The sequence below is a fragment of the Panthera tigris genome, chromosome C1, assembly GCF_018350195.1.
Source record: "Panthera tigris isolate Pti1 chromosome C1, P.tigris_Pti1_mat1.1, whole genome shotgun sequence".
In the NCBI taxonomy this organism is placed as follows: domain Eukaryota; kingdom Metazoa; phylum Chordata; class Mammalia; order Carnivora; family Felidae; genus Panthera; species Panthera tigris.
In genome coordinates, this window is record NC_056667.1 from 84,479,518 (window position 1) to 84,611,907 (window position 132,390).

General features: G+C 37.1%; 1 protein-coding gene across 5 annotated transcripts; it reads left to right on the forward strand.

Moving 5' to 3' along the window:
* Window positions 1-28,698: 28,698 nt before the first annotated feature.
* On the forward strand, window positions 28,699-111,211 carry AGL (amylo-alpha-1, 6-glucosidase, 4-alpha-glucanotransferase). 5 transcript variants are annotated; one of them, XM_042997982.1, is made up of 34 exons: window positions 28,699-29,013; window positions 29,566-29,715; window positions 45,025-45,235; window positions 45,996-46,162; window positions 47,008-47,211; window positions 55,948-56,129; window positions 56,493-56,604; window positions 61,545-61,671; window positions 62,020-62,122; window positions 62,218-62,315; window positions 63,198-63,337; window positions 64,396-64,583; window positions 66,172-66,295; window positions 67,117-67,280; window positions 67,853-67,954; window positions 68,075-68,230; window positions 68,326-68,476; window positions 70,891-71,015; window positions 71,105-71,217; window positions 71,577-71,711; window positions 74,713-74,843; window positions 78,738-78,874; window positions 79,123-79,256; window positions 80,541-80,716; window positions 84,792-84,894; window positions 88,185-88,410; window positions 89,641-89,752; window positions 97,180-97,315; window positions 98,563-98,675; window positions 99,611-99,822; window positions 101,019-101,116; window positions 103,788-103,875; window positions 103,989-104,122; window positions 109,540-111,211. In XM_042997982.1, the coding sequence occupies exons 2-34, from the start codon at window positions 29,634-29,636 to the stop codon at window positions 109,655-109,657; spliced, it is 4,602 nt and encodes a 1,533-aa protein (XP_042853916.1). In that variant the 5' UTR covers window positions 28,699-29,013; window positions 29,566-29,633; the 3' UTR covers window positions 109,658-111,211. The 5 variants fall into 5 exon arrangements, with proteins under 5 accessions (XP_042853916.1, XP_042853917.1, XP_042853919.1 ...); XM_042997983.1 differs by having other exon boundaries at window positions 68,075-68,141; window positions 68,412-68,495; XM_042997985.1 differs by lacking the exons at window positions 64,396-64,583; window positions 66,172-66,295; window positions 67,117-67,280 and having other exon boundaries at window positions 63,198-63,293; window positions 67,858-67,954.
* The last annotated feature ends 21,179 nt before the right edge of the window (window positions 111,212-132,390 follow it).

Here is a 132,390-nt window from a genome sequence, read left to right on the forward strand (position 1 = left end):
CGCCCCAGTACGAAGCCCATTTTGGATCCTCTGTCCACCCCCCCACCTCCGCTCTCTCTACACTTCCCCTGCTGGTATGTGCACTCTCTCTCAAAAATAAATAAACGCTTTTTTTTAAAAAAGTAAAAAAAAAAAAAAAAGAAAGAAAGAAAGAAAAGTTCAAATTATCCAACTTGTGCACACCATCTGCTTCTTGCCAGGACCTAGACTGATACATATCCCTTTTCCTCTTATATCATCAGTTTTTACGTCTCAACTGAGTCCTACTGATAGTAAATAAACATACTGTTTTTTCCCTGATATTAAAAACAAAAGGGGTGCCTGGATGGCTCAGTCTGTTAAGCATCCAACTCTTGATTGCCGCTCAGGTCATGATCTCTCCATTTGTAGGATCCAGCCCAGAGTTGGGGTCTGTACTGATAGCACAGAGTCTGCTTGGGATTCTCTGTCCTCCTCTCTCTGCCCCTCTTCCACTCACTTGGGCTCTCTCTCTCAAGAATAAATAAATTTTAAAAAGAGAGAGAGAGAGTCCTAACGGCCTACTCCTCCTCCAGCTACCACATCTTTTCTCTGCTCCTTCTTAGGGCAAACCTCTGGGACTGTCTTACTGGCATCCTCAGTTCCTCTCCCACTCAGCCCCACTAACTGCTCTCATCGGATTACCAACTGAATCTTTGTTCTTTCTGGATCCATCAACAGCCCTTCCCTCATACCCCTCCTGGAAACCCTTCCTCTACTTCTCATCCGGCATGCCAAGCTCTCTTGTTTTTCCTCCAAACTCTACACTGGTTGTTCCATCCCAGTTCCCTTTTCCTGTTTTGTTTTTTGTTTTATTTTATCTTCACTTCTTATTGTTGAGTATCCCCAGAGCTGACATTTTGAAACTTTTCTCTTTGCTACATGCATTTCAGTGGAGCTCTCACCATTTATAAAATCAGGACTCCCAAGTTTATATCAGTGCCTCAGATCCCCACACTGAACACCAGATTCCTATATCCAACTGCCTTTTGACATCCCCACTTGAATTTCTAATATAGATTTCAAACTCTACAAGTCGAAAACTAAACTCCTGATCTTCATCTCCAAATCTGCTTCATCCATAATTTTCCTCACATCATTTAATGACAACTTCATACTTTTTTTTTTTTTTTTTTGTAAGTAGGCTCCACACCCAATGTGGAGCTTGAACTCACAACCCTGAGATCAAGAGTCAGATGTTCTATTGACTGGGTCACTGAGGCATCCCTGGCAACTTCATACTTTCAATTTCAGTTTTCAGTAGTCTAAAAATGTGAAGTCATGCTTGACTCCTCTTTTCCTTATATCCAATCCAATTGACTCTCCCTTCAAAATACAACCAGAATTTGACCCCTTCTCACCACCTCCACCGTCACTATCTCAGTCAAATGCACCATTATGTCAGCTGGATATTTGTCTCTGACAAAATTTCACCTCTCCAGTCTTCCTTCAAGCCCTGAAAGGCAGATATGAGGCTTAGTTGGTGGCTCTCTTTAGAATATGGGGAATTAACTGTCTCTGGTCCTCACATCTGTACTTTATAATTCTGGGCCAAGAGCGGGGGAAAATCTCACTTAACATCTTATTACAACTGAAATCCTGTCACACTGAATTTAACCCTACAGGAGATTACATAGTTGAAGACCCCCAGGACCTGCCATTATCATGACCTCCACGAGCAGCCTAGAGAGTGATTAGTCCTCAGAGGAGCAGAGGAAATAAGGTTCTAGGAGGGAGGTCTTTGGGAACAAAATGGTGACAAGAGAGGCACTGGAATTATATAAGGACAAGTTTGTTGAATATGATGTGGTATGGTTGGGGGGAAATATGTTTCAAACTGACTCTACAAACTTTGAAAAAGAAATGTGCCATCAGTTGGATATGGCAGTGGGGGTAGGGGAGTCAGCACTGCTATAAAAGAGAGAGGCCAAATACACAGGTGGAACTCAAGCCTTTCATTCCCATTTAAGAGTGTTTCCAGTTTTATCTGAATACGAGAGTAGTCCACCACAGCTTAGTTTTATTACTACTAGCATTATTATTTTATCTGCCCTATGGTCCCAGAATATGAGGAAATAGAAGATAACTGGGGCACCTGGGTGGCTCAGTCAGTTAAACATCCAATTTCAGCTCAGGTCATGATCTGTTTGTGAGCTCAAGCCCCACTTCAGGTGAGCTTGAGCCCCGCTTCAGGCTCTGCACTGACAGTGCAAAGCCTGCATGGGATTCTCTCTCTCTCCCTCTCTCTCTCTCTGCCCCCCACTCTCCCTCTCTCTCTCTCTCTCTCTCTCTCATAAAAATAAATAAATAAATAAATAAATAAATAAATAAATAAATAAAATGTTTTTAAAAATTAAAATAAAATATTTTTAAAAACGAAATAGAAGATAACTTTGGAATTTGGCAGGGAGGGTTTGGTTTTGTTCTGCAAAGTCAATTGAATATCCTCTTTTACTTATGTACCTATAAGGTCAATACACCGTCAGCTTTGGACAAGTGTGTGAGAATTCATTACCCTCTTAGCAAAGCCATAGGGAGGGAAATTTTGCTTAAGGTAACTTGAGACCTTCTACTGGATTCCCCTGCTAATCAAAAGTAGAGTATTCCTATGAAAACTTCTGTGAGCCAGAATGGCATAAAGCAAAGAAGCAATTACCATTCATTTATGTGGAAAATGTTTTGAGTATTCGCAGATGCAAAAATAATTTCTCTTAGGCTTTTCTGATACCTCAGGACACATCTTGCTAACAGATGCATAAAATAAGTCAAGATAAAGCACAGATGCTCACACACTTCAAAGCTCTGGTGGCTTGATTTGAGATGCTGAGTTTAGTTCCCAGGGAGGAGCTTGGCGTGGCCACTCTCATTGCTGGGGGTGCACGCTGCCTCTATATAATGGTTCACTGCAAAACAAACACCAAATGCTATTATTATTTTTCACTTTCTTTCATAAAAGCAAAAATTCTCTTTGAATTTTTTCCAGTTATAGGTTTTCTGTAAAAGTGAAGTGGCCTAACATGACCTTTTGAAAACAAGAGATCCCTATACCTACTGACTTTTCCCTGAGATAGGAAGCTCGGATTGTATTGATCCAAGCCAGTGACAGAGAAACCCATGGGGTTTATGAAATAAAGTTATGGCAAAAGCATATGAAATAAAGTTATGGCAAAAGGACCAATGCCCAGCACTGAGCCACAGAACTGAGCCAAGAGGGCAAATGAGGCAGTCTCTGCCCTAATCCAGCCAGCCTGGGGGCAAATATGCACTCTGGAGAAGTCATTGTGCATATTTCAAGATTTCATTACTGAGGTCTAGTAGGCTTACTGCAGTAGGAAGTCCATGAAGTAGCAGCTTCTAGAATCCAAACTGAACCTGCTCGCCTGGAGAGATCTGATAGATTCATACCCTGCGAAAGTGGTTGGGGGAGAAATGAAAAAAGCAATGGTTCTGGAGTTATGGTCAGTTTGCATAGGCCCTTCTCCTCTAAGAATAACATGAGGGAAGCGAGATGGCCTACCCTAAAAAGTCAGCTACCACTGGTGTTCCACCTCTAGGGCTCCCGGAAGCTGGAGATTTAGCCCCAACTATCTAGGGACAATTCTGAACTGAAAACCAACCTCCAGTGTGGACTTGTCAACAACACCACATCAGGGAGATCTGGAGCACCTAATTACTGATAATAATAAATACCTAGGATTCCTGGACACATAAAAGACTGGAAGGCTGTGAGGAAAATGGATCAGAGCTGTTGCCCATCAAGGCCTGTGGACCCCCATGCTCTCTGTTATACAGCACAAATGGGAGTTATTTCCACCCCAAACTATAAAAATGTTCACCTCAATTGAATTATTTAAGTTTTAGGATTTGAAGGGAAGGTTTCACAACTGAAAATAAGTGGGCCAACACTGTGTTCTTCCACACCATCAGGCAGCCTCCACCCATCTGATACAGCTGTCTGCTGAAATCTGCCAACAGGACAGTTAAAAATAGATGGTGGCTCCCTTAAAGGAGTTGCATGATTGATTTATACAGCCTTTCATAGTTATTTGCCTAGATCAGTTGTCTCCAAATGTTTTTGCTTGCATGCCCTTAAAGAAATGTGAAAAGCCGTGTATCCTTCACAAATTTTTAAGTTGACTAATATTTTTAAATGTGTTTAAGAAGTTTATTTATCCATGGGTTAATAATACTTTATTGCGAGAATAAGTCAGGATTTAGCTATTCTTATTTTTTATTTACACCTACAGTACTTTAAAAAATCTCATTTTTATACATAAGTAGTGAGAATAGAAGTTCTGTTAGTGAAACTTAAAATATATTAAGTTTTTATTTTGCATCTAATAACTGGAACAACATATTAATATTGGAGAGGGAGGAATTAATTTAATAAAGCTGTTTTTCTAAAATTTAGGGCACTAAGTCATAGGTGGTATTTTTGGAATATTTGTTCTGCATCCCATATATATTAGTGTTAGTGTAGGTCCTGCTTTTTATTTTTTAATTTTTTTTTAACGTTTATTTTTTTTTTAATTTTTTTTATTTATTTTTTAATATATGAAATTTACTGTCAAATTGGTTTCCATACAACACCCAGTGCTCACGTTTATTTATTTTTGAGACAGAGAGAGACAGAGCATGAAGGGGGGAGGGTCAGAGAGAGGGAGACACAGAATCTGAAACAGGCTCCAGGCTCTGAGCTGTCAGCACAGAGCCCGACGCGGGGCTCAAACTCACAGACCGCGAAATCATGACCTGAGCCAAAGTCGGCCACTTAACTGACTGAGCCACCCAGGCGCCCCGGTCCTGCTTTTAAGAACATGAAAAGCAATGATGAGAGAAATAGACAGAAAAAGATCAGGTCTAAGGATGGATTCAGGTTTTGTTCAAATATAACTTGAGTTGCAGACCTCTTTAAAAAAAAGAATACCAAAAAAATATTAAAAATTTAAAAAATAAAAAAGAATACATTATTAACATAAAATGGTATAAAAGTAAATATTTATGTAATACAGGAATAAAATCACAACAAATTATAAATTTAAAGGATGATAAACTCCACAAACATCATATAACCTAGAAAAACAGAAAATATCATGAACATATCTCACTTGTTCTACATTTTTGGGCTGATACTTTTTTTTAAGTTTATTTATTTATTTTGAAAGAGAAAGTGGGGGAAGGGCAGAAATGAAAGTGAGAGAGAGAGAGAGAGAGAGAGAGAGAGAGAGAGAGTGTCCCAAGCAGGCTCTAAGCTGTCAGCACAGAGCCCAACATGGGGCTCTGTGAGATCATCCCACAACCGTGAGATCATGACCTGAACTGAAATCAAGGGCCAGCCCTTAACCGACTGAGTAACCCAGGTGACTCTGAGCTGACACTTTCAATCACCCCTTCAAATGATGATGGCTTTTTATATCATTTTCTATGGGAAAAAGAGAAAGATAATCAAGACTTCTTCAACATAATTAATACATTTTCTTTTTATTATTAATAGTTAAGAAAAACTTCTTTATGTTTCATAATTACCAGTAATTATTGGTTAAGCCACATCTATCATTTTCTCCCAGTTTCTTATTCAGGAAGTGCTTCTCGCCAGGGTAAGCCCTTGAAGACTCCAGCGCTTTGACCGGAAAGGCTACAGCTACAGCATGGGGGCCGCATCCTTGCCGCCTGCCTTTCTGACCCACCTGAGTGTGCTGCTCTGACGTGACTCCCTCAGGGGTAACTCACTGTTTGACAAAATATGAATATGAAAGAGGTCAAATAAACTGTCAAACAAAAACTGTCCTCCAACTGCACCTTACTACTGACTTTGGAATATCCCAACACAGGTCAAATTACTACTTCTCTCATGTCATGACTCACCCTAAACGGATATTCATATAAGACAGGAAAAGACAATGGCCTATGGAAGGTTTATGATTAAAAGGGAATTCTCCAGGACACCTGAGTGGCTCAGTTGGTTGAGCATCTGACTCTTGATTTCCACTCAGGTCATGATCCCAGGGTCGTGAAATAGAGCTCCCTGTCGGGCTCCATGCCGACAGCGTGGGGCCTGCTTAGGATTCTCTCTCTCTGCAAATAATACATACATACATACAAACATACATAAATGTTCCCTCTCTCCCTCTGCCCCTCTCCTACACATGCTCTCCCTCTCTCTCTAAAATAAAAAGAGAGAGAGGGAGAATTCTCCAATGCCAATATTATACATCTAAAGTTTGTATTCCCCAAGATGATGCATCATGGAAAATTTGGGATGGATAGAGGTATTCCTTTTTTTTTGAAAAGTGGGAAAATGGAGACTGTGAAAGAGAATTTGGGGAAAGGAAAAACAGTATCAAGGTATATTCTCTAGTTGTTGGATACATTATTCTCTGGGCCCGTGCTATTCTCTGATTTAAGCCAACATCAATACAGTTACTGGCATTATTCAAAGCTTCTATATCATTATTAATATTTTGTCTACTCTATCATTAATTTTGAGATATGAATCAAAAATTCACTGTGATTGCAGATTTGTCAATTTCTCCCTGTAGTTCTATCCATTTTTGCCTTGTAAATATTGAGCATTTTAATTAGGTATATTCAAGTTTAAAATTATTAGATAGTACTAGTGAATTGAATCTTATCCTAGCACTTATCCCATTATATTGTAATTATTATTTGTGTGATTCACCACTAGAAAGCTGGCTTATTAAGGAAGGATCAATGTTGGACTCATGGGTGAGTACCTGATACCACTATTACAGATCAGGCTCTCATTACCTCTTTCCTGACTAGTAATACAACCTCCTAACCAGACCAGCAGTAAGCTACCAGTTTCAGCCCCTTAAAATCTCTCTCAGATTAATATTCTGTGAGAACAGCTCTGATATTTCTTTTTAATTTTTTAAAATTTTCCTTTTTTTAAAAAAGTTTATTTATTTATTTTGAGAGAGAGAGAGAGCAGAGGAGGGGCAGAGGGAGAGCCCAATACAGGGCTCAATGCCATAAACTGCAAAATCATGACCTGAGCTGAAGCCAAGAATTGGAAGCTTAACCAACTGAGCCACCCAGGTACCCCTGATATCATTCCTTTTTAAAAATTTGGCTCCCTATTGCTCATGAAATAAAATACAAACTCCACAGCTCATCATTCAAATTTCTCATGCCTTGGAATTCACATACTTTCCACTCATTTCCCTCTCATATCCTAGGAGACCAATCAACCCAAAATTCTCACTGGCTGCACACAGATCCTATATGCCTTCTTCCTTCCACATATAATAATCAGATCATGTTATAATTTCCCTTACAACTCTGTAAGTCCAAATCCTTTGAAGTCAATCCCAAAATCCTCTTCCTCTAAAAGTTTTTGGCATATTCACCTGAATAATATTCTCTCCTTTTTTTTTTTTACATTTATTTATTTATTTTTTATTTTTTTTATTTTTTTTTTCAACGTTTTTTTTTATTTATTTTTGGGACAGAGAGAGACAGAGCATGAACGGGGGAGGGGCAGAGAGAGAGGGAGACACAGAATCGGAAAGAGGCTCCAGGCTCCAAGCTGTCAGCCCAGAGCCTGACGCGGGGCTCGAACTCACGGACCGCGAGATCGTGACCTGGCTGAAGTCGGACGCTTAACCGACTGCGCCACCCAGGCGCCCCTACATTTATTTATTTTTGATACGGTGACAGAGTGCAAGCAGGGGAAGGGCAGAGAGAGAGGGAGACACAGAATCTGAAGCAGGCTCCAGGCTCTGAGCTATCAGCACAGAGCCTGACATGGGGCTTGAACTCATGAACCCAAGATCATGACCTGAGCCGAAGTCGGACGCTTAACCGACTGAGCCACCCAGGCACCCCTATTCTCTCCTTCTTTTGAATGGTGTTATGGACTAAATGTTTGTGTCTCCTAGAAATCCATATGCTGAACCCTAACCCCCAGTGTGACTGTATTTAGGGACAAGACCTGTGAGGAGGTGATAAAAGTTAAATGAGGTCATAAGGATAGGGCCTTAATCTGATGGGACTGATACCCTTTTAAGAAGAAGAGAGCCCTGAGCTTGCTCTCACTATCATGTGATGACAGTGAGAAGGTGGCTGTCAACAAACCAGGAAAAAAGCTCTCACCAGGAATAAAATCAGTCAGCACCTTTATCTTGGACTTCTCAGCCTCCAAAACTGTGAGAAGTATATTTCTGTTGTTTATGCTACCCAATCTGTAGTATTTTGTTATGGCAGCCTGAGCTGACTAATACAAATGACAAGATACTACTTTATCAATATCTCTTCGTGGCTTTAGATTTTTTACATTGAATTATCGTTGCTCATGCGGCATGGTTATTTCTCAAATTATTAATATCTAATAATTCATAATAACTCAAAGAATCCAGTGATCTCTGGGCCGGATACATCATCTCAGATGTATGCTTACAGAGCCCAGTTTTCTTGTCCAATTCATATTTATTTAATACCTTGTCATCAAAAAACTGAGTCTTTGAAAGTTTGTTTAAAAAATCTTGCATGATCATTTAAAAGCTAAAATGGCTCATTGTTTTGTAAGCCTTAACCTCTAAGTCTAAGATGTTTGTTTTCATTGTCTGTTAAGGAAAGTTATATCTACTTCTAATGTATTTAATAGAGAAATTTGAATTTGGATATAAATTTCAAATTTACACTATTTTAACTCGAAGATTCTGACTACACTGATTTTGTTATAATGAACTCAACCAGCATAAAATATTATTTAAATTTTCCTAAAATTAAGAAATCACCTATTTTTCTCTCAGCTTAGATTGTGCAAATGAAAATAGTGAATAAGTATAGTAAAACCATTTCATTTTTATTTTATGTTCTTTTGTGTGTGTGTGTGTGTGTGGTTTTTTTTTTCAGTAGGCTTCACACCCAATACAGGGTCCAATGTGGGGCTTGAACTCATGACCCTGAGATCAAGATATGAGCTGAGATCAAGAGTCGGATGCTCAACCAACTGAGCCACCCAGGCATCCCAGTAGTAGAATCATTTTAAAAATACAATGCAAGGGGCGCCTGGGTGGCGCAGTCGGTTGAGCGTCCGACTTCAGCCAGGTCACGATCTCGCGGTCCGTGAGTTCGAGCCCCGCGTCAGGCTCTGGGCTGATGGCTCGGAGCCTGGAGCCTGTTTCCGATTCTGTGTCTCCCTCTCTCTGCCCCTCCCCCTGTGTCTCCCTCTCTCTGCCCCTCCCCCGTTCATGCTCTGTCTCTCTCTGTCCCAAAAATAAATAAAAAACGTTGAAAAAAAAAAAAACTTTAAAAAAAAAATACAATGCAAAATCTCTATTTTTTCATCTATACAACTGTGTTTTGCATTTATATAGCATTTCTTTTTCCAAATATTTTAATTTATACATTACCCTGGCAGTTACCATAAGCCTGCTATGTGTCATAAACTGTGTTGGCACTGAGAAAAAAGTGATGAGCAAAAATAGTGGGAAGGACAGGTGATAATTAATTTTTTTTAATTATAGCAGACATTTACATATGCTTACTACGCTCCAAGCACCATTCTAAGCATTGTACATAACACTAAGTCATTCAAGACTCACAACAAACCTTAAAGTTAGGTTCTATTACTGTACCCATTTTAAAGATGAGGAAACTCTTGGTTCCAAAATCCCTGCTCTTCACCACTCAACTGTATTCTGGTACCTCATTAACTGCACAAGTAAGGGTAAAGCTGCTATTGTAAAGTGTAAAGCTGCCATAAGGAGATGTTCGGGGACCACTAAAGGGCTCCATAATGGGAGACTGACACTGGTCAGGAAGGTCAGGGGGGGCTGCTTGAGGAAGTCTGCTTGAAGTAAGACCTGAAGGATGAGTTAAATAGGCAGATGTGGGTGAGAGAAGCATTCTAGGAAAAAAGTGCCCTGTGATGGAGCATGAGCAAAGGACTGAACCATGGCCAAGTAGGAAGAGCGATGGTGATGGAGAATGAGGTTAGGAAGGGTACAGAGGTGAGAGGCAGGGTTAAAGGCTGATTATGTAGGCCCTTCCAGGCCAATGTAAGGAATATCATTTCCTTTTTTTTTTTTTTTTTTTTTTTTTTTTTAAGAGAGAGAGAGTGAGAGTGCAAGCAGCGGAAAGTGGCAGAGGGAGGGAGAGAAAATCTTAAGCAGTCTCCACACTCAGCGCAGAGCCTGGGATCATGACCTGAGCTGAAATCAAGTGTTGGACACTCAACAGACTGAGCCACCCAGGTGTCCCATCATTTCCATCTTTATCTGTATTATTCTTATTAAGAACTAATTTTCTTACCTTTCGAAAGATAGAACTAGGAGAGTTTTTTTTTTTTTTCTCTCTAAAGGATAAGGCTATCACATAGAGATAAGACTCACAAAGTATGGGTAAACTATTGTATCCAGCTTTTTTTTGTTGCTGATGGTAGGAAGGTTGGCCTGTTCACCATACTGAAGCTAGTTCCTTGTAGCTGGAAGCAGAAGTATAAATATGGAAATTAAAGTTTTGTACTGGGATGAGATTCCCCAGAAAGAGAGTTGAGTAAGAAGAGAATGCCAACACTTAATTATCCATTGGCAAAGGATAAACCTGCAAAGGAGATTTAAAGAAAGAGAGAGAGAAAGGAGGAGGGGGAGAGGGGAGGAAAGGAAAGGAAAGGAAAGGAAAGGAAAGGAAAGGAAAGGAAAGGAAAGGAAAGGAAAGGAAAGGGGGAAGAAAAGAAAGAAAGGAAACAGTTTGAGAGGAAAAAGGAAAATCAAGAGAATATTAGGTCATTGGAAGTGAGAGAAAAATGTTGTCTTAAGAAGGGAGAAGTTAACAATGTCAGATGCCACTGTGATTTCAAGTCACATAAAAAAATGAAATTTAGGGGCGCCTGGGTGGCTCAGTCGGTTGGGCGGCCGACTTCAGCTCAGGTCACGATCTCACGGTCCGTGAGTTCGAGCCCCGCGTCGGGCTCTGGCCTGATGGCTCAGAGCCTGGAGCCTGCTTCCGATTCTGTGTCTCCCTCTCTCTCTGCCCCTCCCCCATTCATGCTGTCTCTCTCTGTCTCAAAAATAAATAAAACGTTAAAAAAAATTAAAAAATGAAATTTAGCATCATCAAAGTCATAGAGGAATGATTCCTAACCAGAGACAATTTTGCCCCATGAGGGTCATTTGGCAATGTCTAAAGACATTTTTGGTTGTCCCAGCTGGAGGGAGAGGGCTGCTGCCTGCATCTAGTGAATAAAGACCACAGATGCTGTTAAACATCCAAAACTGTACAGGACAGCACCGCACACATAAAAGAATGATTCAGCCTAAAATGCCAATAGCACCAAGGTTAAGAAATCCTGAGATAGAGTAATACAAGCCGAAATTAGCTTGGAGAGCATTTAGAAATTGCTAGCAGGAGAGAAACAGAAATACTACATAGAAACAATTTTTCAAAAATATGTCTGTAAAGAGAAACTAGGGCAGTACCTAGAAGGGAATAAAGGAATCAAGTGAAGATTTTTTTCTTCTTTCTCTCTCTGTCTTTCTCTCTTTCTCCTTTTTTAAAAAATGTTTTTGATTATTTATTCATTTTTGAGAGAGAAAGAGACAGAGCACGAGCAGGGGAGGGGCAGAGAGAGGGAGATATAGAATCCAAAGCAGGCTCCAGGCTCTGAGCTGTCAGCACAGAGCCCAATGCTGGGCTCGAACTCACAAACCGTGAGATCATGACCTGAGCCCACGTCGGACAGTTAACCGACTGAGCAACCCAGGCACCCCTCTCTCTTTCTCTTAATGGGGAAAAACTTGAGCCTTTTTAAAAGCTTCAACTGAGATGAGAGAAAGTTTGAATACTCAGAGAAAAGATAATCCACAACTTCAGGTACGTTAAAAGGTGGAGGGGGTAAAATAAAAGCACTAGAGGATGATTTAGCCTTAGGAAAATAATTATACCCATATTGTGAAGAGAAATAGAATATTATGGATAGAGATGCAGTTAGGGTTGTGTGTGCTGGGAATAGGACAGGCAATGGAGTTCCATTTAATGGCTTCTATTTTCTCTAGAAAATGAAAGTCAAGACCCCCTTCTGAGAATCCTAGCAGATGAGAGGAAGAAGAGGTTTGCAACAATCATGGAAAATGGGAGAGAGACTGAGAATCATTTCAGGGTTGCTATACAGTTTGAAGTTATTTTAACTAATCTTCTGTGAAATCAACATGCCCTATTGTGTAACTCTCTCCAGTAGTGGTCGGTCAGGTGCAGATGGAGACAAAGGGGTTGGTTTTTCCACGGTTGCAGCTTTGGCAGATGCCACAAAGACAGAGGGGAAGGGAGTTTAGGGAACTAGCAACAGTATTATTGAACAATACATCATGGAATCTTAGCTGGGCAAGGAGAGATGTGAATAAGGGAGGTAGATGGCTGAGAAGAAGATGCATGAGTTAATAGACTTAAATAGGAAGACATTTTCTCCAAAGCAAAATATGAACACGGCCAGTGATTCCAATCCATGTTACAATTATACAAACTGAGATACGAACTGCCCAAAGCGAGGCATGCAGAACAAAGCTTTGATTATCACCAATAAATGTGTTGTGCAAGATGGGTCCTTTTGTGGTGGCCACCAGAGCTCACGGTAAATTTTATAATATCATATTGTAAGGGTTAAAAAGATAGGTCTTATTGAGAATACTCAAAAAGTCAGCAGCAAGAAAAGTCACAGGTCCTTTGATTCTACCATTTTCCCCGTGAAGAAGTATGCAGGGACCCAGGCCAGCTGAAGGACAGTCAGCCCAGTATTTCAGGAAAAAGACCCCTGCACACTAGAGGGCAAGCATGAAAGCAACCTTCTCAGAAGACATAAGCAGAAAACTTAAATGTTAGGTGGTCTGGATTGCATATTACCTATTTAGAGGAAGTAACTGTGAAAGCCAGCTTCCCAGCACCCAAGGACAGCAGAGACCACACAAAGTTGTGGTTCCCACGAGAGGGTAAAATAATGCCATAAGCCTTATAGGACACTGGGTTCAAGTGTGGTTTCTCCCAGTGATGGAAGGGTATTCCAAGTTCCAAATGGCCCAGTGGTTCAGGTAACTAAGAGTGAGCTCTCGGGGTCACTTTCAGACGATCCTACTCCTTGTGCCATGAAATTCTAGATATAATTTAATAAATGATACTTGGCATAGCATGTTGTATGTCTAATTCAGCAGACTTCTCTCACTTTATGTCTTCATCATCCTGTGTGGTTTTTAGAGAAAACAACGCAACAGAGGATATGGTTTCAAAGTAAAGAGAGGTCTTATGAAACAAACCATAATGTTGTTGGCCTTTACCAACTAAAAAGGTTTAAGTGTGACTTACAGAGAATATTTCGAAATGTGACTTCTGATACACACGCAAAAATAGTATATACACACATACCTAAATTTCAAAATGGCGACATGTCCCATGAAGATTTTTTTCCTTTTATAACAAAGAAGGGGGGGGGAATAAAGAAAACAAAACTAAAGGAACAGAGATGAGAAAATGTGCAATAAGGATTTTTCCCCTAATTGGTTCAAAGTTCTAGAATAAAATAACAAGAGACTTATGGCTAAGATTCTTTTTTTAACTACTATTTGAGTATAGTTAACACACAAAGTTACATTAGTTTCAGATGTACAACTTAGTGATTTGACAAGTTTTTGCACTATGCTATGTTCACAAGTATAGCTACCATCTGTCCCATTGCATCACTATTACAATACCATTGACTGTATTCCTTGTGCTCTGATTTTTACTCCCATGACTTATTCACTCCATAACTGAAGGCCTGGATCTCCCTCTCTCTTTCACCGATTTTGCCCAACTCCTCACTGGCAACCATCAATTTGTTCTCTGTATTTATGGTTCTGATTCTGCTTTTTGCTTGCTTATTCATTTTTTATATTCCATTTATGAGTGGAATTATATGGCATTTGTCTTTCTCAGTCTGACTTATTTCACTTAGCAGAATACCCTCTAGGTCTATCCATGTTGTTTCAAATGGCAAGATCTCATTCTTTTTATGGCTGTGTAATATTCCATCACACACACACACACACACACACACACACACACACACACACCACTTTCCTTATCCATCTGTCTATTGATGGACACTTAGGTTGCTTCCATGTCTTGGCTATTGTAAATAATGTTGCAATAAACATAGGGGTATATATATCTTTTTGAGTTAGAGTCTTCATTTCTCCTGGGTAAATACCCAACGGTGCAATTACTGGATCATGAAAGATTTCTACAATGTGGAGAAAAGTCAAACAAGACAAAAAAGTTCGACGTGGCATAAAAAGCTACGAAGCAGTCTTTTTGGTGGTTTTATTTTTTTTTTTTACTGTTTATTTTTTTGAGAGAGAAAGAGTGCAAGTGGGGGAAAGACAGAGAGAGATGGAGACAGGATCTGAAGCAGACTCCAGGCTCCAAGCTGTCAGCACAGAGCCCAACACAGTGCTCAAACCCATGAACCATGAGATTATGATCATGAGCCAAAGTCAGACCCTTAATCAACAACCACCCAGGCACCCCTGGTGGTTTTATTTTTAAAGGTACTGTAAAACTACTTGAAAACATACAATATTGAGGGCGCCTGGGTAGCTCAGTCATTAAGCATCTGACTTCAGCTCAGGTAATGATCTCAGTTTGTGAGTTCAAGTCCCATATTGGATGAGTATGAGCCTCGCTTTGGGTGAGCTCCACTTCTCTCTCTTTCTCTCCTTCCCTCTCTCTCTCTTCTGTCCCTCCTGGCATTCTCTCTCTCTCTCTCTCTCTCTCTCTCTCTGCCCCTTGCTCACTTGCACCCTCCCTCTGTCTCTCTCTCAAAAAAAAATATATATACACACATATACGTGTATATATATATATATACACGTATATGTGTGTATATATATACACACATATACGTGTATATACGTATATACGTATATATACGTATATATACGTATATACGTATATATACGTATATATACGTATATATACGTATATACGTATATACGTATATATATGTATATATACGTATATACGTATATATACGTATATACGTATATATACGTATATATACACACACACATATATATATACACACACACAATATTGAAATTAATGGCAGCCCACCTTTCTGATAATTCAACAGTAAACAGAAACCCAGTATCTCAATGTTGTTGAGGGAGATGTCATAGAAAAAAGTCCTCAAGTTGATCAGAGAGAAAATATGTTGTCTGAAAGCCAAAGGTGATGCTTTGCCTTCAAAAGCAAAAATCATCAAGAGGAAAGAAGTAAAATATATAAAGAACACAAAAGAAAAAAGTCCCCCTTATCTGACAAATAAGGAAGGACAACTTAGGGCACACAATGTTGTAGATTTTAGGATTTAAAAAGCATCCAACTGAATTGGCTACCTAATGGCTTGCACATTTCAGAAAAGTTAAGGAGTCCACAAAAATTGGGGCTTGGGAAGGTATGAACTTGAGGCACAAAGGCATGACTGGTGCTTCTCAAACCTGAATGTGCTTACAAATCACCTAGATATATTGTTAAAATGCACTCTGATTTAGTTGATGTGGTGTTCAGCCTGGGATTCCGTGTTTCTAACAAGCTCCCAGGTGATGTGGGAGCCCTTGGCTCACACTCTGAACAGCAAAAATACTAGTGACTCCCAACTTGAGCACAGCATCCAAGAAACCAAAACAGAAATTCTCCACATATTCACTCAGCCATAGATAGAAATGTTCACACCTTCACAAAATTAGGAAATTGGTGGCGTGGGGAAATAGAGTTTATTACCTTTGCCTATGAGTCACTGAATTAATTTTTGCTTTATGCTAATAAAACATAGGTTATGAACATAACCCTATCATAAAAATACCTGTGCTATTTTTCAGATAGTCCTAGAAACATTGATAAAGCAGTATACGCCCACCTGGCAACAGTTCATGAAAATACACATGGGGAATACTACAAAATTGCAGTGGCACCCACTTTCCATAAGAGATATATAGAATCTTCAAAGTTGTAAATCTGTGGACTTCAACGAGCAGAGCACCTCATGGAAGTCTCAGGAAGAGCATTTGCCCTAGAAGGTGAACCGTGAGCTCAAGCGCCAAAAGAGCAGAGCTTCTTGCCCCTGCCCACTTGCACTCTGCCCAGTAGGGAAGACTCAGGACATCTGATCAGCAGATGGAGCATTGCCAGTGAGAACCACGCATGGAATATGTCAAAGGGTCTAGAATTAGCCTGCTTTCCCTGTGTCACTTCTGGGGTGACATTCCCAGCCTGTTAAATAGCAGCAGCCTTCTCCCCAAACTCCTTGCCCGATTCTTACTGTGTTTCTCCGATCTTTCAGACTGAGCAGCTACCCTGGTCCTGATTATGACAGGTAACACCACATTCTGCCTCTTCAACTAATCCCAGGGATTAAGCAGACAACCTTACCTGTGATTATGCTACCAGGTAAAATACAACTAACATGGGTTTAAGTACTCCTCTAGGTATGAGCTGACAAAACACGGCTACTGAGCTTGTCACAACGTTGTGTGGTCCATTTATTCTTTGGAGGAAAACTCATTACTTGTGTAAGTTTGATTTTTTTTTCTATATTTGATATTATAAACCAATTTGATCATTATATTGCAAGACAATGCTGTGTAGGTACACAACACATATACTAAATAAGGTGCCAAAGAACTTTTTCAGCCCAGAGATGATGTGACCTGTGGTAAAACTGACTGTAAACTATTCATATAGTCTATATTCATTTTCCAATATAGGCAATTTTTAATATACAAAAAGAAGGATACATTGATTCCACAGTATTCATATAAAAATCATCACATTATTTCATTAAATATTTCTCAGTATTGCTGAGAAATTCCATTTTTGTCCAAGCTCATCCAGCTGAATTGGCTAGCTGATGGCCTGCAGGTTTCAGAAAGCTACAGGGTAGAGGGTCCCTAAAAATGGAGGTTAGGAAGGCCTAAACTTGAAGCACAAAGGCATAATGGTGCTTCTCAAACCTGAATATGCTTACTAATCACCTTTTGTGTCACCATGCCTCCTAAGCCTTCCAGAATTATAAACACAAGAATGTTGTCTGACATTTTAATTTTAATGTTACTATTAAGATATAACACAAAGGAATTAGAAATCACCTCAAATTTTCATAACTTTTTAAAAACTTATATGAAAATATCAAAGAATCAATAAGCCCTAGGAAGGAGAGAAAGAAAAGTCAAGATGGATCCTAGAGATATATTAAATGAATATAGTATGATTCACAAAATCGGTTGAGACTAAAATACTGAATCTGTTCTAAATTTAGTGTACATTACATATATTTGTATTTCAATAGCACTATTACATATATATTTAATCTTTTAATGTTTACTTTTGAGAGAAACAGCGTGAGCAGAAAAAGAGGGGCAGAGAGAGAAGGAGACACGGAATCCAAAGCAGGCTCCAGGCTCTGAGCTGTCAGCACAGAGCCAAACGTGGGGCTCGAACCCATGAATGTGAGATCATGACCTGAGCCGAAGTCATACGCTTAACTGAGTGAGCCACCCAGGTGCCCCATAAGCCACATATATTTTTCAAATGTAACTTTACTATGTTTGAATCTCTAAATAAATTATTTTCAATAAAATACTTTAAAAAAGAAAGAAAATGAAAGCTTATTACTATTTTTTTATGTAAATAATGAAGTAATCACTTGCCTTGACAGGACATGTAACCTATGTTCATGCAATAAACTTTCCAAAGTGCTGATTAATTTAATTTAACCTTAACGTTTTGCTGATTATCCACTATGCTACATTCATGATATACAATCCCTTTAATCACTGTGTAAGCAGGAAAATGACTCCCACGGTCACTGTAAATTGAGAAGAGGGCTTTTTTTAAACCTTAGGCAGTTAAAACAGATTAGCCTCTGTCTTATACTGTTGACCTTTCCTCTGAGCTTACTGGATTGGCAGTGAAATACTTCAGCCAAGTGTCCTGGTAAATTAGGCTGTGTTGGTCATCAAACTGAGAATCTATATAGCACATATCACTCATAGATTATATTTCATGTAATTTTATTTTTATACAATGTACTATGTGATGCTCTGTATAAGGACAGAAAAGGAGAAAAGAAGGAGGGAAGGGAGAGAAAGAAAGAAAGAAAGAAAGAAAGAAAGAAAGAAAGAAAGAAGAAAGAAAAGAAGAAAAGAAAAGAAAAGAAAAGAAAAGAAAAGAAAAGAAAAGAAAAGAAAAGAAAAAAGAAAAGAGGGGCACCTGGGTGGCTCAATTAGTTAAGCGTCTGACTTTGACTCAGGTCATGATCTCGTGGTTCACAAGTTTGAGCCCCGCATCGGGCTCTGTGCTGACAACTCAGAGCCTGGACCCTGCTTCAGGTTCTGTGTCTCCCTCTCTCTCTGCCCCTCCTCTGTTGGCTCTCTCTCTCTCAAAAATAAACAAACATTAAAAAAATAGAATACTTTTAAAAAAAGAAAAGAACAAGTGCTGGCAATGATGTGGAGAAATTGAAACCCTGTGCACTGTTGATGGGAATCTAAAATGGTACAGCTGCTATGAAAAACAGTATGACAGACCCTCAAAAGATTAAAAATTGAATTACCATATGATCTAGCAATTCCACTTCTGAGTGTATTTCCAAAAGAACTTAAAGCAGAGTCTCAAAGAGATATTTGTACACCTATGTTCACAGCAGCATTATTCACAGTAGGTAAGACATAAACAACCCAAATGTCCAATGACACATGCATAGATAAACAAAATGGGGTAAATGCATACAATGGAATATTATCCAGCCTTAAAAAGGAAGGAAATTCTGACACATGACAACATGAGTGAACCCTAAGGAGGTGATGGTAAGTGAAATAAGCCAGAAATGTTAGCCTAAAGTAAATGTCAAAAATGTTAGCCTAAAGTAAATTATTCGTTGATCCAGAAACAAAAGTATAAATATAATATAATCCATTAAGTTATCCATTCCTTCCATCTTTCACTCATTTTTATAGCCATTATTGAATGGCTTTCAGTGTCAGGTACTACACCAGGCAATGCAGATCCTAATGTAATCCAGGATACTATTTTAAAGATATAAATGTACCTTTACCATTTGCCTTTGCAACATACCAGACTTTCTCCCATTTGGCCTAGGATACCCAACTGCCTCAGTAAGAGTCTTGGGTTGCTAAAGAATTAATGTAAAGAGAAAGAAGGGTTAATATTAAACACTTTGCACTCAAAATATGATTTTGCAGCAAGACTATAGGCATGTTTGATACAGAACTTTGTAAGTTCTTTTATCTCTCATTTAACATTAGAGACAGGGACTAATGAACTAGCTCCTGGTAGGAAGGAAGGGAAATCCATTCCTTCTGGGCTTGAGTAATTGTGAAAATGTGACCATCTAAAGAGAGAGGGACGTGAGAGAAATAGTGTGATGTGTCCTGGTGGGAACAAGTCAGACAGGTTCAGGGCATTATTAGAATATAAACTCCAGGGGCACCTGGGTAGCTCAGTTGGTTAAGCATCTGACTTCAGCTCAGGTCCTGATCTCACAGTTCATGAGTTTGAGCCCTGCATCTGGCTCTGTGCTGACAGCTCAGAGCCTGGAGCCTGCTTCAGATTCTGTGTCTCCCTCTCTCTCTGCCCCTCCCCTGCTCATGTGCTCGCTCTCTCTCTCTCTCTCTCTGTCTCAAAAATAAATAAACATTAAAAAAAAATTTTAAAGAATAGAAACTCCAGATAGGCAAGGATTTATGTCTGCTTTGTTCATTACTGTTCCTACAGTTCCTGAACGGTGTTTACCACACAGCAGGCACAGTATTTGTCAAATGCATAGAGGACTTTTTGTTCTGCTCCCTGTTTTGAACTCTGGTTGAAGAGTGTTATGCTAGGTAAAAAAAAAAAAAAAAAAAAAAAGGTGGGGAAGGTCCAAAAAGGGGAGCCCCAGCATGGTTACGAGGGTAAAGCAAGGACATCAGTTACAGGCAGGACCTAGTTTCCATCCCCAGCCCATATTACATGGATTCACCATGGCAGAGTGAGGTGATTCCAGCAAAGGCTTATGAAATGGATGCCTTGGGCCTTGGGCCAGGTTAAGAACCCTTCAGACTCTTGGAGGGGTCTGCAGCGGAAGGAGGACCTCAAGGAAGCCTAAACAGCAGAGAAGGCTTCTAGGCTCTGACCAAGCCAAGAAAGAATGACCACAATTTATCAGCTATACACATTAGCAGCTTACGTCAACAGAATAACCAGGAACAGGACTATAGAGATGTACTTTAGGTAACACCAGCCCCTACACAATGCCCAGTTCAAGGCCACAGAGTTCAACTCCTCCAAAGCAATGATTCCATGTGAGACCCTGCTCTGTATAGCAGACATCAGCTTAGAAGTATGGAGAAGGGGGATGGAAACAATAAAACAATTATTTCATAGAGGCAAGTTTAAAGAGATTATTATTTTTTATTTTTTTATTTTTTAATGTTTATATATTTGAAAAAGAGAGAGAACACAAGCAGGGGAGGGGCAGAGAGAGAGGGAGAGAGAGAATCTGTGCTGAAAGTGCAGAGCCCAGTGTGGGGCTTGATCCCATGAATCACGAAATCATGACCTGACCTGAAATCAAGAGTGAGACACTGAACCTACTGAGCCACCCACGTGCCCCAAAGAAATTATTTAAATAATTGGATCAGGATTAGTTTCAAAACAGACAAAAATTATTTTTGCTTTCCCATGTCCAGCAGTTGGAGAGCAGTAAAGGGGATCAGAGCAGTTTTTAAAAATATAGATGGAAACAACCTAGGGTGATGGGCATTAAGGAGGGCAGTTGTTGGAATGAGCACTGGGTGTTATATATAAGTGATGAATCACTAAATTCTACTCCTGAAATCATGAAAGAAAGCAAGAAAGAAGGAGAGGGAGAGACAGAGGAAGGAAAGGAAGGAAGGGAAAGAAAAGGAAAGGAAAGGAGAGGAGAGGAGAGGAGAGGAGAGGAGAGGAGAGGAGAGGAGAGGAGAGGAGAGGAAAGAAAAAGAAAGGAAACAGCCTAAGTATCTATCAATGGACGAATGGCTAAAGAAGATATAGTATGTATGGGGGCTGAGGGTGGGAGAAATGGGGAGATATTGTAAGGTTACAAACTTGCAACCAGTAGATAAATAAGTCCTGGATATCTAATGTATAGCATAGTGGTTATAGACAATAATACAGTATTATGAACTTCAAAGAGGCCAGGTCTTACTAGAAGACTAGGTCTTACAGGTTTGCATCCCCAAAAAGAAATGATTATGTGATGTGGTGGAATGTTAGTTAACTCTATAGTGGCAATCATATTTGCAATATATATCAAATCAACACATTGCACACCTTGAATTTACACAATGGTATATGTCCATTATATATCAATAAAAACTTTTTTTTTTTAAAGGAAAGTCTGAGAAACTGTCACAGCCAAAAGGAGTTTAAGGAGACATGACAACTAAACGTTATGTGGTATCCTGAAGGGCTCCCAGAACAGAAAAAGGATAGGAGGTAAAAAGTGAGGAAATCTAATAAACTATGGACTGTAATAATGTATCAATATTGGTTCACTAATTGTAACACATGAATAATACTATTGTAAGATCTTAACAGCAGGGGAAACTGGGATCTCTCTGTATTCTCTTTGCAACTATTTTCTTAAACTATTCTAAAATAAAAGTCTTATTTAAATTTTTTTTAAAAAGAAGAAAGTATAGTTTTCTTAATATATCTAAGAAATGTAAACAATTTTACAGCTCTGCCATCCAGACACAGGAAACACAATCCCTGCCTCAAAAACTCTAGTGAGAAAGAGAAAAGGCAGTTATTATACAACATGATATCATACATCATACAACAGAGGACATGAAAGAGGAACACCTAACCCAGACCCACGGGAAAGAGGGCAAGGCAGGGAAAGATTTCCTGAAGCAGCTGTCCTGAGATGACTGAGTATTAGATTAGCCAGAATATTCCTAGAAGAAAACAAACTCACTGTTGTCATAGTCATATATAAAGTCAGCAATATCCAAATTCAATTTAGAAAACCTTTATTGATTTCCAGGCCATGGGGATAACATCAATGCCCTCAGATTTAGAGTTGACTGAACAGAGTCGCTGAGAATACAGTTGAAATCCCACTCTTCCACTTGATTCCTACGCGACCTTAAACAAACTACTTAACCTTGGGCACTCAGTTTACATACCTTTAAATTGGGGGTAACAATAGTGTCCTGGGAATTGAGTTATTTCATGTAATGGGCTTAGAACAGTGCCTGGCACCTCCTAGATGCTCATTAAACATTCAGTGTTATTAACTATTTATAGGGTATATATTAATTTTTGAAACATTTCAGACATTTTATTTTTGTATATCCTTGAAAGATAAATTACAGCTTAGGAATCAGACCACAAAAGAAGTTAAGGGGCTTATGCAATGCCTGAAGAAGAATGCTTTCCCCTAATTCTTTTTTTTTTTTTTTTTAAAGAAAGAGCTTCCCTAAATAAATCTCTGGCTTCTCTTTGCACTAGTTAATTTACTCCATTCCTGGGGAGTGGAGAGTGATTTAGCTGGTTGGTAAATTTGTGGAAAAATAACTGGTGAGCTTGGCTTACCTCTGTCCTTTTTTTGTTTTTAAGCTTATTTATTTTGGGGCGGGAGAGTGAGCGGGGGAGGGGCAGAGAGAGAGAAGGACAGAGGATCCGAAGCAGGCTCTCTGTTGATAGCCGAGGGTCCCACATGGGGCTCAAACTCAGAACCGTTACATCATGACCTGAGCTGAAGTCAAACGCTCAGCCGACTGAGCCCCCCAGGCGCCCCACCTCTGTCCTTTTCTGAGAATAAACATGCAGTGAGCATGATTTCTCCAGTCTGGCCATGATGGGTTAGGTAAGCTGGCTGGTTCTGGAGTTCAGTTGTAGCAAGCTCATTTGGCTAATAGGTCTATAGCTGCAATCTCCAACTGGACTTTTTAAAGTTTGGGGGAAGTTTGCTTAATCACCCCCAAGCTTTCTGACAGAAAACTAAGGTGTTTGTGAAACATCTCTCCATGTGGTCAAGCACATTAAATAATCAGTTCCATTTTTTGCCTTGGAGACACTCCTCCTGGGCCTTCCATCCCCCTGCTCCAAACCGCATTGCTTTGATAACAATTAAAATGGAAAATAAAGTGCCACGCAAACTGTGGCAGACACTACTAGTTATTCATTCTCTTTCCTTAATAACAAAACCTGTATTTTGGCTAGTCTCATTGCTGCCCAGACACAAGTTACATTTGTGTGTACCTTGTGACCAAGTTTTGGCTAATGAGATAGAAGCAGAAATGCTGTCTGGTATTTCCAGGAAAGCTTAAAGGGAAGAGGTACACCTTTCTTTTCCTCTTCTTCCATTATATTGCCTGAACTTGGATATGATAGCTGGAGTTCTGGCAGCCTTGTGGTACTATGATAAGATCCACATAATAAGAGGGAGGAAGCTGTGAGCTAGAGAGATCCCGGCTTCCTACTGCCTTTACAGACCTGCCACACCAGCTTTGAATTGCTTACCTCTAAACTTTTATGCAAGAAAGAAACAAATTTATCTCTTGTTTAAGCCACTGTTGCCTTGTTGTTGTTGTTGTTGTTGTTGTTGTTGTTGTTGTTGTTGTTGTTTTCTGTCATATGCAGCTAAAGTGGTCCTGACAAATATAGAAAATCAGTTCAAGTCTTCCTTCCCTCATCCTTGTTCCCCAAACAGGATGCCAACTCCATCCTTCCACAGGGAAATTCTGGAGGCAGGATTTCAACAGGAAGTTAAATTTATTTGCAAGGGTAAAAATGATTTAGCTCTAAATTTAGGGCCAAAGAACATTTTAAAATACCTATCTTTAGAAAAAAGAAACCATCACCACTAAAACACCCTCTCGAGTTTCCTCTTACCAGGGTTTCAAAGCATTCCATATGCTCTTTTTGGTCAATTTGTTATATCAATGCTTAGGACTTTTTTAATGACTTTTCCCACGCAAGTTTTGGCTTTTGTTTTTGTTTTTGTTTTTTTAAATAAAATACAACTATCTTTACCTCCATTACATGTACATGTCAATAATTGTTCTAATAAATATTAATTGTACAGCAACAAAACCTTACTTCTTTCTTACGTCCTTCCTCTGTTCTCTATGATTTAGGCTAAAACCTTGGGCTCTGACTTCCTTTTCTGAGTTCACCTTTATACTCCCTCTTCACAGAGTAAGGTAACAGACCTTTAGATTCTTTTGTTGGCCAGGCTCTGGGAGACTTCCTCTTCATCTGCTTTGTCTAACTGCCATCAAAACCCAGCAAAGACAACTGGCCATCAGCCCTTCTCTTTTTAGGCTATCATTTATTAAAAGCCTGATTTTTACCAAGGGCTATATAATAGATGCCTTGAATGCTTTCATTATTTCATCTAATCTTCAAAACCACCCTCCAAATGAAGCGTTATTCTCTCCAATTTACAGATGAATCAACTGTAATTCAGAGAGATTAAAACTAATCCCGAGTTTGTTTCCAAAAATTCGTTTTCTTTGTGTTGTACTATCCTTTTTTTGAAAAATCTCTCTCTGGTTTCTGTATCTCTATCACCATTATATTAGGTCCTTCTTCTTGTCTGACTTCAGCTCTATTTCCTTCCTATCTTCCCTTCTCTTCCTTGGCTAAGTCTGGATATTTCCCAAAAATGCAGAATAAACTGTTCTACTTAGAAGAGATTTTGAAAACACAATTCCAAATTTTACAAAATAAAATTATTCATAATGTCAGTATATAATCACTACAAAATAAGATACACAAAAAATGCTGATGAATATAAAAGCCAAATAAGGCAGATCCCTCCACCTCAGACCCAGAATCTCACAGGACTGGGACCAGACTATACATAATACCCTAAATAACTCCTTTCCTTTCCCAAAACAGACACTCCCATACACAGACCTTAAGAAACACTCTAGTGTTTTCTGACCCTTCTGACCACAGCCCTTCTCCCACTCCCCAGATACATTCATATCAATGTTTTAGAAAACACTAGAGTCACTGCCAAATAGCTGAGATTATCCATCAGATGTTCCTCAAGGAGATTCTTCTCCTGACAACTCTAGCATGAGATTATTGTGTATATATAGATCTGTTATGCACACGACAGGCACATGACAAATGTTTGCCAAAATGAAGGCAGCACATGGTACCACTGTAGGTCTAGATTGCAGATTCACTGGCATTCCAAGAACTTCACAAATAGCACACTTAGCGTGACTCTTCTTTTCTAAAAAGGACGCTGTGTGGCTTGTAAATGTTATCTCTGAGACACATCACATTGAATCATAATTTTTCCATTACTTGACCTTCTTCACTTTCTTTCACACTATGAAATCTCCAAAATTAAGATCATTTGGATTGACGAATCTTTTAAAATGCAAGCATTTGTGTAAGAATAACTCACCACTAAAGGAATTCATTTTGTCAGTCTATTTTACTCCTTATTTTAGCTGGAATATTGGGCCCTAAAGTGACAGTTTTGCTGGTGGAGGGAGAACAGGGAAAGCTAATTTTGGAGCCCTGGAGAAGAGTGATCAACAGGAGAGCAGTGTGATGAGATGGTCATAGGAGAGACTCAAAGGGGGTATGGAAAGGAGACCCTGAAGACAAACATAAACATGAACTGTATTCCACATCAGTCAGGGTCCCACCCTAGTATTTGTACTTACACATGTCTCAGGTACAGTGCTAAGTCCTCATTTAATTAATAGTAGGCACTATTTTTATCCCTGTTTTACAGTAACCAAAGCACAAAAAGGTTGAGTATCTTCCATTTGTTTTTTTTTCAATATATGAAGTTTATTGTCAAATTGGTTTCCATACAACACCCAGTGCTCATCCCAAAAGATGCCCTCTTCAATACCCATCACCTACCCTCCCCTCCCTCCCACCCCCCATCAACCTTCAGTTTGTTCTCAGTTTTTAACAGTCTCTTATGCTTTGGCTCTCTCCCACTCTAACCTCTTTTTTTTTTTTTTCCTTCCCCTCCCCCATGGGTTTCTGTTAAGTTTCTCAGGATCCACATAAGAGTGAAACCATACGGTAACTGTCTTTCTCTGTATGGCTTATTTCACTTAGCATCACACTCTCCACTTCCATCCATGTTGCTACAAAGGGCCATATTTCATTCATTCCATTTGTTTTTAATGTTTATTTATTTTTTGAGGGGGGGTGGGGAGAGAAAGCACACAAGCTGGGGGCAGAGAGAGGGACAGGGAATCTGAAGTGGGCTCTGCACTGACAGCAAAGAGTCGGATGTGGGCTCAAACTCACGAACTTCAAGATCATGACCTGAGCCAAAGTCAGATGCTTAACCGACTTTAACCATCCAGGCGGCCAAGGTTAAGTATCTTAGAAAGCTGAACAGCCAGTTAGTGGCAAAGCTGGGATTAAAACACAGGCACATTTCATAATCATGAATGGTTATGCTTTTACACAGCATAATTTTTGAGAGTGGTGGCTCTCAAACATGTTTTTGACCATGACTCCCAGTAGGAATACAGGACTCACTACAACAAAACATAAGTAACAGAAACAGAAGTTTCTTGAAATAATAGTCTTACCAGATGCAATGCACTCAGATCATTCCTATTTTATTTTAAAAACTGTTGGTTGCAGGGCGCCTGGGTGGCTCAGGTGATTAAGCCTCCAACTTCAGCTCAGGTCGTGATCTCACAGTTCCTGGATTAGAGCCAAGTGTAGGGCTCTGTGCTGACAGCCCAGCCTGCTTTGGATTCTGTGTCTCCCTTTCTCGCTGCCCCTCCCCTGCTCGCATTCTCTCTCTCTTTCTCTCTCTCTCCCCACCCTCAAAAAAAATAAACATTAAAAAAATTGTTGGTTGCAACTAAATTACTTTTATAACCCTCAATGGGTATGATTTACAATCCTCAATGTGACTTACAAATTGAAGAACACTACTTTCTCATCATCAGTATAAGCTCTACTTTCAAAATAGATCCATAATTCAACAACTTCTCACCACCTTCATTGCTATACCTTCTTTACACACACACACACACACACACACACACACACACCCAACATCATTGTATCTTGGTTAATTGAAATAACTGCTTAACTGGTCTCACTTCCTTCCTCACCACACCCTCCAGTTTATTTAGCTATTTTCCATAAAGTTGCAAGGTAATCCTTTAAAAGGTCTATCAGATGAGGTCACTCCTCTTTTCAAAATGCTCCAACGTCTCTTTTGCCCATATTAAAAGCCCAAATCCTTGCAATGGCCTACAAAGCCTTACAAGATCTGGCTGTCAAGCCCCCCCCCCCACCTTTATCTATCCTAATCTCTTACCACTCTCTTCACTCAGCTATAGTGGCCTCCTTAAATCCACAAGGGTGCTCCTACCTCATGGCCTTTGAACTTTCTGTACCTCTGTATGTAACCCTCTACCCTGGATATCCTCTTTGCTCTTTCTCTGACTGGGATCAGATGTCAACTCACCAGTAAGTCCTTTACTGACTATTGTATTTACAATTGCAAACTTCCTTTTCCTGACTCTTCTATGCTTCCCACTTCCTACAACCTTTTGTTATCTTATATAATTTATTTATCTTATTTATTTATCTGCCTCCCACCAACAAAATGTAAGAGTTCCATGAGGGCAGTGACTTTGATTCACTTCCATGCCTGGCAAATCCTAGGTGCTCAATAAATACTAGTTGAATGAGTAAATGAACTACAGATACCCAAACTCAGTTTTGGACCACTTGCAACTAGCCATTCTCGGAAATCTACTGAAACAAACATTTCAGTATCTTTAGTTTTTAACCATTGTTGTTGGATCTACATTATTTCCACAATAAAGAAAGCAAGATCTTTCTCTGCACTCATGTCTTTTTTCTCATGATCTCTAGGTGTCCTCAAAAAACTCTAGAAGGGGTTTCTTTTCCTCAGGCATAAAATCTCCTTAGACATCTGTACCAGATCCTAAATTTCTGGCCTGAAATATGTGCAGCCAATATAGATCCTTAATCGCATATGCTCTTCAGGTCTATGCAGTGTACATCAGATACAACCAGACGTTGTACAAGCGGTATTTGCACCCTCAATTGTTTGCAAACTGGCCACATTTCACCTACCTAGTAGTTCCGTGTCTGCATTCAAGATGTGCCCTGTGTTAGCACTAGAGGTGGTAGACACACGAAGGATGGAATGTCTGAGATTGTAGACGGCCCCTTACTTTAGACACGGGGAAATCAAGATTCAGAGAGTTTAGGCCACGTAAACTTAGGCCACGTTAAAATTAAAAAAAAAAAAAATCAAAACAAAGACACAAAACACATCGTGGTAGAAAAAGCACAGGAAGCCAGGTCTCTCGCCTCCCACCATTCAGCCGGTCCACAAAACGACCCTGTGACATACGCAGCTCAATCTAGCTGGCAGCCTTCTACCGTAGCATTTTAATGTTCAACCACGAGGTCGCAGGCTGGTAAAGAAAGTGCACACTCCCGACCTCGCACCTCCCTCGCGCCGAAAACCAAAAGCTGCTCGCTGCCTGGGCCCCAGCCGCCTCCCGGACCCCGGCCCCGCTGACCGCAGTCTCGCGAGACTAGCGGTCGCGGAGAGCAGGGTGAGGAACCTCCCGGAAGTGGGCGAGGGGACCTGTCAGCTCCCACCCGGGCGTGTGGGGAACTTGAGGCCCGGTGGGTCGAGGGTCTTCTCCGGGACCAGCGCGAGGCGGAGTCACGGAGAAGCTCTCTGCCATTCACACAACGGCCTTATCCCTGGCCCGGCTGCCGCCGCCCCGCCCTTTGCCCTTCACGGCGCCCGGCCCTCCTTGTCTGGGGCTGCTTTTTGCGCCTGGGCAGCCTGCCTTTCCCCGTTTGCTTTCCTTCCCGTCTCCTCCCCCGACTCCAACACCAGAGTCGCGGGTCCTGCAGTGTCCCAGAAGCTGCACGTATAACTTGCTCCGTGTAAGTGCTAGGAATGCCGCTGGCCTCTCAGGGAAATGGGTTCTTTCTATCTATAGCTCCGTCTGTACATCCTATGTCTGCAGCAGCTATTCCAGGGGCAACAACTGCTTCCTTCTATTCTCATCTCCCCATTGGTGGCTTCCAACCCGAATTTGGGAATGGGGAGCTCTCCCACCTGTTATCTTTGAGCAGACTAATCTCTTGTAAGCAGAAGTGCCGTTTGTAGTCTTCAAAGCCCTTTGGCTTGGGACCGGGAATTTTCCCCCCCACCCAAATCCAGGCTTTCCAAAACGTATTGCTTTTCTCTGAGAATAATTCAGTTTTGTTTTTTGTTTTAATTGTAAGAATCTATAATACAATAGTTTTGCTTTGGTCCTATTGTTCTCTAAGGGAGGAAACAACTATTTACCTTCTCAGGTCTTCTTTATAGGATTCATTCTTTTTGCTTTGCTAAGGTTAAAACACATTTAGAACATGTAAGTGCGGCTGTCAGCCTTGAGGAATTAAAGGTAATAGTTATTTTCTTGATCTTAATTCCTTTTTGTTTCATAGGGGTAACTCATTCGATTTTGGAGTTCTTTTAATTCTTCTGAAAGATTTCAAATCTTCTAAAAGCCAAAATGGGACACAGTAAACAAATTAGAATTTTACTTCTGAACGAAATGGAAAAGCTGGAAAAGACCCTCTTCAGACTTGAACAAGGTCAGTAGCAAGTTGTTTGATTAGCTGTGTCTTTTAAATTTTTAATCTATTGTCATGCTAATTTTTTAAAACTTTAAGACAGGTAAAATTTCCAAAGACTTTTCTAAACTCAATTAGTGCAAAGACAGTGCCATATTTTAACAATATCACTAACGAAAGTTGATTTTAGTTATAAAGTTGAAAATGTTATATTTGTCATGTTAGGAGGGTAAAATAGTTCACTTTTCTTTCCATGCTTCCACTTAAGACAGAAGTTGCATATATGATCAAGAAATTTACCATATTATTTCTATTAATTATTATAAAACTTGGTAAATTATTTCATATGTAATTTTATTTGGAGGATATCTATAGTTTTGCTTTTTCATAGCCCTCATTTTTTTCCTTTATTGAAACTTTGATTTAGTAAAATAGGTCACAGAAAAAAGCAAACTGTTATTTATATATATCAAAAGCCTCTCAAATAAAAATTTAAAAAACTGATCAGGTTATGTTGAAATATATTTGAGCTTATTCTTTAGACTTTATAATTTTTTAACATTGAAAACTTTCACACTTTTTTGTGTTACTGTAACTTGTGAAGTGGAAGTTTTAATGTATGAAAAATAAAATGCAGCCCCCTTTAATAGTGCAACAGATAGATGTTGATAGTACACATTGAGGGATTTTCCCCCTCAATATCTCAAGAGTTACATTTTTGAAGAAAAACAAATCGACCGTCAAATGTGTTACCTCCATGCCAAATCACCTTCTTCCAACTTTGGCATTTAGGATCACTGAGTACTTACTCCATTTTTGGCTTTCCTGACTCGGCACTTTCCTGGTTTTGATTTTTTTCCTACCCTCTTGAGTGCTTCTGTCTACTTGGTGGTATCTGTTGCTGAGCTGTCTTCCTTCCTTATTTTAATTAATTGTATCTATCTGCAAGAGATCTTTTCTTCTTCTCTTCTTCTGCCCTCAAAGAATTATACATTCTCATGGCCTCACTTGTTGCCTCCATGCTGATGGCTCTTTTTGGAAGAAGAGCCTTGAATTTTGCTTGCTTCTTAAAAGCCAGGAGTATAATGGCATGAGTAAGGAACTAGAATTTTCTTGGCTTTCCTGCTAACAACTTCTTTGACTTTGGGCAAGTCACATGAATTCTAAACATTAATTTATTTGCGAAATGAAGGTGTTAATTTCTGTTCTTCTACCTTCCTGGATGTTGAAGCTCAAAATTAATACTATATGGCTTTAAAATCCTAAACAGGTGCAAGGCATTGATAGATCACTATACCTATCTATTTTTGCACTGGATTCTTGGCTTCATCCAGTATTACGCTATAGAATAGCCTTGGGATAGCTCCACTTGATATGCTTACATCTATCTAACATGTCCCAAACCGTCTCCTACTCCCCATTCTCAAACCTTCTTTGTTTCCCATCCTGTTTATTTTAGTGATGTCTCCATTTTTATAGTTTCCAAGGCCAGAAACTTTGTACTCACCTTTGACAGTTTCTTCTCTTTACCTGCAATCTCCCTTTAAGCCCTGTAATTTCTTTCCAAATGTCTCTGTTTGCCTATCTCTTCCGTATGCCTAAACATGGATGCTAGAATAATCTTTTATGCCATCTCTTTCTTTTTATTAATTGGTGTCTGTATATAAAGTCAAATTTAAATGCCTCTGCGGGGCTTCCAAGACATTCTCTAATAGAATCCACCTTCACTAGCCAAGGTTGCATCTCATTGTTCCCCATTATTAGTGTCCTACATCTTTACAATTCCCCTGTCAATTCCCTCTCCCCTGGATTTTCTCATAGCTCTCCTGACACCTTCACCCCCATCAGATTCCTCTATATCCATTAAATCCCTTTACTATCATTTTGTGTATTGCCTACCTTCAGCTAAAATTCTACCTCCTCCATGAGGTCTTTTCTTAATTTTTTTGTTATTTTCTTTCTTTGATTTCCAATCACACAATAGGCACAGAACAATTAAGTACTGAATGATGGAGCAGTGTCTCAAAGTTTATTGATCTTATAGCATCCAACTAGTTTAAGATCTGTGAGAATAGGGAAAGTATTATAAACCTAGTACAATGTATAACAGCCATTAAATCCTTGCTGATTCATTACTAAAACACTAGTTAAAGCTAGCAAAAAGTGTTAAATTCAGCCAAACTATTTGAAGAAGGAGCTATGAAGGGTTTATAAAATAAGAATGATGTGACTGAGTCTGTAAATCTAGTTAAAACCAGTAAATTCAACCAAATGATATAAATGGGAACACGTCAATTTTTTTGTGTGCAGTAATGAGGTGATCATATTACTATAGACGATAATTAAAATGTGAAAGATGAAGGGACATTGGAGATAAATCATTAAGAAGGCTATTTTGAAAACACATCTGTTAAAAATAAGGGTTGAACTACATTGGAGTCAAAAAAGGTAATAGAGTTCAAGACATTTTATTTTACTTTTATTTTATTTATTATTATTATTATTATTATTTTAATGTTTATTTTTGAGAGAGAGGGAGAGAGAGAGAGAGAGAGAGAGAGAGAGAAACAGCATGAATGGGGGAGGAGCAGAGAGAGGAGGAGGCACAGAATCCAAAGCAGGCTCCAAGCTCTGAGCTGTCAGCACAAGAGCCTGATGTGGGGCTCAAACTCATGGACTGCGAGATCATGACCTGAGCTGAAGTCAGACACTCAACTGAGCCACCCAGGCACCCCTTTTACAATATTTTTTTAAAATGTTTATTTATTTATGGGGGGGGTGGGGGGGAGTAGGTGCAGAGAGAGAGAGAGAGACAGAGAGAGAGAGAATCCCAAGCAGGCTCTGTGCTGCCAGCACATAGCTCAGTCTTGCAAACCCCAAAATCATGACCTGAACAGAAGGCAAGAGTGGGATGGACGCTTAACCAACTGAGCCACCCAGGCGCCCCAGAGTATGAGACATTTTAAAATTCATAGGACTTAGTGAACAATTAGATGTGAAGAAAAACTCTGGCAGTTTTTGGTTCTTTCATATTTAATTGATCACCAAGTCTCTCTTCGTTTTTCTTTTCACTTTTCCCTAAGAAAGGATTCCTCCTCATTTTCGAGGCTAATATCTCTATAGACTCTTCTAACTCAGCAAGACCAAAAAAATTTTTTTCTAGCCAAATCATAGCCTTTCCCTGTATTTCCTATTTCATTCAGTGGCAGAATAATGAACAAAGTCAGTTTTTGCTGAACCTGGAGTTCCATTTTTATATAGGTTGGTTAAATTTCAACTTTTACCCTTTTTTTAAGAAAATACTTATAAAAGTTTCTTAATTAGGAGCTTGAGCTTATATAAACTTAGTAGATGGAACAAGATGGAAAAATTTACTTCATAGTAATAGTTTAATCACTCACTTTACTAGTTGCCTGCAAGAGGGAAATGGCTAATCTGAGTAAGGTATTCCTACTGTTCTATGAGGAATAAGATAGCCACACTATGTACTGCTGTGACCTAAGCTAATTTTAGCAAACCGAGTGAGTCATTATGGAATCTGACATAGTCTAGGTATTCTAATGTTTCATTTACTGTATATAAAAATTTTAGTTTCAGAGACTTGTACTGGACATCTACAGAGTAGCTATATACTCTTGGGGCTATGCCCTGATCTATCTAGTAGAACATAGAAAGAACAGGATTTTTCTTTTCTCTTTTTTTTCTTTCATCTGTTTTTGTTTTCAAAAATTAATTACATTTGGGGGCACCTGGCTGGCTCATTCAGAAAAGCATGCAACTCTTGGTCTCAGGGTTGTGAGTTCGAGCCCCACATTGAGTGTAGAGATTACTAAAAAATAAATAACTGTAATAAAAAAAGATTTTTTTAAAGCATTTAAATTTTGCTAACATATAAATTGACATTGATGCTTTCAGTTTATGTATCAAATAAGTTATAAACAAAAAAGACATATTCTGAGAAAATAGCAGAGGTTGTAGGTCTTGAAGGGGTTCATAGTCACACCATCACTGGTTTGTTTGTGGTATGTTGCCATGGGTTACAATTTTACCTAATCCAGGTTAAGTAGATATACAAGTTATAATTCCTTAAATAGTAGAGTCTTTACAATATTTCATAACAAAAGGTACAATCATCATAAATGCCTCTTTTACCTCAGGATATTGTCAAACTGAAAAATGAGTTAGAAAGTGTTTGAAATTTGCTGTTTGAGATTTGTCCTTTTCAGGAATGACATGTAGCTTTCAATAGTATGATACTTAGAAAATATTTTCTGAAAAAGGAAACACAATTTAACTGTGAGGTAAACATGAGTGAGAAAGTTAACTACTTTTTGGTGAAAATTGATACCATAGAGCAGAGTTGAGCACATTTTTTCCTCTAAAAGTTCAGATAGCAAATATTTCAGCTTTGCGGGCCATTTCTTTTGCAATTACTCAGCTCTGCCATTATATCATGAAAGCAAACATAAACAACACATAAATGAATGTGTTCCAATAAAACTTTATTTATAGAAACAGGCTGGATATGGTTTGCTGACCCTTACTGTATAGCAAGAGCATTTTGCGTATGTATTTTAGTAACACTTCCATCATATGATTTTAGCCATAAAAATAAATACTTACCCTTTTTAAAAAATTGATAACAAAATTTTCCAATCTGTTTAAAATCTTTCCAATAAAGGATTTTGGTTGTTTTTCAAATCATCTATTTAATATATAACTATAGAATATCTTATTAGCTTATAAAAACCATTGCTTATAACAAGGAAAATATATATTTACTAGCACATTTCAACAAAAATCTTTACATAATTTGTGAGTGGGGTTGAAAAGTTAATGTCATGGATTAGTAAACATAGTCACTAAGAACTTTTTCCATTTGAATTTGGATATCTTTGTGTTTTATTTTTTCAGGTCTGATGCAATTAAACCAAATATCAATAAACAGAACTTGGAATATTTGAATTACTTTATCATAAAATATTAAACCAAGACTTAAAATTAATGAAATTTCTTTAATCACATTGCTTTCACTGACAGATATTATCAATATTAATTTTTAGTGAGAACTAAAAGATATTTTCCATCCACTAATAGGTAAAATTAGTTATTTAAAATATTATTTATTTACATCTTATCCCATTTTTGTGTTTTGTGATTTATATAATCTATTAAATCATCATACGTGTATATTCTGTAAATAAATAAATATTTATGTTTAGAGAATGCTTGTCAATTTTTTTTCTGAGGGTATACCACTGATCCAAATACTGTTTTGGGATTTTGGATGAGTTTTAACCTTTGTACTACATGTTCTCTGAATCCTTGTGTAATGATAAAAAAAATATTTGCATAAACTGAACAGGGGGCAGGTTGTTTAAATATGCTCAGACAGCTAATCTCTGATGTTTTTACCTGTTCAAAATGATACTACATCTTCTATAGTAAGTTTAATCGTTATTTTAGAGATGTAGATATTTATGATTCTCACAATCACTGAGTATTAAAATTTCATGTTTCAATTCTTTGAGCAATTATTTCTCCATCTATTTCTTCATAATTGTACCTCTAACTTTAAAATGATGTTTACCCTGGGAATGCAAGCTGGTGCAGCCACTCTGGAAAACAGTATGGAGGTTCCTCAAAAAACTAAAAATTAGAACTACCTTATGACACAGCAATTGCACTACTAGGCATTCATCCACGGGATACAGGTGTGCTGTTTCAAAGGGACACATGCACCCCAATGTTTATAGCAACAGTATCAACGATAGCCAAAGTATGGAAAGAGCCCAAATGTCCATCGATGGATGAATGCATAAAGAAGATGTGGTATATATATACAATGGAGTATTACTCTGCAATCAAAAAGAATGAAATCTTGCCATTTGCAACTATGTGGATGGAACTGGAGGTTATTATGCTAAGTGAAATTAGTCAGAGAAAGACAAAAATCATATGACTTCACTCATATGAGGACTTTAAGAGACAAAACAGATGAACATAAGGGAAGGGAAACAAAAATAATATAAAAACAGGGAGGGGGACAAAACAGAAGAGACTCATAAATATGGAGAACAAACTGAGGGTTGCTGGAGGGGTTATGGGAGGGGGGATGGGCTAAATGGGTAAGGGGAACTAAGGAATCCACTCCTGAAATCATTGTTGCACTATATGCTAACTAATTTGGATGTAAATTTTAATTAATTAATTAATTAAAATAAAATAAAATGATGTTCACCCAATTATAAAATTACACAAGTGTGTAGGGGCACCTGGCTGACTCAGTCAGTAGAGCAGTGTGTTTTTTATACCACATCTTCTTTATCCGTTAATCAGTCAATGGACATTTGGGCTCTCTCCATAGTTTGGCTATTGTTGATAATGCTGCTATAAACACTGAGGTACATGTTTCATTCTTCTGCATATCACCATCCAGTTTTCCCAGCACTATTTGTTGAAGAGACTGTATTCCATTGGATAGTCTTTCCTGCTTTGTCAAAGATAAGTTTACCATATTCTTGTGGTTCCATTTCTGGATTTTCTATTCTGTTCCATTAATCTATGTGTCTGATTTTGTGCCAATACTATACTGTCTTGATGACTACAGCTTGGTAATATAGCTTGAAATCCAGAATCCTGGTGCATCCAGTTTTGTTTTGCTTTTTCAGAATTGCTTTGGCTATTAGGGGTCTTTTGTGGTTCTGTACAAATTTTAGGATTATTTGTTCTAGCTCTGTGAAAAATGCTGGTGGTATTTTGGTAGGTATTGCATTAAATGTGTAGATTACTTTGGATAGTATAGACATGTTAACAGTGTTCTAGTCGATGAGCATGGAATGCTTTTCCGTTTCTTTGTGTCCTCTTCAATTTCTTTCATAAGTAGTCTATAGTTTTCGAAGTACAGATCTTTTACCTTTTTAGTTAGGTTTATTCCTAGGTATCTTATTGTTTTTGGTGCAGTTGCAAATGGGATAGATTCCTTGATTTCTTTTTCTGCTGCTTCATTATTGGTGTATAGAAATCCAAAGGATTTCTGCATATTGACTTCATATCCTATACTTTTCTGAATTCATGTATTAGTTCTAGCAATTATTTGGTGGAGTTTTTTGGGCTTTCTACAGAGTATCATGTCATCTGCAAATAGTGAGTTTGACTTCTTCCTTGCTAAGATGAATGCGTTTTATTTCTTTTTGTTGTCTGATTGCTGAGGCTAGGACTTCCAATACTATGTTAAGTAGTAATGGTGAGAGTGGACATCCTGGTCTTGTTCCTGACCACAGAGGAAAGGCTCTCAGTTTTTCCCCATTGAGGATGATATTAGCTGTGGGTCTTTCATATATGACCTTCATAATGTTGAGGTATGTTTGCTCTATCCCTACTTTGTTGAGGGTTTTTATTGAGAGTGGATGCTGTATTTTGTCAAATGCTTTTTCTGCATCTATTGACAGGATTGTACAGTTCTTATCCTTTCTTTTATTAATGTGGTGTATCATGGTGATTGAGTTGCAAATATTGAACCAGCCCTGGTAAATAATTCTTTTAATGTACTGTGAACTAATACATGAATTCAGAAAAGTACAGGATATGAAGTCAACATGCAGAAATCCTTTGCATTTCTATACACCAATAATGAAGCAGAAAAAGAAATCAAGGAATCTGTCCCATTTGCAATTACACCAAAAACAATAAAATACTTAGGAATGATTTGCTAATATCTTGTTGACAATTTTTGCATCCATGTTTATCAGGGATATTGGCCTGTAATTCTCCTTTTTAGTGAGGTCTTTTTCTGGTTTTGGAAGCAAGGTAATGCTGGCTTTGTAGAATGAGTTTGGAAGTTTTCCTTCTATTTCTATTTTTGGAACAGTTTGACAAGAATAGATATTAAATCTTCTTTAAATGTCCCCTGGGAAGCCATCTAGAAAAGATTTCAATAGATCTATATAGATGCATAAAATTGACAAAACAGAATAAAAGTAGCTATGTTATTAAATATATTTTGATAACATGACTTATAATGACTTTGTAATATTCTAGCTTACATAATACCATTTTTGTACCACAACTTATCTAATCATTTCCAATCATTAGATATTTAATTTGTTGTCAGTTTATTTAATTATAATAAATGAAGCTGTTATGAATATAGCCTATGTTTACATCACTGATTAATTCTTAAGAAAATACATGTCTATATGAAATTATTAAGTCAAACATAAGCCTTATTATATTCATAGAATATTTATGCCAATTATAGAAAAATTTGTATATATAGCTACTTGGAAAAGAAAGTATAAGTTTCACTGTACAATGTGAGAAATAGAAGTGAGTCCCTGGATTTTTGCAGTTACTTAATAATACCATTTGGATAATTTGTTTCTTACTTGCTAAAACCATTTGCTATGAAAAATTTATATTCATTATTTAGTACAATCCAAAAATATGGTTAGCAGGACTTATCACTAAATTATAATTTTTTGCAGGAATTCCTAGAACTTCCATCTCTCACGTTATCCATACTGCAGTATGCCAGAGTATTCGTATTTATCTAGGCAAAGGTAGAGGTGTTTGATTGGATTACAGTAAGTTGAAAGAGTCCATCATTCTCCCAATGTCTTTTGTTGAGATATTTTGCTCATAAAGACTAGCTTATCCAGTATTTAATACTGTGGTGTAGAATTTACCATCTGTTGAACATCATTGTGAGAATTTACTTCTACTAGAGCAATTTTAGAAATGATGTGACATGACATATCTGCATGTTCTGCATTTCAGGATTTGCTTGGAATCAAACTGGCATTCATTATGTATATTTAAATAGCAGTTCATGATGATGTGTGTGCTTCATATCCACCACAACAGGGTTTGTTGTAGCTTTCCCCTTGCTTATTTGTAACGTCTTTCTCTAACACTGTGAGGTCTGGGGCACCTGACTGGCTCAGTTGGAGGAGCACATGCATGACTCTTGGTCCCAGGAGTGTGACTTCAAGCCCCACAGTGAGTGTAGAGATTACTTAAATAAATAAAACTTAAAAAAAAAAATAAGAAAAGAAAAGAAAAACCTGGCTTTGATCACTTTTATTTTTGAAAGATATTTTCACCGGGTATAGAATTCTAGGCTGATAGTTTTCTTCTTTAAGTTACCGTTGACCTTATAATGCAGAGAGTAGAGGCACTGACCCCTCATGCAGCCAAAAATCCAAGTATAACTTTAGACTCCCCTAAAACTTAACTATTAATAGCCTACTGTTGACCAGAAGCCTTACAGATGAAACATAGTATGTATATGTATTATATGTTGTAATCTTACAGTAAGTAAGCTAGTGAAAAGAGAATGTTATTAAGAAAATCATAAGGAGGGGCACCTGGGTGGCTCAACTAGTTAAGCATCTGACTTCAGCTCAGGCCATGATCTCATGGTTTGTGAGTTTAAGCCCTGCATTGGCTCGCTGCTGTCAGCACACAGCCCACTTGGATCCTCTGTCCCCATCTCTCTGCCTCTCCCCTGCTCATGCTCTCTCTCTCTCAAAAAAATAAACTTTTTTTAAAAATGATAAGAGAAATTTTACATTTATAGGACTGTACTATAAAAAAAAAAAAGTGTAATTAGACCTGTGCAGTTCAATCCCATATTGTCTAAGGATCAACTATACCTTTAAAGATACTGTTCCACTGTCTTCTTGCTTTTGTTGTTTCCCATGAGAAATCTGCTATCATCTTTATCATTGTTCCTCTGAACTTACTGTGACATTTTCCTCCCCTCTGGCTACTTTTAAGATAGTCTCTTTGTCAACTGGTTTTGAGCAATTTGACTTTGATGTTTCATAGTGTGATGTTTCTTGATTGGGGACTTATTGAACTTCTTTGTATCTATAAATCTGTTGTTTTTATCACATTTGGGTTTTTTTTTTTTTACCCGTTATTTCTTTAAATACTTGATATCTCCCCTTTCTTCTTCTTTGAGGACTCAAATTACCTATATATTAGGCCACTTGAATTGTTCCACAGATCAGTGATGCTTTTTCAATTTTTTAGATTCTTTTTTCTCTGTTGGTTTCATTTTGCATATTTGTGGGGGTTTTTTAATGTTTGTTTATTTTTGAGAGAGAGACAGACCATGAGCAGGGGAGGTTGCAGAGAGAGGGAGAGACAGAATCTGAAGTAGACTCCCGGCTCTGGAGCTTCCAGCACAGAGCCCGATGCGGGACTCAAACTCATAAACCACGAGATCATGACCTGAGCCAAAGTTGAAGGCTTACCCAACTGAGCCACCCAGGTGCCCTCATTTTCCATATTTCTATTCCTGTGTCTTGAAATTTACTAATCTTTTTTTCTGCCATGTCTCACCATCTATTCCATTTTTCATCTCAGACCTCGTAGTTTTCATTTTTAAATTTGATTTGGATCTTTTGTTTTGTTTTGTTTTTTAATATTTTCCATGTATTGACATAACTTTTTGAGCATATGGCATACAGTTATGATAACTGATGTCGTTCCTTATCTGCTAGTTCAACATCTATGTCATTCCTTGGTCAGTTTTCATTAATTGATTATTTTCTTTGTTATGGGTTCGGTTTTCTTGCTTCTTTGTGTGTCTTATAATCTTTGTTTGGATGCCAGTCATTATGAGTTTTACCTTATTGAGTTTTACCAAAAATGCTGGGTGGTTTTGGATTCTTATAAATTTTTTTGTCTTTGTTTTGGAATGAAGTTAAGTTACTTGGAAATATCTTAATACTTTTTAGTTATACTTTTATGATTTGTTAAGCTAGTTTATGACCTGTGTAGGGCTCTTTGTTCTCTACTCCTAAAGCAATATCCCCTGAATTTTCTACCCAATGCCTCATGAATTATGAGTTTTTCCAATCTGGCACTTGATTTTTCTAACCAAGCACTATTCCTGGTCACAGACATGCACTGATCAGTACTCTGCAAAGTGCAGAAGGGAGACCTGCTGCAAATCTCTGGAGTTCTGTCTTTGGGCACTTTTCTCCTCCTCACTAACTACTCTTATCTATAAACTAGCTGCTTTGGTCTCAACAGATTCTTAACTCTATCTTCTCAGCTTAGGAAGTTAGCTGAGCTCTGCCTGGGTTTCTCCTCCTTGTGCCTCAACCTGGACATTCTTTCAAGGTAGTAAGAAGGGGCAGTTATAGGCTTCACATTGTTTATTTTCTGTCTCTTAGGCATCACTGTACTTTGTGGCCTGATGTGTAGGCTTGAAAACTCATATATGTTTTCTGGTTTTTCTTGGTTTCTTCTTTCAAGTTTCAAGGAACAGCATAAATCCAATCCCTGTTATTCATTCCATCTTTGCCAGAAGCAGAAGTCTCAGGTCCTTTACATCTTCTGTTTCCTCTGTGTGGAATGCCTTACTGTAGATACCTGTGTCATCAAGGCTGTCATTTCCTCTTTCTGTTTAGCAGTTTTGTATTGAATGCTGGACATTATAAATGTTCTGTTGCTATATCTCTGGATTTTTTTGTCTTCCTTCAAAGGAGTGATGCCCTGACAGCTCTTTCTGCCCATAGGTCCTATCCCTGTGTTTTAGTAAAACCACCTTTTTTGTGCCCCCCCCAAAAATAGAAGTGATGTCTTTTATTTTGGCATTTACATTATCTGTGGATCAGCTTAATCCTTTTGAGGATTAAGAGAGCCTCTTAACGTGGGGCTCAATCCCATGAATTGTGAGACCATGACCTGAGCCAAAATCAAGAGTCTGATGCCCAACCAGCTGAGCCACCCAAGCACCCCCCTTTTGCGGCTGTTTTAAGCTTTGACAGGATAGGTATAGTAGTTTTTACTCTAGGACTATATTAGCCTTGCTACATAAGACATGAATCTTTTGAATACAACAGGTGTTCAACGAAGTCTCTTCACTCTGAAAATTATAATGTCTCCCAGGCCTGAGTGAGTTCTGGGAATTGGTCAATTGATAGTTCCTAGTAGTTGTTCTTTGCCCAGCCTCATGGATTCAAACACTACTCGTGTGAGCCTGGTATTCAGGCAGACTCAAGATGACCCTTGGTAATTTTCTAGAGCTTTTTCTTTGCATGGTTTCTTCTGCACCATACTCTGCCCTGAAAATTATAGTTTCTTCACCATCCTCAAATTCTAATCTCTGTCTCCTCAATTCAGACTACTATTTCTGCTTCCTGTGTCACAGCACAGAAAGTTCTCCTAGTTTAAAGCTAGAGAATTCATAGGAATCACCATTCTCTTCGGCATCACAGTCCTTCACTCCTTATTTCTGAAAACAGTTGTCTCATTTATTTCTTCTAGTTTCTCAGCAGAGGACAAATCTAATACCACTTACTCCATTATGGCCAGAAGCAGACATAATCAGAATGATATAATCAGAGTGATATAATATACAAAGTGATTTAATACACAAGTTAGGTCATGTGACTTCTCTGATCAAAACTGTTCATTGGCTCCTCATTTCATTCAGAGAAGAAACCAAATTCTTACTGTGGCCTACAAGACCATGATCCGGCCCCCCTGTTACCTTTCTTTCCTTGTATTGTACTACTTCTCCCCGAGCTTATTCCAGTCCACACATACTGAGTTTCTTCTTATTTCTGGAATCACCAAGCTTGCTTCCACCCCAAGTCTTCTTGGTTTCCTCTGCTTGGTCAATTCTTTCCATGGACGACCATGAATAGCCATGTGGCTAATAACTCCCTAACTTTTCTCTAGCTCGTCAACTTTGTAATACTAAAAATTGCTACTGCCTCCCCACCATCGCTCCTTTATCCCCATTTTCCTTACACTGCTCTGATTTTTCTTTCTTCTCTTAGCATTTATCCTTCCCTGATATACAGTTGTTTCTTACTTATTTATCATGTTCATTGTTTAATGGCTGCCTTCCCCCTTTAGAACTCAAGCTCCACAAGGGCAGAGATCATTGTCTATTTTGTTTCCTATACATAGTATGCACACATGACATAATTTTTTATACTTTGTTAGATGTTTCATAAATTGAGCATTAAAAATATAGATATTAGTATGCTTCTTCTCAAAAAGTTTCTTAAGAGGTAAAAAATTCCAGTTTTAAAATTAATAAATCACAGAGATGAAGAGTACAGTGTGGGAAATATAGTCAATAATACTGTAATAACATTGTATGGTGACCACACTTACTGTGGTAAGCACTGGGTAATGTGTAGAATTGTTGAATCACTATGTTGTACACCTGAAAGTAATACAACATTGTATGTCAGTTCTTCGAAAATAAATAAAAAGTAAAATAAAATATTTTTTAATTTCCTTAAGCTTAAAGATTATAATCATCAGAACTAAATTTTCCTGCCTTCATTGGTTATTATTGCCCATCATTAATTGAATTGTTATCTTCATGATTAAAATTTCTAAGCCTTATATTTCTTTTTTTATTAGGTTTTTTAATTTTAATTCCATATAGTTAATATACAATGTTATATTAGTTTCAGGTGTACAATAGTGATTCAACAATTCTATACATTACTCAGTGCTCATCATAAGTATACTGTTATTTGCTTTATATTTCTAACAGACTTTACTGTAGTCAGAATTTTCACATTCTGGTATCAAGATATAAAATCTTCCCAGAATCAACCGTAATTTTATTTTATAGTAAAATTATGACTGTAATGTGTTAATTTTTTTTTTTTTGCCTCCCATGGCAAAATACTTGCAATACATTATAGATGTCTCAGATACATTTTAATAGAAATAGCCTAACTTAGGCAAAACTGGGAATGTTTTGGCCCTCAGAATTCCAAAAAATACTTAAATACTAAAACATGAGGATGCAAACTAGTGTAGACATGGTGGAAAACAGTATGGAGGTTCCTCAAAAAATGAAAAATAGAACTACCATATGATCCAGAATTCCTCTACTGAATATTTACCCAAAGAATATAAAAACACTAATTTGAAAAGATTCATGCACACGTATATTTATTGTAGCACTATTTACAGTAGCCAAATTATGGAAGCAGCCCAAGTGTCCATCAATAGATTGATAAGGAAGATACCGTATATAATGAAATATTACTCAACCATTAAAAGTAACAAAATTTTGCCATTTGCAACAACATGGATGGATCTAGAGAATATAATCCTAAGTGAAATAAGTCAGTCAGAGAAAGACAAATACCATGTGATTTCACTCTATGTGGTATTTAAGAAGCATAACAAAGAAAAAAAGAGAAATTAAAAACAGATTCTTAAGTACAGAGAACAAATTGATGGTTATTAGAGTGAAGGTGGGTAAGGGGATGGGTGAAATAGGTGAAGGGGATTAAGAATACATGGGGCACCTAGATGGTTCAGTTGGTTGAGCATCCGACTCTTGGTTCTGGTTCAGGTCATAATCTCGCAGTCATGGGATCGAGCTCTGCATCAGGCTCCATGTTGAGCATGGAGCTTGCTTGACCCTCTCTCTCCCTCTCTCTCTCTGCCCTTCCCCTACTTGCTCTCTCAGTCTCTGCCTCTCTCTGAAAATAAATAAACTTTAAAAAATATATTTTAGGGGCGCCTGGGTGGCTCAGTTGGTTAAGCGTCCGACTTCAGCTCAGGTCACAATCTCGTGATCCGTGAGTTCCAGCCCCACGTCAGGCTCTGGGCTGATGGCTCAGAGCCTGGAGCCTGTTTCAGATTCTGTGTCTCCCTCTCTCTGCCCCTCCCCCGTTCATGCTCTGTCTGTCTCTGTCTCAAAAATAAATAAACGTTAAAAAAATTTTTTTTAAATATATATATATATTTTAAAAAATGCACTTATCATGATGAGCAATGAGTAATATATAGAATTGTTGAATCACTATATTGTACATGTGAAAATAATGTAACACTGTATGTTAACTGTTCTGGAATTAGAAAGATTCCAAGTTCGGTAAAATTTCATTTTGTTTTTCACTTTAAAGCTATCCTAATTTTCTAAAAGTACTCTCAATAAACTTGAAGACATGTTATTAAAAAGGAAAAAAAAAAAAAAAGAACTTGCATATCCCAAAGTAGCCATGCAAATAGGAATCAATTTCCAGGAGGAGAGGAGAGGGACAATACAGAGGAGAGGGACAGTTCTGTGTTGTATACTGTATGTTAAAATATACAATTCAGCTAACTTAGATTGCAGAATAGTTCCAAAACCAGCAGTGTTGTATATTAGCATATATATATTATATAATATATAATATATAATATGTATATATATTATATAATATATATATTTAAAACATAGTTGAGAAACCATAGTTTTTGTAAAACCTTAAATAAATCATTTATTTATTAATGTGGTAATTTAAATTCTTACAATGAGTTTATTGAAATGTGCTTTTTGTTTAGGGTTTGAACTACAGTTCCGACTAGGCCCCACTTTACAGGGAAAAGCAGTTACTGTATTTACAAATTACCCATTTCCTGGAGAACCGTTTAATCGAGAAAAATTCCGTTCCCTGGAATGGGAAAATCCAACAGAAAGAGAAGATGATTCTGATAAATACTGTAAACTTAATCTTCAGCAAGCTGGATCATTTCAGTATTACTTCCTTCAAGGGTAAGTCATGTGTCCTATATGTTGGGGGAGAAAAAGTTAATTCATTCTATCTAGTTAAATTATCTAGCTTGAAAAAAAGTTAATATATAAACCATGGACTGCAATTTTTTACAGGATTTTTTGAGATGCAAATAGAATATGGTTCTTCAGTTCCTAGGAAGCAATTGTAAGACTCATTGCAGATTCAATTTTTTTTTTTTAAGTAACCACTTGAATAGTCTTTTCATATAACTTCATTATAAGATGCTATTTGCTTGAGTGTCCTTGTTATTACTGATAGGTATGCTTATTTTTCCTTAATGCAACATTACTAGATATTATACATACTATGTCATTATGTAGAGATTGGAAAAAGGATAAAATAAGGCTTTTCCATTGAGTTTCATTGCAACTTTTTAAATGATTTTATGTGCTTAGAAATATATTTAAAAAAAAATTTTTTTAATGTTTTATTTATTTTTAAGACAGAGAGAGACAGAGTATGAGTGGGGATGGGGCAAAGAGGGAGACACAGAATCTGAAGCAGGCTCCAGGCTCTGAGCTGTCAGCACAGAGCCCAATGCGGGGCTCAAACTCACGAACTGTGAGATCATGACCTGAGCCGAAGTTGGCCGCTTAACCAACTGAGCCACCCAGGTGCCTCTAGAAACACATATTAAAATGGGACAATTCACCTTCCCATTAGAGAGTCAGACTATATTAGATGAGGATTTTTTTTCCTATCATTAATTGAGAAGTTCTTGTTTTGTTTTTTCCTTAGAAATGAAAAAAGTGGTGGGGGTTACATAGTTGTGGATCCTATTTTACATGTTGGTGCTGACAATCACGTGTTACCCTTGGACTGTGTTACTCTTCAGACATTTTTAGCTAAGTGTATGGGACCCTTTGATGAATGGGAAAGCAGACTTAGGGTTGCAAAAGAATCAGGTAATGTCAGCTATCTTTCCTTTCTTTCTTAAAATAAATGTAATTATCCTCTGTGATATAGATTTCAAGAGCTTTGATTCTCCTTTTAATTTTGTTTCTTAGTATATTTAGTAATAGAAATAGATAGAATCATATAAAGTTGTTAAGACTTAACCATTTTTAACCTGCAAAAATAGCAAATTATATGGTTCAACTTAGAAAATTAAGGAACTCTAATAATAAAATGAGATCATTATTGTATCTAAGACTTTACTTTGACATAGAAAAATTAGTAGTAAACTATTAAAATGTTTTGGAACATGTATTATCATTGTATATAATTTTAATTCAACATTGATTAACTGTCTTCCATGTGGAAGGTGTGTGCTGCCATACATACTGAAGAGTAATATTTTTTACTTTCAAACTGAATATAATATGAAGAAAGAGATGAGAAACTTATTGACATAACTGAAACAGAACACAAGACAGTGGAACATTAAAAGTGGGAGCAAGACATGCTAATATACTTGTATTTCTCTACATGTAAATATATCCATCCAACAAATATAAATTGAACCCTTAATAGTAACTAGGCACTGTGTACGATTTTTTCAAGTGCATTATTTCACTATCTCTGTCTTATATATGAGGACCCTGATATCCTGAAAGATTTAAGTAGACTTGCTTGAAGTCACTTATGGTATAGCTAAGATTTGAACCCTAGTCTTTGATTCCTTTTCTAGTTACATGGTTGCCTTGCTATTTGAAACTACTTAAGGGAAGTCTAAACTTATATTTTGCTTAGTTTTAGTTTGTTCGTTTGTTTTCTTACAGTGGTCTTTGTTTATTTTCTTGCATTGCAGGTTACAACATGATTCATTTTACCCCTTTACAGACTCTTGGACTATCTAGGTCATGCTACTCCCTAGCTAACCAGTTAGAATTCAGTCCTGACTTTTCAAGACCTAATAAAAAGTATACCTGGAATGATGTTGGACAGCTAGTGGAAAAATTGAAAAAGGAATGGAATATTCTTTGTATTACTGACGTTGTCTACAACCATACTGGTATGAGCTTAATTAACTACCTCCATTAATTTTGATGAGAATATTATATTCTGATTATTTTATTTCTTGCTGTTTTATGTAACATAAAATTTGAAAACAATGATATATAGGTGTCCTTCAATTTAAAAATCACTTTATATGGTATCACTTTTTTTCTTTCAGAGAAAATAAGTGTTAGTTGAAGGTATATCAATACATAGTTATTTTGCATGTGATGATTATAAAAACAGGAGAGTGATCATAGAAGGGACATTTGATCACATATTTCAACTTTCATTATTAATACTTTGCAGACCAACTTGTGAATCCCATACAGCAATAGCTCTGGTACTATAGTATGTATTTGAAAAAACTGAATGACTATTTAAGGAGAAAATTATTGGTAAACTCTTAGAAGTTAAATCTAAAAATTATACCTTTTACATGTTAAAAGGGCTTATTAAAGTTAATCTGTTTGATCTCAAGATTCTTTACCAGTATACAATTCCATAAAATGTATCAGAACTTCCCAACTGGCGATCCTCAGGGAGATGATTCCTCCTGTCACCTGTCAGACAGCTGGGCCTGGAGAAGCCACTGACCATGATCAGCTTTCAATTTAATGCACTGTACCTTGCAAACATTATCTGCTCTGTGTGCCACAGTGAAAACTTCCTAATATCTTAGAAATCAGTATTCTTCACTTGAAAATTTGACATTATTGATAATTGCTTTAACATCTATAATATTATTCACATCAAGTTTATCAAAGTACATAATGACATTATATGAGTTTAGGATATGGCATATGCAGGTGTAACAGAGACAAAAATATAGTGACTTAACTCTGAAACTGTATTTATTTCCTATAAAAGATTAGATAGACATCCCAAGACTGCTGTGGTAGCTCAGTGGTGATGGGGAACTAGGTTCTTTCTCTCATGCTGCTCTCTCTCCAATAGTTTGCTTCCAACTCTTAATCAAATATGGCTGCTCCAGCTCCCAGTATCACCTCTACCTAGTGGAAATGAAGAAGGGAAGTCATGACTTTTAAGGGCATGGTCTGGTGTGTGTGTGTGTATGTGATATAAGATATATATCTATAATTCCACAATAAATATATGTGATATATATGTGTATATATATATATTTTTTCTCATATTTTATCAGACAGGATTCTGTCTCTTGTCACACCTTGCAATGTAGTCTGTCAGCCATGTGTACAGCTGAACCTTGGGAATTCTGTTACTAAAGGAACAAAGGGAGAAAAAAATTGGAGTATAGTAACAGTCTCTATTAGAGACTATTTCTGAAGCCTTTGAGAGATTCTATGCAACATAAAAGAAGTAAACTTTGCTTCAGCCCTAAATTGGAAAGTGTTGCAAATTATAATGTGCTTTTTGTGAAATAGGTTTTCATTAAAAAATTACTGTCCAGGGGAGTCGACTTCCAGAGATTGGCAGTGTGAGGGCTTTAGAGTTCTGTACCCAGCAAAACAACTGGTAAAAATTATTTTTTAAAAGAACTGTTTAAAGTCTTTGAAAATTGTTCTAAGGGAATTCAGCATATGGAAAAGCATTTATGCAAGAAAATCTCCTAAATCTCAATAAAAGCAGTGATAATCTGTGACATTTGAACCAGGACCTGCTTCTCCCTGCCCCAGTTCAGAATGATGATAGATCTACTCCTGGCATGTGCAGGTGGGAACACAAGGTTCCTTTTCTCTCCAGCTCCCAGTTAAATGTGCAGACTTCCAACATTTCTTATGTCCCTCCCAACTGTAGCACTCTGTTGTAGAAATTCCGTTGTGAGCAAGAGCACCTGAGATGTCCCTTCCTTCATCCAACCCCTACTCATGGAGGGAAAGCTCTACCCCGTGCGTGGCAGAGCAAGAATACTGGGGCCCTAGTTGCCCTTGTCCCAGTTTGCTTGTGCAGTGGAGCTTCCACACCTAGAGAGGTAAGCCAAAAAAACCAGCTGTGGAGCAGTGACACAGGTATTCTGCCCAGGGGAAGAGATGTGCAGTAAGAACAGAGTAAGAACGAAATTGACTTTATTGGTATATAGCATGGGACACTGTTGAAAACAATGGAGACTTTGGTGGTAAACAAGAGAAGGCTGGTATCATCTTGAGAGCAACATACTAAACCATAGGCCAGCTAAGTGGTCTAACCGAAAGAACCAGAGAAAGAGGCAGCTTAGAACAGCCCTCCAAGAGTCCTACAAGTCTGAAAGACTGGCCTCAGAGACTACCCCTGCCGAGGGGCCCAAATTTAATTGGATCATATTGTGGAGCAATTTATGCTTCAGCATATTATCAAAAATAATAGCACAAAAGAGTAACAGCTAAGTGTGATTCCAGTGGATGCAAGCAGCTTAACAGAGTTCAGGGAAGGAGACAGTTGAGAGAGCCCTGCTAAAAACCACCGACATCCCAGACTGAGTGCAGACGGCCAAGGCTGCGCCCTCTAAGCGGCAACATCCATGGCTGCTCACCGTGGGGGAAATAGACTTCACTGAAATAGTACGGCCAAGTTACAAACAAGCAACCAACGAGACCTGGAAGGAATGGGCTCAATATCCAGAGTTGCTGCAATACATTATCTAAATTGCCCAATTTGCAACAAAAAATTGAGACATGCAAAGAAACAGCAAATGTGACCCATACGCAAGAAAAAAGCAAGCGACAGAAATCGCCTTTGCAAAGTCCTAGATGTCATGCTTAGTCAGCATAGAGTTCAAAGCAATTATTATAAATGTATTTAAAGAATTAAAGGAAACCAGCTTATAGCTGTAAAGGAGAGTAAATGATAGTATCAAATGGAAAATATAAGTAAATGGAAAATTTTTTTAAATAACAAATGGGAATTCTGGAGTCGAAAAGTAAATTAAAAATTCACTAGAGGTGTTCAGCAGTATATTTGAGGTGACAGAGTAAAGGATCAGTGAACAGAGTTTATACATTTTGAAGAACTGAAGAAAAATAAAAATGAACAGAGTTTCAGTAAAATGTGGGCCATGTTGAAGCACACCACATCATAGAAATGAAATGACGGAAGGAAAAGAAAGAAAAGAATAGAAAAAACACCTCAAGTAATGGCTGAAAACTTCCCCACCTTTAAAATTTGATTAAAAACAAACAAACAAACAAACAAACATGAATCTACACATCCCAAAGCTCAGTGAACTTTAAGTAACATAAAAACAAAAGTAGCCACACTCAACCACATCTTAGTAAAAAAACATTTTAAAGCCAAAGATCCAGGGAATTTTGAAAGTAATGCATACCTTGTTTTATTGTGCTTTACTTTGCTGCAAGTCTATTGATGCCATTTTTCCAACAGCATTTGCTCACTTCTCATGTCTCTGTGTCACATTTTGGTAATTTTCACAATATTTCAAACTTTTCCTTATTATATTTGTTATGATGATCTGTGATTCGTGATTATGACTTACTGAAAGCTCAGATAATAGTTAACACTTTTTAGCATCAAGGTATTTTTTATTTAAGGGATATACATTGTTTTTATAAGATATACTGCTATTGCACACTTAATAGACTACGGTATGGTATAAACATAACATTTGGGGGCACCTGGGTGGCTCAGTCAGTTGATCATCTGACTCTTAATTTTGGCTCAGTCATGATCCCAGGGTCATGGGATCAAGCCCCATGTCAGGCTCAAGGCTGAGTGTGGATCTCCCTCTACCCTTCTCCCCTGCTTTCTCTCTCTCTGTTTCTCTCTCTCTCTGTCTCTTCCTCTCTCCCTCACTCCCTCCCTCCCTCTTTAAAAAAAATAAATAACTTTTATGTGCATTAGGAAACAACAAAAAAGTTGTTTGACTTGCTTTATTGTGATTTTCACTATATTGCGATGCTCTGGATCCAAATCCACAGTATCTCTGAGGTGTGCCTGTATCTTGAAAGACAGAGGTTGTCAAAGTTATTTGAAAAAACAAGACCCAACCATATGCTGCCTACAGGCAACACACTTTCTTTTTTATCTTTTGAATTATTTATTTATTATTGTTATATCTCCATTGTTAGCAGATCCGATGATAAAATTGACACATGGTTTATGTGTCAATAAATATTTCATTCTTTATACAAAATGCAAACATTACATTTTTTCACACTTTAGATTCAAAGATACAAATAGGTTGACAGTAAAAAGATCAATAAAGACTTATCAAGGGCTGGGAGCTTGGAGGTTCTCTTTCTGCTTGTTCCAGAGACAGCACAGCCTTGAGCATACATAGGATCTTGCAGATTGCCAGAGGTGAATGTGATTTTATTTTGAAGCCTGGCTTCCCAGTATTTACCCTGGGTCACAGTAGTTTAGTGTTCACTCCATGTTTGGTTAGAGGTTGTGTTTAAGTCCCTTTTGCCAGTGAGTTGTCCTGTGTTGATGGGTCTGTATGGGATTATGGAATGTTTTCAGGTCTTTCCCATGTCCTGTTAGAATTGCTTCTGAGTGGGTGCAGCCTAGTGCACACACCCAGCCTTCTCAACCCCCAGTGTTTCCTGTGATCCCAGGAGGGCTGTCCTCTGCTTTCTCTTTCCTTGGTTCTCTCTATTAAATTTCTGTTTTGTTTGCTATGATTTTTTTTTTTTTATATCATGGAGCTACCAGTATTCTCTTAACTACTCTCTACCAAGGTCTTCGTTATTTTCAACAACACCTTAGGCATGAAGTTCTTCACTCATTGTTCCAAATAAAGTCAGTCCTTTCAGGCAGAGCCTTTCATCCTCATGAACTGTCTTTCTCCCCAAGCAAAACACTTGTGCTACTGCTCCAGAGCTGGGGATGAGACCACTTTTCCCCAAGTGCCATCTCATTCTGGGGACACTTGAGGCAGGAGATAGCAGTCCCTGGTCTTCTCAGTTGCCCCCCCCCCATATGGAATCTTCACCCTCCAAGTGAGCTCCAGCTCCCAGGAGGCAGTTGGAGTCCCAATATTCTTGGCCTCCCACAGCTGGGTAGAACATCCACCCTACAGGTGGGGACTAGGTGGAGGAAGGGAGCCAAGATTTTCTCTGCCTGCCTACTTGGAATGGAGCTTCTACAAAATAGGGTTGGAGGGAGTGAGAAACACAGGCAGCCTGCCTCCCCCAGCGTGAAACTGTAACCCCAGACTGGGAGTTGTGGAAAGGGGGAGTCTCCATGTTGGCCATGCCTTCCCGGAGTAGAGCACCTGGCATACAGCTTCCATTAACACGTGGCTGGTTGGGAGAGTTAAGAGAGAAGGTTGTAGTTCACATGCCACAGACTGTTGCTATTCTTGCCAAGATTTGGTAGATTTTCTTAAATAAATGTTTCTCCATATGCTTAAAGCCCTTAGGACAATTTCCAGAGACTGTAAATGATTATATTTTATAATTTTTGCTATTTAAATTGTGGTTTTGCTCCAGAGAATGTCTGCTAAGTTCCTCACTGCACCACTCTAGAAATCCATGTTTCATTTTTGATTTTGATATATATTAAGATGTAGTTTGGTTTGACCTCTCTTTCAGGTGGAATTAATGTTTAGAATTCCTTCATTTTACAGTTGATTTTGTTTCAAAAAATTGAGATAAGTAACAAAGTTTCAGGATTTTACCATTTAAAAAATTAGGGTAGCCTTAATATTCTTAATAAATGAAAATCCTAACTAGATATAATCATCATTACATTTTTCTCCTACATCTTGAATTCTAATAATATGATGATGAATCTAGGGAAACGCAGCTTGATTCATAATTAAATAACTATTAATTTAACTTACTGCGACATCTCTGTTTCTTATATATCCTGTCTCCATCCAAGTGTTTATTATGGATATGAATAAATAATAAGTAAGTAAATTATGTACCCACATTATTTACTAAATAAATGACTGAAACTAAAAATAATGATTTTTAAACTCTGCAAGGATTGTAATAGTGCTCAGCTGAGTGAATGAGGTATGAACACATTCATCTCAGCAGAAGAACAGAGTGGTTAAGACTGCAGGGTCTGAAGAATCTTGCCCAAGTACTTTCCTGGCTGTATGACTTTGAGTTACTTATCTCTCTGTGCCTCAGTTCTTCCCCTGGTAAAGGAACATAACTATGCCCTACATTATGCTATAGGACATGAGGATTAATAAATTAGTGCATATAGCTGCTTAGAACAGTTCCTGGCATATGGTAGGTATTCAGTAGTTGTTACTACTGTTTGTTTCATGTACATTAACCACTCATGCTTCTCTGTGAATTCGGGGTCATTACTCTATTTTAAAGATGAAACAAAATATGTATAACTTTTATTTGTTTATTTAAAAATGAAAACACATATTCTTTAATGTTGCAAATACTTGGAATACCTTGCAGAACTCCTCTGGTTCTGATCCTAAACTTACTGATACAAATGAATGATAAGATGTAAGCTCCATCCTTGTACTCTCAGTGTGTTTCTTTTTAGCAATTTCTGAGCCTGGCTTTTATCAGTCTTACCAAAACGACAAATCTTATCAACCATTCAAGATTAGCTATCCAAAGAGGTTGCCTGTGAGAGAACTGAATTTTATTCTGTCAGAATTGTCTGAGCACAATAAAATCAAACAAACAAATAAACAAAAAAACCCACCTCTCTAGAATGAAAAAGCTCCATGAGGACAGGAGCCTTGCTCACTTTTGTCGCATAATATCCATCTCCCAAAACAGTGCCTAAGATATATCACATTTTAAGTGTAGATATATGCAGAGATATGAATGGATTTTGAGTTACTATGCTGTCCTCTGGCAGTGCTACCCATCAAGTGCCTGGGTAGATGTGCCTGGGCCTTGGCCGGAGCTGGACAGGTTTGAAATGTGGGTATTAAGAAGAGTGGCTGTGATGAGGAAGGGCATGTTTAGAGAAAGAGAAGGACTAAGATGTAATAAACCTCCCACGAAGTTTAATAAACATGAGAAGAGGGGCACCTGGGTGACTCAGTCATTTAAGCATCTGACTCTAGCTCAGGTCATGATCTCATGGTTCATGGGTTCAAGCCCCACGTTGGGCTCTGTGCTGACAGCTCAGAGCCTGGTTCAGATTCTGTGTCTCCTTGTCTCTCTGCCCCTCCACCAATTGTGCTCTCTCTCGCTCGCTCTCTCTCTCTCTCTCTCTCTCTGAAAAATAAAAATTTAAGAAAAAAAAATGAAGAGAAGGGCCAAAAGAGAGGAGGAAAAATAAAAAAACACCAAGATAATGATACCTTTTGTAAATCAGGGAAGAGGTGTTTTATAAATCAGTGAAGGACTAATCAATAATGGCAGATGTTATAGAGGTTAAACTGATGAAGTTGAGAAAGTAGCACTGAATTTCATGATTAGGAGGCTTAGAGTAATCTCAGTGGAGTGATGGATGCAGAAGCAGATTAAAGTGGGAAAAGGAACAAGACTGTGGGGAGACAGTGGAAGCAGATACAGATTGGATTTCCTAGACATTTGATCTTGATATTAACAGACTGCAGAAGTCAGAGAAATAACTGAGTTTGGATAGAATGTGTATTTGTATTCTTAGCCTTAGGGAGATACAATCATATTTAAAGACCCAGAGGAAGAAACCACACCTCCCTCCTCCCCAAAAATACAAGAAGAAATGATTGTATAGGAAAAAAAGGTGTAAATGACATTTTGAATTCTAAAGATTGGTAGTATATAGAACTAGAGCTTAGGTGAGGCCAAAGAAGTTCCCTCTCATTCAGGAGACTAAAGAAGAGAGGCATCTGGGGAAAAGGGAGATGGATATTCTAGAACCTGTCACCGAGCAGCCTAAACCAGAGTGAAGATTCAGGTAACTTTCTGCTTTAACAAGGACACTGAACTTGAAATTGGGTGGAAGCCCTGTCTGTCTTGCAGGGAAATATTGTTTTCAGGCTTATAAGGAACATTCCAAAAAATAGTTGACTCAAGGACCATCAAAATGGGCTGAGGACAAGACCCTTCTTAACTCCCACAATAGTAAACATGTTATTAGAAGGGTGTTAATAAGTTAATGTTGCATCTTACAATTAAAAATTCTTACAACAGAAAAAAAAAAGGTATGGTGAAGTAGATGACAGGATACCACAACCAACAAAAAAAAAATGTTTTTCAAATTGCAGTATCATAAATTACTATAAATATTTTAAGTTAATATCAAATATTTAATATAAAACATAACATTAATATGTAATATATAATTTCTATAATATATTTAAATATTGTTTCTAATATATAAGAAAATCAGTGGTGGGGGCACTTGGGTGACTCAATCAGTTAAACGTCCAATCTTGATCACAGCTCAGGTCTTGATCTCAGGGTTGTGAGTTCAAGCCCCGCATTGAGCTCCATGCTAGGCGTGAAGCCTACTTGGAAAGAGAGAGAGAGAGAGAGAGAGAGAGAGAGAGAGAGAGAGAGAGAGAGAGAGAAAGAAAGAAAGAAAGAAAGAAAGAAAGAAAGAAAGAAAGAAAGAAAGAAAGAAAGAAAGAAAAAGAAAGAAAGAAAGAAAGAAAGAAAGAAAGGAAGAAAGAAAGGAAGAAAGAGAAAAAAAAAGAAAGGGCAAGCAAAGAAAAGAAAGGGAGAGGGAGAGAGGAAGGAAGAGAAAGAGGGGAGGGAGGAAGGAATAAAGAAAGGTGGGAGGGAGGAAGGAAAGGAAGGAAGGAAGGAAACGAGTAGTGGATATTGACATTTTATTTCATCTTAAATCTTAACATAGATACCAACTTGAGTTTAATTACAAGATGTTCTTTTATGTTTCCTTTTTCTTTAAGCTGCTAATAGTAAATGGATCCACGAACATCCAGAAAGTGCATATAACCTTGTAAATTCTCCACACTTAAAACCTGCCTGGGTCTTAGACAGAGCACTGTGGCATTTATCCTGTGACGTTGCAGAAGGGAAATACAAAGAAAAAGGAGTACCTGCTTTGATTGAAAATGATCATCAAATGAATGTCAGTATGTATAGAGGAGTACCACACTAAAACAGAATAACAGAATTTCTTTTTTTTAAATATAATTTGTCACATTGGCTTACATACAACACCCAGTGCTCATCCCAACAAGGGCCCTCCTCAATGCCCATCACCCATTTTCCCTCTTCCCCACCACTCCCCGCCCCCCATCCACCCTCAGTTTGTTCTCTGTATTTAAGAGTCTCATGTGGTTTGCCTCCCTTCCTCTCTCAGAATAACAGAATTTCTAAAGTACAAATTAAATATATGGTTGAAAATTACTTAGAGTCTATCTTTATTATGGTAAATATGTTTTGTGAAAAGATTTTGAATATATTTTTTTCAACTATTGAAATTTTTCAGTGCATTCGAAAAATAATTTGGGAGGATATTTTTCCAAAGATTCAACTCTGGGAATTTTTCCAAGTGGACGTTCACAAAGCAGTTGAGCAATTTAGAGGACTTCTTACACAAGGTAAGTGATATACATTAGAATGTTCCTAGCAATTTAAAAAAAAATTATTACTCTTAAAGGGATAGCTCTTCTTTTCTAAGGTTAAGACATTATTAAATCTGTTATCATTATATGATATTTGTGCTACTATAAACTGATTGTGGAAGCTGAGAGTTAGCAGAGACATCTAAAGAGTATGTCATAATAATACATAACATAATAATTTCTCTTGGGGACTGTTTCTTACTATTGGTTCCTTAGCACAGTGCTCAGAATATAATAGAGCTCAGTATATGTTTGTTAAATACATGAATGGGAGGGGGGTAGAGCAGATTATTTCAGCTGCCGAAAGTTCACAACAGGCTTTGAAACAGAGAAATGTAGTGTTCTGTTGGCTAAAGTAGAAATCTTAACTGAGGTAGAAGGGCTTCCAGCTGATGGGGCCCACCATTAAGGCTACCTACCCACTAGTAAGACTGACCCAGATAATAGCAAGGAGCAGATCTTCAGTTCAGGACATAACTAAACTAAAGAAGTGAATCATTGTGTCCCTGACAAAGGAGGGGAGTAAAAGGCTCAAAGGGTTTTGAGGAGGCAAATTAGAGAGAAATATCATAAAGATGTATCTACAATTAGTGTAGGACAGCCTAACAGCAAGGATATTGCTGGCTCTTAAAATAAGAAATTCTCTTCCTCATCTAGAATCTAGAGCTAGAATAATACCCAGAAATACTACTTTCAAAGGAGAAGTCAGGGGGCACCTGGGGGGCTCAGTTGGTTGAGCGACTGACTCTTGATTTTAGCTCAGGTCATGATCCCAGGGTCATGGAATCAAGCCCTGTGTAAGACTCCATGCTGAGAGTGGAGCCTGCGTGGGATTCTCTCTCTGTACCTCTGCCTCTCTTTCCAGCTCACGCTCTCTTTCTCTCTAAAATAAAATAAAATAAAATAAAATAAAATAAAATAAAATAAAATAAAATAAAATAATAAAATGAAATGAAATAAAATAAAATAAAATAAAATAAAATAAAATAAAATAAAATAAAATCCATTTCCTCTTAACACCAAAAAAGGAAAAGTCCGTATTACATGAGGTCTAGAAACTTAAGGTCAGATTCACACTTCAGCTTTCCCAATTGTGTAACATCTTGATACATGAAATTTTTATATTAACTTTTCTTCATGTTTCATTTCACTAAAAGGCCTCTATCTTCTCTTCCCTCTGATATTTATAAGCTGTATTATTTAAATGCAATAGTGTGTACTCATAGTAAAGAAAAAACAAACAGTACAAAAATACAATTAAAAAAATGTGTGACTCCTTCTCCCTCAGAACTCAATTCTTAGAGGGAACTATGTACCAATTAATAGTTTTTGTGTCTCTTTTCAGACTCTTTTTGAAAGGAATTAAAATTTTATATACATTTTTTATAATTGTGTATGTATAAATTAAATATATGTTTTATATCTCTTATACACACACAGAAGACTACAGCTTACAGACTGTTTAAACAGTGAAGTTCTTTAGCCTTTTCAATAAATTATTTCCAGTTTTTTCATCATTCTTTCATTCATTTAATACTTATCTTTTGAACCACCTACTACATACTAGGTACTCTTCCCGGCATGAGGATTCAGTGGTGAACACAGCAAGCCCTTACTTTAGTAGAACTTATATCCTTATAAGCAGTATTGTAGAAAATATATCCTTGTATGTGTTTTTACTTATGTGAATAAATCTGCAGAATAAATTGTTAGACACAGAATTTCTGGGTCAAAGAGTTTACAAATTTAATGATAAATTTACAATAGATATTGTCCAGTTGCTTTTCAACACAAGTTGTACTAATTTACATCATCACTAAATATACCCTCACCAACAAGATACCATTAATCTTTATAATCTTTGTCAATTGGACAAAACACTCCTTATTTTAATTTGCAGCTTTTTGCTCATTAGTGAAGTATCTTTTCACGTGTTACTTTACCATTTTTCCATTAATTGTATATGAATGTTCTTTCCCTATTTTTCTGTTAGGTTGGGGTTATTTGACATTTTCACATTGACTTATTATTATTGGTGATTCCTTATTATACTGGCCTCACATATGCCCTCCTAGTATGCTGTTGACCCTTTAACTCTTGATTTATGGAGGTATTTTTTTCAGTATAGTCAAATTTGTCAGTCTTGTCTTTTATGGCTTCTGATTTCACATCATGCTGAGAAAAATCCTTCCATCAACATTGTTTTATTCTAATAATCTTATTTATATTTTACATTTAAATGTTCAATGCACCTGTAATTTATTTTTGTATATTATATAAGGTATTTATTTTTATTCAGAAAATGATATTGAATTTATAATCCATCCTTTTTTACTGATTTGTAGTACCACCATAAATCCTTCATAGTGTAGTCATATGCGAAATATATATAGGTTTGTTATCTATACTATTACAGTGATCTTTTATTCACTCTATCAATATTGAAGACTGTTTTATCATTTACACTGATTGTGTAGCTTTTTCTTTTTTTTCAAACACTTCTTGGCAGTTTTCATATGGTTACTCTTTTTTAATTTAATTTAATTTAATTTAATTTTAATTTATATATAGTGCAACAATGATTTTGGGAGTAGATTCCTTAATGCCCCTTACCCATTTAGCCCATCCCCTCCCCAAACCCCTCCAATAACCCTCTGTTCTCCATATTTAAGAGTCTCTTATGTTTTGTACCCCTCCCTGTTTTTATATTATTTTTGCTTCCCTTCCCTTGTGTTCATCTGTTCTGTGTCTTAAAGTCCTCATATGAGTGAAGTCATATGGTATTTGTCTTTCTCTGACTGACTAATTTTGCTTAGCATAATATCCTCTAGTTCCATCCACGTAGTTGCAAATGGCAAGATTTCATTCTTTTTGATTGCCAAGTAATACTCCATTGTATATGTATACCACATCTTCTTTATCCATTCATCCATCGATGGACATTTGGGCTCTTTCCATACTTTGGCTATTGTTGATAGGGCTGCTATAAACATTGGGGTGCATGTGCCCCTTCAAAACAGCATACCTGTATCCCTTGGATAAATACCTAGTAGTGCAATTGCTGGGTCATAGGGTAGTTCTATTTTTAGTTTTTTGAGGAACCTCCATACTGTTTTCCAGAGTGGCTGCACCAGTTTGCATTTCCACCAGCAGCGCAAAAGAGATCCTCTTTCTCCGCATCCTCGCCAACATCTGTTGTTGTCTGAGTTGTTAATATTAGCCATTCTGCCAGGTGCGAGGTGGTATCTCATGGTGGTTTTGATCTGTATTTCCCTGATGATGAGTGATGTTGAGCATTTTTTCATGTGTCGGTTGGCCATCTGGATGTCTTCTTTGGAGAAGTGTCTATTCATGTCTTTTGCCCATTTCTTCACTGGATTATTTGTTTTTTTTGGGTGTTGAGTTTGATAAGTTCTTTATGGATTTTGGACACTAACCCTTTATCTGATATGTCATTTGCAGATATCTTCTCCCATTCCATCAGTTGCCTTTTAGTTTTGCTGATTATTTCCTTCCCTGTGCAGAAACTTTTTATTTTGAGGAGATCCTGGTAGTTAATTTTTGCTTTTGTTTCCCTTGCCTCTGGAGACATGTTGAGTAAGAAATTGCAGTGGCCGAGGTCAAAGAGGTTTTTGCCTGCTTTCTCCTCGAGGATTTTGATGGCTTCCTGTCTTACATTTAGGTCTTTCATTCATTTTGAGTTTATTTTTGTGTATGGTGTAAGAAAGTGGTCCAGGTTCATTTATCTGCATGTTGCTGTCCAGTTTTCCCAGCACCACTTGCTGAAGAGACTGTCTTTATTCCATCGGATGGATATTCTTCCCTGCTTTGTCAAAGATTAGTTGGCCATATGTTTGTGGGTCCATTTCTGGGTTCTTTATTCTGTTCCATTGATCTGAGTGTCTGTTTTTGTGCCAGTACCATACTTGATGATACAGCTTTGTAATACAGCTTTAAGTCCAGAATTATAATACCTCCTGTGTTGGTTTCCTTTTTCAAGATTGCTTTGGCTATTTGGGGTCTTTTCTGATTCCATACAAATTTTACGATTGTTTGTTCTAGCTTTGTGAAGAATGCTGGTATTATTTTGATAGGTATTGCTCATATGGTTACTCTTGCAGATGAACCTCAGACACTGGATTTTAAGAATTTATATGTATTTTATCTTATTTTGTGCTTTTATAAGCCACTTCAAGTTCTCTTTAGAATAAGCCAGATATTAGTTAGTAGTTATAAAATCAAGCCCAGTGGGGGCAATCCTGCACAACATCTAATTTACTAAGAACAAGTTCCAGAAAAGGCATGAAAATTCCTCCCACAGAGCATTTATTTACTTTTTAATTTTTTATTTTTATGTAAGGAATATGCTTGTTGGTGAAAAGGAAAAAAGTACAGAAACAACCCTGTGTGCTTCTTTCAGAGAATGTAAAGAAACACTTTTGAATAGAAAGCAGTCTTTGAAGAAAAAGACCTCCTGATATTAGTGTATTTGCTAACACCTAAAAAGAAAACTTGTGCCACCAGCATCCTTAATGCCCTAAAATATGTATAGTAGAATAAGTGAATGCCGACTGAAGCAGAAAAGTGGGGAAGTGTTTGAACTGATAGGAATCCCTGTGTTTTTCTTCTATAATGTTCTTGTCTCTCCCTCCCTCCCTTCCCCCCCCCCCCGCTCTCTCTCCCGCCCCACCCTCTCTGTGTATATATATATGTGTGAGTGTGTGTGTGAGTGTGTGTGTGAATGTGTGTGTGTTAGGTGGTGTTCAGGAAGATGGGGGTAGAAAGGCTGCTTGTGAAATAAACATTTTATTTTCTATGAAAAAATTGTAAATTAAAAATTTGGAATCAGTAATGATTACAATCTCCTTGTGGATATTTGCATTTAAGATATCATCTTTTCTTGCTCTTGCTTTCAGAAAATAGGAAAATAACAACCAAACCTGATCCAAAGAAACACCTTAAGATTATTCAAGATCCTGAATACAGAAGGCTTGGCTGTACTGTAGACATGAACATTGCACTAGCAACTTTCATACCACATGAGTATGTTATGTATTTTTCCTACAAAATAAAGGATGATATTAGTTACAAACCTTCACGGCTAGTATTACTATTATGCTATTTCTTAGAATCCTGAATAGAAAATTAGATAAATGATTTTGCCATAATTCTACTCCTTCAAATGCATGATGCTTTCCTCTATTTTCTGTATGCTGGTCCGTGTTCCTATATGTGTATATAAAATTTTTTACAATTGGAAAGCTTCTTCAGCTATAATTAAGATCCTGATGAATATATTTAAATATATTCATTCACCCTTGTGAGAAAATGTTTAAATGTAGAATTTTAAAACCATTCAATATTAAGTGTGTATTGCTGTCTCTGCTCTAGCAATGGGCCAGCCGCAATTAATGAATGCTGTAACTGGTTCCGTAAGAGAATTGAGGAATTAAATTCAGAGAAGCACCAACTTGTGAACTATCATCAGGAACAGGTTTCACCTACTTTTGAACTACTGATTTTCTTTGAGTCTTAATAATGTGTGTTGTTGTTGGTTTTACTGACATAACCTCATTTAATGTGTTCTAGGCAGTTAATTGCCTCTTGGGAAATGTGTTTTATGAACGACTGGCTGGCCATGGTCCTAAACTAGGACCTGTCACTAGAAAACATCCTTTAGTTACCAGGTATTCCATTTTTGTTTTCTTCTCATTAAAGGCTAAAAATTGAAAATTGTATTTTACTTCTCAGTTTAATCTGAATGCTTCTTTTAATGTGTAACTCCAGTACATTTTTTAATTGAAATAGAAGTTTTGATTTGGTAGCTAGGCTTAATATTAATTAATTTTGTTAGTCCAATGTTTAGAGAAACTATCATCACTATGAACCAATTTATAATCATTTACAATAATGTTTCTGGAGGACTGTGTACTTACTATAATAAACTCAATGTCAATCAAATTGAACCAGCATTTAGCTCCTTATCTTGTAGGTCATGTGCAGCACAGATTAGGCAACTGAAGTGTAGTAATAGCTTTTACAAAGTAACATCAATACCTCAGTGATTTTCTTAGTAATTTTATGAGATTTTTTAAGTTATTATTTAAGATGTTAACCAGAGAATGCTATAATGCTAACTGCATTTCTCAAATCTAGTAGATTTACTCAGAAAATCTTCTGGGGGCACCTGGGTGGCTCTGTTGGTTAAGTGTTCTACTTTAGCCTAGGTCATGATCTCACTGTTCCCAAATTCAAGCCCCGTGTCAGGCTCTGTGCTGACAGCTCAGAGCCCAGAGCCTGTTTCAGATTCTGTGTCTCCTTCTCTCTCTGTGCCCCTCCCCCACTCACTTTCTATCTCTCTCCCAAAAATAAATAAACATTTTTGAAAATTTTTTAATAAAAAAAAGGAAATCTTCTGAAGAGTTTTGACCTGTAATGAAGTTTATTTTCTATAGTGTCGAACTAATTTTATTTGTTAAGGAGGAAGTACTGTATTTTGATAGTACTAATTTAAATTGTTTCCAAAGAGTTTCTCTCTGTGGATTTAATATTTAATTGTATCTCTATAGATATTTTACTTTCCCATTTGAAGAAATGACCCTCTCCGCAGAAGAATCTATGATTCATCACCCAAATAAAGCTTGTTTTCTGATGGCACATAATGGGTGGGTAATGGGAGATGATCCCCTTCGAAACTTTGCTGAACCAGGTACATCATTTTTGTTAACTTCTCTGTGGATAGGGAAAGAAAACTTTATGGCAAGCTCAAAATATAAACTATTTCGTTGACTTTTTTTCCCCACTAGGCTAATGGTTCTTAAAGCATTTCATCACAGAGGTGCCAGAAGTGCATGCAGTTTGAGAGAGAAGAGAAGGGATTGACGAAAAAGATGGGATTCATCTTTTCCTTTCCCCCTTCTTTCCCCTCCTTCTCCTCATATGCTCAACTAGAATGGCTTTTACCTATTTTATATGATGGTTCTGCATAAAGTTTTATTTGGTCAAAAATTTAATCTATTGCATTTTTAAAAGACATTTGAAACTATTGCTATTATAATTATATTACCTTAAGAGATATTTCATTCAGTAGCCAGAGAGGTATTAAGGTATTTGAATAGCAGTTACACTAAATTCAGCTTTCAGGTTCCCTCTCTCTCCTAGCATTTTATTTTTCTACAGCTGTTTCTTTGCCAGGAAGAATTTTACTGGGGACCCATCAATATATTTGTTTTTTAACATTTCAGAAGTCTGTCTTAATGACATTAAATTTAATTCAAAAATATCATTTTTTAAAAAAGAATGTACTTTGGGTTTAAGTATCTCTGCGTTCTCCTTTCTAGTTATTCTAAGTGAGAAAAGGCCTTCTGCCCTAGCCTGTGGATGTAATGTAACTTATTGCCAACAATGAGTAACAAGGTGGAAAGGCAGGTTTAAATGTTTTTGGTAAAACTCTTATCTTCAAAGGGCCTGTGATACTACTGCTACAGTTTTCCTTTCAGAAGCAACTTGAATTTTTGACATTAAGCACACATTTTTAGAAGAGACTGTAACATAGAATTTTGGTGAAATAGATGTAAGATATAAAATAATGTTAACTTTTTAAAACTTTATAAATTTAGATGCCGATACCATTTTAGACATAATTTTAACCAATATATGGTTTGTGGTAGAAATACTCGGTGTGATTTAAAAACAGCAGTATTTCCTTGAAGTAATTGTTTTCATTCTATTTCCTGACCCACTGAAAGCAAGCTCCTTTCTTAACAGGTTCAAATGTTTATCTAAGGAGAGAACTTATTTGCTGGGGAGACAGCGTCAAATTACGCTATGGGAATAAACCAGACGACTGTCCTTTTCTCTGGGCACACATGAAAAAATACACTGAAATAACTGCGACTTATTTCCAGGGAGTGCGTCTTGATAACTGCCACTCAACACCCCTTCACGTAGCTGAGGTACAGAAAAACAATTCATCTGCATTAAAAAAAAGAAATGTAGTGTTCTTTTCTCGCTTTCCTTAAATAAAACATGCAAATACATGTTTCCTTTTGCTAGTTAGACACTGGCATTGATTTGGTGGGAGTATTTAGCACTTTGGCATAATTTCACAATTGTAACAGAATCTTTTGATGCAGTTGTTATGGAATACTGGGCTATAAAATGTTTGATAGGTTAATATTTTTATTTTAATTTAGGGAAGTAGATCATATTGTCTCTGATAATATATACATAACCATACTGTCATGCATATTGTTAACATATTATTACTATTTTATTATTAACTTTTAAATAATATTAATATTTTAGTGGTATATAAATTTCAATTTGTCTTATCCTTGTTATTCTTAGGTTGCTTTTAATATATTAATAGATACTGTGAAGTCACCTGTTACATATTATGTTATTAAGTACTAACATTACAGCATATTGAAGCTAGTTTTAGCCTCTTTCATTCAATTTGTAATTAATTATTTATAAAAGTGTAAGTGTAAACATAAAGGTTGTTTATCCCTCTTCGGGCTTTTTTATAGAAACTGAAACAGTGCCAAAATTTATAGCATTATCTTCTACCTAATACAGCTTTGAAAACACTTAAAATTTTCATCCCGTTTATAAGACTTTTGATAGCTTCCCAGTGACAACTTACTATTCTTTCCGAATGTGTGCATATCTGGAAAATATCGATTATTCTAAAGCCGTATTAGAATGAATATGTTTCAAGTCCTATGATGAAAAATTGACTTGATTTGGAAGACTTTAGTGAACATTAGTTTAGATGGTAGCACATTTTTTAGCTCCAAAAAGTAGCAGAGGTCTTTTTCTTATTGTACTTTTAGCAACAGCCATATATACATATTTCTAAGGTTGTTATTATGACAAATCAGAAAATTAAAACTCAGTTTCCTTAATTTTGAGTTACAAAATCCTCTAGGATTTTACTTGTTAGCTGATAGAATTTCAATTATTTTGTTAACCTTTTTACAAATGTTATATGAAAAAAATTGGAATTGATTTAATTTCTGATTAAGATTTTACTACCATCTGTAGGAAAAGCTAGCTTTAGTATGGTTCGTCAGACCTAATCTTTGCAATAGCTAAATGATTCACCATGAGGGAATTTCCTAATAATGGCTTAGTCAGCTGCCTGAAAATTAATAGTCGCTTAGAGTATTAAAAACAAATGCACATAAAACAGGAGTAAAGCCTAGCAGAATCACAGCAGTATGGTTTACGTTTTTTAATGTGACACTAACATTTTTCTTCTTCCTTTTTTTGCCCCCCTTGTGTTTCTATATCTTTGCAAAATCTAATCTTCCTTTCTGTTTTCTATTTATAAATTCTCTTGTTTCCTCTGTGTATTGGTCCGTTTTATGTTTTCTTACATGTGTACAATTAAATTTATTTGGAAATTCCTTTTGGATTTCCATTTTGTCTTGCTCCATGATATTTTCCTATGTCAAATCCATGCCTAGTTCTGCCTCCTTTCCTTCCCCACTACTCGCTTTTCTCTTTGTGTTACATTTGTGACTGTGCTTTTTGCAGTACATGTTGGATGCTGCTAGGAAATTGCAACCCAATTTGTATGTAGTAGCTGAACTGTTCACGGGAAGCGAAGACCTGGACAATGTCTTTGTTACTAGGCTGGGCATTAGCTCCCTAATAAGAGGTAGGCTTGTTGACATGTATTTCCCATCTGAAACTTTAGTTTTTGTTCAAGTAGATTAAAGGCATTTAATAGCTTTACATACAATGTTTAGTAACTTCCAACATAGTTGATGTTCTTTTAAATACTCTATACAAAATTTTCTGTAACTCAGTCTGTTTTTATTAGGAAAAATTTCCACTTTGGGGAAAAATATCTCATTTAAAATTTTTTTCAATGTTTATTTATTTATTTATTTATTTTGAGAGAGGGAGACAGAGTGCAAGCAGGGGAGGGGCAGAGAGAGAGGGAGACACAGAATCTGAAGCAGGCTCCAGGCTCAGAGTGTCAGCACAGAGCCTAACGCGGAGCTCAAACTGGTGACCCATGAGATCATGAGTTGAACCCAAGTCGGAGGCTTAACCAACTGAGCCACCCAGGCACCCCCAAAATATCTCATTTTTAAATTGAAAGACCAGTAGGATGAATTGATGACTCATGAACAAAAGTATTTTTTTGTTTTTGAAAATGTACAAATCTGTTTTTCATCTCCTACTTGGATAGATGATATAATCTTAGGTTTTTTCCCATAGATTTTATATAACCAACATCCTAATAAACAACATGTGTTCCCTTTTACCTACATAAGCCTTTTCTTCGGCTAAGTTATAGAGAAGACTTTTTTGTCACCTAAAGTAATAGACATTTGTTTAAATGTTTAAAGTAGTTTTATTTTTTATAATATTTATGTGGCCTTTGTTTGGAAAGTTAGTTATGATAAGAAACCTAACCTCTTCTGGACAATAATAATGAAGATTGTTAAAATATTTTGTAATGCTTTGCAGAGGCAATGAGTGCATATAATAGCCATGAAGAAGGGAGGTTAGTTTATAGATATGGAGGAGAACCCGTTGGATCCTTTGTTCAGCCTTGTCTGAGGCCGTTAATGCCGGCTATTGCACATGCCCTGTTTATGGATATTACCCATGATAATGAGTGTCCTATTGTGGTAAGCATCTAATCTCTTTCTTGTGTTTACTTATTTTGCTAAATTCATGTAGAATTTAAGAAATGTAATGGATCAACATAGGAGAAAAAAAAGAGAGAGAGACACTAACCATAAAAGAGACTCAAGTATAGAGAACAAACTGAGGGTTGCTGGAGAGGAGGTAGGTGGGGGCATGGGCTAAATGAAATGGGTGATGGGTATTATAGAGGGCACTTGTGATGAGCACTGGGTGTTGTATGTAAGTGATGAATCACTCAGTTCTACACCTGAAACTAATGTTACACACTGGATGTTAACTAACTGGAATTTAAATAAAAACTTGAAAAAGGAAAAATCAATAAATAAATGTTTTGATATTTAGTTCTCTGATACTTAGTGGCAATAATATCTACATACTTCAGAATCATGTCTTAGATTTATAAGTGATTGTGGTACATAGTTTTTTAATGTTTTATTTGTTTTAAAGCATATGAATGTCTTATAGTGTGTAACTATGTATCCTTTACTTCACTTTGCATTTAAAAGAAAATAAACTTGGTTGTTTTTTTGTTTGTTTGTTTATTGTTCTCTAGCATAGGTCAGAATATGATGCTCTCCCGAGTACCACGATTGTTTCTATGGCATGTTGTGCTAGTGGAAGTACTAAAGGCTATGATGAATTAGTGCCTCATCAGGTGTGTTTGTGTGTTGTTTTTTTTTTTTAAATCCACAATGGCCAACAACCTTGAGCACTTTTACCAAAAGTTCTCATTATAATTAAAATGTATACATGGCTAAGTTTTAACTTGGTTCAGATTTCAGTGGTTTCTGAAGAACGGTTTTATACTAAGTGGAATCCTGGAGCATCGCCATCAAATACAGGTGAAGTTAATTTACAAAGTGGAATTATTGCAGCCAGATGTGCTATCAATAAACTTCATCAAGAGCTTGGGGCCAAGGGTTTCATTCAGGCAAGAAACAATTTTTGTTAAGTTTCTTAAGGTTTAATTTCAGAGTAAGTCTTTCCAGTTTGAGTGCTAATGTGTTTTCTCTTTCTGTTTCTCAGGTGTATGTGGATCAGGTTGATGAAGACATAGTAGCAGTAACAAGACATTCACCCAGTATTCATCAGTCTGTTGTGTCTGTGTCTAGAACTGCTTTCAGGAATCCTAAGACCTCATTTTACAGCAAGGAAGTACCTCAAATGTGCATCCCTGGTAATGCAATATATCCCCGGTATATTGTGATTATATTACTTTGTTATATTAAATTGTAATTATATAGCATATATTATAACACATTGCAAGTATAGCTGTAGTTGAGAAAAAGAATTTGAAATTTTGGGTAAGTTGGGGCACCTGGCTGGCTCAGGGTTGTGAGTTCAAGCCCCATGTTGGGTATAGAACTTACTTTAAAAAAAGAATGGAAGAAAGGAATTAATTTGGGGGAACTTACATTTTTACTACATGGAACAAAACCTGGTCAGAAATATTCTCAAATATTAACATTTTTTGAGTTATGAAATAGCTTTATTTTTATCTTAATACATTCCCATATTTCCTAATTTTTATAAAACCTACATGTATTTCTTTTATACCCAAGAAATATATGTGTACATTCATGTGTCTGTATGTATACATACGTGTGTGTGTATTTGTGTATGTGCATGTACATACCTACACACTTATATAAACCAAAGTAAAAAAGAGTTTAATATTTAAGGCTCTTCATAACCCATCCTCAACTGCCTTCCTAGCCCTCTGTTACTCCACTATTTTAACCAGATAGATATTTTCATTGGTCCTCAAGTAGTCTTACTAACATCTATATATGTGTATTTTTCACATCTTTCAAGAACTAAAGTTCCACCTCCCTTGAAAAACCTTTTCTAAGTACTCAGTAATTTCTCTCTTTTGTGAACATACAGCAATTATAGTCTTCCCATATCTCTTCTTTGACAATTATAAAATGCATCCCTGAGATATATCCTTATTATTGCTAGATTTTTTTCTAGATGTGTGTATTTTATCTCCTCACTTACTGTTATATATCATATATTCTAGCAAAACATTCTCCTGTGAGCATTAACAGCTATCCCAGTCTGTCAATTATAAGAATAGATGAAGATTCCTATAAAAATAATCATATTCTATGTCGGTTGCTAGTTGTTAAATATGCATAACTCCAATTTTTAAAAATTATCAACTTGAACAGTTTTAGAATTAAATGTTCATTAGCTATTTTTAACTGTTTACAAGTGTATATTCAGTAATCTTGTCTAATTGTTGCTAATGTACATATATAGTTTTACATGGCTGGAATCAGTGTGGACAGTATTACCTCAGATTTTGTTTTGGTCACCAATCATTACTAAAACATCCCCATTTGGTCCACGAAATTGTGATTTTCATGATGTTCAATATTTCATATTTTATTATGTTAGTATTCTATTTTTAATATTCTTTATATGTTTAGCGGTGTCTTATTTAAGTTTTAAATATACATTAGGAATAATTTTTTCAGAATAATTTTTTCTTTTAAACAAGCTCTTAGTGGGGCGCCTGGGTGGCTCAGTCGGTTAAGCATCTGACTTCAGCTCAGGTCATGATCTCATGGTCCATGGGTTCGAGCCCCACGTCGGGCTCTGTGCTGACAGCTCAGAGCCTGGAGCCTGCTTCAGATTCTGTGTCTCCCTCTCTCTCTGACCCTCCCCTGTTCATGCTCTGTCTCTCTCTGTCTCAAAAATAAATAAAACATTAACAAAAAATTTAAACAAGCTCTTAGTATATATTTCGAGAAGTAGAATTTCTGGATCCAAAGGGTGCTGTTACCTATTGTCAGATTAATGGCTTAAAGCTTAAATTATTTAAAAAATAAAATTCAAGTTTTATGTATCCTTTGACTCAGCACTTCTGTCCTAGGTATATCTCTGAACAACTCTCAGATATTCCGTTAGAAGACAGGGATGAGAATATATTTGGTATATTCATACAGTGGAATGCTATTTGGCATTTGAAATAAATGAGCTGCAGCTAATGTAGCAATGTGAACAAATCTAAAATATACAGTGTTGTTTAATAGAAAGCAAGTTGCAGAACTATGTATATAATCTGAATCCATTTTAATAAAGCTTGGAAATTGGAAAATAACCTGTTGTGTCGGGAAACAGACATATGTAGTAAAAGTGCACAGGATCAGTGAACGCCAAACTGTAGATAGTAGTTACCTCTGAAGGAGAAGGAAAGGTACACATTTGTAATGTTTTCTTAAGCTAGGAAGTAGGACCTGGGTTTTTTTAATTTTTCCCTACTTTTTGTATTTCTGAAATTTTCTAATTCTTAATACAAGTCTTCTAAGTGATTTATTTTCTCTCTGCTCAAAATTAGGAAGGTTATATATTGTTCCTGAGAGCTAAGCCATTATTACTTGAATAAGATCTCTTTTCAAATAAATCTTTGTTAATTTATGTTTTAAAAACAAAAGCATTGTGTGAAAAATGCATCTTGGGTACAATCATCTACCCTCAGACTGATATTTCATATTCAACTTTAAGTTATTTTAAAACCCTTTAGCAATTCCTAATTTCAGGTGGTTTAATATGAAATTTCATTAACATTTCATGTATTCCTAGGCAAAATTGAAGAAGTAGTTCTTGAAGCCAGAACTATTGAGAGAAATGCAAAACCTTATCGGAAGGATGAGAATTTCATCAATGGAATGCCAAATATCACAGTAGAAATTAGAGAACATATTCAGGTATTTGGGACTCTAATCTTACTGCTGTATTTAACATTTTAAGGACATTAGAATTATTTGTTAAATGGTCTTATACAATTTTTTTCAAGCTTAGTGAAAGTAAAATTGTTAAACAAGCTGGAGTTGCCACAAAAGGACCCAACGAATATATTCAAGAAATAGAATTTGAAAACTTGTCTCCGGGAAGTGTTATTATATTCAGGTATGTTGGAATTCAAACTGTTGACTTTGTTTGTTTTTGGGTTTTTTTTTTTAATGTCTATTTATTTTTTAGAGAGAGAGACAGAGTGCAAGCAGGGGAGGGGCAGAGAGAAAGGGAGACACAAAATCCAAAGTAGGCTCCAGGCTCAGAGCTGTCAGCACAGAGCCCAACGTGGGGCTCAAACTCGTCAACCAAGAGATCATGACCTGAGCCAAAGTCAGACCTTAACCAACTGAGCCACCCAGGCTCAGTTTTTTGTAAAATAGATTATATATTTGTTTGTAAAATAGATTATATATTGAGTTAATTTGGAATAAATCATTCCTAAAAAGTAACCATTTTTTAATTAACATTTTCAGAGTTAGTCTTGATCCACATGCACAAGTCGCTGTTGGAATTCTTCGAAATCATCTGACACAGTTCAGTCCTCACTTTAAATCTGGAAGCCTTGCTGTTGACAACTCAGATCCTATATTAAAAATTCCTTTCGCTTTGTAAGTAGTTTATGGAGATTTGCCATTTTAATAACTGATCAGTTACCACAAGTCTGATTGAAGCAATTTTTTATAAGAGTCCTCTATATCCTTGCTACTCACACAGTGGTCCAAAGGCCAGTAGTATCGGCATCATCTGTTATTAACATTTTGTCCTATTGCTTTATCATTTGTGTGTGTGCTTGCTTGTGCACTCTCTCACACTCATGCACTCTCTATATGTAGCAATAGGTAGATACATGCAAACAGATACATACATCTCTATACACACACACACACATGCACATGTACACAATTTTTCTGAACTATTTGAGGCTAAGTTACATTCATCATATTCCTTACCACATCATTTTTTAAATGAGACTGTATTGGGGAGGTGGGCGGGGGAGGGGTGGGCTAAATGGGTGATGGGTATTAAGGAGGGCATTTGTTGTGATGAGCACTGGGTATTATAGGTAAGTGATGAATCACTAAATTCTACTCCTGCTAGAGTTAACATACACTATATTGCTAACTGGCTAGAATTTTTTTTTTAATTTTTCTTTAGTGTTTATTTATTTTTGAGACAAAGACAAGAGCTCAAACAGAGGAGGTTCAGAGAGAGGGAGACACAGAATCTGAGGCAGGCTCCAGGCTCCCAGCTGTCAGCACAGAGCCCGATGCAGGGCTCAAACTCACGGAGTGTGACCTGAGCCAAAGTCAGATGCTCAACAGACTGAGCAACCCAGGCGCCCCTTACTGGCTAGAATTTAAATAAAAATTTGAAACACACAAAAAGGGGGAGCATATTATTCTATTATTTGGCTAGCCCCAAATTTATTTACTCAGCCTCCAGTTTTTGGACATCTAAACTACATCCAATAATTCCCTGTTATGTATGGTTTTTTTACATTCATCTTTGCCTGAATTCTTAGTCATTCCCTTACTATCTATTCCCTTACTAGGTGGTACCACATAATACCAAAAAATTTGGGTTTTGAAATTTAGAGTTGGCTTTCACTCCAGCTTCACTATTCCTAAAATAATCTTAGACAACATATTAAGATTTTCTTCATCTCAATTTTTCCACCTGAAGAACTGGGCTGATAATAGCACCTACCTCTTAAATTTAGTAAGGGTTAAATAGGATACTGCATAGAAAGCACTTAACACTTGATGGCATATAATAAATGCTCAATATATGTTTGCGGTCATAAATACTAGGATAAATTTCCAGACACAGAATTTCTTCATAAGGCTATCTTCACATATCTGAGGCTTTTAAAACTGCCAAATCTCCTCCAGAAAGATTTTATTCTTTCAGCTCTATGTAAGGGTGTACATTACTTGACATTGTTACCAATTCTGAGTATATATTGTTACAATGTAATGTTAAGAGCATAGAATATCGAACCAACCTGAATTGATTTCAGACTCTCATAGCTGTAAGAAGTAAGACCTTGGGCAAGCAACCTAATAGATATCAATATAGTGCCTCTTTTAAACAGTTATGATTATTTATGTAAAACACTTAAAACAGTGATTATAAGATGATGGTAAGTGATTGATGAGTGTTAGCTATTACTAATCAAATTTGTAAACATAAACTACTTTAAAGTCACATCTTAATTTGTTTTAAATATTAGTTAAGCTAATTTTTTTTTTAAGTTTGTCTTTTTAGCAATCTCTCGGGATCCCAGTGTGGGTCCCGAACTCATGACCCTGAGATCAAGAGTTGCATGCTCCTCCAACTGAGCCAGCCAGGCACCCCCAAGCTAAATTTTTGTTGTTGTTCACTGGCTGTCCATGAAATATCATTTTATGTACCGGTCCATTTTTCTGTTGTGTTCAACTTTTTGTTTTTATAAGAGCTTTTATCATTAAGGATATTAGCTCCATTCAAACTATTGTTAGAAAAGTAGTTGCATTCTAAAAAAAATCTGTGATGAAGCAATTTGGTGTTTCTGCACAGTACTTATAAAATGAATATTCATCCTCAGACCTACTCAGGTTATTTTGGGGCAAGGCCAAGGGAATTCATATGCAAGTTCACTGGCTACGTGTTGAAAAATATTGCCCTAGAATGGAGTTGATACTGAGACTGCTGACTGATTTGGTCAAACTTGATTCACAGACTGCAGATGAAAGAGAAGTCAGTCCCAGCTGTGGGGACAGAGTCTAGGCAGAGACAGGGAATAAAGCACAGCCAACAATAATTTTCTAAGCTGAGGCGGAACTAAAAGAGAAGGAAGGAAGTACATTCAAGAGGATATGTGTTCACATACAACTCAGGAGGATTTGTGTTCAGTTAGGTAAAATGAAATGACTAAACAGCTAGAATTGCAAGAAAGTAGAGTTTTCGGTTGTACTCAGGTGTAGTCAGTAATACAGTCTCACTGCTACCTGGACAAAGGGAAACCAAGGCCATGATAGACACTTCCTTCCAACTACTATCAAGAAGCATCTTTATCTAAGAAAATCCTGGTTTCCTGAATAACCCAACTAAAGGGTAATGCAACCTGCGGAAAGGAGAAAAGGAAAAGGAGAGAAATGCTACCTGATTTCTAAGGTGGTTAACTGACTTTTGATTATCCCTTTACTAGTCTTTGAGAAGTATTTTGATTTCAAGATAATTAGCATAAAAAGCTATTGATGTCCCACATAGAATATAAAGAAACTAAGCCCAACTAGAAAGATTAAAAAAGTAAATTTGTGAGAAAAAGGTGGTAGCAACCAAAAAATTTTCTAGCATACTCTAAGTAGTAAAATTTGGCAAATCATTTTTTTTTTTTTTTTTTGCTTGGAAGAAGTGTTACTTCTAACTGAATTTTTAGCATGTTTTATCTTTAAACTACTATTCATAATGAATATTGTTTATAATGTATATCATAATGCCAAATTCCTAAAACATATATTGCTAAGACACTTTATGGTTATGATTCAGATTTTCCTCTTTGGTTTTATTGACAGCAAGTGAAATTTTACTGTATTTAACCAGTTCTCTTTATTTTCAACTTCTTAGTATTGCTTCTAAATTAACTTTGGCTGAGCTGAATCAGGTACTTTACCGATGTGAAGCAGAAGAACAAGAAGATGGTGGAGGCTGTTACGACATCCCAAACTGGTCATCTCTTAAATATGCAGGTCTTCAAGGTAAGCAAATGCAAGGATAGTTAAATCTTTGGAGGGTTTTTTTAGGGTCATATGGTGTCTTCTTTATGGAAATAGGAGTCCAGGCTCAGAATTTGACTGCTTAGGTTCAAATTGTGGCTCTGCCAGCTGGATCTCCAGCAAGTAACTTCCCTTTTCTCTGCTCCAATTTCTGCCTCTATAAAATGTGAAAAATATTGTCTGATTCATAGGGCTTTCTTGAAGACTAAATGAGAAGATTTATTTGGGCCCCAAATGGGACTAGGTTGTAACTATTATACATTCATCTTTCTTTTTCATCTATTTGGAAGTTTTGTTTCATTGCATATTTGTCTTATCCTACAAAGAGAACTTATAATAAAATATTAAGTAGTTGTAAGACAGAACATAGGAGCTAAATATTTAATTATCAGTTTAACCCATCTGGTTGGAAACATTTTCTTGGATGTTTGTCCGGAAAATTTGGTTTATCACACATGTGTTCCTGGTTCATATAGGATCCCATGTATCATGCCTCCTTTGCAACTCCTTATTTTCTTTGTCCATCTAACCCATCTTTAAAGATGAATTCAGGGGCGCCTGGGTGGCTCAGTTGGTTAAGCGGCCGACTTCGGCTCAGGTCATGATCTCAAGGTCTGTGAGTTCGAGCCCCACATCGGGCTCTGTGCTGACAGCTCAGAGCCTGGAGCCTGTTTCAGATTCTGTGTCTTCCTCTCTCTGACCCTCCCCCGTTCATGCTCTGTCTCTCTCTGTCTCAAAAATAAATAAACGTTAAAAAAAAATTTAAAAAAATAATAAATAATAAAGATGAATTCAATTCTTACATTTTCCACAAAGCATTCCTTAACTATTAATTTTCACAGTTATTTCTTTGTCCCCTAGATACCCATTGTATTAATTTATTATTCCTCTTACTTGGCCCTTGGAATATATTGCGTATTTTAGTAATTAGCACAACGTGTTTTGTGAATCTTTATTGTTGTGGTTAAGAATGGGCTCTAGGGATGCCTGAGTGGCTCAGTTAGTTAAGCGTCCAACTCTTGGTTTCTGCTCAGGTCACGATCTCACAGTTTCCAGAGTTGGAGCCTGTGTTGGGCTCTGTGCTGGCAGCATGGAGCCTGCGTGGGATTCTCTCTCACTCCCTCTTTCTCTGCCCCTCCCCCCACTTGCTCTCTCTGAAAATAAATAAATACATTTGGGGGAAAAAAGGATTTAGAACCAGACTTGCTGGTTCTATACTAACTAGCTGTATAACCTTAGAGTAAGCTCTCCATGGTTCAATTTTCTCACCTGTAAAATGGAAACAGTACTAGTGCCTACCACAAGGATTAAATGAGATAATACATGTAAAGCATTTAGACAATGCTTGGTTCATAGTTAGTACTTGGTGGTTATTAGCTTTAAAATTCCACTAAGGGGCGCCTGGCTGGCTCAGTCGGTTAAGCGTCCAACTTCAGCTCAGGTCACGATCTCGTGGTCCGTGAGTTCGAGCCCCGCATTGGGCTCTGGGCTGATGGCTCAGAGCCTGGAGCCTGCTTCCGACTCTGTGTCTCTCTCTCTGCCCCTCCCCCGTTCATGCTCTGTCTCTCTCTCTCTGTCTCAAAAATAAATAAACGTTAAAAAAAAAAATTTAAAATTCCACTAAGTAGATTGTACCTTGAGAAAAAAGAATGTTTGCCTTTTTTGCATTCTTGTTTTTTAGCTTTTATACTTTCTACAAAACTAAGCACATAAGAAGCTGTCTGTAAATTTCAGATTTTTGTACTTTTGACACTTTTTTCTAAAACAGTCTCACTTTCAACACATAATGTTTTGTGCTGTGAGAAATAAAGAAATGTATATGTTACCAGTCATAAACAGCTATTCATTCCATTTTCACTCCGAGCTGTTGAACACCTGCTACTTGACAGAAAAGACTTCCATGAACTTCTTTTTTTTTAATTTTTTTTAATGTTAATTTTTTATTTTAGAGAGAGCATGAGCAGGGGAGGGGCAGAGAGTGAAGGAGACAGAATCTGAAGCAGGCATCAGGCTCTGAGCTGTCAGCACAGAGCCAGATGTGGGGCTTGAACTTACGAACTGTGAGATCATGACCTGAGCCGAAATTGGACGCCTAACCGACCGAGTCACCCAGGCGCCCTCCATGAACTTCTTTTCTTTCCTTTCTTAGAGTTAAGTCTAGTTCGTTACTAACTCTGTCCTAATTTATTTTTTTCTTTATATCAATCCCTTTTTTCTCTGACAGTTTAGTGTTTCCAACATTCCACTGAATATTTCTAGCAGGCTCTTGATAGCAACATTCAGGGTGCCTGGGTGGCTTGGTCGGTTGAGTATCAGACTTCAGCTCAGCTCATAATCTCACTGCTTGTTTGTTCAAGCCCAATGTCAGATTCTGTGCTGACAGCTCAGAGCCTGGAGCCTGCTTCAGATTCTGGGTCTCTGTCTCTCTCTGCCCCTCCCCCGTGCTTACGCACACGTGCTCTCTCTCTCTCTGTCTCTCTCTCTCTCTCAAAAATAAATATTAAAAAAAATTTTTTAAATAGCAATATCCAGTTACATCAAACCAACCAACTTCACTGACTTTCTCTCCCCTAAGCCACATTCCCCTTCTCTTCTTCTCTACTTCTTACAATAATACATATTCAGTCATGTTGGAATCCAGGAATCTATTTTTGGATCCATCCCTCTTATCTTCACTATTTAATCAGTGATTATGACTATGGATTTTTTTCTGTGTTCTCTGTGATATGCCATATCCTTTTATTTTCTATTTTCTATTATTTATTTCTATTTTCTATAACTATTTCGTAGTTAGCACCCTATTCAAAGACTAAGTCCCGTCTGCAAAACCAAGTAACCTGTTTTCCAACCTCTTGTTACCTCTTCCACAAATCATTCCATCCCATTGATATATCAGATCTCTAAAACGCTGCTCCATCATGTCACCATTATTAAACAAGTGGAGCTCACATTTGCTGAGCAATGTTTGCCTTCCCTTAAAATACTAGGGCAAAAGTGAAATGTTATTTTATACTGTCTTGTTTTCTAGTTGTTTTTTTTTTTTTTTTTATGTTTTAAGCTTTGTTTCCCAAAGAAGGTTGTAAAGGCCCTTGAGAGAAAGAACTACATCTTAAATTTATATAATTATTTTTTCAATTTCTCGAGACATGCTACATACACAGTAGAATTAAATTCTAAATATATAAATAAATTTAGTCAAAGTGAACTTGGTGAGGCTATTAATATATTTTTAAGGTGGAAATTATTGCATTATTGGGCAACCAAAGAAGTGCTATTGTTCTGTCATTGAAATAACAGACTCTGCTATGTATGCATAGGAATTCTATGAGTTTCTGTTGAGTATTACTTAAGGATATGCCCATATATTCACCTTGATGGTTTGTTTAGTCCCAGCTACCTCTTGTTATATTTCAAAGATTCTTTCCAAAGCAGGCTTTGTTATTATTGTTACCAGAGGTGCTCTTGTTCTCTCTGAAACCAGTCCTGTGATTGCCTGAATAGTAATGAATCTACCACTTTCCACTATGAGAAGACACAGACTTACCAATTTTTCCCCAGTGCCTTAGGGTAGGGAAACTATGACATTTAGTTGCCTTTGAATATTATAATATTCAAATTCAAAAGAACAAAACAAGTCTCAGAAGTTAAGCATCCTGGAAAGCTCGGCATAGCTCCTATGACAGTAGTCTCCTTCAGTATGTCTTTGTGTCTTGGGCCCAGCCACTGTTGCCACACTTATCTCCAACCACGGGAAGTGCCACTGTGGTCTTTGCAGCCCTTGTGTCTACGTCTATATCATTAGAGACAGCAGTAGCCCAGGCTATGGGAACAAGTTGCCTCTGCTAATAGCAGCATGATATTTCTATGAATTTTCAGGATTAATGTCCGTCTTGGCAGAAATAAGACCAAAGAATGACTTGGGGCATCCCTTCTGTGATAATTTGAGATCTGGAGATTGGATGATTGACTATGTCAGTAACCGGCTTATTTCGCGGTCAGGAACTATTGCTGAAGTAAGTAAAGCTATGTTCTAGCTGAAAAAAACAAGGTCACAAATAAAAATTATATTACTATGGTATCTATAAAATTAACATTGTTTTCTGACCTGAAATATTTCCCTCCCTTCTTCATCATCTTCTGATTCTAATAAATGGAAATCTAGTGGATTATTAGATAATAGATGCATGTTTGGATTTACCTCTTAAAATGCATCCAGCCTGTAAACACACCGAATTAACTTCTAAAATTATTTTTATGACAGGTTGGTAAATGGTTGCAGGCTATGTTCTTCTACCTGAAGCAGATCCCACGTTATCTTATCCCATGCTACTTTGATGCTATACTAATCGGTGCATACACCACTCTTCTGGATATAGCATGGAAGCAGATGTCAAGGTATATCCAACAAAGCTTGAGTAAATAGGCATGCTTGTGTAGAAACTGTATGTAGTCAGTTTATACACACATTTGGAAGACCAAAACGTAAGGAATTGTCATAGACTCGGAGCTGAGAGTCTGTAAGTGGATAATAAATATATTTGCATCCTTTAATCTGGAGCATATAAAAACAAACATCCCCATTAAAATCTGTTCAGTAAAGCTAAAAAAACATGTTCATGAGAAAATTTAATTGTTTTATATTATTTGTTTCTGTTTACTCATTGACTTGTTACGTTAATGGATATAAGTTTAGAATATGCATACAAAATATGCCTGGGTAGCTCAGTCAGTTAAGCGTCAGACTTCAGCTCAGGTCATGATCTCACAGTGTGTGAGTTCAAGCGCCACGTCAGGGCCTGTGCTGATAGCTCAGAGCCTGGAACCTGCTTTGGATTCTGTGTCTCCCTCTCTGTCTGCCCCTCCCCTGCTCGTGTTCTGTCTCTCAAAAATAAATAAAAATGTTTAAAAAAAATTTTTTTAAAGAATATGCATATATAGTTCTTTTTCTAATTTTTCATTAAGAAAAAAATTATTCTGTTATTATGAATGAAATCTGCCTTTAGTGATGAATTTCCCTAAAATGAAATTACAGATCTAATGTGCCACTGAAGAGCCACCAAATTGATTTGGGCATAATTTCAGAAAGAACAGAACTTCAGCCCTTCCTTCCATTTGGCACAACAAGGTCATGGACTTAAAGCCAGTTATAATATTGGGTGAAATGAAAGCAGTTCTGAAATCTAACCAAATTGAAAATGTTTTCAACTAGTATTACCATTTTTACACATCTGCGTAGAGAGACTTTGAAAGAAACCAAATAAAATGACACTGCTAAATAATTTTGAAATAGTAGGTATGCAAGATGAGTAAGTTCTAGAAATGTGCTGTGTACCATTGTGCTTGTAAATAGCAGTATTGCATTGTACGCTTAAGATCTGTTGAGAGTAGATTTCAAGTATGTGGTATGAACACCACAATTTTGCATTTCTACAAATAATATTTTTAAGTGTATTTTTTATTCGAGAGGAAAGAGAGAAAGAGAAAGAATGTGCACAAGAAGGGGAGGGGCAGAGAAAGGGAAAGAATCCCAAGCAGGCTCAGCACAGAGCCTGACTCAGGGCTCAATCTCACGAACCATGAGATCATGACTTGAGCCAAAATCAAGAGTAAGACACTCAGCTGACTAAGCCACCTAGGTGCCCCTCTACAAATATTTTAAACTTGGTCACTTTGTTACAGCTTTGTTCAGAATGGTTCTACCTTTGTGAAACACCTTTCACTGGGATCAGTGCAAATGTGTGGAGTAGGAAAGTGCCCTTCTCTGCCACGTCTTTCACCTTCACTTATGGATGTGCCATATAGGCTAAATGAGATCACAAAAGAAAAGGAGCAATATTGTGTATCTCTAGCTGCAGGTAAGAAATTACATACAGGTTAAAATGTGTCAGTCAATATTTTTTCAAAGAGGAAAAGCTATGAGGAAATGACTAATTTTTTTAAAAAACTCATGATGTTACCCAAGATTTTATGTGACTGCTTAGTAAAATTCCATAGCTACTCACTTGTAAAACTAACAATTGTGCTTACTATTTAATTAATACTGTGCAACAGACATTTATATTTGTGTTTTCATTGTGGCTCATTAATCCTTTTCTTCTGCATGTTTCTATTTTTTCCAACTCTGAGTATTTTGTATTTGTTTTATCAGATTTGTTTTACTACTCTTTTACATTATATTATGCTTCTTTCCCAATTTAAAAAATTAACTCAAGGGGCACCTGGGTGACTCAGTTGGTTGAGCATCCAACTTCAGCTCAGGTCATGATCTCATGGTCCATGCCGTGAGTTCGAGCCCCACATCGGGCTCTGTGCTGACAACTCAGAGCCTGGAGCCTGCTTCTGATTCTGTGTCTCCCTCTCTCTCTACCCCTCCCCTGCTTGCTTTCTGTCTCCCTCTCTCTCTCTCTAAAAAATAAACAGTTAAAAAAATTAACTCAACCTTGCAAATTACCAAGAGATAATAGGAAGATCCTCTACATGTTACAAAACACAAAACAAATGTTAAATAATTTTTATTATGTGTCTAATTGCAATAAAATTCTTTCAACTCTATTTGTTGGCATCCTTTCCTGCAAGTAGTATTAAAACCTGAATCAAGAAACAAATCTCAGTAAGCAAAATAGGCTAAAGAACAGGCCTTTATTTTCTTTTTAATATATTTCAAGCTATTTCTAGAACGTGCTTAATACTTAACACCACTGAATTTAAAACTTTCCAAACTAAACTGAAAAATACCAAATCGCAGGATGAAGATAATAGTAGTTATGTGATTTCCTCTGTTTACCCTTAAATTTGCATCTACTCAGACCAAGAAAAAAGACTTCTTAAGACCTGACAACTAAAAAAGAAATTAACTTTTCATTTAGAATGATCATATGAATCCTCTGAATGTTTTAATTATATAATCATGTTTTAGATTTTCACTCAATATCATCTCCTCCTGGTACTTAATTTCCCCTGTGAATTCATGCAGATGCTCATGAAACTGAACTGGGTCATTGTGGAAAAAAAATTGATATGCAGAATTTGGTTTTAAAGCCCACTGCTTAGGGGCGCCTGGGTGGCTCAGTCGGTTGGGCGACCGACTTCGGCTCAGGTCATGATCTCACGGCTTGTGAGTTCAAGCCCCGCGTCAGGCTCTGTGTGGACAGCTCGGATCCTGGAGCCTGCTTCTGGTTATGTGTCTCCTTCTCTCTCTGCCCCTCCCCCACTCATGCGCTGTCTCTCTCTGTCTCAGAAATAAACATTAAAAAAATTTAAAAAAAAAAATAAAAAAAATAAAGCCCACTGCTTAGAAGCCTATTACACAGTATAGTGATCTCAACATTCTTGACTATGCACTGCTATTGTTAAGCACTCCCAAAATAAATATACTGATATACTGGTATCATAACTGGTATATTGATATGATATCTGATATAATCTTGTACAGTGTAAAATAAAAATAGAAACTAAAAAGGTAATGGGGCACCTGGGTGGCTCAATCAGTTAAGCATTTGACTTTGGCTCAGGTCATGATCTCATAGTTCATAAGTTCAAGCCCCCCATCGGGCTCTGTCTTGACAGCTCAGAGCCTGGAGCCTGCTTCAGATTCTGTGTCTCCCTCTGTCTCCCTGCCTTTCCCCCACTCACACTCTCTGTCTGCCTCTCAAAAAATAAATAAATGTCAAAAAAAATTTTTAAGAAACCAGAAAGGTAAGTTGATAAATATAAATAGAAGTTTTGATATTTCCTTCTAGTATCCCAAGAGACTGTTCTGTATGCTACATACTAACAAAAAACAGAGCTGTGCTCATTTTTGCAGATAGGTTTTTGGGGGTTCATTTTAAAATGAATACCAAAGTCTTTGGTGACAATAGTACCAAAAAAAATTATAATTGTAAACTTGTATAATAATTGACAAGGTAGAAATCACTCAGAAGATATGTGGTAAGTCCTATACTCTTAGAGGTCAAAAGGTTAATGCTAACATTTCCACATATCAGTGCTAGAGATTTTATAGTTTTGACTTCTTCCCAAAGACAAATTGCCTGTACTTTAGGGCATAACAACTCAAATTCACCCTTAAATCTATCTATACTCATAATTTATTCAAAGTGTTAAATGGGTTAAAGTACCAGGAAGTCTGTGTGGCATAGAGTGGTATTATAGATGTCTACTGTCCTCATCGTCATCAAAGTTACAATCATCAACCATATATAAACCATATATTAATAATCAACCATGTGCAAATAATTCACAAAGTGTTTAGAGAAATTTTGTACCATTATTTTAGAGACAATGTAGAAATGAAACATCTAATATTGCCTTTAGTTCTGATCCTTCTTAATAGAAAGTAATGTCAACTCTCCAAGAAGGCAAAGACCCAATAAGCAGAAACTTAAATTGTGAAGTATACTTAGGAATGGCCAAAATTTTCCTTTATCTCAGGCAAATTCTTTCACTTCTCAACTTACCTTTTTTTAAAAATGTTTATTTATTTATTTTGAGAGAGAGAGATTGCGCCAGCATGGAGAGAGAGATCAGAGAGAGAATCCCAAGCAGGCTCTGAGCTGTCAGCACAGAGCCCAACGTGGAGTGATCTCACGAATCGTGAGATCATGACCTGAGCAGAAATCAAGAGTCACATGCTTAATTGACTGAGCCACCCAGGCACCCCACAATTTTCCTTTTATAATTAGTCTTTTATTTCATTCATTCAATAAATTTTTATAATTTTTTCTTGCCAGTTACAACTTTTAGCAATAGATATAGTTTGGTAAACAAGCCAGATAAGGTTTCTGTTGTCGTGAATCTTATTTTCCACTATGAAGAGACATTTATTCATTCAACAAACCAGAAAACAAGCAAACAAGATAACGTCATATAGTGTTAAGTGTTTAGAAGATAGTTATGAATGAACACTGTGTACATTTTATGTCCTTAGTTTTCCCTTCCTAAAAAATGTGTTGCATTTATGCTTTAGCATAGTTCTTTTTTTGAGTGGAATGCTAATTTCCTTTACTTTCCTACTGATCATTGTTTTTGGTACCAATAAAGATAACAATATATTCTTTACTTGTTTTATAAGAAACCAAACTCAATCTAAAAGTTGTAGATTTTATCCATCAATCACCCTATCTTATCTCATGCATAAAGGCTGTAGTTACCTAGAATGTTCAAGTTATTTAGCACCTGAAATCCTTATTTTCATTTATAAAAACTGGCTAACAAAGTCTAACACTTTTAAGTTGTTTTGAATTAATGGGAAATTTGGTATTAAAGTTTGTCTCTAGACTGATAGATTAATAAACATATTCAATTATATATCAGTAAGGTAATCATTTTGTATTTAGAGTAATTTGTTGCCTTTAAATTGCAGGTGGAATCTTTTCAAATATATCATTAACATTATATGGCGCAGCTGTCTTTTTCTTGAGCTTATCTGTTCTCATATCTGGAGAGTGTACTTTTCACTTTATTAAACTTTCCCACTTGTGTTACTCAAAATATATATATATATATATATATATATATATATATATATATATATATATATATATATATAATTAATATTGTATTGTTTGTTTATATGTTAAATACTAGATCTCTGATTTCAATTTAGCTTTAACTTATTAAAAGAAAGTTTATCTGGGTTTAAAGACTCACATTCTAATCAATTCAGGTAAGTATCCCTCTCCAGTCCTTGATTCTTAATATCTTCAAAATCATGGATTCCCTTAAGAAAGTAATAAGAATATGGAACCTCATCACACAAAAGTTGATGTAGGTATAAATACATCACACATTTTGCATATAATTTTAGAGGGCTTGCAGACTCCCTATAGCTTATTCTTGTCCCCCACACTTAAAGCAACTGGCCTATAGTAATGGAGTTCATAGGGGCTTGGGTGTATTATTAATATATTACTTTGTTGTGTTTTCTATTAGGTTTACCTCATTTTTCTTCTGGTATTTTCCGCTGCTGGGGAAGGGATACTTTTATTGCACTGAGAGGTCTACTGCTGATTACTGGACGCTATTTGGAGGCCAGGTAGGAGATCTCTAAAGAGTTGGAGCGCAAGTTTGTGTCTAAATATTTTTCACATGCTCTTCAAACCTTCCTCCTTGCCATCTATTTGTAACAGTTGGGAAGTAGGTTTTCCTTAGGTGTTTTTTTTTTAATATTTTTTAATGTGTATTTACTTTTGAGAAAGAGAGAGAAAGAAACAGAGTATGAGTGGGGAGGGGCAGAGAGAGAGAGAGAGAGAGAGAGAGAGAGAGAGAGAGAATGAATCCGAAGCAGGCTCCAGGTTCTGAGCTGTCAGCACAGAGCCTGACACTGGACTCGAACTCACGAGCTGTGAGATCATGACCTGAGCTAAGTCAGACGCTGAACCGACTGAGTCACCCAGGTGCCCCTATTTTATTTTATACATGTTCATTTAATAAGATCACAGAATTTCAAAGTAGTGAAAATTTTTGAAGTTACTAAGTTCTAGTCCTTCATGTTATAGGTCAGGTTATCTTCAGCATTTGCTAATTGATTTCAGTTAAACTAAAAAATATTTAACCATGTTACTAACGTCACTCACTAAAGAATAAAACTTCTATGCCTGAATTAACTATAAGAACTCAGATTCACCTTTAGGTAAAATTTGAATTTTATCATTTTTTTCCTTCTATAATGAACACTGAGTCCTGTAGAAAGAATTGTAGTATCAGCTTTTCCTCTATCTGTTGTCAGGCCTTGGAACCTCCAGTTTTATGTTTTTTTAGATTTAAAATAGTGTTTCTTAATGTCACAATCGTATGAATGAAACTACCAAAGGCAGAAAAGAGAGGCTATTATAGCAGTGCTGTTCAAATGAGCACAACTCAGTGCCACCAACCAGCAGTGTCACCATCATCTGAGGACTTGTTAGAAATGTAAATTCTTGATCCTTATGCTGGACCTCCGACTGTGGGGATAGAGAGGGCAGAGTACCAGGTAGAAATCTGTGTTTTCCAGGTGATTTTCAGCAGCCCAAGGCTAAAGTTTGACAGCACTGCTCTACAAGTTAAAACTTTCAGCAAAAAAAACATTTATATGATACCTTGTTTTGATGTCATTCAGAAAATAACTGAAATTTGCCTCTTCAAATGACAAAAGTTTTGTTTTCAATCCTTTTAAAATTGAAAATTTCTAAGTAGACATCTGAAATGTATCATATTCTTCCCTGCTAACCTAATATAATAAGATCATTTCTTATTGACTAAAGAGACCATTGTGGGGCTGTAGAGATTTGGGACGCTGTTTGCTTCTTCCCCAAATGCTCTAAATTACCATGATTAAAAAATAGGAAATGGAACATCAGAATTCAACACAATGGCTAAGAAATTGGGTTTCGGCCAGACTGCCAGGTTCTAATCCTGGTTCCAAACTACCAGCTGACACATTATCTTTGTTGTACTCTCCGTAAAATGGTGATAGTACTTAACCTACAGGGGTTTTGTGAAGATTAAATGAGCTATACAGTTATAGCGTCTAGAACAGTATCTGCCACATACATTACACAAATGTTAATTTTTTAATCATTATTATTATTTTCATTGTTATCTGGACTCTCAATTATCACTTCTATATACTACCAACAATTTCTCCTTCTCAATTTTACATATGACTGTCTAGATCAGGGGTCAATGAAATATGGCCTACCACCTATTTTGTATCACCTGGGGCAAAGAACAATTTTTACCTTTTTAAAGAGTCATTTAAAAAAGAAGAATACATGATCGAGACCATATATATGGCCAACAAAGCCAAAAATATTTACTTTCTGGTCCTTTACAGAAAAAAAGGTTGCCTACCCTAATCTAGATGATTCCAAGAGGATAATGTATGTGTTAGGGTAGTACTAGCTGCTATATAAATTATAAACTCTTAGGGCACATGGGTGGCTCAGTCGGTTAATCATCTGACTTTGGCTCAGGTCATGATCTCATGGTTCGTGAATTCGAGCCTCACATCAGGCTCTGTGCTGATGGCTTGGAGCCTGGAGCCTGCTTTGGATTCTGTGTCTCCCTCTCTCTCTCTCCACCTCCCCCGCTCACACTCTGTCTCTTTCTCTATCTCAAAAATAAATATTAAAAAAAAATGTTTTTTCTTTATAAACTTAAATGGTTTTTCACAGACGAAATTTATTTCTTGCTTCTCGCCCCAAATGGGTGTTCAGGAGGCAGCTTTCCACATAGTGATTCAAGGATACAGGCTCCTTCATCTTGAGGATCGACCATCTCCCAGGGCTTCTGAGTACTACTCTCCAATCAGCTGGCAGAGAGGGAAAGAGCCTAAGGAAAATGCACCTGTTCTGTGCACTTAACATACATCAGTTCCATTCACATGTTTGCCTTAGAATCCAGTAATCTGGTCACAGCCAGCTCTAAAGTAGGTTGGGACATGGGGGAAAGCCATTTTGGTGGACACATGGCTATCTCTACCACAGAGAGTTCTACTTCCTCCTTCTGCAGAGATATTCATGGACAGAAGTCTTTGTATTCAACTTTCAAGTGTGTGACATTGTTCTGGATGGCTAAGATTGCTGCATTCTGACCTTTTATTAATTGGAACTGTCACTATCCATACTAACACTTTTGTGCTGCAGGGTATAAGAAGGATTTTTATTGCACTATTATTTAAGAGACAGGCATTAAACTGAGACACAAAACTAATTAAATTTCCAAATGGTTTAGCCAAAAAGCACTGAGGCCAGACATTTTAAATGACTTTTCCTAGGTAATACAGATGGCAATGCTAGGTTTTAAACCTCAGTCTTCTTATTTCTTACGTCTTAGATTTTAGAATGCAATATGCCATCTTACGAAGTTGTCATTTGGTATATGACAGTACAATAATACTTTAAAAGATGTATTCTCTACCAGTTTTGAAAATAAATCATGATTTTCAAGGTCAACTTTTACTCATTTATTTTCTTACATATTTGCTTTGCTCTTCTTATCTGCTATTTAAAATAATAAAGTTCATTTCATAGTTACTTAGATTTTGAAATACCACAGATTTCAAAAGTAGAATCTAGAGATATGAGGGGCCCTAAAAACCACCCAGTCCAATCCCTAAATCCACAGATAAAAAAAACTATCCCAGAGAAGGTAAGATTGTCAGAGAAAAAGCCAGGGCTAGGATCAAGGTTTCTGGCCTTTAATTCAGTGCTTGATGTATCATATTATGGCCACTTCTCCATGAAATTTCAAAGAAGGGCAGAAATAGTAGTCACAGAAAGGGACTTAAAATTTTTTAACTGATTGTTTTCATATCAAATGATCCACCTAATTCTGTTGTTTTAGGAATATTATTTTAGCATTTGCTGGTACCCTGAGACACGGTCTCATTCCTAATCTCCTGGGCGAAGGAACTTATGCCAGATACAATTGCCGGGATGCTGTGTGGTGGTGGCTACAGTGTGTTCAGGATTATTGTAAATTCGTTCCCAATGGCCTAGACATTCTCAAGTGCCCAGTTTCCAGAATGTATCCTACAGATGATTCTGCTCCTTTGTCTGCCGGCACACTGGTAAAAATCATCTTAAAATAATTTCTTTTTCCTGAAAAATGACTTCTAGCTGTAAAAGTGTATAAAATATAAAAGTGCATGTAATTAAGAATCCAGATCTGAAGAATTCAAGTATTGGTATTTGTTTAGCACCTGCTAGGACTTTGAAAGATTGCAGTGATAAGACTGCTTATCTTCAAGTGCAAGTTCAAACTTCAAGTTCAAGGAAGGAACTTGCAACATGGTAGAAAAGATAACGTATACATATTATGGTCATTACAAAAAGGTGTATAGGAAATGCCATGCATAAAAGAGAGAGAGAGAATCTAATAGGTAGTTGGTTCTTAGTGAGGACTTCATAAAGTAGCTAAAATTTCACCTCATCTGAACCTTAAAAGGGGAGTAGGATTTCAGCAGAGATGAGGGAAGTTGTGAGAAAACATCAAAGATGAAAGGAAAAATAAAGTGCAGGGCGGATTGAAGCACATTTAGGACATGCTGCTCAGTCTAGTTTGACTTTTTGTGTAGGGCACCTGCAGGGTAATAAGAGATAGTGGAAAGGGTGAACAAGGTTGAGGAGAGCCTGATCACCAAACCACAATGCCCTTACCTTGTGAACAGTGCAGAAAAAATAAACGTTTTGAGTGGTTTTCTTCCCAGTCAATAATGTACAAAGATTATGTACTTTTGCCATTTCTGATCCACCTTTATATTATAGTTTGTTTGGTATGTGATTGTGGAGAACTTCTAAACCAACTTAAAGTTAGCAGAGATCTGTGCCCCCATGATATTTTTGTCATGAAATATTCAAAGAACATTTGTCAAAAAAAGTTTTTACCTAAAGTGTCACTTTACCATGTAATTTATCCCTGTTACTATATATGTGGATGCGTAAAAACAGCAATGCCAATTTAGATTTCTGTAGCTTCTGTAGAAGCTAGATACATTTATTATCTGCACAGTTCACTTGAAAAGAAACTATACAAACTCACAAGATTCATTTTCATGTGTCAGCAAAATTACAAACTATTTCATATCACAGACATGAATAGTCGAAACTACAGTATGTTAAATATTCATATGCCAGAGGCTGACTGTTTAATGTGGGGTATAGGAACTTCCTTCCCCAGTCCCACCCCATTTCTCTTCCAGAGGAAAATATGTTTTCACAAAACTACAGTTGTGGGATTTGAGAAAAGGTAAGAAAAATACAGTGTCTAACAAAAATAACATCCATTGTATCTCAAACAGGATCAGCCATTGTTTGAAGTAATACAGGAAGTAATGCAAAGACATATGCAGGGCATACAGTTCCGAGAAAGGAATGCTGGGCCACAGATAGATCGAAACATGAAGGATGAAGGTACATAACTTTACATAGTAAAGATTTACTGATGAGGTGGAATTAAACCTTGTAATTGTTCATGTATTTTTTTAAGTTTGTTTGTTTTAAGAGAGAGAGAGAGCAGGGGAGGGGCAGAGAGAGAAGGAGAGAGAGAGAGAGAGAGAGAGAGAGAGAGAGAGAGAGAGAGAGAGAATCCCAAGCAGATTCCGCATTGTCAGCACAAAGCCCATTGTGGGGCTCTATCCCACAAACTGTGAGATTGTAACGTGAGCTGAAACCAAGAGTCAGACGCTTAACTGACTGAGCCACCCAGGAGCCCCTAATTGTTCATGTATTTGACAAATATTTTATTTGTGTGTGAAACTTCAAAATATAACAATGAGAAAGGTTAACACAGTTCCTGATCTCACTGGTTTAGTTTTAGTTTCTAGAGGAAAGATAAAATTTTATATCTTTTTAATTTTGTATCTTTTTGCCAGCCAATTTAAAAGGTAATTTGGTGGTTGCATTTATAAGCATAATAAATGAGGGCTTACTATGTGCTGGGCATTGTGCTAACTACTTTACCTATGTTATTCCCATTTAACACTCCCAAGAACATTGGGGATGCATTATATTGTTCCCAGGTGTATTGATAAGATGACCGAAGCAGAGTAGCTTGCCCAGAGTCACACAGCTACTAAGTGGCAGAGCTAGGATTTTGTCCACAATCTTTCTCTGTAACTTAGGCTCTTATAAGATTCTTTTTGTAAAAAGCTTTGTCTACAGAGGTAAAATAGATCTACTTTTTTAACCTCTTTTAAGTTTATCATGTTCCTATTTTTATGGCACACTATCATCATCACCCAACGCAAGGCTAATGACAATTTATTTTATTATCCATTCCCTCTAGAGACATTCCGTACAGGAAGTAATATAAAGACACATGCAGGGCATACAATACATATACATTTGCTGTATATTTATATATTGTTCTGTGAAACATATACTGCTTTATGTGCATGTAGATTTTAACTTTTTAATTTTGAAAGAATTAGAGATTGATAGAAAGCTGTAAAAATGACACATAAGAGTATACTGAGGCCTTCATCCAGCTACCCCAATGAGGATATCTTACCCATTTTATCTATATCTTACTGTAATACAATATCAAAATCGGGAAGCTGACATTGGTTCAATACTGTTAACTAGACAATATTCAATTTTCACCATTCTTACATTAACTCATTTGTGTGTGTACATGTGTGTGCATGGCTCTGTGTAATTTTGCCCCATGTGTAACTTCACGTAATCGCCACCACAATCAATATGTAGAAATGTCTTCTTTGTGCTACCCCTTAAGAGTCACACCAACAATCCCTGGTCTCTGGCAACTACTAATCTGTTCTGCATCTCTATAGTCTTGTGATTTTTTAATTTTTTAATTTTTATTTTTTTAATATAATTTATTGTCACATTGGCTTATATACAGTACCCAGTGCTCATCCCAACAAGTGCCCTCCTCGATGCCCTTCACCCATTTTCCCCTCTCCCCTACCCCCCCATCTACCCTCAGTTTGTTCTCTGTATTTAAGAGTCTGTAGTTTTGTCATTTTAAGAATGTATATAAATGGAATCATATAGCATGTAAATTTTTGAGGTAAGTTCTTTCAGTAAGCATATTCCCTTTGAGGTCCATCCAAGCTGTTGCATGTATCAGTAGTTTATTCCTTTTTATTGCTCAGTAGTATTCTCTTTCCTGGATGTAACATTCATCTGTTGAAGGACATTTTGGTTATTTCCATTTTTTGGTTAATATAAATAAAGCTAATACCAACATTTATATACAGGTGTTTGTATGAACATAAATTTTTATTTCTCTGGGACAAATGCCTGAGAATGTGATTGGGTCATATGGTAAGTATGGATTTTGTTTTATAAGAAACTGCCAAACTATTTTCCAAAGTGGTGTACCATTTTACATTCCCTTCTGCAAACTTGAGAGACCCAGCTTCTCCACATCCTCAGCAGCATTTGACGTTAATCACTTTTTTTAAGCTGTTCTGATAGTTGGGTACACCACTACCCATTGTGGTTTTAATTTGCATTTCCCTAATGACCAATGGTATTGAACATCCATTCATGTGCTTATTTGCCATTTGTATCTCTTTTTGATGAAATGTCTGTGTCTTTTGCCCATTTTTTAATTGGAGTGTTGGTTTTTTCCACTATTGAGGTTTCTTGTGTATGTAGCACAATCCACATAACATGTTTAGCATTTTACCATAAAATGTATCATTTTAAGTGTACAATGGCTTTAAGTACATTCACGTTATTATGAAACCATCATCACTATCCATCTCCAGAACTTTTCATCATCTTAAACTGAAACTCTGTGCCCAGTAAACAATAACTCCTCATTCCCTCCTCCCTCATCCCTAATAACCACTATTCTACTTTGTGCCTCTGTAAATTTGACTATTCTACATGCCTTGTGTACATGGAATCATGCAGTATTTGTCCTTTTGTGTCTGGCTTATTTCACTTAGCATTGCTGTATCAGAGCTATATATACTATACTCTTATGCTCTTTGATTAAGTACTACCAAATTTCTTTCCATAATTATTACGCCAGTCTGTATTCTCACTGACAATCAAAGTGGCTTCTTCTGTGCCCACCCACATTGTCCACTAATCTCATGGGTGTAAAGCAACATGTAATTGTTGTTACTTGTGATTCTCCTATCAATGGTGAATTTGAGTATTATTCATATGTTAATATCCTTTTTAGAAGGTTTCCTTTTCTATAAATTGTCCTTTCATGTTCTTTGCCTTTATCTTTCTTTTAGCATTCCTGTATTTTTCTTGTTGGTTTCAAGGGGTCCTCATATATTCTACAGCAGTAAACTTTTATGTGCAATTTGATCATCTTTTCTTTCCATATCTCCTACAACATCCTTCAAATTTATTTATTTGAGTTAGTTCAATGAGTTAATCTCATTTATTTGTTACTTATGAACCTCTCAGAACAGTGCCTAGTAAAAAGTGATCTATAAGTTGCTATAGTTGTTTTTACTGTGATGTGAACACTATCTTCAAGTGTTTTTCTTTTTTCTTTTTAATTTTTTTGAATGTTTATTTTATTTTTGAAAGAGAGAGAGATAGAGTGGGGTAGGAGCACAGAGAGAGGGGGAAAGAGAGAATCTCAAGTAGGCTCCATGCTGTCAGCACAAATCCAGACACGGGCTCAAACTCACGAACCATGAGATCATGACCTGAGCTGAAATCAAGAGTCGGACGCTTAACCAACCTAGGCACCCAGGCACCCCTTAAAAGTTTTATTTTTAAGTAATCTCTTACCCAACATGAGGCTTGAACTCACAACCCCAAGATCAAAAGTCCCACACTCTACCAATTGAGCCAGACAGGCACCCTGCCTCTTTTCCTTTTATAGTGGTTAGATTCATCTGGTATCTAATGTTTTCTTCTTCTCAATAAGCTCATGTTCCCTTGATTAGTAGTAACTCCATACAGCTCTGAAAAGAGGCAGTCTCATTAGCTTATAACACAACAACATTAAAAGCCTAGACAGAGTGAAAGCCCAAGAGTGGCTGGTCAGGTTTCACTTGTTTTTGTCAGTTTCTCCCAAAAATTATGTGAATTCTTCAAATCAGTACCTCACATTCAATCCTGTAGTTTCTCTAGGGGTGATTTTGGGGAGAGATCCCATAGCCTGGGATATTTTGCCATTTCATCAGAAACTACAAAAATATGATTTCTTTGTTACTTTTTTGTACATTTGAAGCAACCTGTCCTTTTACAGTTATTTTAACCCATGTACCTTTTTGTGTATGTTTCTCTTGCTCCACTAAATCTCTGAGAGGAAAATCACTAACCATTGATTATCCAATTATTGCCATGTATTTAATATCCAATTATTGTCATATATTTAATATCAGATAAATTAAAAGCCTCCTTGCCTTTGTGTATTACTTTGCAAACATTTTCCAGAGGCTAGTACCTCTATCCCTAGCTCACAGTTCAGGAAATAAGAAGGGGAGGCAGACAAGTAGTTTGCCCAAGGACATGGATAGTCCATTAATAAACATGAGAGAAGCATTCAGTCAGTCTTACCGGCACTCAAACAAATTCATATTAAAGTCGGTCACCATTTTTCCTCTACTAAATTACCATGAGACAACAGAGCGTGAATGAAAGCGCTAATGCTAGACGCAGACTTGCTATCTTAAAAATCCCATTTCTGCTCATTTTCTAGCTGTGTTCCCTTGGATAAGTTTTAACTTCTCTTTGCCTCTCTCTTCTACATTTGTAAAAGGGAGATAATAGCAGCACCTACCCCCTAAGGTTGATACGAGGATTCAATGAAATATGTATGTTAAAGCACTTAGAGCAGCACATGGCATATAGTGAGCTCTATAAGTCTACTGTTTATTATTAGCAAAAAAACCAATGTATTCATTTGCTGGGACTAGGATAACAAAGTACCACACACTGGGTGGCTTAAATGACAGAAATATATTGTCTATCAGTCCTAGAGGCTAGGAGTCCAAAATTTAGGTGTTGGCAGGGTTGACTAAACCTTCGGTCTATGAAAGAAGGATCTGTTCCAGGTCTTTCTCCATGGCTTGTAGATGGCCATGTTCATGGTTACATGGTGTTCTCCCTGTATCTTCACATCAGCTTCCTTCTGTGCATTGTCTGTGCACAAAATTCCTCATCTTATAAGGATACTGGTCAAATTGGATTAAAGCCCAGGCTGATGCCCTTATTTTAACGTGATTAACTTTTTTAAAAAAAATTTGTTTTTACATTTATTTATTTTTGAGAGACAAAGACAGAGCACAAGTGGGGGAGGGGCAGAGAGAGAAGGAGACACAGAATCCAAAGCAGGTTCCAGACTCTGAGGTGTCAGCACAGAGCCTAATGCAGGGCTCGAACTCACAAACTGAAATCATGACCTGAGCCAAAGTCAGATGCTTAATCGACTAAGCCACCCAGGTGCCCCAAATGTGATTAACTTTTTAAATTCCTGTGTGCAAATAAAGTCACATTCTGATGTACTGGGGTTAAGATTTCAACATATGAATTTGGGCATTTACACAATTCAATCCATAGCAAACAATAACAAATAATAGATTTTAGTTTTGAGAGATATTCAGATACTACTGATGGCATTGCAAATTGACTCATTCTTCTTCAAAAGCAACTTGGAGAGAGAGAGAGATCCACATATATTTCATGAGATACAAAATATTCACATGTTTTTGTTCATAAATGTATTCCATTTCTGGGAATCTAGTCTATGAAATAACCTAAAACACAAAAAGTCCATATTACATGATACTGATCATAACTTTGCTTATAATCACAGAAAAGAATAAAATAATTATGTCTAAGAGGAAATGTTTAAATTGACTTCATTTGTTTTGTTTTGATGTTTATTTGAGAGAGAGAGTGTGTGTGTATGAGAGGGGGAGGGGCAGACAGAGGAGGAGAGAATCCCCACATGGGACTTGATCCCATGAACTGTGAGATCAGATGAACTGTTGAGATCCCATGAACTGTGGATCACTGAGCTACCCAGGCGCCCCTCTTTACATTTACTTGAATGAAAAATTCAATAATTTGTAATGATTATAATTTTTATAATTTGTGTAATATTATTTGAATATTAAGAACTATATGGGTGTTGAATCTAACACATGAAAAATAGTTGGATTTATTTATGAAAATATTACTATTCTGTGAAAAGATTAGAAAGGAGTACATAAATGTAATGGTTTTTGTTAGGGTAATAGGATTATGGACTCTTGTTGCTCTTAAACACTATTGTTTTTATTGTAAAATGATCATCTTTTTAAGTGATCTATTTCAGCTATTTCAGATAACTCACTAAGTCATTGGCAAATTTTGACGTAAACTCAAAAACTTATATTCCTTCTTGCAGGTTTTAAATTACATTTAAAAAAAATTTTTTTTTAACGTTTATTTATTTTTTAGACAGAGAGAGACAGAGCATGAATGGGGGAGGGGCAGAGAGAGAGGGAGACACAGAATCGGAAACAGGCTCCAGGTTCCGAGCCATCAGCCCAGAGCCCGCCGCGGGGCTCGAACTCACGGACCGCGAGATCGTGACCTGAGCTGAAGTCGGACGCTTAACCGACTGCACCACCCAGGCGCCCCTAAATTACATTTTAAACAGTAGTTAGGGACGCCTGGGTGGCTCAGTCAGTTAAGCATCCAACTTTGGCTCAGGTCCTGGCCCATATCGGGTGAGTTTAAGCCCCATATCAGGTGAGCTGGAGCCCTGCTTCGGGATTCTCTCTCTCTCCCTCTCTCTCTGCCCCTTGTGGGATTCTCTCTCCCTCTCTGCCCCTCACTCACTCAAGCTCTCTCAAAAAAAAAAAAAAAAAGTAGTTAAAACCTCATTTAGTTAATTTATTGTTTGTGGTGGTAACATACAAATTGTATACATGATTGAACTGGTAAAAATCACTGATACTTTTTTATCTTTCAGGACACTAAATAGATATAGATTTTATACTTAAAAGAACATTTTTTGTGATATCTCTGAATTATTTTAATTTTTAGATTTAATTGTAAAACATTCCAGTTAGAGAAAAATATAAATTACACCTTGAAACCTAAAAATAAAATTAGACAGATATTAACATTTGATCATATTTTCTTCAGATCTTTCTGTTTTGTGTTGAAAATAAACCATCAGAATTGTATGTAGAGCTTCATCTCTCTCTCTCTTCCCTCCCTCTCTATAATTAATGACTATGCTAGAATCAGGGTTTATTATTTCCATTTATGTTTTGAATTTTATGAGTTTGTGTTTGTGTATGTGTAAATTACATATGTATTATGTAGTATATATTCAGTATATTATATAGTATGTATTCAGTATATTATACATTATATATGTATTCAGACTATAATATATACACATAACTGTATGTTTTAAATATTATCATATTAGACATAGTCATATAGACCTATATGATTATATATATTAGTACTGTCTATATTTTAAACTTTTAAGAAAAGGTATCTTATGCATATCCTTTTGCAACTTGTTTGCTCAATCATTTTGTTTTGGGGTTTTGCACATTATGATTCATGTAAATCTAGTTCATTAATTTGAAATGGTATAGAGAGTTTTACACTGTATGAATAAACCACAGTGTTTATTCACTTCTCTGCTTAGCAGTTATTTATTTTCTTGCTAATACAGTGTTGCATTGAATATCCTTGTGCGTACCTTCATATGCACATGGGTAAGGATTTCTCTAAAGTATGTGTCTAGAAGTGAAACTACTCTATGGTAGAACATACACGTCTTCAGCTTTTAAGGCATTAGCACAGTCCTCTCCAGAGTAGTTATCCTAGTTTGTTGTATTCCTTTCAGATTTTATAAATGTTTTATTTTGCTTTTCTAGGCTTCAATATAACTGCAGGTGTTGACGAAGAAACAGGATTTGTTTATGGAGGAAATCGCTTAAATTGCGGCACATGGATGGATAAAATGGGAGAAAGTGACAGAGCCAGAAACAGAGGAATCCCAGCCACTCCAAGGTAGTATTTATTTGTATTGTGCATATATAATTTTACCCTTTTTAAAACCACATACTTATGGAATCTTTTATTCTATTAACCACGAAGTCTTCATATTAAATCGGTCAAAATCTCCCTCCCTTCATCCACTCCCTCCTCTCCCACAGCACACACACACAGCTCTCTTGTTACAAGTCATCAAGGAAAGCTGTTCTTTTCAGGGAGTTCTTGTGGGGTGATTCCCCACAAGCACCTCAAAGGAGTGATTCATTATTATTATGATTCGTTATCCCTGTGGTTAAGATCTTAACCTAAAATGCTTTCATTGTAAACATTTCATTATGCCCATCTTTCATGCATATAGAAAACACCCCATTACCCAGTCCTTTTTGAAATACTTTTAATTTCTGAACCTTTTATCCTCCTAAATTTTTTCGTCTTTTCTCCCATTATTTCTTTTTATGGTTTTAAATGCTTAATATAGTATCAAGTCTGAGAAACTCTTTTCTTATTCTAAATTTTATCGTCAGTCAGAACTGTGAAAAAAATCATTTAATTATAGCTGTTGTTATATGCTTTGTGAATTCTTTTTAAAGCATGTTTATTTCGGTACGTTATTAGGTCTCATACTTCCCTTTCATTTTCCTTAAAAATGAGCTTTCAGGGGCACTTGGGTGGCTCAGTCAGTTGAGCATCCAACTCTTGATTTCAGCTTAGGTCATGATCCCAAAGTCACAAGCCCCGCTTCGGGCTCTGTGCTGGGCATGGAGCCTGCTTAAGATTCTCTCTCTCCCTCCTCCCTCTGCCCTGTTCCCCAATTTGTGCTCGCTTTCTCTCTCTCTCTCTCTCTCTCTCTCTAACTCTCTAAAAAAAAAACAAAAAACAAAAAAAACCACACTTTCAAATTACTAAGTATACTTTCCCTGGCTTTCTCCAGTCCTTCTATCCCATGTTTTCTGTCTTTGGTACTCTGTTTCAATATTCTCTGATGCATTCCCTACCTTTTCCAGCTGCCATCGTCTTTAACTCCATAATCACCATTCCACTTCACGGAACTTTTTTTAATTGTTAAGTAGGTAAGAAATGGCAAAATAATTAGTGGAGAGATTTCTTATGTATGCATTATACATTTCAATAAAGTGAGGGGCTTTTCATAGTCGTTTTTATAACATATTAATTATACAATTCATCAGAATTATTTATTGAATGCCATTTAAGTAGTGCTTAAATGACTCCAACCCACAGAGTAAAATTTATTTTAATTTTAGAGATGGGTCTGCTGTGGAAATTGTGGGCCTGAGTAAATCTACCGTCCGTTGGTTGCTGGAATTATCCAAAAAAAGAATTTTCCCTTATCATGAAGTCACCATAAGAAGACATGGTAAGCTGTGCATTTTATTTAAAAAGAAACTTCAAATGTACAGTCTATACTCTTAATCTACATAATCATCATTTGACTCAATGAGCTAATATTAGAAAACTCTTAAGATTAAGAGGAAAGAAAGAACATTAATTTCCTACTATGAAATTGTAACAAACCTGGTTACTAACCATATTTTTATAGCAACTTTGAACTGAGATCTGAAAAACATCATAGTTAATTGCCTTATTATGCTTTCTTTTCCTTAATGTGACTGTGAGCAAGTTGCATTTTTGTGAACACTTATGAAATCTTTACATCTCTTTTTCTAGAGCTATCTGTCCAAAAGAAATATAATTTTAAATTTTCTAGTACTCACATTAAAGTAAAATAAAAAGAAACAGGTGAAACTAATTATGATAATATACATTATTAACTCAATATGTGCTAAATATTATTTCAACATGTAATAAGCATGAAATTATTCATGAGCCATTTTACATTCTTTTGTGGGGAGAGTATTTTCTGTGAAATCCAGTGTATATTTACACTTCTGGCACTTCTCAATTCAGAGTAGCCTCATTCCAAGTGCACCATAAATGTAACTTTATCAAACACGTTAAGAGTGATACAAAGACAAATCAGGGATCATTTACTGGAGTCTAATTCTTTTTGGTAATATAACAAAAGATAATTTTAATTTCAAGCTAGAGTCCTTCAAAAGACCCTGACAGTTATAAGAAGTGGGTAATTTATTGCCTAAATATTACTCTTTGGCTGTAACTAAATGTATGGATTTCTTTGAATGCTTAAAAACTGCCAAGTCTTTTATCAAAAGACCCTGACAGTTGTAAGAAGTGGATAATTTATTGCCTAAATATTACTCTTTGGCTGTAACTAAATGTATGGATTTCTTTGAATGCTTAAAAACTGCCAAATCTTTTATCATGTTTCAGGAAAGGTTGTGACAATCTCATACGATGAGTGGAACAGAAAAATACAAGACAACTTCGAAAAGCTATTTTATGTGTCAGAAGACCCTTCAGATTCTAATGAAAAGCATCCTAATCTGGTTCACAAACGTGGGATATACAAAGATAGCTATGGAGCTTCAAGCCTGTGGTGTGACTATCAGCTCAGACCTAATTTCACCATAGCAATGGTTGTAGTAAGTGAATTGCTACTTTCAAATTTCAAAAACATTGTGGTAGAGTGTATTTAGTTCTTTATTCCCATTTGTTTTCAAATTCATGTAGTTGCCAAAAAGTATATTGTTTACTAGCTAGTTTTATACCACCCTTAACCTATGACATTCGGTATCAAAAAACAGAAAATAATAGATGATGACTAATGGAGTGCTTACCAATGTTTTTCTTATCATAGCACACATAAAAAATAACGATATTTATACAGTACATTGGTCTAAATTGATTAGGTTGATCATGCCAGATCCAACTGCTTCAGTTAGCCCCAGGCCCCACCCAACTTGAAAGCTGATGGCATCCATATTTGGGCACACCTGTGCTGTGACCAGTGAGTGCCTCAGCATACAAACTGAAAAGATCTAGACTGGTGAACTAATGAAAGTTGCTTCAACTCATATTCTGTTTCCTTGTTGTATTGCTGCAATTCACTCTAGAATTCTAGACTCTACTTTACCTCTTAGTCTAAAAATAAACTGTAAGAACAGTAAAATAGAGACGGTATGTGTTCTTCCATGACTACATAGCTGTCTCCATCTTGTCAAAAAAAGCACTAAACATGGAACTATAAATTATAGTAGAATAAAAGCTGCAAAAAAAGAATAAAAAATGCAAAGGTACATAAAGATAGCTTCTACTCAATGTGCATTTGATTTCATTTAACCATTACAATAAATATAGATTCTTAGCCACCAGTGTTTTCTCTCCTCCATATCATAAGTACATTTACTTGTGCTTTTAGAGTGTAAGTCATTCTGTATTTTACTATGACCCCAAAAGCAAAAAAATGACTACCAGATATACTTAAAGGAAGCTATTGCAAACATCCTGAAAAATGAATTAGATGGGTTTAAGTGTGTTCTGCCTTCATTGTAGCTGAGGCAGCTTCCTTTTGGAGCTCATAACTTTCTTAAAATGACACAAGGAAATAATCACATCTAACAGCTTTGCTCACTTCTAAGGCCAAGAGCAGCGCACCCACATCAGCCCCATAGCATTAGATCCGGTTAAGCTTCTGCACTTGAAATGAGTTCTGACGCACACTGTATTTTTAAAACGTTTTCATTTCTGAGTTTATGAATAGTTTATGTTCCACTGTGGGTGGAAACTAATTCTTTTGTGATCTTAAAAAGTTTGAATATTCACTTTTGATATTCATTAGGCCCCTGAGCTCTTTACTGCAGAAAAAGCATGGAAAGCTTTGGAGATTGCAGAAAAAAAATTGCTTGGTCCCCTTGGCATGAAAACTTTGGATCCAGAGTAAGTTGGAGTATAAATATTAAGAATATTATTCATATTATATTTAATATATAATTATATTTATATTTAATCTTGGCATGAAAACTTTGGAACCCCAAGTACGTTGGAGTGTAAGTATTAAGAATGTTGTTGTTGGGGCGCCTGGGTGGCTCAGTCAGTTGAGCATCCGACTTCGGCTCAGGTCATGATCTCACAGCTTGTGAATTTGAGCCCTGTGTCAGGCTCTGTGCTGACAGCCCAGAGCCTGGAGCCCGCTTTGGATTCTGTGCCACCCTCTCTCTGTCGCAACCCACTCGCATTCTGTCTCTGTCTCTCTCAAAAATAAAAAAACGTTAAAAAAAAAAAAAAAAGAATGTTGTTGTTGATGTTTATATTGCATCAACCATAATTTTTTTGCTTGTCAGTAAACTCTAAAATTGCATTCAAACTGAGTTTTTAAGAACACCATCTGTATCTTCATTAAACATCAGTGTTCACAATGCTTGTCCTATATTTAATAATCAATAAGTTTTATGTTTATAAAACTAATATGTCATGAATATTTCCTAATGTTTACTTTTTCTGATTGTAAAAGTAATACATGATTATTGTGAACATTGGAAGTATAGACATATTGTCTCCTCAAAGACAGTCTTTAAAATTTTCCAAGTTATTACCCCTAGCAGTTCCCTCCATATTTCTTTTTTTTTTTTAATTTTTGATTATTTATTTTGAGAGAGAGAGAGCAAGTGTGAGTGGTGGAGGGGCAGAGAGAGAGAATCCCAAGCAGGCTCTGCATTGTCAGCACAGAGCCCAACTCGGGGCTCGATCTCACAAACTGCAAAATCATGACCTGAGCCGAAATCAGGAGTCAGACATTCAACCGACTGAGCCACCCAGGCATCCCTGCTCCCATATTACTAAATAATGTGTGGATGCAGTTGTTTCTTGATTTTTTTATTTAAAAAAAAATTTTTTTTAACATTTATTTATTATTGAGAGACACAGAACATGAGCAGGGGAGAGGCCAAGAGATGGAGATACACAGCATCTGAAACAGGCTCCAGGCTCTGAGCTGTCAGCACAGAGCCCGACACAGGGCTCAAACTCACAAACTGCAAGATCATGACCTGAGCCAAAGTCGGATGCTTAACCGACTGAGCCACCCAGGTGCCCCTGTTTCTTGATTTTTTTTTTAAATATTAGACACTATTTGGTTATTTCTTGTGTTGACAGATGAGGATTTAACTCTATCCTCACCACTAACCATTTCCATCCTTTCTGTGTAATTACCCCACTATTTTTATTTTAACCAATAACCGATTTTGTTTTTACTTTATGATTATGTGTTTATGCCATTTTACGTTTCTTTTCTTTTCCAACTTTTGTTTCTTCTTGAGTTTCTAATGACCTCCCTGTTTGTCTTCTGCGATTTTCCTTTAAAGTTTGATGCCCAACATTAATTTGCTTTCTATATCAATAGGTGACAGAGTTCCATTTCTATATAATACCCTCTCCTTTGTAGAATTTTCCTAATTTACTATGTACTCCTTTCAATCTTGAGATGCAGACTTTTTGTGTGTATGCTTATCCGTATTGTGAAGTGTTCTCCACATTTTCAGACGTGTTACAAACCAATGATCAAGACTAAAACCCACAGTTAAAGCCTACTCATTTGAAATAAGTAAATAAATAAATAAGCTTACTCAGGTGGCAAGTTCTCTCACTAAAAGAAAAAAAAAGTAATAATTAAACTGAGTATAGATAACTATCTTGTATTATCTGTCACAATAAGCTTGTAATACTTCGTTTAGTTTATAACTGTGTATAAATTTTCTGTGTCCATTTGGTTACTATTTGTAATGATAATGTACTAATTTTAATTACTTTTTAAGTAACTTACTGGAGAAGTTTAAAAAACAATCTTTCCAGGGTACCTGGGTGGCTCATCGGTTAAGTGTCAGACTTCATCTCATGTCATGATCTCTCACTCTGTGAGTTCGAGCCCCACATTGGGCTCTGTGCTGACAGCTCAGAGCTTGGAACCTGGTTCGGATTTTGTGTCTCCCTCCCTTTCTGCCCCTACCCCACTCATGCTCTATCCCCCCCCCCCTCAAAAATAAATAATTGTTAAAAAATTTTTTAAAAACAATCTTTCCAATATATAATATTTATATTATATTTAATAAAATCTCTTTAATGTTTGTTAATTTATTTTGTATATATTTTAATTATAATAAGTATATTAGAAGCTTAGTGAAATAATTGAATTTAACCAATGTTTAGTGTTAGACTAACTCCTTGAAGGCAAGATACCTGAATACTTTATATTTTTTTGTATTAGCCAGTAAGTATTTGTTAATCATTCCCTCACACAGTATTAAAGTATTCCGGGGGTGCCTGGCTGGGCTTAATCAGTAGAGAATGTGACTCTTGATCTTGGGATTGTGAGTTCAAGCCCCATGGTGAGCAGAGAGTTTACTTAAAAATAAATAAATAAACAAACAAACAAATAAATCTTTTAAAATGAGTTGTAAAAAAAAAAGACATTCTGAGCCCAGTATATACTAATCTAAGGTTAATAGATTTGGAAGACAAAATAACTTGATTATTTCTTTTACCTCTGCTATTGAAAAATCTTTCTTATGTAATGTCTGATCTTTTTCTAACCTAAATTTCAATAATTTTGCAGTGATATGGTTTACTGTGGTATTTATGACAACGCCTTAGACAATGACAACTACAATCTTGCTAAAGGTTTCAATTATCACCAAGGACCTGTAAGAATTTCATTTCTCTTTTCAGAATTTTCAGCTTAAGTTATTTTTCAAATAACTTTATAAATATTCACAGCTCTTTTTTTTTTCCTTTACTTTTAAATCATCTTTTTTAGGAGTGGCTATGGCCCGTTGGCTATTTTCTTCGTGCAAAATTATATTTTTCCAAATTGATGGGTCCAGAGGCTAATGCAAAGACTGTGTTTTTGGTTAAAAATGTTCTTTCCCGGCATTATGTTCATCTTGAGAGGTAAGTTGTTGGGCAGCATGTAATTCCCATAACAGTATTTAGTCAATTTATTAGATATTAGGTAAATAACAGCTCCTAGAATTAGTTTCTGTATACTCTAGGTACCCCAATGAAATCTGAAAGCTTTACTCTTATTTAACATGACAAATTCAATGATGTAATTTCACCTTCTTTTAATTATTTTAGGTTGTTATTTATTTTGATTTGAAGACTTGATATTGTGTGATTTATACATGTCAAATAGTCTGATTTTTTAAATTTCATGGATATTTTTGGGTATGGTTAGAACAGAATAAATAAAAAAACTAAAAGTTCTCAGCCTGGGCATTTTGAGTTAGCTGATTTAAAGATTTATGTGGTTGCCAGAGGGGAGGTAGGTGGAGGGATGGGTGAAATAGATATAGAGAATTAGAGTACACTTATCCTCATGAGCACCCAAGAAATGTATAGAATTTCTGGGTCATTATGTTGTACACCTGAAACTAATGTAACACTGTATGTTAAAACTTTTTAAATTTAGAATAATTTGAAAAAATAAATAAAATCAGAATAACTTAAAATAAAAAAAATAAAGATATATCAATAAATAATTTTCAGAAATGCTTTATTATAGGGGCACCTGGGTGGCTCAGTTGGTTAAGCATTTGACTCTTGATTTTGGCTCAGGTCATGCTCTCATGGTTCATGGGATCGAGCCCCGTGTCAGGCTCTGCACTGACAGATTCTCTCTTCCCTCTTTCTCTGCCTCTCCTTCTCTCTCTGCCCCTCCTTCTGTCTCTCTTGATAAATAAGTAAACATGTTTTTATATTTATTATACTTCTATACTTATTACAATTAAAGTATCAAGGTTGGTCTTTTGACTGTTATCTCAAACCCATTTGTCACCTCCTTTGTCCGAATTATTGGAGATAAATAGTGTCAGAGTTATGTGTCTTTATAAGATGATACAAAGATAGTTGAAAGCTAGCTTAATTTCCCAAATTCTAGATTAAACCTAAATACAGGCATGCCTCAGAGATGGTGTGGGTTCAGTTACAGACCACCTCAATAAAGCAAAAATCACAATAAAGGAAGTCAAATGAATTTTTTGGTTTCCCAGTGAATGTCAAAGTTACATTTATACTGTACAGTAGTCATTAAATATGCAATAACATAATGTCTAAAAAAAACAATGTACATACCTTAAGTTAAAAATATTTTATTGGGGCACCTGGGTGGCTCAGTCGGTTAAGCGTCCAACTTCAGCTCAGGTCATGATCTTGCAGTCCATGAGTTCAAGCCCCGCATCGGAATCTGTGCTGACAGCTCAGAGCCTGAAGCGTGTTTCAGATTCTGTGTCTCCCTCTGTCTCTCTCTGCCCCTCCCTCCCTCACGCTCTGTCTCTCTGTCTCTGAGAAATGAATAAACCTTAAAAAAAATTTTTTAAAAATTTATTGCTGGGGTGCCTGGGTGGCTCAGTCAGTTAAGCATCTGACTTCGGCTCAAGTCATGATCTCATGGTTCAGTTCATGAGTTTGAGCCCCGCATCAGGCTCTGTGCTGACAACTCAAAGCCTGGAGCCTGCTTCAGATTCTGTCTTTCCCTCTCTGCCCCTCCCCCACTCTCTCTCACTCTCAAAAATAAACGTTAAAAAAAATTAATATTTTACTGCTAAAATATGCTGATTATCATCTAAGCTTTCAGCAAGTCATAATCACTGACCACAGATCACCATAACAAATACAAGAATAATGAATAAGTTTGAAATATTGTGTGACATACCGAAATGTTACACAGATACCAAGTGAGCAAATGCTGTTGGAAAAAACGGTACCAGTAGACTTGCTTGATGCTGGGTTGCCACAAACCTTCAATTTGTAAAAAACAGTGTCTACAAAGTGCGGTAAAGCAAAGTTCAGTAAAACAAGGTATGGCTGTATATATACAGCTTATTGCTTCATAATTATTATGCATAAACAACATTAATGTTCTCTCCTTTATTACAAAAGCATGAGGGACTTCCATCATCACCATGAATGTCGTGTCAAGCTTTCTTTTTTTTCAGTTTGTTTTTATTAGCTTGGATGTAGTCACAGAAAACCCAATCCTGCCAGAGTTCTTGTACCTCATCTAGAAACTGAGACTGAATCTGTGTGATGTGAACATTCTTATATTCTATCCTTTGTTGCCCCAGTTATTGCCACAGTATTTCTCATTGTTGCCACAGTATTTCTCATTGTTTGCATCTATTTTCTCTTTTTTTTCCCCTTTTGTCCATGAAAAGTAAGAGTATCTTACACTGCGGGGATCACTCTTCTACTTTACCTGTGATCCCATCCCTCCCACCTGTGTCCTGATTTTGCTCCAGTAATTATCCTTTCATGGTATTCCACTTGATCCTTCCTTCTTAATCTAGAAAGATCAGCCCATCCTAAAATAAAGTGCTTTCATACTGTTCCTGCCTCTAGCCCTGTCCTATCATTCTGTTTTCTTCTCAGCTCACTTCCTATAGGAGCAGCCTCAATCCTTTTGCTTTCTGACCCCTTTCCACCTTCAGTCTGGCTTTTGTTTTGCCCTCACCACTCTGGTGAAGCCACTCAACAAGATTCTTTCAGGTTCTCAGATCCCATGACATCCTTTCATTTACCTTCTTTGACACTCCTATAATATTTGAAATTGTTGCTTTCTTCTTTTCATAAAAAACCTTATGCTATCCAGGGGCACCCAGCCGGCTCAGTCAGAAGAGCATGCGACTCTTGATCTTAGGGCCATGAGTAACCTACCCTCCACACTGTGCTATCCACTACCATGGGGACTCGGCTCACCCTGCTTGCCCCAAGACATAGGTGACCTTTTGTCCTTCTTGGGCCTGACAATCCCACACTAAACCACACTTATGTGCGGATGCCCCCCTTGCACCATCTGGGCTCTGGGCCATTCCCACCCTTGGTATGAACTTCTTCATACCCTTCAGGCTCTGGCATCCCACCCTGTGCTGTTCCCGCTACCCTTATGTCCTCTCCTCCCCAGTTGTGGTCACTGACCTCCTTTGTCCCACCTAATGACTTGAGGAATGAATTTCTTTCAGAAAGGAAGGAAAAGAAGACTTCTTTATACCAGTATGTATATGTTCCATGTTCTGGTTCCACATAACAATTGTGAGCAGTATATTATTGGTTCTATTAGCTTGTTTTATTTAATTTCAATACTATATTAGTTTGCTGACTCTGCCATAACAAAGCACTACAAAGTGAAAAGCTTAAATAAGGAACTTTATTGCCTCACGGTTCTAGAGGCCAGAAGTTTGAAATCAAGGTGTTACTAGGGCCATGCTCCCTCTGAAGATGCTAGGGAAGGATCTCTCCCAGCCCTCTCTCCCAGCTTCTGGTAATTCCTTGGCTTGTGATAGCATAACTCCAATCTTCACATGACTTTCTCTCTGTGTGCATCTCTTGGTCCAAATTTCTCTAAGGACACCAGTCAAATTGGATTGGGGGCCCATCCTATTCCAGTGTGACCTCATCTTAACTAATTACATCTGTAACAACCCCATGTCCAAATAAGTTTACATTCTGAGGTACTGAGGGTTGGGACTTCAACATATGAATTTTGAGGAGGACACAGTTCAGCCTATTACAGATACCCTGGTACCTAACTTCAGTAATTTGGCATTTTACTCGGAAGAAACTTGAACACGTGGAAGCAAGTTTCTATATTTTGTACTTCTCTGTGATGGCTTTTTAAATATGGTACATAGCTGGTGTTATTATTATTAGTTATTATCCAAACTGTCTCCGTATTTACTTAAGGGAATTATGTTTCCATACTTATGAAAAATTTAATGCCTACAGAAGAGTATAATGTAACATACACTCTTCACACAGCCATGAGTTACAATGTTATAATGGTGAAACAAAACACATTCCCATAACCCAACTTTAAAAATGAAACAATACAGAATTCTGGATTTTTTAACTTTATGTTTCATGTTTAAGAGATTACACTAAAATTAAGAATAAAACTGAGGGACACCTGGGTGGCTTAGTTAGTTGAGCATCTGAGTCTTGATTTCTGCTCAGTTCATGATCTCACAGTTCATGAGATCAAGCCCCGTCATTGGGCTCTGAGCTAACAGCTGCAGCCTGCTTGGGATTTTCTCTTTCCTCTCTGCTTCTCTCACTCTCTCTCTTGATCAATAAATAAATAAACATTTTTTTAAAAGAGAATAAATTTGAGGGGCACCTGGCTGGCTCAGTTCCAAGACCATGCAGCTCTTGATCTCAAGGTTGTAAGTTCAAGCCCCATGTTGGGTGTAGAGATTACTTAAATAAATAAATAAAGTTAAAAAAAGAAAAAAGAAGAAGAAATTTGATATGGAAACAATACTGTGTTCTGATAATAAGACCTGATAATTAGTTAACCTCTCTAAACCTCTTACCTGCTCTGTGAATACGGATGATTATGGTTCTTGCCTTTCAGGGTTGCTGTGAGCATTAAATGAGATAATGTACATAAGTCACTTAGTATTAGAACATAATAAATACTAACTGTATTAGTAGAATGAGAGATTAGTATAGAAATTCATATTGGTTTGTTTTTGTTTTTTGTTTTTTGTTTTGAGAGAGAGAGAGAATGCAAGCAGGGGAGAGGGGCAGAGGGAGAGAGAGAATCAGTCTTAAGCAGGCTCCTTGCTCAGTGCAAGCCAGATGCAGGGCTCGATCCCACAACTCTGGCATCGTGACCTGAGCCAAACTCAAGAATTGGATGCTCAACCGACTGAGCCACCCAGGTGCCACCAGATTTGTTTTTAATTGGCACTATTTTCCTAGTCATAGCTCTCAGCGTTTCTTCATTATTCTATATTAGTTTTATAATTTTGTCAAAATCTACATAATTACAATTTGAATTTCATAAACTTAATTTGAAAGTACTAAAATTAGACCTGAGAGGATATTTGTCACTCTGTATATGCTTAGAATGATAGTTTCTTCTGTTTTCTTTTTTTAATGTTTATTTTTGAGAGAGAGAGAGTGGGAAAGGTGCTGAGGGGGGGGTACAGAGGATCTGAAGCAGGCTCTGCACTGACAGCAATGAGCCCCATATGGGGCTCAAACTCACCAACCATGAGATCATGACCTGAGCCGAAGTCAGGCACTCAACCAACTGAGCCACCCAGGCACCCCCTGTTTTTAATACATAAAAGGAATCCTTTGTGTTTGAAGGTCTTAAATCCCAAACACTGAATATCAAAGAATAATTTTAATCTAAATTCTTTATACATAGATCTTTAGGATATCCTGTTTTATTTTGTAGCAAATGACTATATATGATTGTTTTTCTGTACTAGCAAGGAAAACCACCAAGTTATTGCCTATTTTGTTAATCCAGACAAGATGTGTTAGATTGTATCTCATAAAATGTCTTTTCTTTCTTTAAGATCCCCTTGGAAAGGACTTCCTGAACTGACCAATGAGAATGGCCAATACTGTCCTTTCAGCTGTGAAACACAAGCCTGGTCAATTGCTACTATTCTCGAAACGCTTTATGACTTATAGCTGATTCATGGATATGTATGAAGTATGCAATTACTTGTATTATGGAATGCAAGGTCAAATATAATATAAAGGGTTTATATGCACAGGCTGAAGTTATTTTAAAAATCTAATTTATATAATAATGATGCCCAATTAGGTAAGACTTTAAAAACAGTGATTTGTCTTTTTCTTTTCTTTTGTTTTGTTTTTAATGTACAGAGAGGTAGCTTTTGATTTGAATCAGGAAGAAAAACTATCATTACCAATGGGATGTTCTTTTGAATTCATGAAGTATTCCTTAATTGCCTAGAAATAAATAAGAGTTTGAAGTCCAGAGTTTGAAACAGAAAAGTTATGTAATCTTCCACTTGTACATAAGTGAAAATGAAGTATTAGAATGTAATAATGAAAGAAATGGAAAAGTATCTTCAAATTGTGGTATATATTTTCTTCAGTAATAATACATATTGATTATGCTGTGGTTAACTAATGTTCTCACCTTTTACTATATTATTCCTAGCACCTTCTACACTGCATTTGATAAATATTAACTGAATATTGACTCATGGAGTTGTCTACCTACACTGTTATGTTCAGAAAGGATGTTCAGAACACAGATGTTCACTGTGTGTGTTTTTTTTTCACTAGAATACTAATATGTTTTTAATATAATGAATGCCATAATTTGCTTATGTTAATGATGCACAGGATATATGAAAAAACACAAGCATTTAAGAATTTATTTCCTAAAAATAGTTTTGTAAAATTAATCTTGAGTACGAGTTTCCTACTATGAGATGGTTCACATTCTCAAAATGCACATTGTTGGGCATATTTATGAGAACTTTAAAGAAAAACATGCTATATTAATTTTCTAAAACTTAACAATTATTTTTAGTTTGTGTGCAAAAGTGTATTGATAGATCATAGCAGATACTAGTTTCCTATTAACTAAAACCTACATTGACAAGTTTAGCACTGAGAAAAATCTTGGTATAATAAAAATATAGATATGAATTTAGTAGTTCTCTTGAATTCAATAGAATCATTTGAAAAGTTTTTCATGACCTTAAATCCAAAAAGTCATAAAAGGAAAAAAGGTTTTTAACATTCATATGAGTTAATATTTTTGAATAATACTTATTCTCTAGATGGATTTTTTTTATTGTTTACTATTTTTGTCTCAAGAAAACACTTAAATCAGATCGTTATACTTTTAGTTGAAAGAAAATAGTTGCAAAAATCCTTTCATCGCTATTTAATATTATTCAGTGGTATATTTATAGCTAATAAAATAATGGTACAGTAATACTTTTCTCAGTTAAAGATAACGTACCCAACCATCTTAAGTATGATTAAGAAATAAAAATAAGAAAAGTAAACTAAAACTTCTAGGTAGTAAAAATCTATGAATACAGAAGATATCAAATACCCATGCTTAAAAGCTCATGTAACTTAATGTATACTGCACAGTCTTCTTCAAAATGGACTGTACTTTAGAAATAGTTTTAACTAGGGGCGCCTGGGTGGCTCAGTTGGTTGAACATCCAACTTCAGCTCAGGTCATGATCTCGCAGTTTGTGGAGTTCAAGCTCCATGCTGACAGCTCAGAGCCTGGAGCCTGCTGACAGCTCAGAGCCTGGAGCCTGCTTGGGATTCTGTGTCTCCCACTCTCTCTGCCCCTCCCCTGCTCACACTCTATCTCTCTCAAAAATAAATAAACATTAAAAATTAAAAGAAAAAGAAATAGTTTTAACTAGCTTGCTTTTTTGGTTTCCCAACCTAAAGCAGATTAAATCCTAGAAATTTAAGGAGAGTTGTGATATTAATCTGATCGCTGTCTTTAAATACATTCGTTTCCAAGTTTCCCTTCCTTCTTCATTGCTCAATATATAACTTTCTCTAAGCTTTGCAGTTAAAAGGAATGACATTCCTTGAGAGAGAAAACCATTAGTTATCAAAGGTTGATGCAGTTATGTTGCTCTACTTTAACTTCTATATTAAAGATAGTAAGAAAAATAATTGAAAACCAATGTATTTAATAAAAGCAAGAAGTAATAGTTGACAATTAAATAGGATGAATGGATGGATGGATGGATGGATGGATGGATAGGTAGGTAGGTAGGTAGATAGATAGATAGATAGATAGATAGATAAACAAGTTGAGAACTTCTAAAACATAACCATACTGGGTTGTAAGGCAATTCCCCACCTCAGTAATTTTTAAGGATATCATGTTGTACTAGAAAATTAAGTGGTTGATATTCCAATAAGGAATATTAGGGAAAGAACATTGTGATAATGTGCATGATCTTTTTTAAAGTTTAAGAAGGCATGTTAGACATTATTTCATCAAAGGTAGTTAAAATAATGGTTTTAGACTTTAGAGGCATAAATGTCATTTCACTAAAGAACATCTAAATAGAATGCTTCATTCCTGAATGATGTTGGATGATGTACCATTATATTATGTTTCGGTAATGGTTCTATGCCTTGGTTCCTCACTAATCCAGATCAATCTTACTCTTTAACATGAGACGTAAGTTTGCCAGTAGAACCAGTATGCTGTGATAATTTAATGTTTCAAGGATAGTTGAGGAAACATTAGACCTGTCATCGTATCTGTGGACAATAAAACCTATGTGAATTGTAATCCATTTCTGATATGTCTTCAACTGCTACATCTAGTAAGAAATGTCATTTTTATGTCTGTGTGCCAAGAAAATAAAAATATTTTCTAAAGGACTATATTTTACTTTCATTCCATTATTTACCAGTTAACTGATCTTTTGATGCCACTACCATTTATTCAGGGCTTGCTTATTTTGGGTATTTATTTTTGGGTGTTTATTTTTTGCAGGATGTATGAGGGCAGAAAGAAAAAGAAGAATTTTAGGCTGTTTGGCAATGTATTTAATTAGCCAAGTTGAAATTAGGAGCAAAGCATACTTATTTTAAAATTTTGTTTTACTTAATTCTAAGAGACAGAGCATACACAGGGGAGGGGGCAGAGGGAGAGGGAGACACAGAATCTGAAACAGGCTCCAGGCTCTGAGCTGTCAGCACAGAGTGTGATGTGGGGCTCGAACTCACAAACTGTGAGATCATGACCTGAGCTGAAGTCAGGCGCTTAACCGACTGAGCCACCCAGGAGCCCCAAAACATACTCTTGATACATAATTAGATTGGTTAGCAGCTATACACTTTCCTGGTACTTCTTGAAACCTTTTACTCTACCATGAACTTTTTATTTACCTTTCATCAACTTGCTAAAAGGCAAATACCGTAGGCTAGGATTGATATAATGTAGATGTGTGCTTCCTGTAGTGGCCAGAAAGATTGTTTCACTTTTAACTATAATATAAGAATAACACCTAGTGGGGTGCCTGGGGTGGCTCAGTCAGTTAAGCGTCTTGACTTTGGCTCAGGTCATAAGAGTTTGAGCCCACATCAGGCTCTGTGCTGACGGCTCAGAGCCTGGAGCCTGCTTCGGATTCTGTGTCTCCCTCTCTCTGTTTCAGCCCTGCTCATGCGCTGTCTCTGTCCCTCTCAAAAATAAATAAACATTAAAAATTTTTTTAAAAAGAATAACATCTAGTGACCAAAGTTGATCCATTTAGTCTTTGCCTTAATTACTTCATTTTTCCTGCAGATATATCTCTTTATCTTCAGATAAAAAATTATATAGAAATCCAAACTTCTATCAAACAGTTTTTATGAATGAATTTGTCAAACTGATCAATGTGCCAAAATAATAAACTGAAGCACATTCTTTAGTTTGTTTCTTTTTCCATTTGTATTAGCCTTGAACTATTAAGGAATACTGATACTTTATCATTTTGGCTACAGTTTTTTCTTAATATTTTCCTTGGTTTTTTTTTTTTTTTTGGTTAAAAGTATTTTGTTTAACTTACAAAAAGCATTTGATTTTTCTTTAATCAAGTCTTTTCATGTTTATCTTTGTGAACTCTTCAATGTCTTCAAAATTTAATCAACTTCATTTAATAATTTAATAAGCTTTTTCTTCTGATTTAATATTTAGTGTTTTATAGCAGTGTCCAGGAATGAGGTGAGACATTACTTGGGTTTTTTCCAAATTGTTATATTCCACACTCATGAATTGAATATGACTGGTAGTGATTCCTTTTTTCAATTATTTAATTTCTGGGATATACTATTGGAATTATTTGTGCCGTTCACTCATTTAACTATTATAATATTTTGTTTTAATATTTTTAGAGTTCTTTCTTGCCAATCCCCTACTCCCCTTTCTTAGAATCCTGTATTATGTACCCTCCTTTGTTCTTCTTAAGTATTTCTACATATCTGAAAAGTATTCTCTTACTATTTTTACTAAACGTATACTCACACTGTAAGTTAATGTGATTAGAACTGGCATTGACAGTATTTAATTTCATCTAACAACATCCAAAAAAAATTTTTAGCTTGCTGAAATTCTTACTGATTTTTATGTTTTTTGTTGCTATTATGTACATAATCCATTTGGGTTCAACTTAACAGCCAATTAGTTGGAATAACAAATTCAGACTTGGGGCTCCTGGGTGATTCAGTTGGTTAAGCATCTGACTTTTGGTTTTGGCTCAGTTCGTGATCTCACTGTTCATGAGATTGACCCCGCAGCACAGAGCCTGCTTGAGATTCTCTCTGTCACTTTCCCTCTGCCCTTCTGCCACTTGCTCACTCTCTCTCAAATAAATAAACATTAAAAAAAAAAAAAAGAGTCATGCCCTAAGTCACACAACACATAAATTACTGAACCAAGACTCCACCCTTAGTCTTCCTACTACAACTCCCAAAGATCCTCAAAATTGAAGGTTTCACAGTTCTTGCCATCATCCATCCATAGGTCAAGCATGGCTATTATCAGTTGCCACCTGATTATAGAAAGCATTAGATCTTGCTCTATTTAGGTCTGGACATAATCCCTTATCACCCGATCAAAATGCTGTATCTGCAGTCATCTGCCTTAATAAGGTAACTGATCTATTTCTGGCTAAATATTCAGACCCCAAGTGCCAAGCATTGGTTACGTTACACAACTTGGATACATTTGCAAATATAAGTGTCCTATCAAGGTAAGGCAGAAAAAAGTCAGACAATAAGGATAAGAATGGTTAAGAGATGGCCAACTGTCAAAGTTGCTACATGAAAATTTTGGTAAGAAGTTAGAATTCACTCTCAGGCATGAAGAATACTAAAGGAAGCAGGCTATATCTATGGAAGTTTACCAACAAATATGGCACTTAACTCTGCAGATGTTCAATGTTAACATTTATGGTAATTAATGATTTTTGAAAGTGCAAAACTAAGCACAAGTCTTATTAGACACCTTTTATTGTAACATAAAAGTGCTCCAAAAATGATTCATCTTAACTCCACATCACCTTCGATAGTTCACAAAAGTCTCACGTTTACCTGACTAGATTCTCATCTATTCCCCTCTTTCTGTTTGCACTCTTGTCTTATGCTCAGACTAATATAATAATTTCTTTGTTGGTCACAACTTACTTTGACTCTCATAGAACTATGAGGAAAATCTCTCTTGAACACTGATTATAACCCATCACTGCTCAGAGGACATTTGGGATCCTCTACAATCTGGCCCAATCTCTTTCCAGTCTTGGTGCAATGACACTTTGCTCTTTCCAAAGCTGATTACTTGCCTCTCTGAGCCTTTGTTTCTTCAACTGTAAACAAAGTATGATGGTAATACTTGGTGCTTGGGTGGCATCCGACTCTTGGTTTCTGCTCACATCATGATTTCACGGTTCGTGAGCTTGAGCCCCACATTGGGCTCTGTGCTGATGTTGTGGAGCCTGCTTGGGATTCTCTCTCTCCCTTTCTCTGTGCACCTCCCAGCAAACCCTCTGTCAAAAATAAATAAATATAAAATAAAATAAATACATAAGTAAATAAAAAATAAATATAAAATTAAACACATAAATAAAATAAATATATATAATATACATATTATATATATTTTTAAATTATTTTATTCTTTAAAATAGAATAATAGTAAAAAAAATTAAAAAATAAAAAAATAAAAAAAAAAAGAATAATAGTAATACCTACCCTATAGAGAAGTAAAGATTCATGAAGGCAACCCATGGTATATCAAGATTAAGTATGACAGCATGTGGGGCATTGGGGTGGCTCAGTGGGTTAAACATCTGACTCTTGATTTCAGCTCAGGTCATGATCGCAGGGTCATGGGATTGAGCCCCGAGTCAGCCTCCATGCTGGGCATGGAAACTGCATAAGATTCTCTGTCTCCCTTTCCCTCTACCCCTCTCCCATTCATGCTCATGCTCTCTCTCAAAAAAAAAAAAAAAAAAAAAAAAAAGAGATTGATGGCATGTGACAGAACCCAAATGACAGTGCCCTACATGAGATTGAGGTGCAGAGGTGTGCAATCCAAAGCTAATACACTGGTTCCATGGTCATCAGGAACCAAGGCTAGCAACTACTGGACAAAGTACATTCTATCATTTCTCAGGTATAAAGTGAGCTCATTGTCTCCTAGATATGAGCAGAGGTGTACAATAATCTATTCACTTATTTTAATCAGTGGTTTCTCCAAATTATTTTTTCTCTTGACTTTCCAAAGCTTGATCTTGGGAAAACAAGAAGTCAAAGTTCATATTGTCTAAATTCATTGCAAATTTTATGGCTTGGTTGAAATAAGAACAAATTTTATAATTAATAATTTTATATTTAAATTTTTTAAATGTATTTAACACATTAAATTTTAAAGACACAAGTCCACTTATACATGGATTTTTTTTAAGTACAGTACTTTAAACATATTTCTCTTTTTTTTCCTAAAGTTTATATATTTTTGAGAGAGAAAGAGAGTGCATGCAGGGAGGAGCAAAGAGAGAGGCAGAGAGAGAGAGAATCCCAAACAAGCTCCACACTGTCAGTGCAGAGCCCACTGCAGGGCTTGAACTCAGGAGCCCTAAGATTATGACCTGAGCCAAAGTCAGACACTTAACTGACTGAGCCACCCAGGAGCCACTCTCTTATTATTTCTTAATAACATTTTCTTTCCTCTAGCTTACTTTATTGTAAGAATACTGTAGATAACATATATAACATACAAAATATGTGTTAACTATTTATGTTATCAGTAAGGCTTCCCATCAACAGGAGGCTATTAGTAGTTAAGATTTTGGGGAATCATGGGGGCCCTGGGTGACTCAGCTGGTTGAGTGTCCAACTTCAGCTCAGGTCATGTTCTCATGGTTTGTGGGTTTAAGCCCCACTCAGGCTCTCTGCTGTCAGCAAACAACCCGCTTCAGATTCTCTGCCCTGCCCGCCCCCCTGCCCCTCCCCTGCTCACATTCTCTCTCTCTCTCTCTCTCTCTCTCTCTCTCTCTCAAAAATAAACATTTAAAAATTAAAAAATATATATTTGGGGGAGTCAAAAAGTCATATGCAGCTTTTTGACTGCACAAGGGATTGGCATCCTAACCCCTTTGTTGTACAAGGGTCACAGTTGTACTTGAGCTACACACTTAACAATTCTTGCTGCACACTTAAAATTTATGCACTTTTCTTTCTGTAGGTTAGAGATCAATAAAAAGTCTCCCCACCTCTGCCATAAAAACCTTTACAGAGCCCTTGTATTCTTTCAATTGTAACTGAACTTAGATTTTGTGCTTTACCACTTAAGGTTTTTGAGACCATCTACTGTGTGAAGTAGTCTTGGTTTTTATTTATGCTAAATTTATGCTTATAGAATTATTACTCAGTTTGATCCGTAAACCTGTTTGTCCTAATTATATTTACATAATTAGCTTGAGTTTTATATAGGCTTCTAGCATATCCTAAGTCTTTTCATCTGTAATCAGTTCTCTCTCTTTCTCTCTCTGTCATGCACGCGTGCGCGCACACACACACACACACACACACACACACAACACCCCTTTTTATACATTTCTCTAAAAAAATTAGGACCTAAGTGCTTTATCCAATGTTACACAGATGTAACATTGCCTAGTTCGGAGATCTTTTTCCCCATAATTCTACCATATAAGAAAAGAGCTGGATGCCTCTGGGCAACTTCCCTGATGAATGCTGCCATTTGCCCTCTTGTGACAACAGAGGGTTCTATGTCATTTGGACAAAGGTATAAAATCGACCCTATGGTGGAGAGGTCATGGAATTCAATAAAGTTAGAATTCACATCAAAACAATATGAGCATTTATTTAAAGTAGTATTTGACTTCTATGGAACATGGTAATTTTTTTATATTTTAAACAGAACTCCTCAGTTAAAAAGCACTAGTCATTTCTCGGGGTGCCTGCGTGGCTCAGACGAGGTAAAGTAACCACCAGAATTCGGCTCAGGTCATGATCCCACAGTTTGTGGGTTTGAGCCCCAGGTCAGGTTCTGTGCTGACAGCTCAGAGCCTAGGGCCTGCTTCGGATTCTGTGTCTCATTCTCTCTCTGCCCCTCCCCCACTTGTGCTCTGTCTCTCTCTGTCTCTGAAAAATAAATAAACGTAAAAAAAAAAATTTTTTTAAAGCACTAGTCATTTCTCAAATGTCACAAAAAGCCATCTTAGAAAACTTAGGTACAATTAAGATTTCTCTCTTATTTTTGCCATATTCTTAAATGTATGTTTAATTTTGAAAAGAAGGCCTTTGCAGAGCCATTCTACAAGCCCCCTGAAGATCCAGGAGTGTTGTACAGGCAGAGATGCGCGGGTCTCTACTGAGGGCGACTCTGGAGGCTGGGCAAACTCGGGCGAGCGCCACCAGAGGGCAGTGTGTGCTCAGCTCACCACCCGACTCACCAAGAACTGCACTGTCCTAAGGCTGGAGGAACCAACTCTTTTACCCTACCAACCTCGGACCTTTGCCAGGTGAAATCAGGATATGTATGCTTTCTTTCAATTTCATAATATATCTAACTATATAGTAAGTTTGATATAAATTGTAAGCTATGGACATCTTTCCTGTCATAAATGAAACTTCGCTTTCCTTTTGGATCAATAGTGAGCATAATTATTCTGCTCTGTCTTGTCAGTCTTTACATAAACCTTTCCAAATTCTCCCAAACTTCCCTATTGGGGTTGGTGACATTACCCTTGGAAAGGAGTTAACTGATTCTAAAAGAAATGCGATGACTTTTTAACAAATCGCTCGGGAAGAGTGCCAATTATGACAATAGCTGTCTCTTCACGTTGAAAATGTGAATTTACAAATTCTTCACATTTCCATTCAAGAAAGGGTAATTTCTCCAATTGCTATCATCTCTTTTTAAACAACATAGTTTTGGTTTGTTTTTTTAATTTTTTAACGTTTATTTATTTTTGAGAGAGAGAGACAGAGTGCAAGCAGGAAGGGGCAGAGAGAGAGGGAGACAGAGAATCTGAAACAGAATTTGAATCCGAGCTGTCAGCACGAGCTGGACACGGGGCTTGAACTCAGAAACCAGGAGATCATGATCTGATCTGAAGTCGACTGCTTAATTGACTGAGCCACCCAGGTGCCCTACCTATGTCTCTTTATCAGCAAGCTCATTCATGCATCCTTATTGAAAAGAAATCCTTTATTTCAGTAACCATTTCTTAATATATATTTACAGCAAATATCACATTGTCCACTTTAAGCTTACACAATGTTACATGTCAATTATATCAGAATAAAGCTGGAGGGAAAAATGAAACCAAGGCCCCAAACCCAAAGTTAAATACTATAATTGTAGCAATAATAATTCAAGAGAAGTTTTAATTCAAGAGAAAATTGAAGAGGGTTTTTTTTTGTTTTTTTTTTTGCAACCAGTAAAGAGATTTTAATTTCACTTTAGTAATTATATGGGAGGGGAAAAAAACACTTTTACATGAAGTCTCTTTGGATAACAATGTCTACTACAGTATTAAGAGGTAAGGTATTTCTATGTAGCCAGTTTGGGTCAGGATGACAAAATTCCCACTGCCTTCAAATTATTTCCTACGGTTAGGGGTGGGTAGGATACTGAGTAAAGAAACATGGGAGACATTTCCTCATTGCAAAGTATTTGAAGTTGAAGAGGTTGAAAGGCAAGCTCTGTTTTCTGTAGACTCTATAAAATGTCTCAGCATTTTATATGACTCTGTAAAGTTTAATCTTTTCCCTTTAGTAAACAAAGTAACTCAATCCTGTCCTGTTTTGTTCTCAGTCAATTTTGGATGAGAGCCTCTCCTACTCAACTCAGAGACTTTCAGGGCACAAGTATCTAGAGAAATTTTTTAAAAATATGAGACATGACCATACCTAACATATGACAGCTTATTACTAAGAGGAGAGGTCCATAACCTTGGTCCTTTCTTTACTGGTAGCATTCTTAAAACTGGCATTTTAAACCTCTTCAAACAAGTTGTAAAGGAAGAATTAGGCATATATCCATTTCTGTTTGGTATTGGGAGAAAAGAAAAAGATCCCAGAGGTGTTGAAGGGGTTTTGTTTGTTTGTTTTCTCCTCAAAAATGATCACAAATTGCTCTTGAGTGTCCTTTCTAGTCAAAGTTGGTGTTTTCGAATAACAAAAGTGAAAAAACTTCAGGTCTAACATTGCTTTCATGTTCATGACCCAGAGATTTATATGTAAAAGAAAACAATTGTGAATATGGCTTCGTTTATACGGATAATTCCCTCCTCCTCAATTTTTCTGAATTGGGAATCTCACGTCATGATTCAAAATCCGGAGCCTGGAAAAGAGCTCTAGAGATAAAGACCATCTACCCAATAAAGAGTTGGAGAGGGGCGCCTGGGAGTCTCAGTCAGTTAAGCGTCCAACTTCAGCTCAGGTCTTGAGTTCCAGCCCTGTGTTGGACTCTGTGCTGACAGTTCAGAGCTTGGAGCCTGCTTCGGATTCTGTCTCCTTCCTCTCTCTCTGCCCCTGCCCCGCACACACTCTGTCTTTCTCTCCTTCAAAAATAAATAAACATTTAAAAAAAAAAAAAAGGAGTTGAAGAAAATTGGAAAAGGAAAGAGAACCATTGGAGTGTAGATGAAAAGGCTGATGTAAGTGAGTCCAGTGCCCACCCGCTGTGCATTTATCACCTGCTTAGAGGACTATTTCCGTTCTGTGTCAGCTAAGTCTTGCTCTAAAGGATGATCCTTCAGATCAAGAATACAGTAATATTTTTCTGAAGTAAAATGAAATTCACAAATCACATTCAAACTTGTGTTTAACCCTAACCTCTAGCAAGAGTTGCTACAAAAAATGCTGACAATGCATTTTAACTCCCTGCAAAATACCTCTCACACTCTCCAGTGAAGATGTCAACATTACTAAGGAGCAATCAACCAAAGAGAGAGAACACTTAGAGGAACGTTTATGATCAAAAAATAATTCAGAAAGTAAAAGGTTTGGCACCCACAAATAGAGAGCAGGGAGTTCAAATGAAATAAAGATGGTCATCACCTTCCCAGTTCACCAGAAGCTGGAAGAAAAAAATAAATCCTGAAAAAAGATGGCAGACAACATTTGCACCTTGGTCTCCCTTCTCTCCACAGATCAGGGCTACTCAGAATGCTCCACAAACCAGTGTAGGGAAACAAACAGGGTACTACAGGTCTACAAATAGAGAAGTATAGAAACTGAGTACAAGCACTTAGGAAATTTTATAGCAGTCTGGCATTGCGTGATTGGACTGATTTTTATCACATTTTTCTGGCAGTTCTTTTTTATTGTATTTTACCAAAAGTATCAATCCAAGATGATTTGGGAGGGAAAGGATTGGTCCGTCACTGGGATCATTTGAGAAACTTTGCCCTAGTCACCCCTTAGAGGAGGTTCAGAAGTATCAGGGCTTATCTGATGTGATGATGGAGAGACCTGCCTTCACGGTCTTAGGAGCCTCCTGGGAACAGATTCTTCCTAAAGGATGAAGAACTAGTTTAATGAACTTGACTCAGTAAAGAATTGAGAAGAACTTTGCCATTAGAGGGGAGCAGCATTTCAAGAACATTTCAGTGGTTATCCATGGACCCTATTTCCATTTTTCTCCCTGGGTATTTAAGTCTGAGTCCTAGAGAGAGACAAGGCTGCAAGAAATGATTTTTCCTAGGGGTGCCAGGGTGGCTCAGTCGGTTAAGCGTCCAACTTCAGCTCAGGTCATGATCTCGCGGTTTATGAGTTCAAGCCCCGCATTGGGCTCTGTGCTGACAGCTCAGAACCGGGAACCTGCCTTGGATTCTGTGTCTCCCCCTCTCTGTGTCCCTCCCCTGCTCATGTTCTGTGTCTCTCTGTCTCTCAATAATAAATAAACGTTAAAAAAATTATATAAAAAAAAAAAGAAATGATTTTTCCTAAATGTAGTGAAGCATCAGGCAACAAGCAGCACTAACTAGACACTCCCTCTAACTGCAGATAAAACAAGGTTGGGGGCGGGGGGGGAGGAGAGGCATTGCATTCCTCACTGCAGACCTCAGTTTGCTCACTTTGCTCATGGTAACTGCCCAATTTAAATAGGAGGTGGAGGGACACATGGTAGCTCAGTATAGAGCTTGAGACTCTTGAACTCAAGGTCATGAGTTTGAGCCCCATGTTGGGCATAGAGCTTACTTTTAAAAAGAAATAAAGAAATAAAGAAATTAAAAATTAAAATAAACAGGAGGTGGAGGGTCTGGAGCTCCTGAGTTCTGTTTCTATCTGCTGAAGGGTGGAAGCAGCATTGGAAGGGGGTGTGATGTTTGTAGAGCAGGGACAGCCACTACTGGGAGGCATATGTACAATTGAGAACATGAGCAATAACAGAAGGAGATCACTTACCAGCCATTGCAGCAACTTGTTCGTGAGAACTGAATCCCAGTTAAATCGAGGGAGAGTGTATGTGTGTGCGGGAGGTGTGGGAGTGTGGGGTGTGTGTGGGCACAAATGTGTGTGTGAGGTGCAGTAGCAAGGGAGTGCAAAACCCTAAAAATCAGAGCTATCACTGTTAATGCGTGGAGTGGGTAGAGGAAGAGGATTCCCATAAAGGAGACTAAGAAGAAGCAAAGGAATCATCAGAGAAATGAGGGAAAAGACAAGAGAGTGGTGTTATGGAAAGCAGGAGAGTATCGATAAAGTAACACTTATCAGAGAAGGAAAAGAAGTGTCTGCAGCTTATCCCAACCCAAGAATAAGCAGGACCATGAAGATCTGGAAAAAATGGAAATTCAGCCTGACCTCTCTGAGAAGATGGAAGTTTGTGCCTCATGCAGTAGACTGTAGAGCTAGCCTGGCCCCTGGGGGCTCACCCATGGATGCCTCCTTTAAGTTGACTTGTTGCTGGATGCAGTGGGGCAGTGCACAGAAGGTGCCCCTGTCAGCCTTCAGGCCCCACTTTTATCAGGAAGTGGGGTGCAGCGCTGGGCTGCAGAGTCTTCAGCAAGGATAGAAACGCCTTAGACTGTGCTGTCCAACATGAGAGCCACTAGCTACATGTGGCTAGGGTAACTGAGGAAAGTGGGTTTCTAATTTGATTTAATGTTAATTCAAATAGCTGCAGATGATTAGTGGCTGTCATATTGGATAGGGCAGGTTTGTTTGTTTGTTTGTTTTGTTTATTTTTTTATTTACTTTTGAGGGGGGTGGTGCAAGTGAGTGAGGGGCAGAGGGGGGGATACCAGAGGGGCAGAGGTGGGAGAGAGAAAAGGAGAGAGAGAGAGAAGCAGGGCTCACCCAAAGCGGGGCTCAAGCTCATCCCATGTGGGACTCAAACTCTGGATAGTGCACGTTGAGACTAATAATCTCTTCCATCCATCCCACCTCTGTTCCCCCTGTATGACCACACTGAGCTGCCTGGGGTCTCTGAGAGCAGGGGAGGTCCACAAGTGTGTTTCCAGCTGCCCATCTCACTGAGTGACCTCCAGCAAGGCTGTGCTCTGAACCTGGAGCTGACTCAGCAGACAGCTTCCAGGCCCCTTCTTGAAACTCAGCCCCACCCCCAACAACAACAACAAAAAAGATGGGACAAGTAAGGGCGATGATTCATTTTTGGAAATACCAAATAAAAGCTGTGCTCTCTAATAATCAGTTTACAAGCTATTGGAAATATGTACAACCCCCCCCCCCCACACACACACACAATGGAATCCCAAACCCTTAGATACTTCACTTTCTGGTTCTTCTTCCCCTCTTGGTTTCACGGGCTTATTTTAGCAGGCTTTGCAATGAGCATGTGCCAAAGAACAGAGGAAGGAGAGACTGAAAGTCTCTGGGACACCTCAGGGAATATACATTTGTTCCAATAAGACTATTTTTTGAATTACATGGGCATAAGCAATGTCTGGTAAGGCTGTAACCTCTGTAGTACTCAGCCAATGAAGAACAGGGGAGGGACTTACATGCTAGGAGATAAATTGCCTGCTGTGACTGCCCAGAGTGTGCCGGTCCATCAGACACCGGGTCTTGCAAGAACATTGATTAAAGCTTCACTTCACTGTGCTCCCAGTCTCCACATCCCTCCTTTGATTGGGTCAGTGGGCTTATTTCTCACAACAAAGAGATCAAATGTGACAGCCATATACTGCATTTAACAAAACTGAGGTCACTGGTGACCTTGCTGAGACCAATTCTGATAGTATGTTTGTTTAAAAGCCCCACTGTAACAGATCAGTAGTAAATAAGAAATAAGTAGAAACATCAAGTGTAGATTACTATTCTTTCAAATCAGTTGACAGCTAAAGGAAGAAGAGATCAGTATAGGATAAGTTCAAATGAAGGGTTTTTTTTAAATTTTTTAATTAGTTTTCTTTATTTTTGAGAGGCAGAGAGAGACAGAGCACGTGTGGGGGAGGGGCAGAGAGAGGGGCAGAGAGAGGGGCACAGAATCGGAAGCAGGCTCCAGGATCTGAGCTGTCAGCACAGAGCCAGATGAGGGGCTGAACTCAGGAATTGTGAGATCATGACCTGAGCCGAAGTCTGACGCTCAACCAACTGAGCCACCCAGGTGCCCCGAAGGTGTTCTTTTTAATAGGAAAGATTTAAGCATGCTTATATGTTGAGGGGAATGAACCAGAGGAAGAGTAACAATATGAGCAATCAATAGAGTAAGACATCTGTCAATGAGGGTGCAGAAAGCGGAGGGATCATAGCACAGAGGTGTCAAGCACCAAGAAAGGAAAAAAGGTGCAGATCAGTGAAGATGCAGAACGGTTTGTATGGGGTTGTGTTCATTCTCTATTGCTGTGTAGCAGCTTGAAACAACATTCATTTATTCACTCACAGTTCTGTAGATCAGAAGTCCAACATGATGTGGTTGGGATCTCTGGTCAGCCTCCAGGGTGATATCAGGGTGTTGGTGAGACTGCAATTCTCATCTGAGGCTTGAGGAACTTCTCCAAGGCTATCACTTTGTTGGCACAATTCAGTTCCTTATAGTTGAAGGACTGAAGACCCCACTGCCTGGCTGTGTATCAGCTGGGGCTACTGTCAGCAACTAAAGGCCTCCTGCAGTTTCAGGCCATATCATACCCATAGGCAATTAATGACATGGATGCCTACTTTTTTGCTGGTCATATAGAGTGTGTCTCTCTAATCTCCCCTCCTGTGGCTAGCTAGAGAAAATGCAGTGCTTTTCAAGGTCTCCCCTGTTTAGGTTAGACCCACCAAGTATGGTCTCCCTGTCTTTAAGTCCACTGATTATAGAGATCCTAAATAATCTACAAAATTCCTCTTGCTATTGTCAAAGACAAAAACTGGACAGGGAAGAACATGGATTTTATTCAAGCTATTGCAAAAGAGAGAGCATTCAGATCCAAAGATCAGAGTATTTCAGCAGGTGGTTTTGCCTTAGAGTTTCATAAAGAGGAGTAAACAAGTTGTAGATGGAGTGATTTACAGTTAAACTTGTTTTGCAAGCAGGGAAAGTCTCACTCAGTTAGCTGAACAGGATATTTTATTTCCCTGTGGATAGCTAGTGTATTAGTCAGGACTCTACAGAAAAACAAAACCAATTGTGTGTGTGTGTGTGTGTGTGTGTGTGTGTGTGTGTGTCTGTGTGTCTGTGTGTGTCTGTGTGTGTCTGTGTGTGTGTGTGTGTCCACAGACACACAGACATACACACACACACGAAGAGATTCATTAAAGGAATTGGCTCACACAGTTATGAAGGCCAAGAAGACCAAAGTCTGCAATCTGCAAGCTGGAGAACCAGGGAAACTGGTGATATAATTCAGACTGAGTCCAAAGACCTTAGAACCAAGGGGCTGATGATGTAAAGTTGATCCGAGTCCAAAAGCCTGAGGATCAGGAGCTGTGAACAGGAGATGGATGTCTCAACTCAAGCAGAGAATTAATTCATCCTTCCTTCTCCTTTTTGTTCTATTCTGCCCTCAAAGGATTGGGTGATTCCCAGCCCACCCACCACTTTACTCAGTTCACCAATTCAAACGCTAATCTTTTCTGGAAACACCCTCACAGACAGAGCAATAATGTTTTACCAGCTATATGAGCATCCTTTAGCCCAGCGGAGCTGACACCTAAAATGCACCAGCACAGCTGGCTTCAGGGGGAAGAGAATCTAATTTCAGCTAATCGATCATGAAACAAAGAACAAGAAGTAGGAGGGTCTATTTGGCCTTGTCCTCAGGTTCATGAGAAAAGGGAAAGGTATATATTTGGCTTTGTCACAGATAAATAGTAGAGTTATCCTCAAGTCTTATAGGGGTCATGAGAAAGAGTGGACAGTGAGTCTTATCTAAGTCATACAGAAAAGGTTATGTCTTTGCCATAAGCCTTTTCCTGGAACACAAGAGATTGCTGTGTGGTGGTTGGGGGAGTATCTTAACTCTGTTCTCCAAGGGCACAAGGCTCAGGTGGAGTTCAACATATCTTTTGTTCAAGGTGAATGAATATCATTTTTTGCTCAACTCAGAGGGGTGAATAAATTCCTAAGTGGAGCCAAGTAGGGTCCAAGAAATAATCTCTTAAGGTCTCTTTTTGATATTGTTTCTGTAAAATTACATGAACCATTTGTAGAGAGGTCATGAAAAAGTTCAGTTGTTTTAAAGTCCTAGACATCAGATATCTTTTTTTAATCAGGTATTATTTATTTATTTATTTTTAATTTTAGATAATAAAATACTATCATCCCCATCAGATATCTTTTAAAAGGGAATGCCTGAGCGGCACGTGGGTGGCTCAGTCACTTAAGTGTCCAACTCTTGATTTTGGCTCAGGTCATGATCTCACAGTCCTCACATTGAGCCCCCTTATCAGGCTCTGTGCTAGGAGTGGAGCCTACTTGAGATTCTTTCTCCCTCTGCCCCTTCCCTGCCTGCTCTCTAAGTCAGTCAAAATCAATTAATCAATCAATCAATCAATCAAATGGAATGCCTGAAATGAAAAAGGAAACATAAGGGCACCTAGGTGGCACAGTTAGTTAAGTGACCAACTCTTGATCTCGGCTCAGGGCATGGTCTTACAGTTTGTGAGTTAGAGCCCTGCATTGGGCTCTACACTGATGGTGTGGAGCCTGCTTGGGATTCTCTCTCTCCTTCTCTCTGCCCCTCCCCTGCTTGTGCTCACTCTCTCTTTCTCTCTCTCTCTCTCTCTCTCTCTCTCTCTGTCTTTCAAAATGAATAATAAAAATAAATAAATAAACTGAAAGGGGAAACATAAATGTGAAAGTCTGTACCAAAGTAAATAGCCTCAGAAGAGAACCTGGTGTCCAGTGGATTCTAAGAAGTTGGTGGAGCACCACTCACTGAGTTCTTTGAAAGCTAAGGTGTGGAGGCTCTTGGTGATGTCATTCACAATTTGGTTACCTCTTATGTAAGGGCATGTGTAACCCAGTATCTTGCCAAGCTTCCTTTTTGATCCAGACAGTGGCTTGTCCGGGGAGTAATCCAACCCTGCATGGTCTACTATGATGATAAACGCTTGAGCTCTTCAAGGTTTAAATGAAGTCATCTGGGCTTTAGCTCACAGCGCTTCTTCAGATCCTAAAGGGAAAGGCCTTTGCAGCACACAAAAGGGGTATGGGTGGTCAGGTTTTAGTTCTTGAACACACTGAGTCAAGCAAGAGGGAGAAAATTTGGAAAATTTAGTTTAGAGAGTAGTAGCCAGATATCGAAGGAATCTAGAACTGAACTGGTAAGTGTTAATGATTTCTGTGCAAGGTAATAGGATAACTTCTGGTCGGATTTGCAGGAAGGTACCCAAACTGGTTTTTCCACAAGCAGGGAGAATTCACTGAAATCTCTACCAGAGAAGACATAGTCTGCATATCTACCAACTAACTGAAATTTACAAAGTGCCTAAATAGAGTAAAGGCAGTGAACAGGGCTGTAGTCTGATAACCCAACTTTTGCTAACTTGGGACTAGAGTCTGAAGAGTGTGCTATAGTTTTGCACTGAAATACAAGATTTCTCTCTACAAGCATTCCCCCTTTTAATCAAAGATATTGGCAAAGAAAGATTATTCTTTTTTTTTTAAGTTTATTTATTTACTTTTGAGAGAGGGAGAGAGAGAGAAAGAGCACAAGTGGGGGGAGGGGCAGAGAGAGCATGCCAAGCTCAAAACCCAGGAACCGTGAACTGAGCTGAAATCAAGTTGGACGCTTAACCAACTGAGCCACCCAGGCATTCCAAGAAAGATGATTGTTTTTATTTTATTTTATTTTATTTTATTTTATTTTATTTTATTTTATTTTATTTTATTTTTAATGTTTATTTTTGAGAGACAGAGAGAGACAGAGTGTGAGTGGGGGAGGGGCAGAGAGAGAGGGAGACACAGAATCTGAAGCAGGCTCCAGGCTCTGAGCGGTCAGCACAGAGCCCGACGCGGGGCTCGAACTCAAGAATCGTGAGATCATGACCTGAGCCAAAGTCAGATGCTAACCGACTAAGCCACCCCAGAGCCCCTAGAAAGGTGACTCTTGATCATAAAATAAAGTTGGTCTTATTACTTACACAGTCACAGCAAAAATAGTAATCTTTCACATAGTGCTCTTTCAATTTGCTTTGTTGAAAGTTTAATAAGAGATGTCAGAGTATGCTTTTAAAAGCCTCTTGAGCCAAGCCAAGAACTTGCCATCAGATTTCATCTGTGGCACATATAAACTTGGGTGAACTCTCCTCTCAGATTCCCTAAAATATCCTAAGTTTCCTAGGCCTGCGAGGCAGTGATCTTCATTACTCACCCTATAAAACAGATACAAGTCTAGTTTTCCTAAGCATGCTTTGTAAGCATTAGCGTCATAAAATTAACCATAGTTCCTTAAAAGTGATCATATCTGATTAAATGTACATTATTCTTTTAAACATTATTCTATTAAACTTTTATTTATTAAAATATTATTCAATTAAACTTTATCCAGCTTTGACCACCACAATTAAAACTTCCTTTCTGAGAACCTTCTACAACTTTATATATCCATTTGGATTTTTTCCTACACTTTCTTCCTTCTCACTGTGGTACAAAGAGTCATTTTACTTGGGCACAAAACTACTCTCTTTTTGCTTAACAAAAAGTCATCCTGAAAACCTTGCATACAATGTTGTTCCTCTCTGTCATTATTGCAATGTTGTTCCTCTCTGTCATTATTGCTGAGACTTATTCGCATATATTGGTTATAACTTTAAACCACAGTGACTTCTAAGAGGTTAGATAATTTTGACTGTAACACACTACTATTTTCAGCAGACCAGCAGAGCTTATGAATATACAACTTATAACTTTTTATAGCCATACACATCCCGGGGCTGCAAAAATGAACACATTCTTTAACAGATCCAAATATATGGCCTCTCTGTTTTACATAAAAATGAGAGGCAAAAAGTACATAAAAATTGTGTAAGCTAAAAATTATGCTTTGCAATGAGTGTCTCAGTATTCATGCAGATTGATTTGTAGTTGGAGGTGTTTTGCAAGCATTGAAGTCTCACTTAGTTAGCTAAACAGGATGTTTTCTCTGTGTATAGCTAGTTTCAGGCATACAAGCATTTCTAATCTCAGCTCATCAATCATGAGACAGAGAATGGAAGTTAGATGTTTTGAGTCTGCCCACCTCATCAGGTTTCTTGTAAAAGGGGCTTGTCATGGGTAAACGATGGAGATATTTGCGAGTTTTATGAGGACCACGAATAAGTTGGATAGCAAATCTTATTCAAGTGGGAAAAGGTGGTTCTTTATGGTAAGCCATTTCTCAGAACACAAAAAGGTGAAAGAACTTTGGAAAACAAAAGGTTGGGGCATTTCTTTTTTCTTTTCCTTTTAATGTTTATGTATTTAGAAAGGGAGAAAGAGAGAGAGAGAGAGAGAGAGAGAGAGAGTGCGGGGGGGGGGGGGGGGGGGCGCAGAGAGAGAGAGAGAGGGAGACAGAGAATCCCAAGCAGGCTCCACACTCAGCCAGGAGCCCAATGCGGGATTCTATCCCACAAACCCTGAGATCATGACCTGAGCCAAAATCAAGATCTAGATGTGCTCAACTTACTGAGCCACCCAGGCACCTCTATTAAATTATTATTAAAAGAGCTTTAGACCTTGGTACTGACTTAACTTCTTTGATTTGCACTTCAGGCTCTGCTCACATTCTTCCTTGGTAAATTTCGTACTGTCTGGCTTGTCTTTGACATTATTACCAACCAATTCAGTTCAGGAAATATGTACTGAGTTTCCACCATGTGCTAAGTAGTATGCTAAATGCTGAAGATCCAGAGATAAATAGGATAGCACTGATCTCAAGGCAAGTGTTAGGCAGAAAGAATTGATATCAAACAGATCACAATGCAATGAAGTGAAATTATCTAGGTATGCACAGGATTCCTCAAGTCTCTATGAGACCACAGAGAAGGAGTTCAGACCCCCGGGAGGAAGGAGGCCAGAAAAGGCTTCAAGTCTGTGATAATATCTGAGCAGAGAATTAAAAGTGGAGTGGGGCTAGCTATAAAAAATATGAAGGAGCAGTGGAAACATATTCTACACTTAGCGAACGGCATGAGAAATAGGAAAAAAGTCCATGGATGCTATATACAGGGAAACTCAAAGCAATTCAGTAGGTATTATGAGTATAAATAGTAAAGCTAGGAAAGATTAATGGAAGTATTACTTTGGTCATCAGTGTTAGGGCTCCTATCTTTACATCAGGTGTGTGTTTCATATATTTGGCCCTCCATTTTCATTGTCGCTTTTGTTTGTATAGAGTTTTGGTCATTTTCAGTTTCAAGCCTGTCCCAGATGCCAAGACATATGTTACTGTTTCATAATTAAAAGTGCTTCCACTTCTCATCTTTCTCATTTTAAAGCTTTCTGTGCAGACTGAAAGGTCTTTCTGTATCTAAAAAATTCTATTCATGTGTTAAAGTATATTTTTCCAGCTAGTATATTTTTTAAAACATTTACATCTTTCTTTCCCCTTACAACCCCTTAAAACAACTCATATTTACTGACTACCTACTATTTTTTGAATTAAAAAATATAGATATCTTAGGATAGTGCATAGCTATTATCATTTTATATTAGCCATATTTTGTTTCCAAATTATTTGGACAAGCATTAAGATCTAATATATAGTTCAGCAGACAGCCTCTCCTCTGCTGTCCTGCCCACCACTCCCTTGGGTGTGTTCAATAAACTTCTATCTCCTTTAAAAAATATCTAATATATATTTCACCATCCAGGGATTTTCTCAAGGTCATAGCATAGGAAAATTTAAAGTCGTTTCTTTTCCTTTTTTTCTCTTTTATTTAAAGTTTTATTTATTATTATTTTTAAGGTTTATTCATTTTTTTTTTAATTTTTTTTTTTATAACATTTTATTTATTTTTGAGACAGAGAGAGACAGAGCATGAACAGGGGAGGGGCAGAGAGAGAGGGAGACACAGAATCAGAAGCAGGCTCCAGGCTCTGAGCCATCAGCCCAGAGCCCGACGCGGGGCTCGAACTCACGGACCGCAAGATCGTGACCTGAGCTGAAGTCGGACGCTTAACCGACTGAGCCACCCAGGCGCCCCTAAGGTTTATTCATTTTTCAGAGACAGAGAGAGAGCATGAGGGAGGGAAGGGCAGCGAGAGAGGGAGACACAGAATGTGAAGCAGGCTCCAGGCTCTGAGCTGTCAGCACAGAGCCCAACAAGGGGCTCAAACTCACAGACCCTGAGATCATGACTTGAGCTGAAGTCAGATAGTTAACTGACTCAGCCACCCAGGCACCCCTAAAGTTTTATTTATTTTTTAAAGTAATCTCTACACCCCTTGTGGGTCTTGAACTCACCACCCACAGATTAAGAGTCGCATGCTCCTCCAACTGAGCCAGCCCCAAGCCAGTTATTTTTCTAACACAGTTACTTAATTTTATTTTTCTGTTCTCTCCCTGTCTCTATGGAGGTAGTTTTAATCATGCGCAACATAAACAGATGCAGGCTTAATTTATCCAGGCATTCTGTTAAGAGGAAAGGGATAGTCCTGCCCTACTCTTTGATGACCAAACTGGATGTAGAATATTAATTCCAGCCTGTTCATTATCAGAATGGGCTGCTGTGGCTGGACGGTTTCCAACAAAGATATCAGAAGGCCTTTAAAAGCTAGTGTTGTGTGAGGGATCCGTGAAGCCAGGAAGGGGTTAGTCCCCTAGGACTCTGAGATCCTCCGGACCCATTTGTCTTTTGTTGCTGTTGTTTCTTCCCCTCTCCTGGTTAATAGCACTAGGCGCATTGCTGGCGCCGCTTTGGGCTGTCCCCAGACTCAAGGTGCGAGGGTGGGAGAAGGTGGTCATTTCCAACTCAAGAAGACTTCTTCCAGGCTCCTGGGTGGC

Bases quoted from the DNA above. Each gene is read 5' to 3' on its own strand.
- AGL (XM_042997982.1), top strand. From the start codon at position 29,634: ATGGGACACAGTAAACAAATTAGAATTTTACTTCTGAACGAAATGGAA. The intron at 68,477-70,890 runs GTAATGCAATAT...ATGTATTCCTAG, and splicing joins ACCTCAAATGTGCATCCCTG to GCAAAATTGAAGAAGTAGTT. The intron at 74,844-78,737 runs GTAAGCAAATGC...ATGAATTTTCAG, and splicing joins TAAATATGCAGGTCTTCAAG to GATTAATGTCCGTCTTGGCA.